Consider the following 144179-nt stretch of genomic DNA (forward strand, 5'->3'; position numbering starts at 1 on the left):
ATGGCGCAAGCAGCACATATGGTGCTTGTTCTAAAAGCGGGCTATATATTTATTGCAAGCTGTTCTAACTTTCCGCTCATGAATTGAACCAGGATTAGTGTGTTCTGCTCTAAATATTTTGAAGCAGCACATAGTAAACTTACTCGGTGCGGTCGCTATCTCATTATTTTCTGTCTAATCGTTCATGGGTATGCTCGCTTCTGATAGATTTGCTTTTGCTACACGCAAGGCTTGAAACGTAGCTGTTTTGTACGTTGTAATACCTTGCGGCAAAGGTGCATTATCGCTAGTAACTTGCTTACTCTTGTGGACCGTCACGAAACATTCAGCTTCGGCCATTCATGTGCTATCGGTGTAGTCTGTCATTTATTGTGCGTATATGGTGTGCATATATTTAAGTGTGCGCCCATTCACTCATTGACACATTGGCGATAGAGTGGGCGTAAGTTTTTCTGCCAGTTGGGGTAGATGTGTGTTGATACTGTGCGCAAAACTTTCTATGACAGGACATGGTGCTATTCCCTTTGCCACTATCTAACGAGTGGTACTTCCTCCTGCCGACGTTCCGTGGCTGAAGCACTTCCTTTGAAGAATAGCGATACAATGCTAGCAGATGAGCAAATTTCTGTATCTTTGAGGAAAGCCGTACATCCCAAGGTGCCGGTAACATGTACGGACAGTTGCAGCAGCGGTCCACGAACTTGGCTACACAGATTACATTCCTTAGTAGGCCAGTCACCATTTTTGCAACCAACTGCTGCAGACTGCTTCAATCCACATGATTCAATCCAGCATGATTGACAAGCACAGTGCATTAGTGAAAATTCAGCTGCATTTCCGACAACTGATCCCACAGAAGCAAGGTGGACCACAGCGGTTTCGTATTCGCGCACTGTTGCTGAGGCAACGTGCAGTGCGCCATCTCGATTCTCTAGAACAAACTGCGCTGTGAAAAGGGATGATATAAGGCTGTCACTTCAATGAATTCTTCGAGGCCAAGCGAAATTTCTTCATGTGCAACTGTTATTAAAGGTCATATATATAGACATATATATATATATATAATATATATATATAAATGGCGTTCAGAAAGCTGGGTGGCCCCAGCCTCACCCCCCCCTCCCCTGGAAGAATTAGAACTTTTTGCCTATGTCAAAGGGGAGGCCAATAATTTATTATCATCATTAATGATGCTCAAGTGAGGTACGAGGTACCCTGCTGTTTACACCCCTCATAACATGTTTCACAAGTGACAATACGGTGTGTCGCTACGTTGCTTCAATGCCAATTGAATTAATGTAGACATTCATCATGAGACGGCTCTGCCAGAGTTCCTTTACTTCGTGCATAGCAAATAGCAAAATTATATCCATGTCGTGAATATGTTGCACTTTTCTTACAGCGGGCTAAATCATGTATTTTGGAGGTCTTCACCACTTAAACAACTTCGTGTTGCCGATCTGCAAGCGCAAGCAGGAAGCGATTTATATTACATTAAACCGAGAAATACAAACATTGACACTCACTGTACGTACCTGTATTAGTATTGTTATGTATTATTATTTAACTAGAAAACACTTTTTGCATGGTTCTAAAATGGTACATTAGGTTGTTTCGCACTCATGGGCATGATAGCTATTGATAGCTATTGATAGCATGATAGCTAATGATAGCTATTGATAGCTATTGATAGCATGATAGCTAATGATAGCTATTGCACCTCAACAAATTGCCAGGTATTAACGTTTACCCTACAAGTTTCAGTCGATGGCTGTCTAGTCAACGTACATGCTCTCGCGTGGCTCGCTAGACAAGAAAAAGTTTCAGCGTGTCCAGTATTCAGGTAAACAGAAGCGGACTAGGCGTTTTGCCGGATGAGTGGAGGCCGAGACGTGAATGGCCTACACAGTGCAGCCACCTGGTGGTGCAGAGCTCCGTCAGACAAAGAACTAATATTGCGGTAACCAAGTGTATTCCCCTTCGTTGCTACAGTTCCCAAAGAATGCTCATCGCATTAAAAGAAAGATTAAAGTGCAAATGAACGTAACAGCAACAGCTCACATGCTACGTTACGTACAGCAACACTTGCTTGTGCTTCCCACAGCACCTGTTCCAGAAATAATTCACAACGGAATGTGAACAATTAGCTTTGAAGAGCCATGACCATTTTGCCCTCCCAATTCTTATTAAACCTTTGATTCCATGAGGCAAGGCTTCACCTACAACCTTGCTGCTAATTTATTATAGGCTGACCAACCCTGGCTCGCACAGCCACTGCTTCAAATTATTTAGGCCATGGTGACCATCGTGTTCACATATCGATTTGAAAGTGAAGTGCTCGACGCATTTGGTAACGATACATGTGACTTTCTAGTCTTATCTGTTGCACCGCACTGTCAATCTCATTGATAAAACAGTGTGGTGTCATCAAAATCAATTTTGAAATGGAAAATTAACCAGATCATTGCGAAGTACAGCCATGGCTTGATACTGGCTAAGGTGCCTTCCTTTTCAATGTCAATGTGATTATAATATCATTATCATCAATTATCAAGGATTTACATTAGTGACAGCAAAGTAGAATGTAGCTGCAAGATCGCTAAAACAGCTAGTGGCTAAACAAAGCTCCCACGTACGGTTGACAAAAGAAAAGCAATTGTGGAAAAAGGTGCTTTATTCTTGATTAACAAAAACAACTGGCACACTGAAGATGTATACAATAAATTACACCATTTTTTAAATCCAGGTGCAACCATGACATGCGGTGTTGCACTCGAACAAGGAAATTGAGACAGGATTTCTTAAGCCTTGCACTTTCCCGCTACACGGGATGCGCTGCTTCTGAAGACTTGAGAATCACTTGTGCTCGCCGTGTGACTAGGCATGAACAGCTTGGCATCACACAACACGTACATGGCATACTGTACAGGCAGACAACGCTTGAAGTTTCTACACAAACTGTCATTTTGGTCCAGTCTGGCCGAACATTTAGCCCACATATGCCATGGTTAGCCGAATTTCGGACAATGTTGTTCGTGACAGAGGGAGGGGGGCAGGAGCATAAATTTTGCTCAAAGCGCAGCGTTTGCAAAAATTGTGCGGGACACCACACATTAGTCGAAGCCCTTGCTGGGCAATGTGGCAGGGTTATCGTGGCAAATACCCAACATTCCTAAGCACCGGAAGGTGAGGACAGAAGGCCTCTTCCTAGCCAGCATTTCTTTGGAGTGCTGATTATGTAGCACGAAGTCTGGCACATTACATAGAGCCAACGCTGGTTGTACACTGGAACTATAAGCTTTGACATGGCTATACTTAGAACAAAAGCCAAAGCCGGTCTGCCCTGTCTCTAACCGAGCCAGATGTTGACCCGCTGCTTGACTACCACGGCAGCAGTTAGGGCAACACATATTCGACCAACTGTACCAAAAGCACACACAAACCCAGGAGTTGACAGGCATGCATGACGGTGCTAGAGACACACAGGTCGCACAAATACTTGAATTTGCTCATACTGTACAGAATTACACCACAAGAATCCACATTTGCCAACAGTTACGCCTGACATATTCTTCATCAAAATAATGTTCATGGTATCATCATTTAGTTTCTCATACACTTATTCTCTTTATGGCTAAGAAAAAGTGAAAGGAACGGTTCTTTCTTCTAAGTAGGCATGCAAACTGATTTCCAAGTGGCGACACGCTATCTACAGGGCTACAATAAGACAAAGATATGGAAACCAATATTCACAAGAAAGAATATATATATATTATATATATATATATATATTGCTATGTATATACACAAGTAACACGCTTTCACTAGCCTCTCAATCATCTCTCAAAGCTGTTTTTACAGGCTTCACAAGGTTGGTGAAGAAGTTATTCCATGTCTGAAAATGCTAATTCGCCCAGCTCCAATATAAACATGTAGTAATTGAGTGCCAAAAAGAAATCTACAAAAACTGACTCTCCACAATGACGTCAATGACGTCGGCTAGCGTTACCATCAAAGTGCTTGGCAGTGGAACAAGGAACTACACGCGACAGGAACCTCCATCCATCGCATCTGGCTCTGTACATAACATAAAAAATATTTTAAGCTACAGTGCTGTATAAGCTAACAACAGCCACGGAAAAGAATTGGCGAAAGCGGACAATCCTAAAACAAAGCTTTGAAGGAGGTCTGTTGAACGTTTTGAATAATGCCAGATTAAATTTTCACCGGATGTTTAACTCTGTCCTCAGCGTTCAGCACATACTCCAAGGACATCATAGACATCATTAAGAGAAAGCGGACCACTAAATTCTGACAATACACGAACATTCACCCAGGTGCTGCACCTATAACAAGTACACGTTCCACATAGAACCCTGCTCTACTGTCAATGTTTGCAACATGTAAGCCACTAGCAGCAGCAAGAGGGGACCACAAAGGAAATGCACGATGCTGAAGAAATCAGTCGGAGGCGGTGACTGTGATGGTCTTGCCCTTGGGGTCGTCGAAACGGTCGTTTGTGCGGATATCATAGATGAAGAAGACACCCGAGCCCAAGATGATGAGGTACAGGAGCACGACCAGAAGGCCCATCCAGATGACTGTAGTGAAGAAGCCCGCACAGTCGTAGCTCTCCGAGAACTGACTCGTGTTGTTCTGGACGAGCTGGACCTGAAAAGTCGGCGACGCATACAGAGTTTTCGATCAGAATTTGCAAGTGGGATTTGAAGGGAAGTTGCAGAGGTTTCAAAGATTGAAAACAATTTTCTGTTCCATCTCTTTGGTTGGGATCTGCTTTCGACACTACGATAACATCTATCTTTGCATCCCACCGCTCCAGAATGCGACCAAGAATTGAACCTGCAGCCTTATGCTCAGCAGAATGCCCCGGTTACGAGCCAGCAGCAGGCCCCTGCATAAATTGCTTCAGGTGTTACCTTATGAAGTGTCTTTAGCTCCTCCCTCCCATACATCATGCCAGAGCATGTTTTGATCACAGAGATTAGCATGTTTAACATCCTCAAATTGAACAATGGTACTAAAGGACACCACACAGGATAGCACTGGATCAATTTTCCCCAGATTGGTTCTTTGAAGTGCACCCAAAGCAAAATACTATGCAAGCATTTTTTGCAATTCATCCCCATCAGAACACTGCTGCCATGACCAGGAATTAAAATGATGACCTTCTGCTGCGCAGCAGAATGCTGTAGCCACTGAGTTACTATGGCTGCAGTTTAAACGAGAAAAAAGAGGGTTAACCCAGGGACCAGATTTTTATTAGTAATATCATAAGAAGCCAACAAACACTGATACCAAGGACAACATACGGGAAATTACTTGTGCTTAATAAATGAAAATAAAGAAACGATAAATTAATAGAAATGAAAGTGGATGAAAAGACAACTTGCCGCAGGTGGAGAACGATCCCACAACCTTCGCATTTTGCTTGCGATGCTCTACCAATTGAGCTACCTCAACGCAGTTTCCCCATCTACTTTCTTGGGTATTTATGTTTTCTAGTAGAACCCTGGGAGTGTTAGCCAGTGGCCCCACTTGCAGACCTTGACGGAGGATGAGGAACGTCCTTTTCTGCTGCAGGGGTCACAAGAACGTGATTTTTTTTGGGTGAAGGCAACCGGTCAATAAACCCACACATGCTACCTGAAGGCATCAGTGTTGCCAGATTCGAGACCCTCGTTATGTAATAAACGAGATGAAAGAGGGTTAGCTGAGGGACCCGATTTTTATTAGTCATATAAGAAGCCAACAAACACTGACACCAAGGACAACATAGGGGAAATTACTTGTGCCTAATAAATGAAATAAAGAAACGATACATTAAAGAAAATGAAAGTGGATGAAAAAACAACTTGCCACAGGTGGGAAACAATCCCACAACAATCCCACAAACTTCGCATGCGAAGGTTGTGGGATTGTTCCTTACCTGCGGCAAGTTGTTTTTTCATCCACTTCATTTCCATTTATTTATCATTTCTTAATTTTCATTTACTAAGCACATCAGGGTGTCTACCATGTTCACATTTCCGAATTCCCTGAGTTTTCCAGGTTTTCCCTGATAGCCTTTGCAAAATTCCATGAATGAGCCTGAACTCTGTTTTACGTCAAGACATGCTGACACCATGTTGCCCGATGCTGTAGCATGCATACTTAATCCAGTTTGAATAGTAAGGAGTAATATCTATTTTATTTAAAAAGAAAACAGAAGGAAGGTGTTAGTAAAATGCACAGCGAAAGAAATGATAAAATACATTGCAAATTGGGTCGAACATATTCAACTACGACTTGTAAGGAGATGCATACATAAGTAAATATTTTTGAATATGAGCTATTTCTATCAACTGATAGCAAGCTCATCAGTATGAGGCCTGAACTTTGTCACAACTAAGATTCTCTCTCAGCAGCTGGGAAGTCAACCTCAACTGTCCTGACATACTCTCAGCCCGTACACAACATCTCAGTGTTGGGTTTCACTGCTTTAAAGAGCTTATTTTGGTTTGGATAAGGGACACCTGCATCTCGGCATCAGCCAACACTTTGTTTTTTGAGCTCAAGCTCCTTCAAAGAGGCTGCGGCACGCTGCCTTTCCCGTTAATTCCTCAGTACGTCGGTCCTTCCTGTTCTCATCCTCCTTCTGCCATGTGTTCACCCCCTGGATCGTTTGAAGCATCCTCTTGGTCAGTTGTACAGTCAACGTCCCATTTTTCGGACTCCCTAGAGGCCGCAAGAACATCCTAAAAATCGGGCAGTCCGAAAAAAAAGGAATGCATGTCTTTAACTGCCCTTAAGGGGTAAAATAGCCACAGACACGTCCGAAAAAGCTCTTAAGGCCTGCCAGTACACTTATTAGGCATATCGGTGCTCGTACTGTGACAGGAGACGGGGGTGCACGCGTGTATACATACTGTGTCCCGTGACAATTGCCCCTTTCCACGCTTGTTATGCTTCACCGCGTAACATTGCTGTGTACTGAGGAGAAGCTAACTTTCGGACACTGTCATTACGCAACGTGCTGTAAGCTATTCGCGAGGATTACAAAGGCGGAGTCGGTGCTATTGCTGACAGCGGCGAATTCTTTCAATGAAAAAACACCGCACCGCACGGCAAGAAGCTTAATAGCGAACATAGAAGCAGCTAGACCTAACGTTGCCGCGCTGGTGGCTACGGCCGCCAGCGGATCTGCGTGGTTCGAGGCGGCGAGATAAAATGGCGGCAGTGGTGGCTTTGATTATTGCCATTTCAGGCCTGCAGTCAGGGCAACATACACTGACTATATGGAGTACATGGTGGTGCTGCAAAGCCGTGCGAATTATCTGGCATGTCCGATAAATTGGGCGTCTGGAAAATCGGTCGTTAACTACTCTGGCAATACCTCGTGCCGATGACACGGCATCAATGACGATTCGTTGCGATTCCTGTGTTACTGGAGCCAGCATTAACACGACTTTCGCTCCCTTTCAAAGCAGTTACAGCTAATTTTCCCTGATAGAAGCACAAATTCCCTGAGTTTTCGCTGAGTATTTCCAGACAATTCAAACTCCCTGAGAATTGCCGGTTTCCCGGTTTTCCAGGTTGGTAGACACCCTGCACATGTAATTTCCCCTATGTTGTCCTTGGTGTCAGTGTTTGTTGGCTTCTTATGATGTGGCTACAGTTTGCGATTTGTTGCAAACGTCTAGCCTGCTCTTCAGAATCAACAGCAGCAGTCCCATGGCCAAGGTGGCTTACTTGGAAGGTGTCCAGCTGCAAATGCAATTGGGGCAGCTTGGTGGAGTTGTACTGCCGAAATTGGGAGAGGGAGCAGGAGAAGGAGAAGCCCCGAGGCCACCACAGGTCCTTGACACGCATCTGCAGGTCCTGGTAGTTCTTCAGGGTGGCATTCATCTCGGTCAGGGCAAAGCCACCGCGCTCGTCCGACTTGAACACCATCCTGCGGAAGCGTTTCGATGACATCGTCCAGTTGAGAGAGTTGAGGCAGGATGCGTATTGGAGTTTACAAACACTGAAGTAGCAGTAATATAGGCGCGAACAGTAGAAATAGTGATGACACCTTGTGGTGTTGTGTTCAAACACATGGTAGAAACATCCTTGTATAGCATGTGTTCTCGCTGAAGGAAAAAGAGAGCTGGCAGTTGTTCAAAAGCATTATGACAGTGCCAATGAGGCCTTAATGCCAGTGGCTAAGCAGGACCTAGTCAAACCCTGTCACACTGAACAGGGATGTAAATTCAAACCTCATTCTAATGAAGTTAGCGTCAGCCATGAAAATACCTCCGTCATGTACGATACTTGTTCTAGCATACACACAGATGTCGGTGGAAAAAATAGCGACCAGGCCTGCGTGTTACAAACACAAGCAGGGTGCCTCTGACGAGCCAGCGAATTGGTCTCCTGCAGATTTTGTTCCCATTGGCACCTAGCCCTGCTGATATGAGGCATGGGAACAGCAATAAATTACATACACACACACTGAACTGCCTTGATGATGCAATTGTGCGAACGGAGTGTTAGTGCACAGGATTGGAACATTGACCATTGGGATAGTTTGGGTTTTTTTGTATGCCATTACTAAGAAAAAAATTTGTTTAGCGCAAATGCAGGGGGAAACAGAAAGAATACACAATACAGAGCGCTAACTTTCAACAAGATTTTATTACTGGAAACAGCACTTTACACAATTCAGCAAGAACATGTGACATGCATGGTTGTATTTCCAAAAAATTCAGCCTTTTTATCTCTGAAGCACACAAAAGGTATGCTCACGCAATCTGACGGAAGTCTTAAGATCACACGAGCTTCAACAATTTCGAGTGTGCTCTTGTCGTGGTCACTGCTTACAATGGTACATGCATTAAACGACGGCTGACAACCACAGCTTTTATAACGATGCATCAATCAGCCATCATGCGCATATTTAACATTATCTGCATGTCTTCTGAGACAGTCATTGATGCAGCAACCTGTCTGACCTATCCACAGCTTCCCACACGATAGCTGTACCCTATGCACGACATCACAGATAGAGCTGACAAACTGCAAAGAACTGTTGGGTGTAAGGAAGTAAATTTAAAATTTGGTTAGTTGTCAAAGGAGTATTCGCCTGTGTCATATCAGTTATAGTGAAGCAAATTGTATTTGCATGTGCCTCAAGCTATATACTTGGGGAGCAAAAATGTCAAATACAGTCCCGAAGCAATTTTATGGACGTACGCAATTCCCAAGGCACCACCACCTAACCCTAGCACCAGCGTACAATGGCAATAACCAAAATTTCAGACACCACACAGTGATTTGGGCACGAACCGGGTGTGCGTAGATGCAAACATGATGGCCCTGAAAAAAGTTACCACCACGTCAAATGGCATGAAATCGCAACTTTGCTTGCAGATGCCAAGCGAAACGGCACTGGTTAGGCCTAGCGGCCTAAGTGTGCTGCTGGTGCAGAGGCTGGTGACAAGTCCCACCACAGGAACCCTTACCACCAATACGTTTGTACTTGTAGACCTCATCGGTGACCAAGCCCAAGATCAGACATGCAGGCTAGACTGATGATTGTAGCAATGGAGTGCGGATCCATGTGCAATATTCACCCTCCCCCCCCCCCCATGTTGGAAAGATCTATCAGCAGCATACACGTTTTGGCCAGAGCTTTGGCTGCGTTAGAGAGCCAATGACAAGCCAATGTGCCAATCCCATGCAATAATGTTAGTTGCATGGTTGCAGATTCACAGCAGTGCTGAGCACATGCATGTAATATTTATTGTACCCCTGCCTTATATCAGAATGGCAAGATACAAACAGGTAATCAAAATCCACAACAGACCCTTTGCTGGCCCATCAGAGGCACCCCACTTGCATTTCTTTTGCAGAAACATGAGCAAGTTTTTTTTTTTTTTTTTGCTATTAACATCTGAATGCACGCTCTTAATGGATATAACAAAGGTACTTTCATGTCTTACGTGACTTTACTATAACGAAGTTCTACTGTATTTTATTTACGAGAACCAAAGTATTGAAGCAACACCTGCACTATGAGAGATGTTGAGTCGCACCGGTGGGCTCAGGATTAAATTTTACCACCTAGGTTTCCTAAACCTTATGAGGGGAGTGGAGGGCAGGTTGTTGCGTTTCTCCTATTTAAGCACGGCCATGGCTATCAGCGTGGATGAGTTCATACGCAGCCCACGCGCCCTGTTTCAGACAATATTGCCACATGTGCAAAGACTGGCCAAGCTGAGACGGCATGGCAACGTGCGCAGTCTCCCAGCGCGTTTAGTGCTGAAGGCTGTACAATCTTGAGCTTCAGAAGCACGCTGAAGCGAGAAACAGGTGAAGCATTTGCTCCCAACCGCCAGCACTTTTCATGATATCGTCGTCCAACTGCGGGCGACACTATCAGCTGCGAGAGGGAAGTGGACGTGAAGGCATGGCTGGCTTCTCTTCATACCACCGATGCGAAGACATCGTCGACATGGCATGAAACTATCGTTTGTCGCCAACTCTCAACAATTTTCATTTTTTTTTTCTTATTTAAGTTGGCTTTTTTCCGATTGTCCTATAAATCAGAAGATATTGCAGCCCCTACCGTGCAAGAAAAATCTATCTGTGACTGTAATTACTTACATTAAAGATCAAACTTTAATATAGTGAAATCTTAATATAATTAAGCAAATTGCCGATTTTATCAACTTCATCATATTGATGTTTAACTGTACTGCTGTTCTGCTGTAGCCACATGACATCTGCTCTACAGGAAATAATTTCAGCTATGTTTCGTAATGTTTCTATAACAGCTATTTAAATAACAAATCATTGCATAAACCTAATAAATAAAATAATAAACCGAACATAACTTACAAGAGACTGAAGTCTTTAACAGGTCCAGAATCTGGGAACTTCAATGTGATGCTGAAAAAAAAAAAAAAGGAAGCCAACAACACATGAAGTGGTTAATGCGGTTGCTCACATCTCTACCTGTTCTTCAAGCAACCCCAACAGAGTCCCACATTTACAGCCAAGACATGCAGAACTGGCTTCACTTAGCCGAAAGCTAAATAAAAGGCAACCTTAACATTTTTGTCATGCCACGCTGTTGTTCACTTGAAGAAGTGGTTGATGGATAACTTTACTTGTGTCTGAAAAATGGGCAGGCATTGTGCGATTATGCAGACAAGAGAACACATCAAAAGGAAGAAAGGTTGGCTCGAAGCACACCCCTGGGACTATTTCAGCAGCAGAACAGCGGCGCCGGAGATCTACCAAAGTTGGCTTGCATGTTTGTTTCAGAGCAGACTCACACCATCATTGCTAAGCTCCCGTGTAATGAGCTTGCAGTATATTTGCACATCCTGAACCCCTAAAGAGATTATGACCACCTCAGTTCGTTGTGAGTAATTGGCAAATTTTTCTGTTATGAGAATGAGCACCTTTGGCAGTAGACATCCATATTCATTGCCTTTACTTTAAATTAGATTTTCCCCCACTATTGGCAGACATTTCAATGTTATAACCCCGTCACTAATCCTTTGGGTGCTAAGCGTTTCTCCAATGTGGAACAAATTCAATTTTGAAGTAACCCATTAGCAGACCTTAAATTCACATGCTATTTATTAACGATAAGCTAATGAATCTTTTCCAAAATTTTTTAATCTAAGAATTCAAATAACGAATAATAATTTTGCTAATTAATGACATATTTAGGATTATTAGTCTTTCTCAGGCAACATGACCTTTTTGTGGCCGGTATTGTCCCTTGAAGACACTGCATAATCATCTACTATAAGTTCTTTGAACCGGAGTTCATAACAACTTGAATTTCTGCACCACTCGAAAAATGCACCAGTTCACCGTGTTGAAAGATGAGACACAAGCGACACAGACATTCAGTACACTTTGTTGCACCATCTCTCGTATAAAAAGAAAATTGAACATAACATTTTAGTTTAGCTAAGTTCTAAGTAGATGCTGCCACCAGTGTACAGTTGTTTCACGTTCACAAACTATCTTGAGCATGGCCAAGGTTGAGCATCAGTGACTAAACGAGCATACTTGAGGGTTAAAGCATATGTCATAAAATGAATCATTATGGGAGTCTTTCCAGGGAAAAAAAAATGGACCCTTAATGGGTTAAAATTTCTTTTTTAAATACGCACTTGGCGTGCTGGTTGTCCGAGCTGCATTGGGGCACAGGTGGGGGGCTCAGCGTGTCGTTGTAGGTGACACTGGTGAATGTCGCTGCCTTGGGATCTTCGGTGAAGGACACGGTGACCGTGCGGCCGTACATGAGCATGCAGCCGCTCCGCACCATGATGACACCCGCCGTCTCGTTTGACGAGGGCGCAGCCCCTGCCTCGGGCACGGCCAGCAGGTGCCGCCGGGACCGTGACGAGTGAGCAGCCTCCACCATTGGCTGTCCACGTTGAGGGAGAATGTAAAAACTGCTAGTTACAAATTGTGGAGTCACCTTTGTTCTCGAGCGTCATCGTGCGACATCAGCATCCCCAAGAGATCATGCATCACATGGCTCAATTTGCGAACCACAAGAGAACAGGGCCAGTAAGAATTCCTCTCAATCAATTCTATTCCTTTCTCATTGTCTACCGGTGACAGCTGGCCAATGTTGGTGACAATGTGAGTGGAGTGCTGCTAGGACCACTCACAAAGAGTGAAAGGCGTTGGAAAAAAAGTCCTCACAATGTCCTGGCCAAGAATGTGATCTCGGCGTTGGCTGGATTGAATGTTGGTGGTCACCGCACTGCTCGCCTCCTTCAATAACCTTGGGGTCAACAGCAGGCTATGTCAGTCACTCTCAAGTCATCGTCAAATGAAAGTTCTTTTACAGATGTGTTGGAGTGCCGCTATCACGGGCTGTGTTAACATAGGCATTTTCCAGCTACGAATATGTGCACAGTGCTAAGGACAATTTGTAGGCATGAAAATTGCTTTACAAAGACATCCCATGTCTCAAACACATGTTAGCCATTTCAGGCACCGTGTCCACATTTAGGCGCACGACTTATTTCTTCCTGTTCTGTCAAATGGTAGCCAATAAAAAGCAGCAAACATTGAGCATTAGGTATGCTCAATGTGCCTTCATTTCACGTCCCATGTTCTCCCTACTACTACAGCTGAACACATTGCTGAAGTCACTACCATGTTTGACAGGACGTTCAATGTGACACGTTCTTACAGCAATGTAGAAAATGTTTTCCTTTTCTCGTAATGCTTGCAGTCAATAAATACATAATCTGCGTACTTCAAGCCTATGAGTTCATATTTTTTTCTTTAAAAATGGAGTATTACTGACAGCACAGCACATTATATATAATTAATCCAATTCTGATGACTCATCAGAAAATGCACAGACACCATCCGTCCTACACAGTGTGTCTTTCTTGCAGTGGAGTGTCGTTACCTTAGAATAAATTGGTGTAAATATGACATGTTTATAGACAGTTCATCCTAATTAAGGCCTGAAAGGGTTAACTTGACGTCACAGTGTGCAAAAGTGAAGCGAGAAATCGTATTATGACCCAAGATGACACAGCCCAAAAATCAAAATAAAACCGCCTATTGAAGAGCTGGACATCCCAGAGCTGCCCTGTGGGTTATAGAGGACGGCTGCAATAAAGTGCTCTAGATTAAAGTCAACCACCTGATTATTTTACCTTTCCTAGGTGGTTGTTGCAATTTTGCTGGCACAGGATGCTTAAGCCAGAGAATGCTGCTTTCTCACATTATGTACATGTTTTGTTGCACGTAAATGACTAATTGTTCTGTTTAATTAGCTCTGCCGAAACCCGCAAGGTGGAGAAAAGTTTATAAAGTGAAGAATTGTCGTTCCCCCAACTGTAGAACGAAGCTACCAAAGAAACCCATGCAGGTTTCTCAAAAGAAAACTTTGCAGTTGAAGAAAATTTCACCCTGGTCCGTGATTCAAACCCGGGGCCAACACCCTACCGGGGTGGTCGCTCTACTATCTAAGTGAACCAGGAGGCCAGCAGATCACAGAGCAAGGGTGAATTGGTCGACAACTCAAAGCGCTGGGACAGCGAATATGGCAAATCACTACTGATTCCACTAGTGGGATGGATGACAATATTTCTTGATCATTTTTTATTTGTTTAATGTGTAAGTATTTTGAATTAGTAAAAGGCAGACTACATTTGGACTCAACCTACGGCATCGACATGGAGCCAGCTTTGCATGTGACCAAATGTTGTGTCGCTTTAGGAGAGTTCACTTCGCTGTTAATGTCATTCACAGGCTGCCACACTGAAAGGTTTGCTTCAGTGAAATTTGCTGCAGAATGCATCATCCTAGCATTCAATCTTAATCCCTTCGCTGAGTCAAAGTATGTAGCCACGATAGCCATACTTCAAAAATAGGATACTCAATACGGAGTTGGCACTAATTCTGTGACCACCGCTTTTGTGATTTAAAACGCGATAACCGTTCCCGTCCCACCTTCAATGAAAACTGCCATTCTTCCTCAGCTCACCTTGGATGTATTGCCCGTCCTGCCTAGCTGTATGACAATTGGTCATATTCATGTGGTGGTTGTAGTTCATTTTAAAACTAATGATTTTCTTATGCTTAAATTCATGCTAAATACTGTCTTTACTGCAATGTCTATATAAATATGCTGCAGTGTTATTTTTGCACACACTGCGTACATGATGTAGGCAGTGCGTGCATGTATATGAGCCTGCTGAGTTATCCATTGACACTGCCGTACATTCCAAATGACACTTTCTTTTCCTGTATAGCAGCATGCCACCAAAGTGACACCACTCGCTGCAGCATAATGCATTCGCTCAATGCGACACTAAATTTATCCGTGTGACTAGTGTATAACTTTGGCACAAAAGTACGTAGTAGATTTATAGCAAATGGGCATGCTCTGCATACTCGCTGGCTGCAATTCTGCGATTTCAAACATGCAGCCTAACACTGTTACAGTAAAACCTCATTATACCATACCTGCTCAAACAGTAGTTTCATTTTAAAAGTAGTAAAGTGAAATTCCTGACTCAGTGGCCATTAAACATAATGCGTTTTGTATCCACATAAACTGTACCAGCTTATTACAAACATACCGGTTAACATGTAATGTTTCCACTCTTCATCACACAATCAGAGCGGTGCGTTGTCCTTATCGGGCGGCCTGTCAGAACAACAAGCCTCAGAGGTCAAAATGACAGCCTCCAAGCGCTCTGTGCATTTGCGAGTGAAGCCACATCAACATCATTTCAGCGTCATGCAAGCAAGGGCTCCGGTCATGCTGAAGCTTGGAAAAAAAGCACCAGGTCCTCAGCATAGAAGAAAAATTGGACATCGTTCCTGCTATCGAACGTGGCATGAAGAAGTGGGCGCTGGCACATGACAGGCATCTACTGTTGACTATGGTGTGTGGCATTTGGAATGCGAAGAAGTTGCTCGGCAGCGCTGCTGCAACTGCGAACAGATGTCGGCTATGAGGTTCGGTTTTTTGCCATCGTGGCCTCTGTTGCTGCCGAAGTGCTGCCTAATGACAGTGATTAGGACGACACGGAAAGTGACAGCATGAGTGATTCAGGCCTGCCAGTAGCAGAAGCTGCATGTTACTTCAGCGTCGTCAATGCAATCGTCCCGATGAGAACAGCACCCCGCAATGAAAAATGCGCCCCGCGACTTCTGCAGCGCTGCCACACCCGCACCCGAGAATATGCAATGCCAATGAGGAATCTGCCATGTGAGTGTTTGCCGAGAAGATGGGGCTGGCTAAAAAGGTGGCTTGCAGCTTCAGCAAGTTTGAGGCCGCTGTTGTCACTGCTAGGCCTCTGCGGCATCAAACGAAAATGAAAATAACAATTTTGTTACGTGAAGTGAATAAATAGTGCGTTTTTGCCCTTTCATCGCACTGTCTCCGAGTTCCGTTTCTGACAGGTAAGTGGACGATGTCATGCTATTATGGATAAGCAGTACTACCGTTTAGTACATACTTTTTCCAAGGCCTGACCAACTATGGTTTAACGAGGTTTCACTGCAATCAGTAGGATCCTGGGAATTTTAGTTAATTACTCTATTATTTCGACATATCATGTACAGCCTAATTTCCGCCATTGTAAATTGTGTACTGGTAGAAAAAGTCTTTTAGTGTTTGCTGTGCTAGGATGGTAGCTTTTTCTAGTTTTTTTTTATTTTTGTGAAACGCACTACCAGGGGTTCCTATATATTTTTTTTTTCCTGCTGCAAATTTGAAGCCTCCATAATGATTTATTTCTTTTAAGAAAGCAAGATTTTTAGGAAATATTTAAGCAAGAAAAAGTTCCTCGTACAGTATAAACAGAATCTCGGTGATACGAACACGCCTGACGTGAATTTCGGGATGATACAAGTTTTTCGAAAGCCTGGTCCATTAGCTTACAACATGCTAAATTTTGAACACGGCGAAGTGCTTTTTGCGCTGTGGCAAATGATGCCAACAATCAAGTCGCTGTGCGATCCCTGGCAGAGCTGGCGCACCAGACATGGGCTGTTGTCAGGCCAGCAGAGCACCAGCTCCGGTCGCATACTTGTTGCCAGGGCGACCGACATCACTTCGCATTGACCTTCCTACCCCCGCCCCCCTCCAGCCTCCACCCCCCTAAAAATATGCTTGGTGCAGTATCATGCAACTAGCACCTTGTAACTTTATCAGGAGTTGGCCATTACTTGCGACCAGTATTGATGCATTAGCAAGAAGGGAGGCATTCACTTCTATGAGTAGCCTTACCCCTGTATTCCATGCCTTACGTAGTCTTGGGGCCCTGATGACAATTAGCAAAAAATACCTTTGCACCCATTATACCGCACGATACAAAGCAGTTTTGCCGCCACAAATGAAAGTAAACAGATCCCCTTACATTGCGTAAATCATGACCTTATCACCATTAGGCAGCAAGAAGGACACAGCAAAGAAAGGAATTTGAGATAACCATGAAATTATGGCCACGGAACAGGCAAAGTGCGCAGCTCACTGCTGCCAGAATGTGCGCGAAACAACCATGCCAGTGATTCAATTTCGCGTCGCCCAATCTGATCTTTTAGGCACTCCCTGGGCACCACGTTACCACAGTAACAACTCGTGACGCTAGTTTATTTTTTTTTTTGTGCTCACTTTTGTTGCTTTTATTTGTGCATGAAGAACTACATCGCTACGGCTATCTGAAGCTTTGATCTCTTGTGTTTACGGTGATACCAAGACGGTGGCACTAAGTCAACGGAAACCCGCGCTCGAGCCCGATTTTCTTTTCGATTTTGAAGACGACACACTAAAAAGTGCAATCTGCAGCATTTCTTCAAAATATTTCGCCATGTGATAAGGGAAGGTATTAGTATTGCGGATAAAATTATTTTAAAAAATCAGAAATCTTGAGCTAGTCGGCCATTTTACTGCCGCTTTACCTACCACCCCCTTAAATACCTCTGAATTCTTTTTTTCCTTTAGTTTTTGGGTACTACGAATTTTGAGTGAAACAAATTTTTGCGCTGACCCATGAGATTCACATCATCAAGGTTCTACCATGGTTTATTCTTCACTACAGTATATGGCTACATTGCAATAAGTTCCTAATACAGTAAAATTCACACAACTTATTTTTGTCCTTGAAGTAGCTTTTAGCAAAAGCACTTGCAGCCATGCTGAAAGTTCTGGCAGCAGCTGATAAGCAGCAATTTAAAAAAAATTTTGTTTTGTTTTGAACTCTTGTGAAACAGCAGCACCTAGAGAGTGATGCAAAGTGGTGCTTTGCTCTGAAGAAGTGTTCTTTCAAGTATGCAGCCCCCGCTATCCATGTACGGGAGCAACCGTCAAATGGTTTATTATCTGTAAAAATATTTTCCTGACATACCAGGCAAAATGACTGTTTGGGGCTCAAAATGAAAGACAACGCCCAGAACGACAAAAATAGGAGGGCAGTTGGTCGCTCGCATGCACAAAATGCCTGCACAAGTGCTTCGTTGCAGGTGCTTACCGATGCCAAGTCTCTCCCGGTGTACAGGCCAAACAACTTCTTGCCTCCTGATGAGAGGGCTTGCATGGTGGCCTCCATGATCGTGTCTACAAGTGGAGTTCAGGGTGATCGATTAAACGACATTGATTCTTATTAACCAAGGAATGCCACAGAGGAATGCCATGGCGGAGGTCTCTGGATTAAAAGGATGCTAAACAGAAACATTAAGTAAAAAATTACGTACCTGTCTACAATACAAAAAACACCCTCTCTTAGCATAAAACGAAGCTTGGAAAGCCAGAAAAAGACACAAAAATGAGTGGCAAAGTTTATGGACCAACTTTGCGTGATGGCAAGGATACACAGGTCTAGTTAATTGTTTCTTGATGCAGAAGCACTACAGTGCATTCTAAGGCAACCACATCGGCCATGACCTTACACTGATGTAATGGCACCAAGCCTATGGCATAAAATTCAACATAGGGATGTCTGGCCTTTTTTTTCCCGCTTGTAATCAAGATTTTTCCATCACATGAATGAAAGCACAGTTTTTAGGAAGTTAGCTTTGACTGTTAAAACAAACAGATGCATGCCTTTCTCTTACTATTGTAGAAAAGGGATTTCGTGCTTACCGCTGCTCTGTGCATACTGAAAATACGTAGAAAGAGTGCACTTTATGGTATGGATTGTTGAATGTATCACTTGGCACACTTACTTGCCTGGTTCTTTAAAAAAAAAAAACATGCAAAGTTGTTTTTAACCTATGGGGAAGCTTGCTGCTGCGAAGACGGCACTAGCATAAACTTGCATCGCTGCCTGTCGGCAGTCGAGTAATGTAGCCATTCTGGGAGGGTTGCTGCATATCCTAGAGCAGCGGGTAACACACAACCCTCCTTATTGAGAGCACATGCGATCGTGAACACAAGTTTCCCCGCAATACTCGCCTGGCCATGTCACATGGAAATAGACTCGGTTTCCTCTTTATGGCGCCAGCAAATCTCTTCACGGGTCGTCGTACATCACACGCACTGCTATCACCACCAGCCCTATTGCAACAATCATCTTCACCTATCAGTTTCACCGAACATGTGGCGCAATGCCGTTAGAAGCCTACAGTATGCATTCAATAGGCGACAGATGAAAGGGGCCGCCGTTTCCTGTGGCAGGCGGTGCAAAGTAAGCATGGGCTGTCTCACTCTGGCGTCGCTCCCCAGCTCCATTTTGTTTTGGTTTCTTGTCGCCATCTTAAAACAGTACACAATAAGAAAATGACAAAGCGCATCTCGGACTGCTCGAGCCCCACTAGCTTGATGCACGTCAGTGTCTCGTGTTGCAACGATTCTCTCTGAGTGGGCGCGTCAAAACTTCTCGCCAAAGTGCCCCGCTCAAAGAAGCTCCCGACTAAGGCCGAGTTTGAGGAGCACAAACGTAAGCTTCCCTAAGCCACAAAAATGACTATGTGCATCTCGGGCCGCGCAGGCCCCACAAGCTCAACGTGCCGGTGTCTCGAGCAACGGTTCATGTAACGCTTCGTATTATGTAGTTGTCAGCTACGGCCTAGTTTGCCAAATATTTTAGCGACTTTCGGTCATACATTTTCAAGATGAAAACATATTGTCTCGCGTTTCTTTTTTTCAGATATGTAAGAACGAAGTTCTACTGTAAACATGTAACAATCATGCTCAGTTATCAACATCACAACTTTTTTTATGTTGCAGCTAAGAACTGTTGGCGAGAATTTTTACAGAAGTTTGCTGCAGGCTGTCAGTGTGTTAGACCAATGGCTCTGCGAGAAAATCCCATCGTAGTTCCCAATGAATGCTGGTGACTTTCCTTGGTTTTACAGTGACTTTCCCAGGATTGCAAACGACTTCTGCTGGACTATGAATTAATCATTTTAAACGACATACAGCATAACGACAAAAAGATTAAGACTAAATGGGCTACAGCTAGTCTTTGTCTCTGCCCCCTCACACTGTACGTACTATATTTACACGATTATACGTAATCCGAACCTTTTTTTTTTTTTTTTTTCAGGAAAATAGGTCTGGAAACTCATCGCAGGTTACCATCAGATGCAAATCGAAAACTGCATTTATAGTACTGCAGCAGTCAGAACAAGTGTCGCCGCCACTGTCATTACAAGATGGCAAGAGAAGTTCCCTCATAGGTTAGATGCGCCACTTTCATTACAAAAGTTAATTCGAAAGATGAGCTACTTTATATGCTACAGAAGTAACAGACCTGCGTTCCAGATCTTTGGCATTCTGGAGACTTGCCTGCATCTCAGTATGAACTAGTGAAGTTGTTATTCGAGGCATTGGCCACCATCCCATAGGTGATAGTTGCATAGTTGTTCAAGAAATGCTTGATGTATTAAATGCAATGGATCGCATAGAGAAAGGTATGTTGTGGCTCAAAGACAGTATTAAAGAGCTGTCTGTTAGCAATGGCAATCAGCAATAGCTATGAATATCTTTGCACTCTATGAAGGTAACGTTTTCAAGCTTTTTGTCAAGTCAGAATTGCGACACTTCGGGAGTGCATTAGATTCGGGGGCCCATTATTTTCTTGCTTTGAACTTGTGTAAGAATACGGTGCGCATTAGTTGCAAGTTAAAATCAGGTAAATATGGCACGTACAAGTTTCCTGCCACCAACAAGACCACTTAGTGCGTTATCCTCGGAAACTGTTCACAATGAAAAACATAATCCTCTTAATCGTAACCGAAGTTGAAAATCGAAGGTGGAAGCACTGTACGCACCAGCCTGCTGGAGCGCTGATAACCGGCTCTCGACGCCAACAGTGCGAGGCAAGTCTACCAGCAGCACTTGGCTGCCATCGTGCAGACCGTCCAGCGCGGACTGCACGGCCCCAACATCGGGAATGTTGAGGTGCGTCACCCTGAGGCCACCGTGTGACGTCAGCGCATCAACAGGGTTCTCCACCGCTGGCAACACGAGCACATGCTCCTTGCCGAAGGCATCCTGCAAGTACGGAATCGATCACCGCGATTTGTCCAAAAAGGTGCACTGTATGCTATGAATATAACTTTCACTTAAAGTTGGAGAATGCTAAAAGCGGTGCCTTAAAGACTGAGCGTCAATAAAAAAGAATTCAGCATTTTGAAGCATCTTAAAAGCAGAACAAAGATTGATTTACAATAAAGAACTTTGCAATCTTGAAGAATAAGTAATATTTCCCTGTGCTTTCCAGTGTCCTTTGATCGTACAATAAAATAATGTACTTGCTGTTTCTTAGCTGTCGAAAAGTGTTTTTATTTTTGGCTTGAGCAAACCTTTGGCTTGTAACATTTGTCAATTTGTGCCACTTATTCTCAGAGCAATTGGCAGCTAAGTTCTTTTCCGTGTATTTCTGCGTCTAAACCGGTAGTCTGAATAGGAACATAAACATTTGTCAATTTGTGCCACTTATTCTCAGAGCAATTGGCAGCTAAGTTCTTTTCCGTGTATTTCTGCGTCTAAACCGGTAGTCTGAATAGGAACATAGTTTCTAAAACTGTCAATGAACAACAAGTATTGGCGGCAAAATCTAGAGTAAAGGTAAACAGATCATAGTGATGAGATTTAAACTGCCATGAGCTAGTATATACTCATTTGAGGTGCAGACATGCATGCTCAAAGGTAATTTCATTCGAGCAGAAAATCCTGACAGTCAATACGGCAGCCGAACAGGCCGAAGTGAAAAGGCATTGTTACTCTGGAGGCCCACCCTTCAACAACAAGACAGACATCAAAGCTTATCCTGGAATGTCATAATTTGGTAAACCTTCATTAATTGCATACAGGACTGTCCATTCTTGGCTACAACACCTCACTAGTCTATTCACTTGCTCATAGCAACTTAAATTCTGGATGAATGACTAGAGACCAATCATTAGCCTTCTATCTACCAGGCCATTTTCCAGAAAGTCATACAAAAATAACTAGCTGTACAATGTGTGTAATTCTTGCTTTGGATAAGGTAGTAAATAGACAAAAAAATTGTAAAGAACCAACTCCCTTTGCTATTCAAGAATGCGTATATGCTTTGGGATGTTGTTATTTGTGGCACTATGTTGCACTACGCCTGCATTATGGGTGGGGCTCCCCTTACCACCGTTCCCTTACCCGCAAGCAGGAGCCAACCTCAAGGACAAATTTAAAACCCTGCACAGTGTTTCAAATGAAAGTCCCTATGTCTTCAATCAGAGGTGCAGTACAGCCTCAATGCGCTAACTGTCACGAGGGAAGATTGCAAGAACACTCCCCTCACCACCATGTGGTTACCACATAGTACCAGCGTTAGCACTGTGGTACCACCGTGCAGTTTTTACCCCAGCATTAGACTGCACCATCTTCAGGATCGGCCCACATGAATAGTTGCAGTTACAAGAAATTGTAGTTAATTCCCTAAGAATGCTAAATGCATTAAAAGGTGTTATGATGCCGAGTAATACTTTTCACTCTATGTTCTAATGGGCAGTTCCATAATTTCACAGCAATGGTCACCTGTCAAATCTTGAGATCTTTCACAAACTGGTGCTGACGATAGGTCACCCAGCTAATGGCACAGCAATAAAATGGTACCACGCAGCTGGATGTATTGTTGACACATTCACCATCAGACTTTCAGATGCAAAGAAACTGCACATGCATCCATTGAGTGTCATGACAAGTTGGTGTCTTGAGAATAATAAAAACTGATAGGAATCTTGCATTAAAGGGACAAAAAAAAAAAAAAAACAAGCGGCCTAGACTGATAGAATATTCCTCCAAACTATGTTTTCATTAATTTCACAGTAAGAGGTTGATTACTAGAGGAGAAAAATAAAGGTAGAAGTTTTGAGTTTGAGTTTCACGTTGAAATCCCGGCGTCGATTCGTCAGCGCGATGGCACAGATTTCAAATTCCCCAAACTTGCTAAGTTCATTCTTTGGCTCTTTTAGAATACGATATAGACCACCTTTACTAATAAAAATTTAACCAGGTCGGACAAGATGCCGCGAAAATCCCCAACACCACTGTGAGCTGCTGCAAGAACTTCAAGGTGGCGGCACTGTTGACCTCTTGTTCCTGCATCTTTTCGCTTATCAAGCCTCCTGCCACGATAAGAGTGCCATTATTAGCATTATGGAATTGTAATGCGCTCATACAACTTATTTTTGCTTTGTGCCTCTTTAAGTAATAAGGAGGCGCGGGCCCGATTGCAGCAAATCTCTAGTGCAAACTCTGAACGCCAAGCATGTGGAGTCACGACCACACGTTTATAGCACACCAAGCTAAATTCCTGCAGTTTTTAGACACTTCTTCGCCAAATGAAACTTCCCGGGATATAGACGGTTCACTGTAAACCATCAAGAAAAACTTGGAATGACAGGATTTCACCACAACAACACCATGCAGCTAATAGTAGCAAAGCCAGCATTTATCACTTGGTATGTATACCTATCTTGCATCTTGCAGATTAGTGACGAACAGGCTTACCTTTAAGTACTTGTAGCTTCTGTCATCACTTGATGCCCTGGACAGGTCTTCCGCACTAAGCTGGATAAGAGAACCAAGAAAAATAGTACCAAGTGTTGCTGAAGAAGTACTTACAAACTTAGCACGACACCCCAAATCCTGAATCGTCCCTGAAATATTTATCCACTCAATTTTTCTTGAAAAATATAAATTTTATGAAATACCCAGAGATCACCACCCCACAAAAGCTCGGTGGAACAGCGTCATAAATCAAACTATGCATGAAACTGTGTACTGGTCATCAGTACACTATTTACCTGAACACATTCTTTGCAAAAGCGTACACCTACTAGTGACACGCATAAATGTGGCACTGCTATGTGTCCACAAGACATATCAATTATTGGTCACCCTCAGTGGTTCAAGTGCAGCGTATCAATATTTCCGACATCGACACCCAAGCCATTGCACAACCACCTTTTTTTCAGAATATATACATAGCTCCTGTGGGAAGGTGGGCGGTGATTTGGTACATTAAATTAGAGCCGACCAGGCTCACCATCTACATCGAAAAATTCTTGCAATAAAATTAATGGTTCTGCTGATTACTATGTTATGCAGACCAGAATCTGTTACTCTTGCGCTCCTGCTTAGAGCAAGCGCACCTAATCTTCAACACAGTCGCCAGCTGTCTGCGCAGCCTGCACTAGGCTGCGAATTTCATGATGGGACGGCTGACGACAAAGCCATGATGCATAAACACTGGTGGCATGCATGCCATAAGAAATGGCCGAATGTTACCACGGTTGTTGTTTCATTCTCTCTGCCAGTTCCCAGAAGCCCCATCAAAAATTTTCTGCCCTCTGAAAGTGCTTCAAATTCTGGTATATAGAGAATGCAGGTGCCGTTTTCAAAAAAGAAACATGCGAGTGACATCCAGGCAAAAATGTGTGTTACAAAACATACAAGAATGTATGCGTAAAAAAAAAAACTTTTGCAATTTCCGGGTATTAGAGTGTTAACACTGCCCATAATGCAAGCAAAATGTGCTCGTGCACAGGAGACAACAAAATGTTCCAGCCTGCTTGCATGCCTGCTTTAGCCTCAAATTTATGACCAGCTATTCAACTGGTCTAACAACCAGTCTAATGTCTGACCTGGATACAGAATATAGGAGAATATTACGCTATCCTATGCACCTGCAGAATTATTCTGCGAGTGAAAATAAGCGGTAGACTAACGAAGTGATAAGGAAAGCAATTAACACAGAATAGTGTTATCTTAAGGCATTGCTAACCAGAATGAGCATTATGACAGGAAGAGTGCTAAACGGTAAAATTTTCTTGCCACGCGTGCGTATAAAGCGGGGTGCTCGTTAATTAAAGGTGGTCATCGTCAGAAAGCTACACGCTTCGCGTTTAAGGCCAGTACAAGATTCAGAAGTCTACGAAAACAATCAAGGTCCGGCGAAATCAAGTTGAGGAAATGTAATCGTTAAGTACATACACTGAAAGCAATGAAAAATAACAAAAAAAAAGAAGTGAGAGAAAGCAAGAACGCACAACTCACCTTGTCCTGGACAAAAGCCACGACCACAGCATTTTCTTGAGCGACAAGATTGGCCACGGAATTTCCGAAGGCAGATGGTTCAACCTTGTCGAACGAACCCACTTGCGGGATTTTTTTCAAGCCACTGAAACACGAGAGTTCACCAATGTGCACTTGATATAAGAACTAACATTAAAACGGACAATTGCGCAAAACATGAAATGTGTGAAGATTTTAAGAGGAGTAAGATAACGCAGCTGCTCTAGGCGAACACCGTTTCATTGTGATGTGTACCGGCACCTAAATGCAAGCTTGATGCGCAGCAGAAAAATTAACACCTGGCGTGTAGGTCTCGTTGCTGGAGGAGCTTAGTGAATTTGTGCTAAACTGTTTCGTATCAGTTTTAGCAGTGTGACAAGCCTGCTGAGCTGGAACACACACTTTTTTTCCAGCATTGAGGCGCCATTATGCGAACGCATACGCTTCGAAGGAGGCACCTCTTCTCACGAGGCATGTTCAAAAATATCAAACCATCGTAACTAGGAACACTGTATTGATAAAATCGATTTTTACAGCTCTAGAGAGTGAGATCGCCGTCGCGACCATCGATTCATGTGACCAACAGATTGCGGTACACCCCCGCTCGGAACATAGTTAGCACGGCGCGCGCATGCTAATCGGAAAGAAAACCAAACGAGCTTGCCTTTCAGAACCCCAAATATAGGCGGGAACTTCAACATTTGCGCTAAGCACAGAAGAATAAACTGTAAACGCTAATAAAACTACGACAGCGCGCCGCCGGTACAAGCAAGCCACCGCCATGTTTGCGTGATCATATGACTGCAGCAGCGGTAACCCTGGACATATGACAGCTCATTTCCTTGATGCCGTGGTGGCGTTGATTACTATACATCTTCGAAAGTGTTGAGTAGGAAACTCTATGGTTACGAGGCCCGATGTTTGCGAGCTCTGACCATGTGCGCATAGTCTAATTTGGGAAGCTACGTTAATTTCCTTCAAAGCGAGTTCCTTGGAGCACGTGTATTGCCGCGACGCTCGTCGCGCGTAAAGTAAACATGTATCTGCAGAGGATCAGTCGTAGTTTGAGAACTAAGACACCTGCTCTGCTCGCGTGTCGGGTGAGTGCTACACACCTACGTGATGCAGCTTGCGACTCCTTTCACCTCTCGTGGCTTGTGGTTGCGCACGTAACATAAATAACGAAGTAGTTGAGACCTTTCACATATCCTGCGTTCACGCAACTCGGGTCGTTTCTTGACGTTTGCGCACACGATCGTCAGCGCTGACTTTCCTATAGCTCTTTCGTTGAAACACGCAAAGTCGATTCCTCTTGATTCTTTCGTTTATGAGCGCTTCATTCTTCCCGTGACGCATTTTTTACGGTCTATTATTAAGTGATACGAGATCAATCAACAAGCGTTATGAGACCCTTTCTGTAAAGGTCGCGTTAGGGTGACCTAGTTGCGCGTTTACGATTTATTTGAGCATGATTTGCAGCTGGTCGCCTGCCTGTTTAGACCACTCGCCACACTCTGTACACTTATCTGCTGTACCTGCTGTTGCCAGCGCAAATGGCCACAGAAATGTTGCTTCGTAGTCTTTGGTTACGGCCAGCTTTCCGGTACACATTATGATGCATCGCCCGGATTAACTGCAAATCCGCTATTAATGAAGCTGCGTCAATCAGCCACGGTAAAACTGTCGATTAGTAGACATTACTGCCGCAAACTGCCCACGGTAATTTCATAGTCATGCAGAGGCTGCAGTTTCACCAGTTATACCAAGGTTATACCATTATACTCACTGAATAAAAGAATAAAAGAAAGGACATATATGATTCGTAGCTACGACTGTGTTCGCGTGCAAATATGCTGGTGTGCAAGGCCATACCGGTGCAGAGAAATGCCTTGCACGAGTTGAACTAAACGTCATGCTTATGTATATTCTTCTTACCCTTTCTTCTGGCCAGCGTGAAAGCTCAAATGCACATCCAGAAGATGTGATGGTGCAGCAATATTTATCAATGCCCCGTGCTGACCCCGAGGCATACAGGGACCGCTGGGCGTCCGAGTCATCGGAGAAGTACACCACGGTCGAGGAAGTGCCTGGGCACTGGCAATATGTGGAGCGCCTGATCCCTCCGATCACAGTGCCTCAACCTCCCAGGCATACGGGCCCAACCCCATCGGGCTGGCAGCCACCGCGCCGTGAGTGTCCAATGGCGAAGGAAGTGTTCCACATTGTTGAACAAAAGACGTCGCCGTAGCTGTTTTGACAAGGGTAACTAAGGGACTAGTCTTCGTCAGGGCAGCAACTGTTTGCCTTAGCAGCTTTATGGTCTGAATGATTGGTCTCTTTTGAGCTCTGTGGTTGTGATTGGTCCCGTTTTCCTTTTCAATGCACATGGCATTCTTGGCAATATCAAACTAGTTTTCTTTCCGGCTATATATATATATAGCCATTTTCGAGCAGTGATCCTGAAGCTAGTGCAGTCTAATGATGTAAGCTGATTCGGCAGATGGTGTAGTCTAAAAATTTGGGTCAGTCGCAAAGGTAATGAAGTATAGAGTGTATGCACTGAAGCTCACACGCGAATGCAGCTCTGTGGTGCCTCGGTGCAGGTTTCCACATTTGTGGTTGCTCATGGCTCACCATCGCACATACAGTTAAACCTCAATGTAACAAACACAGATTTAACGAATTATTGGATGTAATGAAGTAAGTGCAAAATTTCGTTGTCCGTGCTTTTATAAGACCAACTAGGTGTGCTCAGGGAGAATGCTGCGATGAAGAAAAATTCTTGAATAGAGTCGGATGCTGTTAGCAAGTGACAGTATATATAAGAGTGTGCAACGCTGGACTAGTTGGTGTTGCATGGCTTATGTAGGAAGTGCAGCAAGACAAAGACAGATAGGGAGATGGGCAGCGCTTGTGTTGTTTTCTCACTGTCATTCGTCTTGCTGCACTGTTCCGCGCTTCAGGAGGCTCTTTAATTTGGCCTTAATAGTTCAGCCTGAATTTGCCTGTCTTTCGTATGAGATTTGGGTGGCAGCAGTCATTCCTAGCCATTCTGCCTTTCAGCCGAGACTCCTGATCTTCCCTATTTCGTGCCACGGACACGCAACCACATGCTTCCTGTCTACCTCAGGAAAGAGATACGTGGGCCACGGTTCATCACGCAGGTGAAGAAGATAGAAGGAGATCTTTGGGTGAGCACGTGCCTGTAGTTTGCCATCGGTTGCCACTTATACTTTGAAAGTGGTCTTCTTTCAATGAGTCAAAGTGCTATTTTAGCCCTTTGATTCATGGTGTCTTCATATAGATATGCAACTTGCTTTTGAATGTTACGACTAGCGATGACAAAAAAATAATTTTGAGCATAAGCACTGATAGTAAATGTAACCCCCCTCCTGGCCATAAACAATGTCATAAGTCACTTAAGTACAGAGAATAATGCAAAACAAAGGTAATTTAACAGGTAAACTACAAAGTTGGACAAAAAGGTTGAAGAGTTTCTATTTTCACTGCTGTTAATTCGTCTTCTTTCTTGCACAATAAAGCTGTCAACTCACTATAGTAACTCGGGCATCTACTTACAACAAACACTGTCGAACCTTATTGATATGATCCCGTTTCATATGATTTCCCAGTGCCAGTGTTCAGGAACAAGGGCACAAATGACCCTGTACACTAATGCTTATTTCATACCAGTTGATACATTCTCGGAAAACATAATCTTTTGGCACCAATGTTCAGTACATTGCCAAACTGCAAGATACGTTTTCCTGTCACAAAATGCAGTGTAAAGAAAAAGCATAAGGCGCACACAACCCAGAACAGTAGCTGCTTGCCTCAAGCATCCCCACAGTACTCCCCCCCCCCCCTACCCCCCGCCCCCATGTCATGTGAAAACTCCGGCATGCACTCAGTTTTCTATGCAGTACCAGCAAATCTCTTTGCAAGTCGTCGCACGCCGCATTCACAGCTATCATTGCCAACCTTATTGTGATAGGCATGTTCACCTAGTTTCACTGGAAGCATACACTGCACGCATTTAGTAGCCTATAACCCAAACACACTGCCGTCTTTTGCTGCAGTCGGAATGAAGTGAGCATCATGTTTTGCTCTGGTGGCATTGTATCGTGGTATCGCCCAACATCTCGACTTTGTTTCGGTTTCCTGTCGCCGTCGTAAAACATTACGCAATAAGATAACGACAATGTGCGTCTTGGGCTAGTTGGGCCTCACTAGCTCAGCATGCATTGACTACGCGTGTTGCAACAATTTGCACATTGCTTTGCATTACGTAGACGTCAACCACAGTTCAGTGTACCAAAAATTTTTGTGACTTCGGATCGTACGTTTTCCTGGTCTGTGTGTTTTTTTTTCTCACATTTTCTCCCCAAACTTCTGAACTAGGTTCTACTGTATTTCAGTTCTTTTCATAATATAGCACATCATCTATAAGAGGTCAGTATCCATGATCAATTTTTCTCGTTATGAAGACTGGCTCGAAAAGACACATTCACACCTTCAAGTCCAAAATTTTTCATGCGGAGTTTGCGTTGTATATTCAGAAAGAATATGTAAATGCAGAAGCCTTAAAAACACGAAATCAAAATTCTTGGCTTAAGCTGTAGCTGCAGTTTAGCTGCAGCTATCCGACGAGAGCCGGTGCTTGATATGACTGCTTGCATTGATTGATTGAGCTATGCAAAGGGGGAAGGCAGCTGGGGAGGATCAGGTAACAGCAGATTTGTTGAAGGATGGTGGGCAGATTGTTCTAGAGAAACTGGCAACCCTGTATACGCAATGCCTCCTGACTTCGAGCGTACTGGAATCTTGGAAAAACGCTAACATAATCCTAATCCATAAGAAAGGGGACGCCAAAGACTTGAAAAATTATAGACCGATCAGTGTACTGTCCGTTGCCTACAAAGTATTTACTAAGGTAATTGCAAATAAACTCAGGAACACCTTAGACTTCCGTCAACCAAAGGACCAGGCAGGATTCCGTAAAGGATACTCAACAATAGACCATATTCACACTATCAATCAAGTGATAGAGAAATGTGCAGAATATAACCAACCGTTATATATAGCTTTCATTGATTACGAGAAAGCGTTTGATTCAGTCGAAACCTCAGCAGTCATGGAGGCATTACGGAATCAGGGTGTAGATGAGCCATATGTAAAGATACTGGAAGATATCTATAGCGGCTCCACAGCCACCGTACTCCTCCATAAAGAAAGCAACAAAATCCCAATAAAGAAAGGCGTCAGGCAGGGAGATACGATCTCACCAGTGCTATTCACAGCGTGTTTACAGGAGGTATTCAGAGACCTGGATAGGGAAGAATTGGGGATAAGAGGTAATGGAGAATAACTTAGTAACTTGCGATTCGCTGATGATATTGCCTTGCTTAGTAACTCAGGGGACCAACTGCAATGCATGCTCACTGACCTGGAGAGGCAAAGCCGGAGGGTGGGTTTAAAAATTAATCTGCAGAAAACTAAAGTAATCTTTAACAGTCTCGGAAGAGAACAGCAGTTTACAGTAGGTAGTGAGGTACTGGAAGTGATAAGGGAATACGTCTACTTAGGGCAGGTAGTGACTGCGGATCCGGATCATGAGACTGAAATAATAAGAAGAATAAGAACGGGCTGGAGTGCGTTTGGCAGGCATTCTCAGATCATGAACAGCAGGCTACCATTATACCTCAAGAGAAAGGCTATAACAGCTGTGTCTTACCAGTACTCACGTACGGGGCAGAAACTTGGAGGCTTACGAAAAGGGCTCTACTTAAATTGAGGACAATGCAACAAGCTATGGAAAGAAGAATGATAGGTGTAACGTTAAGGGATAAGAAAAGAGTTGATTGGGTGAGAGAACAAACGCCACTTAATGACATCCTAGTTGAAATCAAGAAAAAGAAATGGGCATGGGCAGGACTTGTAATGAGGAGGGAGGATAACCGATGGTCATTAAGAGTTACAGAATGGATTCCAAGGGAAGGGAAGCGTAAAAGAGGGCAGCAGAAACTTAGGTGGGCGGATGAGATTAAGAAGTTTGCAGGGACAACATGGCCACAATTATTACATGACTGGGGTAGTTGGAGAAGTGTGGGAGAGGCCTTTGCCCTGCAGTGGGCGTAGCCAGGATGATGATGATGATGATTGATCTTTGTGTTCTAGAACATTCCTCTACTCGCCGTGTCATCTAGACTAAAAATGTGGATGACAGCGTCACTTCTTGACTGAACTGAGTGGTGATTCCTGATCAGAAATTTTTGCAACCATGCATATTGAGTATTATTCGGATACATTAGAGTGAAAGTCCATTTGTCATGCAACTCCTCATCGTAAAAATCAGTGAGGAGTAGTGCTGAAGTGCTGTCTTCTTCAGTCAAGGCTGGGTGCCACACTCCACTTTGTTGAGTTAAGTAAGAGCTTGAAGCCAAGGGTTCTAAGCTGAGGTAGTTGGTTTACATCCAACATGGCAGGCATTGCCGACAATAGGACAAGTGAGACGGACAGGACAGGTGCGCTATCACTACTATACAATCTCCGCATCACTTGTGTCATCTGCACTGCTTGCCATGTTGATTGCAGGCTTGTTTGTGAATGCTATACAGAGCTCAGTGGTTTGTTCAGCCACGTGTGGTGCGGCCTCACCTAATATTCTCGGCATATGATCATGCTGGCATAACCTGAGCCTAAATCAAAGGGTGCATGTGCCGATGTGTTCTGCTTGCATTTCTTTCATGCAGGCACTTCACAATGAGCTGAAGGAACACCTCGAGAGCTTGACTGGTACAGAAGTACTCTCGCAAGTGCACGAACTGGGCTCCTATGTGGGCTACAAGGGTGCCTTTGTGGAAGAGGTAAAGCACTGGCTCTATAGCAAGGGCTTCTAGAGATGGCGCATAAAGCAGGCAGCACCCATCACTCGTCACACTAGCCTCTGGCTGCCATTAGATTATTTAGCGCGGTGACTGTCATTCATTCTTTCGGGCAGTGCTTTTATGTTAGTCTCTGGTCCATAAGAACGTAATAAAGGCAGACATTCGGTGTCCGTAGTCACTCACTGTGCTGTCTTTATTGTTGTGGTGTGTGTGTGTGTGTTATCACAGCATAACAATGCGCATCTGGCATCGAGCTAATAAAGCACTGTTTGTAGACAAACGAGGGCCATTGTCTTAGCAGGGCACTATTGTGAGTGGCTTGCTTTCTGCTCTCCCCTTTGTTCACTACTGAGTTTGTATCATAGTTTCTGTGCACACTGGTTTGTGTAGGCTCTAGAGCGAGCGGTTACGGGCACCTCCCAGTGTTCTGGCTCAGTGGAGATTGCATAGGGCTGTGTAGCTCGTGGTTGCGGGTTCGATTCACGGCTCTTCGATCTCTCGTGTGCTTAGACTTAAGGGAAGGTAAAAAGTCACTGCTGGTCTGAAGTGATCCAGACCGTCAACTGGCTCATATCTTCTGTAGCCTCCACACGCACACACACACATAGCCTTGGGATGTTTAGCCCCATCAGTCATCATGATCACTGGGTGTCACTTGGCCCACAGATTACAGCGGTTTGTGCAGGATGGGGGGGGGGGGGGGAGGGGGGGTGTAAACATGGCACAATGACATTGACAGTAGGCTTGACAGCAGTGTGCCATGTTTGCACCGTCCTACACCAGGTTTGACACCAGTGCCTGAAGGGCTTTGCTGAAGTTTTTAAGGACTTGTGAATTGTGCGACCACCTTTGAAAGTTCGATAAGAAAGGGGGTTAACTGAGGGGCCTGATTTTATTTAATCATATCATGAGAAGCCAACAAAGACACCAAGGAAAACATAGGAGTAATTACTTGTACTTACTTATTGATTTAAAGAAATTATAAATTAATGGCAATGAGAGTGGATGAAGAAACAACTTGCCGCAGGGGGGGAATGATCCCACGTCTTCACATTGCACGTGCGGTGCTCTCTTTGAAAGTTGTAGCATGTAGCTTCGCATTACTGTGTGAATTTTTCTCAGCTTTCTTTTTCTCTTCTTTTTCCTCTTATTCCCTTCACCACTTTCCCCAGCACAGGGTAGCCAGATGGTACTTACACTGGCTAACCTCCCGGTCTTTCCTCCCCTTTTGTCTCTGCCTCTTGACACCAGTGTGCACACAATTAGTCATTGAGCTTTTGTGGCAGTATCTGGCCAGCACGCTTAGGAAAAATGTTGCAAAAAATGGCTCTGAAGGAAGATCATCCTGCAGTGGACATAAAATGGGCTGCTGCTGCTTATGATGATGATGATGATGAAGGAAGATGGGGGGGGGGGGGTACACTATAGCAGCACTTGTCTTGCACGGCACTCTATTTCCACCCACTGAGGACTTTTTTAAAAGTGCATTTCAGCACCCACTTGTCCACTTTCAAATCATTCCCTTGAATTAATTGAGGCCTCGGCATATGTACAGAATGGCTGGGGAACATTTCGCACACGGCAGTGGCAAGACACTACAGATCATAATTATCTTTGAAGGGGAAGGATTCATAATAATATTGCAGACACCGAAGGTGGAGTTTCTGCCGAAGCATGACTACAGCTATCCTGTCGTTTGTTTTTGCAAGTCGCCTGACCTTCAAGCTCTCATGTGCGCGGTATACTACAATTGTATATGGGAATTCATGATGCTAAAAAGACATGGGTCAAGACAAGCACTGCAACTTTGACGTCAAAACTTCTTGGTCACATCTGGATTGAGACCGCCCCTAGGCATATCGCCAGAGTATTTAGAAAGGCTAAGTCAAAACCTTCGTTACACATCTTCAGTAGCCTGACCTGCCTATGAATCAACCTGCTAGAAGCCATTGCCTTCTTTGGAAATGGTAAGGGAATAGGGACTAAGCATCAAAATATAACAAGATGAGCACTTTTCCTATTATTTAAGTTATGCATATTGCAGTTAGGGAGGAGTATTATGAAACTGCTGCCTAGTGAGACATATTTTCTTTAGGTGATACTTCACATTTGCACACTTGCTGATTTGTTTGTCTTCTTCATCTGTCTAATTAATTGTGCTGCAGGACAGTAGCTACTGTCAGAAATCTCCAATTATTGTTTGGGGTCAACAAAACTTAACCTATAACTGCTGATCAGCCAGTCTTGCCATACCATCTAGGCCTCTGCCACCCTGTAGAATGCTCCTGTTCCTTTGGAACCGACTCTGTCACCCTCAGATCACCGGTTATCTGTGTTATGTGTTGCATTACTTGCCCAATTCACTCTTTCCTCTTAAGCTCAAGTAAGAATTTCATCTGCTTGAATTTATGAATTTACTGTAATTTCTACCTGCAACTATAGAGCTGCCTGCAAAAATTACTATAGGGAACTCTGGTGTTAGTGTATATGAAGGCCGCAAGTATGGGAGTGATGGTTAGTTTTAATGGATTTGCCTAAACTTTGTTTTTCTGGCTTCAAACGTTTTGTGAATTTGCAGATTTTTCATTTTCAACTAAACAAAAATTTGCAATGATTATGCTTGTACGCAGACTCTCATTGCCTTCTGCATTTACAAAAATTGAAATGCTTTGAAATTTAGCCCAATTAAGGCAGATAATGCAAAAACGCTCATCTGCTTAGATTAAGTGCATGTTAAAGAACCCCAGGTGCCAAAAATTTATCTGGATTCTCCTGCTATGGCACGCCCTGCAGTCATATAGGGGATTTTGTCACGTAAGCATACTCCAGACTTTAATTAATAAATTAATGTCGTCAAAAGAATCCAGAGCCCCCAGCTAAAGTGTCTCACAAAACGTGTTTGCTTCAGAATGTTAAAGTCACAATGCGATTTCATTTGGCACATCCTGGCTCTTCTCCTGATACGAGAAGATACAAAATAAAAGCGAGGAAAGAAAAATTTTGGAGTATGTAAAGAACTCCGTTGTATAGTTACTTTTGTTACCTGCAAAGGGCGGTAACAATAAGGGTATAGCAAATAAAGCAGTGCACATTATGGATAGCCCGCACTGCTTTGCCTACGTGTTTTTCTTTGTTCCTTATGAAATGTTTTGCATTTCTCATGAGTGTGCACACTTCATTACTGACGCATTTCTTTGCGGTATGTTTTGTAAACTGTATTTAGTACTAGATGGCAGTCATGCACTACATTTTGCGCTAAGTAGATATCCTGGGAGGCACAGTTAGCAGAAAATGGCTTTTCCTTTGTTGCCACTTTTTTGCTCGGCACTTTTTATGCTTGTGACACAGTTGCAGTCTTGCATTGTCTGCTTGCTCACTTGTGCCAAAGACTGGCATTGGTTTTGCACTGTATTGATTGGCATTTTAATTGCACAGCATTTCTGGGCCTACACCTTCGCGCTTTCGTATCGTCATCAGCATGTAGCCGTAACGGTGTAGAAAAATTGGGAAGTTGACAAATGCCCATGCGCTAGCTGGTGATGGGGTTCGAACCCAGATTGATGAATGACGCACTTGCCACTGCATGGCTTTGTACAACCCACAGAGTTTCTCATTAAAATTACCGTAGGGAACTCTGGTGCTGGAATCATTCAGATACCATGGGAATTTTCGCGTGGATTTGTCTGATTTCGTGATTGAATCTTCAGGCATTCTCGTGGCATTATTCACTACATTGCATCTGCTTTTGTTGGCCTAAATTTTACAGCAATCCTACATTTATAAACACAGAAGACAGTAAGACTCTTTGCGCATGCATAATCGCTGAATAGTCTTGCATTTAGAAGGCAGTATTTTTCAGAATGTTCAATTTGCAAACTCTTAAAGCTATTTGAAGCCAAAAAGTTGAAGTTAAAGCAAATCCGAGTATGGTAACCATAATTCACGAACTGGCTGACACGCAATGCTGGTAGCTTCGATAGACACCGAAATTCCCCCTTGTAACCTTTTGTAGGAAACTCTATGATACATAACCACTACACTGCAAGTTTTACTAACATGACTGCATATTTGTGTTGCCTTCTGTTGACAAACGCTCTTTGCATGATGTGCTGCCTCAAGTTCTGGGAGTGGATGGCAGTGCCATTCCTCTGTACTTGAGTAGTCACCATACTCTGTTTGTACCCCTCACCAATTTCTGCAATGAGGAGGTTCTTGAGAATTGCTTCTCTTTTCTTATTTCGTCTGTTTCATCAACAGACAGAGGAGCAGCAAATAAAGGCTGCCATGTGGCAGCTTGACAAGCCTGCTGCCCCCATCACAAGGGTTCACTGCAGCATAGACATAGTTATATATCAGATAAAAATAAACACATAATTAGAGATCACGTGGTTAAAGTAACAAGGTAGCAAATATAGTCGCACAATGCAGAAAGTATCTGTACTATCAAATTATGCTCTCGCTTTCACGGCTTTCAAGCGTAATTTGCTTGAAGCACAAGAAAACAAACCAAGATTAATAGATTCATAATTACTGCAGACTGGTGGTAAGGGATGACGCTGTCTTCAATTTCTAGAAATCAATGCAGCAGGTTGGTCAGAAGAATTCACTGGAACATATTGCTGGGCTAGTTGGTGCATATATGTTCGCATAATTACCTGCACAAAAAACATGAAACTAATAAACTGCACAAGGACACATTGGCCACAAGCTACCAAAAAGAGTTCTATGTCCACTTCGCATCAGAATGTGTACATCACCACACTTCGTAGTCCTCTTGCACAGACAGAAGGCTAATGAACACATTGGTAAGCAACAGCACAATCCAGGAAGGATATCTTAGAGCTATAGAGTGATGTCTAGATGTCACTCACGCATGCAGTTCTTTTCATTATGTGATAATCCTCCGTTAGTTCTTGGGCTTCTTTACTTTTTCACTTTCTTGGTCCAGTTAAACCTCAATATAATGAAGTCTGTAAAATCAGCAGATTGCTTCGTTATATCGAAATTTCGTTGTATTGAAGTTCGACCTTTTATGCAAATAAAGTGCAGTCGCCGATCTATCTTTTTTTACAAGGAAGGGGGCCGCATACTTCGTGAATTAGTAAAAAGCAAATTAAAAAGCGATAGTAAAAAGCAAATTTGAATGAGAGAACAATTCATTTTGATAAATTTGGATGTCGGCGATGAATGACACGGTTTCATGCCACATAAGTCGACGATATCTTCTCGATGGTATGAATTGAGCGAAGCCAGCCATGCCTTTGCATGCACTCTGGCCCTGCGGCTGATAGCGTCGCCCGCATTGTTACAACGCTGTCGGGAAAAGCGCGGCAGTTGGCAGCGAACGCTTCGTCGGCCTCTCGCTCCAATGGGTCACCGAAACTCAAGATTCTGCAACCTTCAATGCTAAACGCACGGTAATACAGCTGACATGGCGGTCCTCCCACTCGTTGCACACATGGCAGATTACCTCTAAAGCAGGGTGCGCGGCTATGTGTGAGCTTAGCCGTGCATACAGCCATGTGCTGCCACGGCCAAGATGCGTGCCAACTTATCCTCCCACTCCGCACCCCCCGCAGTCCCCGCCCCCTCGTGCACCCCCTGCCCCCTCTTTCTTTTTGCTCGCTCGGGAAGGCAGCACCCGTGAAGCCACCATCTCTTTTTTGTCTCAGCCTCGCACACTTTCACTTGCACCTAAAGCACAAATTGCGCGGGGCGCGATGGGATCTTAGTGCACTTGTATTTATACCAAACTAAATGCAGTTCCACTTTGGCGTTCGCTCTAGTGGTGCGGGGCATAAGATTTGAGAGGTGCATTTGCAAGCAGCCACTTGTAATAGTATCATTAGACCATCTGCATCTGCATAAGTTTCCATTTATTTTCCATTTTTAGTTTCCATTTATTTATTTATTTTCGTTCCTTTGCGGTGGAAGTAAAATTTCGTTTTATTGAAATCATGCACAAACACAATTCGTTATATTGAGGTTCTAAATATGTGGTGTTCTATGGACAAGAGGTTACGAAAAGTTAAATACTTCGTTATGTCGAGAAATTCATTATATGAAGGTTTAACTGTATCTTAATAGCAGAGAATCGCACATCACGCTCGCAGGTCACAGCAAAGTGGAAAGGAAAGTTTGCATGAACATTGTTGCTTCCTATAGTCAGCTGATATTCCTGCACGCATTCGCACAGTGTCCTATTTGCCCTATGTAGGCTTTTCCCCATTGTAGTCGGATTTTATAAAACATTCCTGTGCAGCAATGTACTGTCAGCTTCTGATGCGAAGCAGACATTAAACTCGGTTGGTAGTTTGCACTTGTCTTGCCAAAATGTCCTTGTGTGCTTTTTTTTTGCAGACAATTATGCTAACAGATTTGAGGAATGTGTAAAAATATGAAAGGTTGTCTCACTCAGATTAGTTTTTAATGTGCTGTCTTGTGCAGAAAAAAACAGACATTGGAGGAGCAGTGGCTAGAACGAGTGAAGCACCACAGTTCAATGCAAATACCTGAACACAATGCCTCACGATGAATGCTAGACACCTCTACCCTTCACGTTTCAAACAAAGTAGCGATATATGTTGCGCAAGCTGACACTGAAACTTTGTTGACTGCATTGTTAGCGCTGGTGAGGATCCTTCGTGCTTAATAAGATGTGCATGAGCATGTCCATGTCCTGAAACGAAAATTAAGGGACTGTCATGCATCATCCATATAACAATATTCTCCAAAGGCTCTTCAGTAAGGCTTCTTTGCCTACACTAATATGCTTCAGGATGTGTCCTTTATTGTCCTTCCTCAGCGCAGCTGAATCACAGGCAGTGAAGAGGGCTTACAAATGCTGTGCACTTAAAAAGCCCTTGGGACATGCCAAAGGTATAGAACTCTCTTTGACTCGAGTCACTGGTCTTCCTGTGTTCATTTGTCCTTTCAGCCTGCTGGTAGCGGCAGCACAAGGTTAGGTTTGAAGGTGAATGAACTTGAAAGCAATGGCGATGGCGATGATGGCCATGAGGAGAGCGAATACCGATGTCCGTATAGTATGTATACCAATACTTCCTTTTTTTACCTCCTTTTCCTTCTCTGTTTCTATCCACAAACCATTCTTCCAACCTCTTCTTTCCTTCTTTTGGTCTGTGGAATAAGTGTTGTCATCAACAAGAGGATGTTGCGATAGCTGCTGCAAAGATTTATGTGCACTTTGCTTTTCTTGGCGCAACTGTTAGTGATGCCCTCACATTCAGGTTGGCCAAGTTGGTTGCTAGTTGTGCTTTGATAAGCTAGTGAAAACACCATTACTGGCAGGTGGTACAGCATGTGTGAATTAGCAAACAGTGTGAATTAGCGCTATTGTACTGGTAGCTTTATAATGTTTCTCTCTTGAGCTGCTTGCGTGGCTTGCCGAGGTTACATGCCAAGCCATTGCTGATCATTGGCATGTCACCAGATTTGACAATGCTTGCAGTGCCGTGGTGGCAGCTAGAATTGCAGCTTCCAGACCAGTGCACGTCAGCCTGCTTCCTATTTCATTTTGTTTGCGTTCCGGCTTGCAGCAGGGCGAGCAGAATGACTTGCACAAGAGAAGAAGTTGGCATAGGGAGTGTTGGATTGCTTTTAGCCGCAAGACATTTTCATTTGTTGCCTTGACATGAATGACATACCAAGGCAACAAATGGTATGGTGCTCCCATCCCCTTTCCCAGCCGCAGGCTGGAAATAAAAATCGCTCCTTGCCTCGAAATTATATTCCAGGGGCGCTAGTCTCAGATTATCACTTTTGGGAGTGCTTTCACTTTCTCAAGATTTAACATGACTATAGCACCGGATGCATCACCGTCTACGAGCAACAGCGTTCCTAGCACTATGCTAGGGCCGCGAATTCGGCACTGTGCCAAAAATGCTCTCACATCCAGCTCTAGTCAGGCAAAATCTTGCGAAAGTGAAAGTATCCCCAACGAAATATACAGCCAGGTTTGCTGCATCCCATCCAGGTTTGCTACTACATTGCTGCTTCAACTGCTTCAAACGCACCATATAAAAACCACACAGAAGGCAATGTTCACCTGCTTTGTTGCTGTGCAGCCAAGCACAAGGTCACGGGATCAAATCCCAGTCACAGTGGCCGCATTTTGATGGGACGAAATGAAAAAATGCCCATGTACTTAGATTTAGGCGCATGGGAACCCTGGGTGACCAAAATTAATCTGGAGTCCTCCACTACGGCACACCTCGTAATCACATTGTGGTTTTGTCTCGTAAAACCACATAAAATGCAAAAATACGAAGGTAAAGTTGCTGGTGCCACACATACCCTCAAATATTCTGGATGTGAAACATGAAATTTCCGAAGGACTACTTCGTCGGCACATTTCCCTTATGTGAATGCCACCCATTTCGGCTATGGTGATGCGTGTGCTTCTGGCTCTTCCAAGTCGGCTAACTCTCCTCGTTTAGAACGGCAAGCGAATGTAATTAAAAGTGACCCTCCAACACCTTTTCAATGTGATAACTAAACTTGCTCAGTCACTATACTTTCATGAACACCTGAGCCCAATATTATTCCTGTGCATGTCGCTTGAACCTCGCAGTGTTGCTCGAAAGGCCACTTGCCCTTTTCTTGAGCTTTTCAAAAACTCCGTCACTTTTTTTGTGTCTACCCGTGTAACAGTAAACACGATCGCTGCCAGATTCAAGTGTCTTTAACTAAGCAGGGCCTCTGGCAGAAGCAAAAGTGAAGGAATCTCATCGCTGATCAGGTGGTGGTGTGAAAGTGGCAGAGAAAGATGCCATTCTTCTGATAGCATGGCCTGCATGTACGTGTGAAATGACAGGGTGCGGCACCACGCAATCTGAAAGTCGTGCCAATGAAAAGCTCGGTGTTATTAGCGGCGGAGCATGACGGGCATTGTTCTGCACCGGCAGATCGTACTGTTGATTGCACAGGAGTGGCGGAGTTTTTGTTGTAGTTTATCATAGTTTCGCTGCAACAGCTAGAAGATGGCATTTGTGCCAGCTCTCATCTACGACATTCTAAATCATAACTTCAGAAAAACATGTTACTGTGTTAGTTTGTGCATCATAATAAATTGTCATAGGCTTCAGCTCAAAACAGACAATCTTAAAGAAACAGACACACAAATGGAAACTATGCATAAGCAAAAGTAATTTTGATTGTCAGCATGTTGCTCCTGTGGGCAAATATGAACACATGTGCCTGTATGTGCGTGTGCGCTCTTGCTTTCGAACAGCCGTTACACAGTGCCTTCTCTTTTATTTGTCCATTCCTTTGCAGTTGCCTGTTTCATGCTAAAGTCCACTAATTTGCTTTTAGTTGTCACCTTTGCTAAGGATCCCAAAGAAAACACTGTTTATTAGATTAGAGGAATAGAATGTAGTGTTTGAGAAAAGGATTATATGACATAAAAAAATAGATTTAACATATAAATACACTGATGCACCTAAGTGGTGGGGATGGCAGAACAAAAGCGTTATTACGGCAGCTTCACAAGCCCCATCTACCCACGAACTACAGGCACCAACGAGGCAACATAGTCATTACATATATGTATTAAAGAAAAAAAAGGAAGCACATACAGTGAGAGTAGAAATGTTGCCTTGGAATGGTGATAAAGTGCCTTTCATGTGACCCAAAAGACAAGTAGGCTCACGAAGATATTTGCAGTGGCATTTTTAGATGCTAAATGGCATAGGCTTTAATCAGCTTGTATTTGTTGAGTGTTCGAGGAAGGCAGTAGGCCAGTGTATGAAGGCCGTGACTTGTACGTGGGCGTAGCACTGCCCAGTGTTTAGTGTATCCATTTCAGGCAAGAAGGGAGATCCTAATGCAAGTTTGCAATGTGCAAACATGTTGTTTACGTAATGGGCAATAAGCTTAAGCAGGATTGCAACAGAATAAACATAGAAGTTTTCAGCTTTAGTGTAAGAAAGTGTATAACGACTCCTCTTGATTGCACACTCAGTTTCTTGCCCTGATTGGAACGTTCTGCTCACAACCATTTCTTAAAAACTGTGCAATTCCTTTTTGTTGCGAGTTTAGAGCAACCATCCAAAGATGGCATCAATGGCCAAGAATTGCTTAATTAATACAGAAAACTCATCGCCATCTTCCTGCATGCCTCATTAGCTCTGTAAATGACATACACAGGGCCAAAATTTGTAAAGAATTTGCCATGCATTGTGAATTTGTGAGATGTCGAAGAGTGTTCCATCAAAGTGGCATCTAAGATGTATGTTTGACGTACTGCTCATGTAGAACCAATACTGTCTTCTAAGCATTTTCCTGTTGCCGTGTCATGCAGAACCTATTTATATTCATTGTCATTGCTTTAATATAATCAAATGCTAAGATCTTAAACATAGGCCCACCGAGCAGATCAGTATACCAGTCTGCTCACTAGGCCTCTGTTTGGGATCTCCGCATTTGATTATATTAAAACAATAATAATAAATCTAAACAGGTTCTGCACAACACAGCAAAAGGAAAATGCTTAGAAGATGGTAATGGTCCTAACACTCCATGTCAGCTGCTGATCAGCTACACTTCCTTTCTTGCTCTTTCTGCGTGATGTTGACAGAAAAAATCCAATTGCAATTGAATATTGTACTGAAGTTAAACAGATAAGAAAGAACAAACTAGTGCAGATAAAATGTAGCCAGGAATGGAGCACAATCCTTCAAGACTATGTTCATGATGACCTTGCTTTTGCAGTGGTAAGGGTCAAGCTTGTGCCTGACCTGCAGGTATGGTTTGCAGTCAGTGACCATTAAGTGGAGTAATGATTTGGTTTCTGAACCTGCACTATTGTCAAAAAATATCACGGCATCTTTTTGGAATGTCTTGGCCTGTCCCGCATGATGGACACAAGCCACGAATTCAGAGGACAGCTACAAAATAAGGACCCAGACCCGGGGGGCTCGACAGTGAAGCTCTAGCAAGTGGTGTGTTTTCTGGTGATTTCATGTATGTACTGCAAAAACCTTTGCTACATCTATTGCCGCCAAAGACCAGACAGGTGATCATCAGGTGAGCAAGACCGCAAGTGAAAGTTATTGGACTTTAGCTATTAGTGTAATTTTATGCACATTAACTCCATCTCGAGGCTTGGAGTGGCGCCTGACACTGGCAAAAATGCCAAGAGCAAGTGGGGCTATACTAATCCAGGTACAACCAAATTAGGAAGACCCTCTGAGCTTGAACAGGACACTCCTTCAACAGGACACTCCCTTACCGGAACAGGAATTGGCCTCCCTGGTGCAGTATTCGGCCATTCCTTCCCAAATGACTCATTCAATTACCCAATGGCCCGTCCCCAGCAGCTGTGAAGCACCTGACCAAGGTGGCAGTCAGACCTGTAACGCAGCAGAGGGTGCTAAGAATCTCTGGACCCAGATAGGCCGCCAGTGGAAACTGACCCTCGCAACGTTTAAAACCCGAACCCTCTCAAGTGAAGCTGGCCTAGCAGGACTCTTTGAGGAACTATCAGACATAGTTTGGGATATCATTGGCCTTAGTGAGGCTAAAAGAACTGGTGAAGTTTATACAGTGCTGGCAAATGACCATGTCCTCTTCTATAGAGGACTACCAGATAAGAAGCTGTTCGGAGTAGGATTCCTAATCCATAATGACATAGCGGGCAACAACGACAAATTCTACAGCATTAATGCGAGGGTAGCAGTAGTCGTAATAAAGCTGAATAGGAGGTATAGAATAAAGTTAGTACAAACCTACGCTCCGACCTCCAGTCACAATGATGAGAAAATAGAACAGTTTTATGAAGATGTTGAATTAGCTATGAGAAAAGCGCAAACTCGGTGTACTGTAGTCATGGGCGACTTCAGTGCAGAAATGGTAATAAAGCAGGCTGGTGAACAAGCAATTGGCAACTACGGCATGGATTCAAGAAACACTCGAGGAGAGACGGTAGAATTTGCAGAAAGGAATAAGCTGTGAATAATAAACACCTTCTTCAAGAAGCATTGGAGCAAAAAGTGTACCTGCAAAAGTTCTGATGGTGAAACAAGAAATGAAATTGGTTTCATACTTTCTGCCAATCCCAGCATAGTGCAGGATGTAGAAGTGTTAGGTAGGGTAAAGGTACAGTGATCACAGGTTAGTGAGGGCTAGGATTCACCTCAATTTGAAGAGGGAAAGGGTAAAATTGGTCAAGAAGAAAAAGGCCAACCCAGACGCAGTAAGGGTAAAAGCAGATAAATTCAGGCTGGTGCTTGCAAACAAATATGCAGCCTTAGAACAGAGAGATGAAGATGACATAGATACAATGAATGAAACCATAACTAGGCTGGCTTCAGAAGCAGCAATTGAAGTGGGAGGTAAGGCATCAAGGCAAACAGTAGGCAAGCTCTCCCAAGTAACAAAGGACCTAATAAAGAAACGACAAAGAATGAAAGTGTCCAACTCAAGAGATCAGATAGAATTCGCAGAACTGTCAAAACTCATCAACAAAGAGAAAATAAGGGATATTCGAAATTATAATATAAGACTGAGGAAGCAGTAAAACATGCAAGCAGCATGAAATCAGTGAAAAGAAAACTTGGCACAGGACAAGCCAAGATGTATGCTCTGAAAGATAAGCTGGGTAATATCATCAGCAGTTTCGAAAATGTAGTAAAAGCAGTGGAAGAATTTTATACTGACCTGTACAGTATACCCAGAGTAGCCACACTACCGCCATTTGAAGTAGTAATGATCAGGATACAGAGGCTCCCTCTATAACTAGCGACGAAGTTAAAAAGGCATTGCAAGACATGACCAAGAGAAAAGTGGCAGGAGAAGATGGGATAGCAATCTACTTGATCAAAGATGAAGGAGATATCATGCTTGAAAAACTTGCGGCCCTTTATATGAAATATCTCACGACTTTAAGGGTTCCAGAGAACGGGAGGAGTACCAGCATTATACTAATCCACAAAAAAGGAGACGTTAAAGAATTTAAAAATTATAGGCCCATTAGCTTACTTTCAGTATTGTAAGGTATTCACCAAAATAATCTCCTATAAAATAAGGGCTACATTTGAGTCAACCAAGAGAGCAGGCTGGCTTCAGGAAGGGATACTCTACAATTGATCACATCTATGTCGTCAGTCAGGTAATCAAGAAATCTGCTGAGCACAAGCAGCACCTCTATATGGCTTTCATAGATTACAAAAAGGCATTTGATTCGGTCGAGATACCAGCAGTCATAGAGGCATTATGTAATCAAGGAGTGCAGGACGCTTACGTAAATATCGTGGAAAGTATCTACAAAGATTCCACAGCTACCATTGTCCACAAGAAAAGTAGGAAGGTATCTGTAAAGAAAGGGGTCAGACAAGGAGAGACAGTCTCTCTAGCGCTATTCACTGCTTGGAAGAAGGCTTAGGAGTAAGGATCAACTGCTAATATTTTGGCAACCTTAGATTTGCAAATGAAATTGACCTGTGCAGCAGCACTGGGGAAAAGTTACAACAAATGATTGAGGACCAGAGAGAGTATAAGGGTGGGGTTGGTGATTACTATGCAGAAGATAAAAATAATGATCAATAGCTGGGCAAGGGAACAAGAGTTCAGAAACGCCAGTCAGCTTCTAGAGCCTGTGAAAGAGTATGTATACATAGGTCAGTTCTCCGCAGGAGGCCTTGATCATGAGAAGGAAACCTACAGAAGAACAAAAATGGGTTGGAGTGCATTCGGCAGACATTGTCAGCTCCTGACTATAAGTTACCATTATCATAAAAAGTAAAAGTGTACAATCAGTGCATTTTACCAGTGCTGACATATGGGGCATAAACTTGGAATCTGACAAAGAAGCTCGAAAACAAATTAAGGATCGACCGTGCAAAGAGTGATGGAACAAAGAATGTTAGGCATAATGTTAAGAGACAGGAAGAGAGCGATGTGGATCAAAGAGCAAACAGGGATAGCCGATATACTAATTGACATTAAGAGAAAGAAATGGAGCTGGGCAGGTCATGTAATGAGTAGGTTAGATAACTGGTGGACCATTAGGGTTACAGAATGGGTGCCAAAAGAAGGGAAGCGCGCTCGAGGACGTCGGAAGACGAGGTAGGTGGGGTGATGAAATTAGCAAATTTGCAGGCGCTAGCTGGAATCAGTTGACGCAGGACAGGGGTAATTGGAGGTCGCAAGGAGAGGCCTTCATCCTGCAGTGTGCAAAAATAGGCTGATGATGATGATGGTGCACATTAAGCACATAAGAGACTAGGAAAGATGAAAGATGTCTTGTGTGGCTTGAGAGGTTATTGACAAGACTGAAAGAAACATTGTAGTGGCATTATACCACATGCAGTGCTTAAATGCCAGTAATGTCTAATGAGAGGTGTAAGAAAATGTAATCTTTTTTTTTTCTTTAGAGAGGAATTGACTTTTTGCAGCTACGAATACATTTGTTTAAGGGGTCATAATAGGGAACCACTGTTATACCAGTGCCGCACGGCCACTTTTGATCATGACCAAGCCCGATCTGGATTGAAACCCTTGATTGCAATTGGCTCCCTTCTCCAGCTTGTGCAAAGAAGCCAATCGCAACCGTGAAATTCGATCCCAATGAGGCTCAATTGTGATCAAAACTGTGCTGTGCAACACCTGTATATTATTGATATTTTCTGAACCCAACGATTTTGGTGTAATGAGCTGTAATGAACGCATACTGCATTGCTACACAGCTGCATTACATCAGCAGTCACAGTTATTTGTTTGGTCCACACACACACAGCTAGTGTAAAAGGTGTGTACCAACACAACATATATATATATATATGTTTTGAGCATGTAGTATATTGTCGGAAAAGTGCAAGAGCTAAATTAACCTTTGTTGCCATATTGTAATGGCACATTCATACACACAAAGACAAAGGAAAGGAGCTGTGGAAGAGAAGGAAGACGAGGACTTTGCTTTTGCTCTGGCGTCCAGTGCTTTAGCCGCCATGCAAGCCTTCTAAATAAATGCCTCAAGCCATGTAACAATATTGCTATAGGCTTCTTTGGTAAGATAGAAGCATATGTGCTCTACTGAACGGTTGGTGCCAACTCTAACTTCTTGAGGTGTGTACAACACACAAGCTCAAATTGTATCTTGTACAACCTGCCGCAGTAACTAAGCAGTTCCTGGTTTTGGCTTGTAAAAGCCCAAAATTTTATTTTAATTCAGCATATCTTATACAGAACCTTCAAGAACAATGATAAATATAATGAAATGTGGCACGGTCGACTCATTTTAGCCCAGCATTTCGATAAGGTTGAAATCACAGAACCGTCTGAGTGGTTTCCTGATTGTTTGCAAAATATAATGGTAACCGTATATTCTTCCAAGGGGCTTGAATGCAAGTCTAGTTATTTTATTAAGGTAAGGGTGATCCACATGTCTGGGAAGTGGAGGGGTGCTCCTAAGGCGTGTCCCAAGGAATCCAAAACGCGCGCTTCGAGCGCGACAGAACGGGACGTCCGATGACGTGGTAATTCAAGCAGCAGCTAGGCCGACTGCTTATAGACTTTTAAAAATAAAAGTAGAACAAAACTCTGTTTGGCAGTGCGGTCATACAATGAAATAAAAGTGACTCCCGAACAGAGTTGAAACCGGAGTGCGCACCGTGACTGCTCAACCCCGCTACCTCCCAAACCTCTCTCGTTTCTCTATTCTTCTTTTGACCGGCCTACCGGCTTTATGTCGGTAGTCGTCGCTTCGGTCGCTTGCTGGTGTGCTCGCTAAATAACGGTGCGAATATTTTGCCGGTTTCACTGCCCGGCGATTTATATTTCGGAGCGGCGTACCGGCATATTGTTGCCTTCGTTACTGACTGCCCGATTGATTAGTCATCTCTTCCTGCACTAAAGCGGCGCAGCTCAAGGCAGGTAAGCCCCAAGTAGCGCGTTTGCCAATCCTGTCGTGTCACTGGGCTGACGACGCAAAATGCGCCTTGTCATGTGTGGTCGTTGGCACTGGCGCCTCTGCGGCTCCAAATACTCCCTCATATCAAAACAGCAAGTTTATAAATGAGTGCAAGCTAACGCTAAACAACACGAGAATAACAGGGGAAGAAAAGATCTACCTTTGCAGAGTTTCGTTGGAAATAAGAGGCGGCTGATGAGAAGTGAAAAACGGAGCCATTGTTTAGCTCGATGTTGGTGAAACAGAACCGTGGCTTCAGTACGCTGCAGGAAACGGTGATAAGGCGCCGATTTTGCATTTTCTTTCTCACTGTCGCGCAGGCACAAGCGCCTAGCGATCCGGAAACAGCAGTGTACGTCTACGAAAAGTTTCAACTCGTACTTGCGAGGATATCTGCGCGCATATGAATTAATCGCAGATCAACATCTCTGAAGGCGCCGAATACGCATTTTCATGATTATTTTGTGCGATCGTTACCGACGGGAAGTGGAGTCAATGCACTGTGCTGCAATGATGAATTGCAAACAAAAATGGATATCTTAATAATATTTTAAAAAATGACAGTTTTATAACGAAATCCTGTGTGCGCTGCCACTGGCCGACCTGTTTTCCGTTTCTTTGAGTGTGTAAATCGTCGATACTTTCATCTAGCGGGCAGTTTCTTCGTTTATCTCGGACGTGGCTGAATGCCGAAGATATATGTCTTATCGGTTCGCCTGTCGCCGCCGACGGGCTGTAAATACAGGCGCTATCGAAAGGGAAAAAATGAGCGAAGGTTGCACCTTCTGCAAATCTTGGTGATTGAGCTCTGCTTTTATATTTTATAAGCACGTCGTGTCGGAAGGAAGAGAAAATGTATTTGAAGCTTTTATTGTCTCCGAACTGCAGTCGATGAGCCCCCCCCCCCCCAATAAAAAGAGAGAGAGAGTTCTTTTGTTCATGGAAAACCTTGCTTTGTAATCCGAGGGCGGCAAGAACTTTTCCCATTGCAAGCAGGCTGCTTTTCATCTGCATGGGCAGCCGAAACTGTCTGTTGGACGTGGATGCCCTTGTTCCTGTTTCCTTTCTTTTTTTTTCACCTTAGCAAATTGTTCTATTTTACTGAACGTCATTCAACGATTGTATTTTGTGTAGGAGACATGTCGGACGAGCTGTACTCGAATGAGACCCCATTCCTGAAGCTCGATGCCCGTGTTGCATTTGAGGGACTCAGCGATCGAGAGAAGAAGTATGCTCACTACCTCAGCAGAGCGGCCTGGTTTGGTGGACTCATCGTGCTCTTTCAGGTGCGTAACTGCAGCCTTTCATTTATCATTTATGTTCCAGTTTGTGTTGTACGAAGAGCCTACAAGACATGTGGCATGACAGTTTAAGTTAGTACTGACACAACTTTTTTGGCATACTGTGGTATAAAGGTTATAAACAGGGATAAGGTGCCGCAGAAAAGTTGGTTATCATTTCGATAGGAGGACCCAAGAGAGGTCTTAAGAACCTAAGAAAAGGCTGGCCAACGTTTCGATAGGAAGACCTACCTTAAGTCCTCATATCCAAATGTTAGCCATGCAAGCTGCTGCCTTTCCTTAGGTGCCCCTATCGAAACACTGGCCAACCTTACTGAGGCGCCTTATCCCTGTTTATAACCTTTGTACCACAGTGTGCTACTCCATCTGTCAGCCCCCTTCTTGATCTTACAAGGTCCGACCTTCTAGAGCCTTGGAGAAACATTGGCAGGTATTGGAGTGCCCTAAATAATTTACTCTACTGTGTGAGTCTACAGACCAATGTCTGTTTTCTGTGCACAGGAACTGGATGTATGATGATACATTACACTGGTTTGCTCCGCTCCTGCAGTTGCCATCACTGCCACTTGGGGCAGCCAGAAAAACACGTACAGCACTCGTTAATTTTTTTTAAAACTAATTATCGTAGGTCAGTCATGTAAGTAACATTTATTGGAAGAAGTCAATGAAACAAGAAGTGCAGGCACGTGCATATGTGCCTGCACTGCAGCCTGTAGCTGCAAGGGGAAAAGGCATACTGGGATGAAATTTAGAAAAAGAAGGAAGTTTATTTAAGGTTTCTGGTTCCTTGTCAGTTATGGTGGGGCTGCCAATGTGCTATTTGCATCTGTTGCAGACGTCCCGGGAAAGCCCGCTCATCTTCCTGTTGCTGGAGCGCCTGTTCCGGGCGCAAGACTTGGATTCACTCAAGGCTGTGGCTTTGGAAAAAGCCGGCTTCGACGAGGAAGAATTCAAGGTTGGCAAACTTCGTGCAGTGAAAGGCATTAGGTGTTTACTTGTCAGTTTTGCTTATTTCTTAGGCTGGGAAGACCTATTGCTCACCGTTGATAGGAAAATGGGGTACTAATTTGCCCCAGAGGTCACCACCAGTCTTTAAAAGCCTCTCACCAGACCCAGTTGCAAGTTTTCGTTATACAATGGAAGCTGTGAAATGTGTTCTGAGAGGTGTTTTACAAAAATAATTTTTTAATTGATTAATCATTGGCGGAAACAGAAGAAATTAATTGTCCTGTCACTATGCTGCCCTACCAACAGAGACATTCTCTTCCTTTGTCTGGATTAATTTCCACAACTGGTCTTTTTTCCCTTTCTCCTCCCATAGTGAGCCCTGTCCCACTTTTTTTTTTTCTTCTCTGCCTTGCTGTGTGGCGCATTTAACCCTTTGAGGGTCCGCAAAAGCGCGTTGCCACTGAGAGCGAGAGTACCTCGTGAGCGGTGGTGACAAACAAGCTAAGAGCAGCGCCAATCAAGATAGAAATCAACTTCCACCGCCCCTGCAAGAGAGTGCCGACAAAGAGAAAAATTGTTTCGCACGCCTCTATTGCGATCATGCGGTGAAACCGAAACCGCAAAAGGGGTGTTGCCGCAGTCTGCGCAACGTGCTGAAGCTAGAAATCAGTTCCTTTTATCTCCCCAAGAAGGTAGCACAAATTTCGAACACTTCTTGTAAGTCCTAAGAGGGGGCAGCACCTCCCAGTGAGCACGCATCGTCATTATGGCGCGAAATTTCAAACGGAGGGTCGAAACCATACCCGTATGGCAAAGACCTTGCAGGACAAAAAACCGCCACCGTACATGTATGGCAAAAATCTTCAAAGGGTTAAGCGGCGGCGTTGTGTTTTCTGCAGTGGATGATTAACCGAACTCGCATGCGCTGGTGAGTGACATATCTAGCAGTGCGTTTTAGGTCACGGCATTTGCAAGTGTCACTGTGGCTCCCTGTCTGGGAGCGTTAAATTACTGTATGTATGTGAAGAACGCTCTGTACGTGCTCATTGGTGTGACGTTTAACTGCTGAGCTTGAGGTTGTAGGTTCCATTCCTCGCCGCATTCCAGTGGAGGCGAAATGCAAACACGCTTGTGTGTCACACTTAGGGTGCACATTTCATTAGAAACCCCAGATGGAAACCTCATATAGCCCACATTAATGTGCTAAGTTCCTTATTCCTTGTCTTCCTTCGAAGATGGCCATTGTCAGCCGAGTATCAAGACAGCGAGACAGTTCGGTAAACCGGTACTGAACTTTTCTTTCGTTAATTTTAATTTTAACATCTTGCTCTATGGCATATAGGGGTATTTAAATGAAAGCCTAGAGACGCTTGTCGTGGCGAAAGTGAAACGGTGACTTCTAGAACTTATTGTTCATGAGCCAACGCCTCATACTCATGAGGCTTGAGAACTGAAGTTTGCATGCTAAGTGTAGTGGGAATGAGATACAAATAGGGAACATGCGGGCCTCACCTGTTGATAGCAATGGTGGGAGTGTCTTCGCCTTGTAAACGCCAGGATGTTTCTTGCCCCTAAGCCTTGATACAGCAGCTTTTAGGTGCACGTTAAAGAACCCCAGGTGGTCAAAATTTCCGGAGTCCTCCACTACGGCGTGCCTCATAATCAGAAAGTGGTTTTGGCACGTAAAACCCCAAATATTATTATTATTATGATACAGCAGCTTTTAGTGACTTTCTGAAATATAGTACATTTAGCATCATGACAGTGTGCTGGTCTTGTCATATCTTGTCATACTGTAGAGCGGTACATTGACCACTCGTTCAACTTGATCACACGTTTGACAAATCATTGGCCGGAACTGACTTACTTTTGGCTTTCTCTATGGAGTAATAGTGTAGCGTAAACAAGACAAGTACATGAACACACAAACATACCACTAGCTTCCAGCAGCAGCCTTTATTTGTTGTTTATCTGTCATTGAAGATACCTTGATCCCTGACAGAAATCGACATGCAATGACTTGTCTTCTCATAAAGGCCAAGTGAATAACCAGGGTCACTGATGTGTGTGTTTGTAAACCTTCGCTTGCCTTGTCAAATCAAGAATTTGATTCTCTGCACATGAGTGGAGAGTGAGAGTCAGCATTCTTATTTAGTATTTTCTTTTGTTTTGTTTTTGTTGTTGCACTTGTACAAGTGTTTATGCTTATGTGTGTGTTCTGTGATGTACAAGGCAGAAGATACAAGTACGGTGCGGTACTTTGAAATATTGTTTTTGGAAGCTGACGCCATGTCTGTGTCTTCACGTGCTCTTCTTGCATTCTTGCATTGTCTGTGCTGCGCCAGTAGGCCTAAGTAGTTGCTATTAATGAGGCGTTTTGTTTATGTTTGTCGCCTACACAGTACCTATGCTCCATAATCACAAGCGACCCCTGCAGGAAATGCAGAACAGAAAACCGTAGCAGAACACAAAACTGGTTGTGTACACACTGCCCAAAAGTGATGAACACGATCTTGCTAATCAATCTTTGAATTACTGTATTTAGGGCACAACTGCAGAGACAACTAGTCTGAAAATTTTATGAACAGCCACCCTTTTCATTTGTCATCCAAGTCACATTTCCACTTCGTTTCTAGCTCTGTATGTTGTTTTTAGATTTGCGTAATTAATTTCTGTGTTGTGTAATTTTATTGTTCTTATTGCATCTTTTTATGTGCTCAGTAACCCTTTATTGATGAGTGTTGCCTACACGCAACATACCAGTGAAATATTTTTTTCTTGTCAAATTTCGATATTGAGTAGGAAGTTTCTGGCTAAATGTCTTCGGTCAACACTGAATTACAGGCAGTAAGCGTTGTTTGTTGGTTTAGACCGGGAACACAGGACAAAGGAGAAGTTTGGCACACGACTCGCTTTCTTTTGAAAATGCGGCCAGAGGTGACAGACCAATGCAAAACATCCAGCTACAATGGGGTCACGCATGTGATGTAAAACAAAGGAAATGTTCACCTATATATGATGAGAGCTGCCTGTACAAATTCCAAACGAAGGTAGAGGTGGTTTGAGGTGAAGCCCAATTGCAGTTTTCTGCCTAGTGTTCTCACCCCATTGCGCAAAAACATTTCGCAAAATATTTTTTTAATTTTCATTGATTATGCTTATTCTCAGCATGTTTTGCATATTTAGATGAAACTAAAATTTTTTTTGGTGCTTATATGTGCCGTCAATGAAGTGAAAACTCCTTTGTATGGCACATCAACCACAGAACCTTGTCCTCGAGCACAGAATGAATGAGGAAATTTTTTTAGAATAAGGTCAAGAGTTTCTTTAGAATTTATTTTGTATTTTGTACTTTTTACACCGCTGTTCGACACCACTCTATTTTAATGCAAGTTCAGCCAAAACATTGCTGCTATTTGCATGCATGGAGCCATTAGCCTCCATAGAGAAAAGCCTCTATGCAATATGGTATTGACTTTTGCATTGTGGCATTCATTTGCTTCTTCTCTTTCAGGCTCTGCTTGTGTACTCTGCTGCATTCTACTCCAACATGGGAAACTACAAGGGCTTCGGCGACAACAAGTTCATTCCGGGCGTGGCGAAGGCAAGCGGAACCTCTAGGATTTATTGTTCTTGTTTTGGGGCCCCATTTTGACTTGGTGCTTATAGCTGGGCAAAGAAAGTTTTCCAAGCACAGTCTCAAGTATAGATTCCACTTTTACCTCATTCGCACTTTTGGGTACTAGTTGTGGGGCACAGTCACTGCAGCACTTTCAGAAATGGCAGGAATTGTTTGCTATCAACCTGTTGCTGTTTTGATGGATACTGACTTCAACTGCAGTTTAGAATACTAGAGAATTTAGTAGATGCTTAGGGTACATAGTGCAAGCAGATAGTTAAAAATGAAGTCGGCAGAACAAGCGCTAACTAAAACTTGTTTATTTCAAGGCATTCCGTTAACTCTTTCCTTACTGAGGGGAAAAAATAACCCTTTCTTTTAAGACTTTAGAAAGGTTTTTTTATTGGAGGTGCGCGAATATGAGAGCAGATTTAAAATCGAATATGGAATTGAATAAAAAAGCAAAAAGCCAAATTTTAAATCGAGTATCAAAAAATATAATGCCATGTTTTTCTTACAAATTTCGTAAAAAAAAGAAAATGTGGTGCTGTATATGCCCAGAAATCTACTTACGTTCCATAACAAGAAAGTTGCTAGCTCCCAGTAACTTCGGTATTTGGAAATCAAGATGTATAGTAAGGTCTACGTTTATTAAATGGAATGTAAAACTAATATACCAGCGCTGATAACTCAGTGCATATGTAAAGGCTTGGAAGATATTTTTTTATTGATGTAATGTTTGTTGAATAGAATCAAGGGATTTTTTTTCCCTCTGAAGGTGAAGAAATAGAGAAGTTATGTTGTCCTGAATACCAATGAGGCTTTCAATGTAATAGTGGCAATCTTGTATTGCTTAGAAAGTTGCTTTCCAGTTTTCTTCCCGAAAACGGGAGGTTTCTTTTTTCATTGTTATGGCAAGTGGTTTCTGTAGGTTACCGTTAGCTTGTTAACGTCATTCTATGCGACAGACTAAAGCCGGGATTGTGCATCATGTTACTTGGCACCACTTCGCATGGTCATCGGCACACCACGGGCCACCGCAATCGGCACCAGGGGTAAAGAGTGGGGGTGCTTTTTCACTCAGGTTCAGTGTCGTTTACTGCCTGTCATAAATTCTCAAATCGGGAGTATCATGGAAAATTAGCGTGAACCCCCCCCTCCCCCCTTCCGTTTCTCTCCATCTACTGTCCGTGTAAATGGCATCTGTAGTGGGGACGTCAGCACACTAGTCTTATGACATTTTTGAGCCCACCATGCAAATCTGAAGCTAGTCTTGTGACAAGGTCTCCAAGCTACGAAAAGAGAGTGACGTGTGCTTACAAATGGTGTTTGGAACGAGGAGCCGCCATACGTTGTTTTGGCAAAAATGGGGGCCGTGAAGAGTGGTCATCCTGTACACTACTTTCGTCAGCGAAGTGTTTTGCTGTCTCTCTGAGTGTCATGCGACAGCTTTGAACAGATTTGCATTGATTCGGTGTGAAACCGTAACTTTATTCGCCAACACTTGACGCACCATTCTTATTAGACCTAATGGGTGAGTTAGGCAGTGTGGGGACAAATGGTGGGGCTGTGACTAAAATTTGCTGCCAGCTGGTGTGATAACGAACCATAAGCCATCGCAGAAAGCTTGTTGCCATTGCATTTATATGTGCTGTTCATTAGCGATGGGCGGCGAGGTCACGTGTACAACCGGGTTAAACTGACAGCCATTGAAGTGGCGCCTCCGATATGATCTGCGTGCCTTCCAGTGGATAATTGAACCAATTTTCTCAAATGCCTTTGTGCTTTCTATACACACTGGTTTGTAATCCCCTCGGTCAGTGTTGCATTAATCATTTCGATCAGTATCGTTAACATGGATGAACGTTGTACTGATAAAGATAGCGTATCGTGGGAACGATCTGCACATCAGTGTACTGATGACAGCTGGGTCTTTTACCCAATTTACCGAATAGTAGATATTTAATTGAGGATTTGAATTACTTGAACAGTCACTATTCTATTCGAAACTGAATATTCGAGTATTCACACACTCGTTCCTTTTATTGAACATACTATCACTGTTACAATAAAATTCTATGTATCAGTGGAAAGCTAAAGAAATTTACTTTCCAAGGATATAAATTTCAGAAATGCACATCAGGGCATATGTAGTGTAATTCACGACAGCTTACTGACAGTACCCAAATTATTACGATGTTCTTCTGATGACCGTAGAAAGGGAAAAAAATGAAGATGTTCTTGAATACACAAAATATCTTTGTACTTTGCCTACAATGCATAAAAGATTCAGTGCTCTAGCCCTCATGAGGGAGAGGACCTACAAAAAATGGATTTCTGCTTAGTGGGAACGGCCTCCTTTTGGTAGGTGCCCTAAATGTTGGGCAGAACGTCAGACTGCTGGGCTGGGGCCAGCAAACCTACAACGTATGCAGCAGAAACACTGAAAATAAGAGACAGTGCCAAGATCTCTAGGGCATCTCAATCGGTTACAAGGGCCTAGTCATTCGTCAACAGGCAGAAAACAAAACTTGCTGCCAAACAGCTGTTGACAGTCCCTGCAGGATTTGAGGGTCTTCATCATCTAGATCATAACCTCGTGGTCCAAGGACGCGGCACATTCGTTAGAGTGACGTTCATGCTAGAGCTCACCTGTAGTAGTGCCTGCCGTGGTCGCCATCACAAGGTGCGCACCTCTAAATGTTCATTAAAAATCACTTCTACATGAAAAAAAGATAAAAAGCTATTCAGAAAACTTGTTTCCCACATTAATTGCGTTATAGGTAGCTAGCAAGTCTCTAGGGCACGGGGAGCCTTGTGTTTGGGAGTTTTGCTCATGGGTCACTGATGACTCGCATTCAATGGTTGTTGATAGGAAAGAGTTAACAGGCAAAATGGGAAGGCCATGCAAGCACAAAAAACACAGTAAAGAAAAGACCCCGCAATTTTTTTCCTTCCTTTCTTGTTTTTATTGTCTTCTGTGTTTTATTTACTTTTATTTATCTGTTTCTTGTGCTTGCATCACCAACTTACAGTCTATAAATGCTCAAAATGTTTTAGTTGTTGTTGATGAATGTAGTGCCTCTAAATAGTTTAGTTAGCAGTTCTGCTGTGTCCTTTCTCATTGTCTGTTTGTGCCATACATCATAAATGTCTTAGAAGGCTTGGAAGTCATGTTCATTTGAAAACATTGTCCTCAAAGAAAAACTAAAGAGAAACACTTAGCTGTTTTGAACTCGTATATTGTTCTTTCAAAACGCGATTTTCATTTCTTTAACGGAAGAACAAGTTGATTAATAAGAAAGTGGAGGCAATGATTTTCGTCCAGAGCACATGGAGCTGTGCTGTCAGCCATTTTTCTCACAAGTGTAGCATAGCATGAACGTCTAGCGTGAACATCATTCTGTGGCATCACTCAGAAGGGGGGGCGAAGGAACAGAAGGCTTGTGTTGTTGGTGACATGCAAAGCAGTATTTAGGTTTGCACCTACCATATTTACTCCAATATAATGTGTCCCTGAATCTGACGTGCACCATATTTTTGTCAGCAGTACAAAGCGAAGGAATCGTGTACACATATCTAATGTGATGCCAATTCTTGCAACAAGAAAAAGATATTCAGATACCATGCACTGTGGTAATTGGTTCAGCTGAAGCTTTCATTGGTGTTTGCAAGGATCGCTGCTCTTCTTTAGCAAGCATTTGCGAGTGCAAAGCACGGAATGAAGTTGAGGCACTTTTTTACTGGGAAGCACCTAACTCAACGTAAACTTGTGGCACTCCATCATGTGGATTACACAGGCAATGACATAATTTTTGGGAGTAATCAGTTACATTTCCAACATTGAGCTTTGCATGAAGATATGTGTCAATATTCTTGCTTTTAAAGTTGGGAAGTGGCTATTATAAGTGGTGCACACACTGCTCTTTTTGTATGGTGATTTGCTTTGTTTTTGTGCCACTGATTTTCGTACCTGACATGCTCTTCGCTGTATCTGCCTTGTAACTGCTACCTGGGCCCCTGTCAGGCTTCTTATACAGCTTTTAGCTCAGGTGGCCTGCCAGAACTGTCTTGTAAATAAAGAGAATTTAGTTGAAGGGAAGAAGCATGACCATGGCGGCATGACGACTGACAACGAGAGCAAGACTACAGAATGATGTCAGTTGCATGACGGCAATGCACAATTACAAAAGTGTGGTGCTGTAATGACGACGGTTGCCTGATGACATCAACGTTATGACAGTGGTGTGACGACGAGGAAATGATGACAGCATTATGACAGAGGCACGATGACTATGAATTGAGGATGAGGCAATGACAACACCAGAGTCACAACAATGTAATGCTAAAGGCATGACGCCAATGGATTGATGGGGACTGCGTGATGTTGATGGAGCAACAACTTTGATGACGAAGGAACAATGCCAATGACATGGCAACGAAGGAACGACGATGACGGAAATGAAGGCAATGAAATGATCGCGCAGGAATGATGGTGTCTGCAAAGGGGTGTCTGTGTTGGCGCTTACATCTGCACTTACGTAGATCGCCTAATTCTGTGGATCATCAAAATTTTTCGCGAGTGATGTCCATTTCTGTCAAAGTCAGACAGCTTTTTGTAGCTATCGATCAACCACAGCATGTCATCATTCGTGCCGTCACCTGCATTTGATGTCCTGCATTTCTTGAATGACTTCTCAAATAACCACATATTGCACTATAATGGCTCGTGCCTTGACTGCCTTGCCAGTTTTTCTATTAAAACAATGGAGTTTCTAAAGCACCAAACACGTGATGTGGTTGTAGCCTCAACACGTTTAATAACAGTACACTTGATGAACTTTCATAGTAGACAAGGGCATGTCAACACCGCCACTCCAAGCAGAGAAAATATTTACTGTCAACATTAACAGCGATGTTCACTCTGAATAAGTGTTTGCCATGCTGCGAGTGCGATTCTGGTTCTATATTTGATTGTAGCCCGCAGTAAATTTTTGAATCCATTTGCTTGTAGGAAAAAAATAGCGCGATTTGAAACTGGGTAGATAGTACAGTACTTCTGAATGGTATGCCACCTGACAGTTTCTTTTGTGCTTCCATACGTAGGAGAAGCTGGAGAAGCTTTTGAGGCTGAGCAAGGCTTGGGAGGCGGAACCTGCAACACTGGAGCACCTCTGGTCCGACGTGTCTGATCCGCTGTACTCACTCCGCGACTCCGAGAAGCATCTCGGATTCCCGCCCAAGGTAAGCTGGTTGTCACACATGTGCTCATGCTACACGATTTCCTTGAGAAGCGTACGGGTTGTCCATGTTAGTTCTGCGTTCTTGTTTTCACTTTGTTGCAGCTATTTTACGTGCCACAGTGTCGCGTAGAAATTTCCTGCGAGGCATAACTTGAGGTTTCACTCACCCAGGAGCTTCCAGGGTTGTCATTATAGTTGAGGTTTGGAGGGATAAAGTGGCTGCTGACATGTGTAATATACTTTTTCATTTGCACATGAGTTGTTTGTATTATTGCAGACCAATAAAATAAGGACAAGATAGGGCGAACTTAACTTCACTTTGCTTTTGCAAATATGTGTAATGACAGCATGATTTTGGCTTGTATGCTTACTGTGAGGCCTGTAACATCTTTGGCAATTGCTTAAATAGCAGTGCGAAACCATCTACTCAAGTTATTCGAGTGAAAAACCTCAGTATACCGGTGAAATAGGCACTTTGCTTCGCTACGTTGAAGTTCGACCTTTTATGCAAATTACAGTTGCCAACAGATTTCTTTTTTTCTCTCATGGGAGGGTCTGTCAAGAATGTCCAAATAATTGTGCACTTTGAAAAAAAACGAAAACAAATCTCTGAAAAGAAAATTGTGGAACTTGAGAGCTGGTGACCACCTTTACAGTTTGATGCCACGCCAATGAAGGCCTCAGTGCGTGCGCCAGCCATTTGTCTTCAGCACCGCAATGTCGCCATTCATAAACGTGTCGACAGTGGCCACTGTTACCTCCGCAGCAGTTACAACGAACAGTTGTTTTGACTCGATGCAAAGCTGTCCAGGATGAAGAGCACTGGCTGCATTGCTATGGACGGACGGTCTGATGGCGTTCAGCTCACTGGTGAAAAAATAATTGTGATTCGCACGCGATAGTGCAAAGCGTGTCGCAAAGGAAGGTGCATCCCACGGCCACGCTGCAAAGGAAGTCGTGAGTCCTTGATCGCTGTTGCGAGAGCCAGTGAGTCACGAGACGACGAGAATTACAGCTTCCTCACTGCTTTCGTGCAGAATAGTAACAGGCTTTGCTCATTTATTCACTAATAAAAGCATGATGACGTAGTAAGCATTTGCCGATTGTTTTTTGGATACCGTCAGTAATTTGACATTCGGTTAATTCGGACATTTTCTTCGGTCCTGTGAAATCCGAATTGATGAGATTTTACTTTACATAGAAATCAAGATATACAGTATGGTCTACTTCTGTTAAAGGGAACTCCAAGTTAGTATAATAGCCCTGATACAGCTCAGTTCTAGTATATGAAGGTCTGAAAAATATTTTTTTATCAATAGAATGCCTGTTATATAGAATCAAGTGCTTTTTTCCCTCTGAAGGTAAAGAACTAGTAGTGGCCCTGTGTTCTGCGACAATCTTTTACTGCATAGAAAGTAGTGCCTTCCAGTTTTTTCTCTGAATTACATAAGGGCTTTCCCATTTTTATAGCAGGCGTGTCATACATACAAAATTGCAGACTGCGCAACCGTGACTTGATCACTGCTCCCTGAATAGCCATTGTTGGCTGCGCATTGCCTTGCATTGCATGTTGGCTATTTCATTGTCAGGTTGAGGATTATTTGCCACCTGTCTAAGATTATGAAATGGGGACTGTAACATGGCAAATTCAGGCAGCGCGCCCTAACCCCCTCGAGGCCCCCTCATTGTTCACCTGCCGCCCGTGCAAATGTACCGAGCACAAGGGGCTTTGTGGGGCACGCTACACGCACGAGTCTCTACACCGAATACATTGAATATTTGAAAACTCGAATAGCAGATGTTTGATTTGCAAATCGAATTATTCAAACGTTACCTATTTGATTCGATTCAGGGATATTTGAGTATTCTCTCAACCCTACTGAATACAAATGAGGTTCTCAATTTGTGCTGGACCTGTCCTTTGTGGCAAACTTTTATTGCGCAAAAAGTATTGCTTTCCAGTTCTCCTCCATAACACAGAAGGGCTTTCCCATCTTTACAGCAGGTTTATGTAAGGCCGATCTGCACTACAGACACAAAAGCGTGGACTGTGCATCACGTGACTCACTCACCACTCTGCACGTTGCCATCATTCTTGGGTTCGACAAGATTTGCTATCTGGCAAAGGTTCTGAAATCTGGAGGGTCACTGTTACATCATGCAATGCCCCTCTTTAACCCCTTCCCCCCCCCTCCTCCTGCCTCTGTCGTCCATCCACTGTGAGCGCAAAAGTATGTAGCCAGGCAGTCAACGCTCTAGTCGCATGACACTTTCATGGCTGCCGTGTAAATTCCAAGCTTGTCTTACGATAAGTTGCTTGAAGGTACAAAATAAAGACCACTGTGTGCCTACGAATGGCGTCGAGAACAAGAGTCGACTGTACACTGTTGCAAGATGGCAGCTGTGAGCAACTTTGTTACAATCCTGTGCACTCGCTGTAGTTAGTGAGGCAGTTTGTCGATTTTCTGAGTGTCGTGTGGTTGCTGTGAATAGATTTTCGGCAATTTGGAACCAAACCAAGTTGCTGACGCCTGATATAGCAATGCTGATAAGGCCTAATCACCTAAGCAGTATGGACGTGTGGCAAATAATTCGCAGCTGGCCGATGTCGTAATGGACTGCAAGCCGCCACGGAATGCTTGCTGCTAATATAAGTTCGAACGGTTGCGTCATCAGTGATCGGTTCCAAGAACAGGCATACGGGTTGGATTGGTGGCTGTTGAAGCGGCATTAAGTCTGTCACCGCATATCCGATACAATCTGCCTGCCTTCCAAGAGCTAATCAGCCATATCTTTGTATATGCTTTCGCACTTTCCGAAATATGCGCTGAATTTGTTGCTGTTCCTTCCGTCCACATCACGTTATTATTAGAGGGACCTTGTACTGTCAGAGGTGGCCCTGCCAACATGGCGCTGTTCTGCGGGTGGTGTTTTTCGGGCACTGTGTCTGCGATCCCTGCATCAGGCCGACATCGTGGAGCAGTACAACAGAAGCGCTTACAGAGACTACGTCAGCTGCTGCCTAAACTGGAGCAGCCCGTTTGGGGCGCATTTGGTGCACCTTTTGCACTAAAATCGGCAAAGTGAGATGCTCACTTGCATGGCATCAAGCATGAGGGCCTCTGTGATGCACGAGTCATTCGGCACCATGTGGGTCTTTACACTGAATGTTAAAAAACCTATTAGTAGAAATTCAATTAGTGGATCAAGCTATTCGAACGTTCAGTATTCTATCTGGTATGGTGATACGCGAGTATTCGCACACCCCTGCTGTATTGAACACATGCTAGAGTAGGTGTTACTTTTTATATCGTTTTTATAACGTGTACTATGATTTCGCTGGGATGATTGTGCTCCGGAGCTCTGTGTGATCTGCATAATATTTCCTTTTGCTGCAGGCAACCACCACCTACTTTTCAAAAAACTGCACGGAGAAGGATGCACTTCTCGTGTCCAACTTCCTGAAGCAAAAGGTAAGCTTAGTATTCCTTATAAAGTTGCTTTCTGTAGCAATTTTTCATGGAATGGAGCCTTCACAGCTTTTGGGAAAAGACTGGCCAACCAAATTAGATTCCTCGCAATCTTTGCTTGGAGGCTAGTGCGATTTTCTTTTTTTTCTTCGGGCTTTCTTGCTTGCTACTTAGCACATCTAAAGTGATGGGACGCTGAAAGGTACAATGTGCCATGCCAGATTGGTAGGGTATATACTTGTCTAATTGCGTGTGTGTCAGTCTTGCCATAAGCTGAAACTTGGTATGCGAGAAAGGGTGCGCCTTCTGCGGTGGCGCAGTTGTCATGGTATTCAGCGGCTCACCATGACATTGCGAATTCCATAGTTCAGTGCCATATTTTGATGAAGCCGAAATGTGAAACTGCTCACGTACAGTAGAACCTCGTTGATACATTCCCTTTACAGACATTTTCCCGGTGCCAACATTCGCAATTGAGAACGCAAAAAATGACCCAATAGAGTTACGCTCATTTTTTACTAGCTCATATGTTCCCGGAAAACATGATTTCTTGGCACCATTGTTCAGCAAGTCGCCAAACTGCGATCATATGAGACGTTTTTTGGCTGCTGGATCCCATCTAAACAAGAAAATGCATGAGCCATGTACTATCAAGAACAGTGTGTAGTGGAACTTCGTTAAACCGTAGTTGACTGGAGCTTGAAAAAAGTATGTACTAAATGGTAGTACTGCTTATTAACTGAAAGAGTGGGAGATCCCCCACTTACCTGTCAAAAATGGAACTACGAGAGAGTGGGATAAAAGGGCAGAAAACATGCAGCATTTATTAACTTCGCGTGCAAAGGGTGTGTTGTTTTCGTTTGATGCCGTGGCGGGCTAGCAGCGACGACGGTGGCTTCAAACTTGCTCAAGCTACGAGCTAGCCTTTCTGCCAACTCCCTCTTCTTGGCAAACACCCGCATGAGGCTGACGTAACGCATAGCATCTGCCACTGTTGGACCTGAATCGCGTATGCTGTCGCTTTCCGTGTCGTCCTCGTCAGTGTCGTTAGGTGACACTTTGGTAATAACAGAGGCAACGATGGCAAAAAGTCGAACCTTGAAAAGTCGAACCTCATAGCCGACGTATTTCACGGTCGAAGCAGCATTGTCGAGCAACTTCTCTTCGCATTCCAAGTGCCATACACCATAGCCAACGGCAGATCCCTCTTGCTTGCCTGCACCGACTTCTTCATGCCACGTACGTCAGCATGAATGATGTCCAATTTTTCTTCTATACAGAGCGTCCAGTTTTTGTCCTAGCTTGCACGACAACACAACATGGGTCACAACGCTCCGACTCTGGGACGGTGCCAAAGTGATGCTGACATTGATGTGGCTGCACCCTTTCAAGCGCCCTTTGCGTTTATGCTTGGAGGCCATTCCGATCTCTGAGGCTCGTTCTACCAGGCCGCCGTACCGCCGTGATTTTGCGACGAAAAGTGGAACCACTACGTGTTAACTAATACGTATGCAATAAGTTGGTATGGTTTATGCAAATACAAAACGCATTATCATCAATAGCCGCTGAGTCGGGGATTTGACTTTACTACTTTTAAAACGAAACTACTGTTTAAGCTGGTACGGTTTAACAAGGTTTTACTGTATGGCTGCCCACCGTGGCAGCTTCACTGCAACACTAGCCCGCCTGTATCACGTGAAAACGCCAACGCACACCCAGTTTGTCATTTCGGTACCAGCAGGTCTCCGGAGTCGTCGCATGGAGTCGTACGCGGCATTCACAACTATCACTGCCAATCATATTGCGATAAGCATCTTCGCCTATCTGTTTCACAGCGCGTGGTGCCATCAGAGGCATAGTGTGCGCTTTTACAGTGAAACCTCGTTAAACCGTAGTTGGCCGGAGCTCGGGAAAGGTACGTACTAAACGGTAGTACTGTTTAACCGAATAGCATGAGATCGCCCACTTACCTGTCGAAAACTGAACTCAGAGAGAGTGCGATGAAAGGGGAAAAAACATGCAGTATTTATTCACTTCGCGCGACAAAAGCGTTATTTTCGTTTGATGCCGCGGCGGCCTAGCACGCCGACGACAGCGGCCTCAAACTTACTGAAGCTGCGTGCCAGCTTTTCAGCCAGCCCCCTCTTCTCGGCAAACACTCGCATGGCAGATTCCTCGTTGGCGTTACGTATTCACCGTGCACGTGCGCAGTAGTGCTGCAGAAGTCCCGGGGGCGCCTTTTTCATTACGGATGCCGGAGTTTGGAATAATTTTCATTTGGAATAGAGTTACGTTATCGCGCCCCTATTGTCGCGACGATTGCATTCATGAGGCTGACGCAACGCGCAGCTTATGCCACTGTCGGGCCTGAATCGCCCGTGCTATCGCTTTCCGTGTCGTCCTCGTCACTGTCGCTAGTCGACACTTCGGCAACAACAGAGGCAACGATGGCGAAAAGTCGAACCTCGTAGCCGACATATCTTCGCGGTCGCAGCAGCGCTGCCCGAGCAACTTCTTCGCATTCCAAATGCCACACACTGTAGTCAACAGCAGATCCCTGTTGCGTGTCAGCGCCGACTTCTTCGTGTCACGTTCGATAGCACGGGCGATGTCTAATTTTTCTTCTATGCTGAGCACCCAGCGTCTTTTTTATCCAAGCTTCGGAAGGACGCGAGTCCTCGCTTGCACGACGCCATAACGCTCTCTGGCACCGCGTCGAAATGATGTTGATGTTGATGTGGCTTCACGCGCAAACGCACAGGGCGCTTGGAGGCCGTTGTTCCGATCTCTGAGGCGTGTTGTTCTGCCGGGCCGCCCGATGGAGGTGGCGCAGCGCCGTGTTTGCGCGACGAAAAGTTCAAACGCTACGTTTTAACCGATGCGTACGCAGTAAGCTGGTACGGTTTATGCGGATACGAAACACATTATGTTCAATGGCCGCTGAGTCGGGGATTTGACTTTACTACTTTTAAAACGAAACTACTGTTTAAGCGGGTACGGTTTAACGAGGTTTTACTGTAATAGGTGAGAACCGAAACGCGACGCCCTTCCCTTCTGCAGACTGCGATTGTATACGTCTCCCAGCCGCTAGATCCCATGTGAGCAAGAAAAGGTGTTATGCGCGCACAATCGAGAACAGTATACAGTCGAATCCGGATATATTGAACCCGCATATTTCAAATTATTGCCTATATCGAACACACAGGTTACCCCCTTGAAAATACTATGTAAAAGTATAGGACGATTGCGTAGTATATAGAATTCCATTTTCGTCGGACATTTGATATATCGAACGCCGCGCCGCGCCGCGCCCCTGAAGGTGCGCTTTTCCCAAAGACATTCGTGTCCGGTCCTCAGGGGAAAACATTTCTGCAGTCAGTCAGCATGCTCCTCCTCTGCACATGCGCGGTCGTCGCCTAGCGACGGAGACACAGAGCCTTTCCCCCTTTTTTGCGCCCCACCGGCGCGAGCTCTCTCGCTCCTCCTGTACTGCCGGTGTGTGCGTTGGGCAAGGCCATTGGAGCTCAACGAAGAGAGTGTGCGGCATTGAGACGCGGCGACGTTTCCAAGCCACGCTTCCTGGGGAAAGGAAGAGAGAGTGAGGGGTCGGCACGGTCGCCGCCAGAGAGGGCTCAAGAAACGAAGCATAGCGAAGCGGCAATTGCACCCACAGCGCCTTTGACGGCATATTCCGCCGATCTTTTTCCCCGCTCTCTTCTTTCTTTTCCCTTTGTCGTTCCTTCGCAGCCGCGCTGACTGCCGCTTGAACGTTGGTTCTTTATTCTATGAATAAGCTTCGCTCTGACTGCTCCATCTGCGCATCACGCGTTTTTTTGTGTGTACCTGTGTTTCAACGTGCCGTGTGCAGCATGTATGATTGTGGTAATCTGGTGAGCTATGGCATCTGCGGACATAAAAAAGAGGAAGAATCTGGACTTTGCAAGAAAGTTTGAGGTAATCCGGCGTGTCGAGAATGGAGAAAAGTCTTCCGTGGCAGACGCATTCGGCATTCCGTGGTGTACTTTAAGTACGTTGTTAAAAAACAAGCAGGACATCAAGCTTAAAGCAGGTGAGGAAAGTCGCTCGGGAGCGTGTCGTGTGTGCCCTGCTGCTTTTGACAAAGTGGAGAAGGCACTCTATACGTGGTTTCTTGAAATCCGAGCGAAAAATATTCCCGTGGATGGCCTGATGTTAATCGAAAAGGCCAAATGGTTTGCTACGGCTCTTGGCGAAGAGAACTGTTGCGGTGGAACTGGATGGCTGCAACGGTTTAAAAACCGCCACGGCATTGTAGGAAAGACCATTTCAGACGAAAGTGGGGCTGTCAGCAGCCAGGAGATGCAGCAGTGGCTTCCTGAGGAGTGGCCGAAGATCACTGCGAAGTTTTTGCCTGCATAAATCTTCAATGCAGACGAAACTGGTCTCTTTTGGCAAATGTTGCCGAATAAGACACTTGCTTTTCGTGGAACTTCATGTCACGGCGGCAAAATGATCAAAGTCTGTGTGTCGGTACTGCTTGCAGCCAACATGGACGGCTCGTGCAAGCTACGGCCATTCGTGATCGGGAAGAGCAAGTCACCGTGCTGCTTCAAGAACTGTAAACAGCTTGGAAGGCCTGGATGACTCGTCAACTTTTTGTTGAATGGCTGCAGGCTTGGGACGCTGAGTTGGGCAAGTCGGGCCGCCGAGCTTGCCTTCTGGTAGACAACTGTTCGGCCCATCAAACGACTTGCAAGCTGCAGCACGTCTAACTGAAGTTTCTCCATCTGAACACCACAGCGAGACTGCAGCCCCTCGACCAGGGTATCATAAAGGCATTCAAGGTAGGCTATCGGAAGCAACTTATTCAACGGCTCCTCGTAAACCTCCGAATGGGAACCGATCTCAAAATTGACCTGCTCGGCGCAATCAAGATGATTACTGGCGCTTGGGGCGACGTGAAGCAGGCCACAGTAGCCAACTGTTCCGGCAAGGCAGCCCTTGAAGTGGCTGGAGATGAACGTCCGGAAGCTTTAGATGACGATGAGTGCTTGGAGGACGCGTTTCACGACTTGTCCAATTTTCCCGGCGCCGTCCCGTCCGAAGTTACTGTTGATGACTTCATTAACGATGAGAGCGAAGTTCAAGCGGTAGCCGACCTCGCTGATGAGGACATTGTGGCCGGAATAGCTGGCGTTCAAGACGGTGATTCCAGCGACAACGAGGGCAACTGTGTTTTCGAAGAAACGCGTCCTTGCACAGCCACTGAACTGGCGTCAGCGTTCAGCCTGATTCGGCGCTCTTGCGGCGAAATGGAAGGCACTGGGCTCTTGCACCTGGACAGTCTTGAGAAGATTGTGACTAGTGTTTTCAACTTCATTTCCCAGAGGAAAAAGCAGCCCAAAATTAGTGATTTTTTTTTCCGTGAAATAAAGCACTTTCATATTGTGTGCACATGCTATGTGATTTGCGGCTGTTCCAATCGGTAAGCCACAATTTTTTATGATCGCGAGTGCTTTTTTGGCCTATCTGTATATAGAATTTTCGCTATATCGAACTATTTTCTGATCCCCGTCGAATTCGATATATCCAGGTTCGACTGTATACCTAGCTGTCTCACATGAAAACGACAGCGTGCACAGTTTCTTATTCCAATACCAGCATATCTCTACCCAGGTCGTCGCACGCCGCATTCACAGCTATCGCTGTCAAACTTATTGAGTTAAGTATCTTCACCTATCTATTTTACAGCGCGTGGTGGGTAGTGTCATTGGGAGCATACCGCACGTTTTTAGTAGGCGATAATCTAAACTCTCTGTTGTCCCCTGCAGCAGGCAGTGCGATGTGGGCTTCACATTCTGCTTCGGTGACATCCGGCATTGCCCACCAACTCAATTTCGTTTTGTTTTCCCGTTGCCCTCTTAAAACAACACGCAATAGGAAAGTAACAATGCATCTCGGGCCACGGGAGTACCACCGCCTCGACGCATGTTGTCTCGTGTTGCAATGATCATTTTGACCTGCGCGAAGCTTCGCATTATGTGGATGTCAACAGCAGTTGAGATTGTCAATTTTTTTAGTTATTCAGATAGTATGCTTGCCCACTTAGTATGCTCTTTCTCATGGTTTTTTTCCATAACATATCGATGCGGTTCTACTGTACTTGGATTTGGGTGCATGTTAAAGAACCCTCCAGCTTTTCTCTTCGCTATTAAACCCCACAAATCAGTCAGTCAATCTGAAGGGACACAAGAACAACAGTGCCACCTTGAAATTTGTGCACTAACTCCCTCGGACATCATAGATTTTGCCGGCATAGGTATCAATAATTGGTTCATCATCATCATCATCATCAGCCTAGTTACGCCCACTGCAGGGCAAAGGCCTCTCCCATACTTCTCCAACTACCCCGGTCATGTACTAATTGTGGCCATGTTGTCCCTGCAAACGTCTTAATGTCATCCGCCCACCTAACTTTCTGCCGCCCCCTGCTACGCATCCCTTCCCTTGGAATCCAGTCCGTAACCCTTAGTGACCATCGGTTATCTTCCCTCCTCATTACATGTCCGGCCCATGCCCATTTCTTTTTCTTGATTTCAACTAAGATGTCGTTTACCCGCGTTTGTTGCCTCACCCAATCTGCTCTTTTCTTATCCCTTAACGTCACACCCATCATTCTTCTTTCCATAGCTCGTTGCGTCGTCCTCAATTTCAGCAGAACCCTTTTCGTAAGTCTCCAGGTTTCTGCCCCATATGTGAGTACTGGTAACACACAGCTGTTATACACTTTCCTTTTGAGGGATAGCGGCAACCTGCTGTTCATGATTTGAGAATGCCTCCCAAACGCACCCCAGCCCATTCTTATTCTTCTGGTTATTTCAGTCTCATGATCCAGATCCGTGGTCACTACCTGCCCTAAGTAGATGTAGTCCCTTACTCCTTCCAGTGCTTCGCTACCTATCGTAAACTGCTGTTCTCTTCCGAGCCTGTTAAACATTACTTTAGTTTTCTGCAGATTAATTTTCAGACCCACCCTTCTGCTTTGCCTCTCCAGGTCAGTGAGCATGCATTGCAATTGGCCTCCTGAGTTACTAAGCAAGGCAATATCATCAGCGAATCGCAAGTTGCTAAGGTATTCTCCATCAACTTTTATCCCCAATTCTTCCCACTCCAGGCCTCTGAATACCTCCTGTAAACATGCTGTGAATAGCATTGGAGATATCGTATCTCCCTGTCTGACGCCTTTCTTTATAGGGATTTTGTTGCTTTCTTTGTGGAGGACTACGGTGGCTGTGGAGCCGCTATAGATATCTTCCAGTATCTTTACATATGGCTCATCTACACCCTGATTCCGTAATGCCTCCATGACTGCTGAGGTTTCGACTGAATCAAACGCTTTCTCGTAATCAATGAAAGCTATATATAAGGGTTGGTTATATTCTGCACATTTCTCTATCACTTGATTGATAGTGTGAATATGGTCTATTGTTGAGTAGCCTTTACGGAATCCTGCCTGGTCCTTTGGTTGACAGAAGTCTAAGGTGTTCCTGATTCTATTTGCGATTACCTTAGTAAATACTTTGTAGGCAACGGACAGTAAGCTGATCGGTCTATAATTTTTCAAGTCTTTGGCGTCCCCTTTCTTATGGATTAGGATTATGTTAGCGTTCTTCCAAGATTCCGGTACGCTCGAGGTTATGAGGCATTGCGTATACAGGGTGGCCAGTTTCTCTAGAACAATCTGACCACCATCCTTCAACAAATCTGCTGTTACCTGATCCTCCCCGGCTGCCTTCCCCCTTTGCATAGCTCCTAAGGCTTTCTTTACTTCTTCTGGCGTTACCTGTGGGATTTCGAATTCCTCTAGGCTATTCTCTCTTCCACTATCGTCGTGGGTGCCACTGGTACTGTATAAATCTCTATAGAACTCCTCAGCCACTTGAACTATCTCATCCATATTAGTAACGATATTGCCGGCTTTGTCTCTTAACGCACACATCTGATTCTTGCCTATTCCTAGTTTCTTCTTTGTGGAATTCTTGTGTGCGTGGAATTCTTGTGGAACTTTTGTGGAATTCTCTCAATAATTGGTTATAGGCTAAGAAAATGTGGCTACTTTTGATTCTGAAGGTTAGCGGCAGCTTTGCAACTTTTGTGGAATTCTCTCATGCTGAAACGATCTGATAACCGCACAACACAGTGAAACCCGATTTCCCACTTCATTATTGCAACAGCTGGGCAACAAAAATCGGAAAGGCAAAACGGGCCTTCAATTTCTCTGCTGCAAATCGTTACTTGAAAGACTACTCTATCAGTCTAAGTTGACTTGGCATTTCTGTTTGGTGTCTGAGTTAATGTGCTCCGAGACCGAAGTTCGTGGTAGGTTGTCACTGCCAGCCCAGACTAGCAGGCGTGCCACCTTCATCTCTAATGCACACGTTCATCGTCATGTCAATAGACTATGGGAGCTAGTTACATTGATTGTGTTGCATGGAGAATCATAATTGTGCATCTCTCATTTTTGAGGAGAGCAGTAAAGTGTATTCTTTACATTTAATGCACGGCACTTCAGACCTGGTGGGCTAGCCAAGTGTTTACTGCTCCTGGTTAAAGAGGCATTTTAATACCTTACGAACGTGTGGTGAGGTCCACGAAGACAGCTTTCATAGTCATACCCCTGATGTGCTTGCTTGCTTGCGTTCTTTTGTTGTTGTACCAGTTTATACGCTTTGCAAGTCGTCGTCGACAGCTCACCTGAAACTCCGAATGATTGGTAGTCTGGAAAAAATGTATTCACAGAAAAGAATTGTCTTTATTACCCCAGTGACCAGAAAGTTTTGTTATTGTATTGTTGCTGATTACATGTGGGCTTGTATGCGACCAGGTCAGTCTCTATTGTAGCCGTTGTCATGCCATTGCTACAGACAGACAGAAGTATGTGTGGTATGGGCACCAAATCTGCATTTTGTGGCGACGTTGAGCTAAAGTCAGCGGTTATTCATCAGCCAAAGCTTTGTTTCTTTTTTTTTCAGTCGACCTGTTAGTCAATCAGGAATGATGTCATACAATTGTAACAAAACTTGTGAATTAGAAGTGCAAGAAATGCACTCCAGTTTTTTTACAGTAATGTTTCAAGTTTCTTCCATTGTTCAGATATTTCTTTCAGGGTTTGTGAAATTCGAATGCCTTTCTCTACAGTCACAAAATGTACTTGTAGCCGTATACTGTATCATATATATGTGACAACTTTTGCTGATAAAATCATAACAATGTGTTTCTTTAGAAAATTGGCGTTTCTCAGATATATCGTGCCTAAAGAAAGCCTTGTCTAACTTTTTTGCTGGGAAATAAAATCCATGCAATAAGAGGTTAATAAAATGAATATCACAATGTATACCTTACAAAAGGTGCAAACTCTTCAGAAAAAGTGCTTGAGATGCTCCATCTCCGTACCATTCCTGTGATGTGTCCATAAAATACTATTTACGAATTGTTCACAGGTTGGCAGGTATGCATGTAAGAAAAAAAATGAAAACTTAGAAAATTGTATGTCTAATAAAATGCACATTTTAATGTATGTGCCTGTTGTGTTTTTCTTGCCTTTTGTCGTCAGTTTTGTGAGTGACACCATTGTATAATGGATTTTTGGTGATACATGAATTTTTTAGACGTACTATCTTTGAGAAATATGCCCCAGTCACTCATTAAGCTCATCATTCACGTGTGCTCATCAACCACAGGGTATTGAGGGCTACATCACGAGGCTATTCAAGAGCCAGGCTGCTGAGGCAGGTGATCAGGATTGCTACGAGATTCGCTACGCATCTGTGCTGTCTACAGGTACGTTTGTGTGTTAGTACAAATAAATGTTTTGCTTAACCCATCTCAATGTAGTGTTCCATATTGCCATATTTACTCCATTCAAATGTGCACTTACTTTTAGGGAAAAATTACTAAATTATGACATGCACCTTAGCGTTGTGTATAAAACAAAAAGTTCTACAGAGAGAAACCATCTTTATTGGCACTACAAGTTACTGTAATCTAATCCACACATTGCTGTCGATGTGCCATTCAGGGCTTCATTAAATTGTGTCATGTTGTGAAATGTGCCATCTGGTCATCTCTGATTGGCTCACACCGTGCCTGTACCTTCTCTGATTGGCTCAAGATCCCAGTATGGCAGAATTCTGCATAATAGTGGCTGTAGCAGCGACATTCTGTAAGTTTCTTCTTCTGCCGTAGTCCGCAAGGCGTTTAAAGAAATGTGGTATCTGAAATGCCGTAAGCAGCATCAAAGAGAAGATCAACTGGGGCTGCTGTTAGTGGTAAGGATGTGTGGAACAGGCGACAGTGCATGATACCCAGTACACTGCAGCCTTGATACAAATTTTTTTTTGTAACTCGGAATAAATCGTCATTACCCTCTGCCTCTTTTACGGTAAGTGTGAAAACTCGTATGCATGTTACAGTCTAGGGCATAGCATTTCTTAATTTCTGGCCATGAAAAATCTGCTGAGTGTTGCAGTTGGGGGTGCCTTAGGACCAAGTGAATGTGGGACTTAACTGTATTTGTTATCCTAGGGATTTCAATGACACGTATCTCTGTGTACAAAGATGTGGCTTTCTGGTGGTCTTTGAGTGGTTACGTAGTTCTGATCAATTTTTGCAATGCTTTAAACTTCTTTGGCATGCATTGTCAGTGTCTGCAAGCGAATGCTAGGCAGCAGGGACTCTTACAAAAGAAAAGAATTGGCGATGTTGCAGGAGCTTAGTTTGGGTCATGCATGACATGCTTATCAGAGAACAGGTTTCTTGCCTTTGTAAGCCATGACAAAGTTGAATTATATTATTTATTTGTTTACTTTTAGTACTGCTAGCTCTTTGAGGCACTAACAATATCGTAGATTACTCTTTGCTCGCATGGTGAACATACTCCTATAATGAATGGGTGAACACCTAAATTTTTTTCCTTGCATAGTGACTGCACTCCATACTTGGCACTGTGATCAGCAGTGCTTGTTTTGACTGATAATTACGATGATGGTTTATATAACCAACAGTTATAGCCATGTGTGCTATGCTACAGTCGAACCCGGCTATATCGAACTCGCAAGCATTCTGATCGGTATGTGATTGGTGCCGAGAAGCAGAAGTGCACCGTTGTGCTGCCTGTTACAGCGCTTCGGCATAAGCTACATCCTTTTGTTACTTTCAAGTCCAAGACACTTCCAAAAGGAGAGTTCTCATGAGAGATCCGTGTAAAGGTGCAGGAAAGAGGCTGGATGACCGTAAAATTGATGGTTGATTGGATCATGACACTTTGGCGATGATAGCCGGGTTCTCTTCTTTATCCATAGCTGCTTGTGTTCAACAGTTTCCACAGGCATATTGTAGGAAGTGTCCACAATGAACTAAGAGACTGCACACGGACATTGTCATCATTCTCGGCGGGCTCACTGCGGTGTTACAGCCCTTGGATATTTCCTTCAACAAGCCATTTAAAGGCAACATTCGGAGTCTGTGCACAGACCGGATGGCTAGTTTCACTCCAGATGGGAAGATGTGGAAGAGTGGGAAACCTTGTTTGTTACAGACGCTCCAATTTAATCTGTCAGAATATATGCTCCAGGTTTTACCCCGTGCAATAAATGCACTCCCAACCAAGTGCCAAATTTTGTTTCCAAAAAGCACATTCATTAAAATGGACTCTCTTTCGGAACCTCAAGGGGCAAGGGAGATTGGTTCCGTTTATCAGGAGTTCCATTTACTGAGAGACAAAGCTGCATACAATTGCACGAATACAAAACCAACCAACCATGTGGATGGTCCTCTTTTTAAGAGATTTCCGTTTATCAAGATTCCACTGTATATGAGTAGATATGTCGCATAAAAATGCACCTTCAGGGGTTTTGAAATGTATGTACAATGCAGTAAAACCTTGTTAATATGTGCCCGCTTAGTATAATTCCGGTTTAAATATAGTCTTGATGGATTCCCCGCCCTGTCGCCATTGAACCTAATGTATTGGCTGACCGCTTAAGCCATAGTCGCTTAATGCATGCCAAACCAGGGTGTCTACCAACCGGGAAAACTGGGAATTCTGAGGGATTTTGAATAGTCTGAAAATACTCAGGGAAAATTCTGGGAATTTGGGCTTCTATCAGGAAAAATTAGCTTTTATTTTATTGTAAGGGGACGAAAGTCGCCCTGATGCTGGCTCGAGTAAAAGAGAAGAATCGTAATGAATTGTCTTAATGCTGTGTCGGCGATTGGAGGAGTTGCCAGTGTACAGTAAACGACCAATTTTCCAGGTGCCCGATTTTTAGGACATGCCCAATAATGCGGACAGCTTAGCGGCACCACCACGTGTACCCAATAGAGTCAATGTATAAGAACGTCTAAAATTTTGGACACAAGAACCCTTCACCGTCCTATTTTCCGGACATTTTGCCACGACTGCAGGTCCGAAACTGCAATAATTGAAGCTAACACCTCCATTTTGATTATTTTGCCGCCTCGAACCGGCGCTGTCGCACGCAGATCCGCTGGCAGCCATAGCCACCACCGCGGCAACGCGAGGCCTAACTGCTTCGACATTTGCTGTTAAGGTTCTTGCCCTTGGGTGCCGTGTTTTTCATTGAAAGAATTCACCGCTGTCAGCAGTGGCACCGACTCCACCTCTGTAACCATCGCGATTGGCTTTGAACTTTAGAAAGCACGGCGCGTTGCATAATGCCGGTTCCCAAAAAGCAGCTTTGTCTCAGCATAACAATATTACATGGTGAAGCATACATGAAATATCGCAGTGAAGCTTAACAAGCGTGGGAAGGGGCTATTGTCACGGCACACAGTACGTATTCTGTAATTATACTTGCGTGCACCCGCCGTCTCCTGTCACAGTACGAGCACCGATATGCCTAATAAGTTTACTGGCAGGCCTTCAGAGCTTTTTCGGAAGTGCCTGTGGCGATTTGAGCACTCAAGGACAGTAAAAGACGTGCATTCATTTTATTTATTGAACTGCCCGATTTTTCGGAAGTTATAGCAGCCCCTAGGGAGTCCAAAAGATCAGAGGTTCACTGTACAAATGACCAAGAGGATGCTTCAAATTGTCCATGGGGCAAATGCATGGCAGAACGAGGATGAGAACAGACAGGACTGTCACATTAAGGAATGAAGGGTAATGAACAGTGCCACTTCTTGTTGGAAGGAGCGTGAGCGCATAAGGCAAACATTTGGCTGACGCCGTGATGCAGGTGACCCTCATCCAAACCAAAATAAGCTCTTTAAAGCAGTGAAGCGCCACACTGAGGCATCATGTGCGGCCTGAGAGTATATCAGGACAGTTGAGGTTGACCTTACAGCTGCTGAGAGAATCTCACTTGTGAGAAAGTTCGGGTCTAATATAAATGAGCTTGCCATCAGTTGATAGAAACAGCTCATTTTCGAAAATATTTGTTTCTGTATGCGTCTCTTTTTATTCATATTTGAAAATGTTCGACTTGATTTGCAATGGGCTTTACCCTTTTCTTTCGGAAGATATTTTATTCGTTGTGCATTTTGCTAACCCCTCCCTTCAGTTTTCTATTTTGAATAAAATAAACACTACTCCTTACTATTCAGGCTGGATTAGCTTGTTTCTTTGTTTTTTAACATGCTTGCTAGAAAGTGACAGCATTGGGCGACATGGTGTCAGCCTGTCTTGCCATAAAACAAAGTTCTGCACAACTCGGAATTTTGCAAAGGCACTCAGGAAAAACCTGGAAAACTCGGGTAATTTGAAAATGTCAACTTGGTAGACACCCTGCAAATGGTTAATGCATATGACACGGCTAGTGCATTGCCCATCGTGAGGGCATTTGCAGAGAAGTGTGGCCTGATGGAGAAACTGGCTGGTGGCCTTGCCGAGTTTGAGAAGGCCGTCATCGCTGCAAGGTCACCACGGCAGCAAATGAGGATTGCCGATATTTTGCTTCCTGTTTGCAAACTGCAAATGTGTGTGTTCGAGGGAGAATTGACATGTTTTCTTGTCCGGTAAGTCTACAGCTGCTCATCTACCATTGTTAGTTAATTAGTACATCACTTAATGCGTATTTGATCCATGTTCCCTGCCAACTACGTATTAATTAGGTTTTCCTGTGTCACAATTTCTAGAACACAATTGGCATGAAGTTATTCCACCGAACACTTCTATTGAAATTTTCACTTCTCGATACATCAATTTTTGTGTAGTGCGGGGTGAAACAGCATACTAGTGGTTTGAGCTGAGGATTGCCTGGAATTATCTCTTTCAACCCTAGCGTGCAGCCAGGAACTAAGCTAAGCGCACTCTTCACTTGTCCTTGGGATATATACTATGTTAAGCCCTGTTCTGCAAATTACACCAAAGCCACATGAAAATTGCCAAAGCTTTATTGTGGTTTCTGCGTTTCGCAATCTCCTGTGGGCTGTTGTATATTGGCATATGTCCATGTACACTGGCAGGCGTTGCATTGACTTGGTTTGCAGCCCTGGAAGAGCACTAATATTCAGTCCTTTCATTGCAATAGCAATTATATAGCTATCGCACAGTTGCCTGGCCATATCTCGAGAGCGATCTGCATTGGGAGCAGAGTCTAGGTACGTCGGCGGCTTGTTGCTTTGGGTGTGCTGTGTGTTCTCGGTGCTCCCTTTTCGTGCAAGCGATAGACAGCAGGAATGTCTCTTCACTCGCTGCTGCTGCCGCGTTTCCTCGCGCCAGCGTTTTGACGGCGAGTTTCTGCGGTAGTTGTGCGAGATGTGTTCATGTTTGCTTGTGCGTGCGTGACACCATGTTTGTAATTTAGTTAGTGTGCCTATGTTTATGAGTTTTAGACGACCGATAAAACTGCTATCCTTACTTCGTACAGCTGTCCACTAATTGGCTATTGCAATCGACGCTTCGCCTTTCGGGCGAAACTGCGACTTTTTGCTTTCCTCATTAACTTGTAGCTTGACTGTAAAACTGTGGCAGGAATTGGGTACTTTGCGGTCATCTGCTGACCCAACCTAAGCCAACCTAACACCAGTGCATCAACGGCCACCTTTTCATTGGCAAATTATGGTGCCAGAACCTGCAGCCACCTGCTTACTCGGTTAAACAGTTATTCTGTTCTTGCCTTCAGCATTGTCAGTCGCACTTATTTTGTCTAACCATTCACACTTTCTTATAGTAGACCTAGGCCTCCTAGCATCATGACCCAGATGACATTTTTCACTAAGCAATCAGCTTGATGAGTTGGCACCAAACGAAGGGCTGCTGAGGAAGAGCATTATGGTCGCTATTAGGCATGTTAGGCTCCAATGAATATAAGTAAAAACTAAAAGCAATTAAGCACGTATGTTTCTGCGGGGGGGGGGGGGGGACAGAGGGTGTTAGCTTTGTTTTCGGTGTTGGGTTTTCACAAATGTTGCATCATAAACAAGACCCTCGTGAGGGAGCTTACATGTCTCATCTCTTTTAGTCTTTGTCTTTACTTCCTGTGATGGGCATCTTCCTAGACTGCTGTTGCCACAATTCTTTTTACTGACCAGACAAGTTTTGTTGAACCCTAGGCTTTTGGGCTACTTTTGCACAGAGGACAAGGAAAGCTCAAAGTTACTGGTGTGTGATGTGATGGACAATACCCGGGTCTCCTTCACTCGGGGCGACTACTCTCCACTGCTCAAGCTCACCGTGGACAACCTTCGGCTTGCTCAGGTACGTGGCAATGACTACGAGATGTTTTCACATACCCTAAAAACCCGCGTATAATACGAACCCGCATATAGTACGAGGTGAAATTTTTGGGACGCAAAATGGAAAAAATAACTTTTATCTATGTATAATACAAGTTAGGAAAACTCGAGGAAAACATTTATTTAAATTGCACTCCGCACTTCACTCGCTGTCTTCTTCAGCTGCGCCCTCTTCGGACAGTTCCTTGTCGGACACATCTTCCCAAAAGTACTCATCCTCTGTGTCATCGTGCGCGTTCAAGAAGCCGCACTTCTTGAATGCGCGACGCACAGGGTCCTCTGGTATGCTTGCCCATGCGTCCACAATCCGCTTGCATAGTGTGGCTGCTGATGCCCGCTTCAGCCGCCCGGTCGGCGTCACTGCAGGCTCGCCTGAGCGCATCCAATATGTGTAACACCGCTTCACTGCGTCCTTGAACGGCTTGTTCACGCAAACATCTAAAGGCTGCAGCTGAGGCGTCATCCCACCCGGGATAACGACTAGTTCAGAGCCGGATTCGCGCAACAGCCTCATCACTGATTCGGCCAAATGGCAACGAGATGTGTCCAGCACGAGGATGGATGGGAACGACAGCAGTGCACCGGGCCGCCTACACCAGACGGACTTTATCCAGTCGAGCACAAGATTCTCGTTTATCCAGCCTTTCTCATGGTATCTCACGACCACATATTTTGGCAGCTCCTCACCTTCAGGCACTGTCTTGCGCTTGAAGACGACATAGGACGGGAGCATGCGTCCATCTGCCATGCACGACAACATGACGGTAACTCGCGTTTTCTCGTTGCTAGTGGACTGGACATAAACTTGTTTAGAGCCCTTTTCGTGCATGGTGAGGGGTGATGACATGTCCAGATAAACTGGCATTTGCTCAGCATTGCCAATTTGCCCTAGCTGGAAGTTCTTGGACTTGTGCAGCGAAATAATGCGGCATTGGAAAGCCTCAAGCAGCTCTTCGAACGATTTGGGCAGCTTTTGCGAAATCGAAGTTCGGCGGCATAAGAAAAATCCAGCACGGCACATGTAGCGATAAATCCAGTGCTTGCTCACTTTGAAGGCAGCATTCGGTAGCCCTTTGTCTCTTGCAAGCACTTTAGCTTTTGCCTTCATGAGCTCCACGCTCACAGCTAGATGCTTCGCTCGCTGTTGGTGTACGAACTCGGTCAGGGCGAGTTCGATTTCTGGGAATGTCCCACTCTTCGGGCCGCAAAAGCTTCTTCACATTCTGCTGCATTCGAAAAAGGCTTCCTTCTGTCGTTGTCACCCGTGAATGCTTCCCTCGTTAACGCCAAACTGCCTCCCGGCCGCACTGTTGTTGATGTCCTGTGCGGCTAAAATAACCTTTCTCTTGAAAGCAGCTGAGTACTGTTTTCGTGGTCCGGACATCTTGGTCCTTCAGTGCAGAATAATAAAGATGCACTTCGCAAAGCATGGTTTGCACGTGTGCTGCCAAGGTGCGCACTCAACAATAAAGAAACGATGCTGTAGTCACACAGCAAAAAACGAAACCAAGCCGTAGCCACGCAGCAATAACGAAGTCAAGCCATAGCCACGCAGCAATAACGAAGTCAAGCCATAGCCACGCAGCAATAACAAAACCAAAACTTCTAGCCCAAATTTCTGACCGAAATTTTTGTTCGGATCCGCATATTGTACGAGGCAAAAATTTGAGACGCTAGTACAGTGAAACCGCGTTAAACCGTAGTTGGCCGTAGCTCAGAAAAGGTACGTACTAAACGGTAGTACTGCTTAACCGAAATAGCGTGACATCGCCCACTTACCTGTCAAAAACGGAACTCAGAGAGAGTGCACTGAAAGGGCAAAAAAGACACTATTTATTCAATTCGGGCAGCAAAAGTCTATGATCTTTGTTGGATGCTGCGGCGGCCTAGCAGCGACGACAACCGCCTCAAACTCACTTCAGCCGCGAGCCAGCTTTTCCACCGGCGCCCTCTTCTCGGCAAACACCCGCACGAGGCTGGCATAACGTGCAGCTTCTGCCACTGTCGGGTCTGAATCGCCCGTGCTGTCGCTGTCATCCTCATCGCTGTCGTTACGCGACATTTCGGCAACAGAGGCAACTATAGCTTCGTCGGACATATCCGGAGAAGTCTGAACTTCACTGTCGATGTCCCTGAAGGTGGCGAAGGAAATGCCTTGTGTAACACCGTGCCGCTCCAGCACTTCAGCGAGCAGGGTTTCGCAAGCTTGGTCGATGGCGTCAGAAGACTGGTCGACTGCGTCGCTAGCATCCTCTGCGTCACCCGCACACACTGTGAAGCCAGCGCGCTTGAAGCAGTTCTGCACTGTTGCCGATTCATCATGCCGCCACGAGTATTCGAGCAGGTGAATTGTGCCTAGCAGGTCAATTGAAAAAACCTTGCCACACTCAGAGGCTCTAAAGAATTCTGCGCAGCAGATTCTTTTTGCAGAGCTGTTTCACAGCCCGAATGACACCTTGGTCCAAGGGCTGTGCAATCGCTGTGGTTTTAGGAGGCAGAAACGCCAACTTTACAGCCCCAAGGTTATCAAGCGCGACATGCGCCGACGCATTATCGAAGATAACAACAACTTTTCTGTTTTTCGCCTCGAAACGGCAGTGAATGAGGCGCATGTACTCTTCAAAAAGTTTTGAAGTCATCTACGCTTTTGTATTGCTGCGGTAGACAACTCCGGACGGCAGTCAGGCACCTTTAAAACATCTCGGCTTGGCCGACTTCCCAATCACGAGAAGAGGAAGTTTTTCAGTTGCTGACATGTTCACTCCGAACGCAACCTAAATCCTGTCCTTGGCATACTTGCCGCCGGTGCGTGTCTCACCTTTAAATGCAAGCGTCCTGTTTGACGGCAGCTTGAAGAATAGGGCCGACTCATCTATGTTGAAGATATGGTCAGGCGTACAGTCGGTCAGGATGTGCCTCAGCTGACCATTTTGCCAGTGTTCTGCCCCATCCACGTCGCCAGCAGCATCTTCTCCTGAAACGGTTCTCGTGTTTATGCCGTGCCTCGCCTTAAACCTCGCCAGCCAGCCATTGCTGCATACAAAGTCATCATGACACATCTCTGAAGCCTACCGGACCCCTACATATACAAGTAAGGGTCCAGTGGCAGGCAGTTTTTTCGACAGCGCTGCTTTTAACCTGTTCACCAGTGCCTCCTCCACATCAGGAAAAGTCAAACCTCGTAGGCGACATCTTTTCGCGGTCGCAGCAGCACTGCCGAACAACTTTTCCTTCGCATTCCAGATGCCACACACCGTAGATAAAGGCAAATCCCTTTAGCGTGCCAGCGCCGACTTCTCCATGCCACGTTCGATGGCACGAACGATGGCACGATGTCAATTTTTTCTTGAATGCTAAGCACGTGGTGTTTTTGTCGGAGCTTCGGCATGACGAAAGTCCTAGCTGGCATGACATCGCAACGCTCTCTCATAGGCCATAAAGAACGCTCTCTGGCATGGCACCGAAGTGATGTTGATGGGCTTCACAGATGCATAGATGGATGAATGCTTTACCCTTCCAAGCGCCCTCTGCATTTGCGCTTGGAGGCCGTTCGGATCTCTGAGGCTTGTTCTGCCAAGCCACCCGATGGAGACGATGTACCGCCGTGATCGCGCGACGAAAAGTGGAAACACTACTTCTTAACCAATACGTACACAACAAGCTGGTACGGTTTATGCGGATACAAAATGCATTATGTTCAATGGCCGCTGAGTCGGGGATTTTACTTTACTACTTTTAAAACGGAACTACTGTTTAAGCGGGTACGGCTTAACGAGGTTTTACTGTAATAGCAAAAAGACCTGGTATTATACGCAGGTTTTTACGGTAATCGCAACCGTGCCATATCACCCAAACGCAACTGCGCCGTACAACACTGTTGAACCATTAAACCTAGCCTGAATTTTAGCACAGAGTAAAGCTCCAGAAACAGTTTTAATATGCATATGTTCAATCATCAAATTTTTCACCTACATGTTCTGTTGACGCGTACATAGTGGCCTCACTAAAATATCTTTGAAAAGACGAGTACAGTCAAATCTCATTGGTTCAGTGAAGTCTCAGCATAGACTAATAATGACAAAAAAGAAATTGCAATAATGTCTACGCAAAATTGCTAGCGATATGCCTGGGACAAGCCAATAAAAGGTCTTCTGCAGATTTGGACAGCTTGTCGGCAGGTTGTTGTGCTTATACGTGTCACAAGAACAGCAATAAATAACACGTGCTCTACAGCATCACTAATGTGCAACCATGTAATTGGTGTGATCACACGGTGTTGCCACATTGGCTTGTCAACTGCAGGCCTAACAAGCCAAGCTTCGGGCCAAGATGTACACGCATGCAACAAGGAAATTTCTTTTTTTCTTGCATGTATTTCAAGTTGTGCTTGGCTTGATAAGTAGAGTCATCAACCAATCTTTCAGACTTGGAGTGGGGTGGGCGGGGTCACTTGAATTATAGTTAAGCTACTGTGGCCATCTATCTAGCTCGATTATACGCTCGATCTTAGTGTTAAGCTCGACCACCGATGATGTGTGCAGATACAAACATACAGTTGAACCCGTCGATAACGAATTCAAAAGTTCCTCGAAAAGTAGTCGTTATATCAGTAGTTATTTGTATATGGACTCGTCCTTAAAAACTCTACAAATGAATTAATCACACTGAAGCTGGCATCGGCAGTAATATTTGAAGGCACTCTGGTCCGAAAACCAGATTTTCAGTATCATTTTTGTTCCTGGTATGTTCCAACCCCTAGCTGCAAACTTTCGTTAAAAACGTCCATCTAAAGAACGAAATGTAGTGCCGTGTAGCTCTTTCATAATGGTGCCCGGTACTGATCGCCTGTCATTTCGAAACTGCAACCGTGCCCGCCATTTTTTATTTGAGATCCTGTGATGTATTTTACTACCAACAGGACGTGACTGTATTCTGCACACGAGAGCGAAGCACTCTAGTTGGCTAGAAACGTAAACTTTAGAAACTAGTGGGGCATGCTGTCATTCTGCAAAGGTCTCGGATATAATGGTCTTGGCATTTCAATCGCGCATCAGCCACACACAAGAGCCTTAAAATTATGTTGTCCAGGTCGCTTAGGGCGAATAACACTGTGGTGCTCGAAACGTAAAACGTCACTGTGAACAGTTATCAGCTATCGACAAATGCGTAAACGAAGTGCCGCCCAACCGTAATCTGATAATGGTGTAGTAATCGCTGACCTTTTGCAGCATTTTCTTACTTTTTACTGTGACCGGGTTTGAAGTGTTTGTTGAAGCAGTACAGTGATTTAAAATACATTTGTTGTATCTGGAAGCAGTTTCCATGGCGAGGGTCGTAAAATTGTAAGTGCACTGAAATGGGGTTGTTGGTTGTTATATTTTAAAGATCGTTATAACAGGGGTTATAAGTGGGTTCGACTAGCGAGCCTCTCACTACAGTTTGCAACCAGCCACTTCTCCAGCTGTTAGCAATCTTTTGTTGCAGCCTCACTGCTTAGGATGATAGGCCTAACCAGTGCCGCATGTATGGCAGTTGGCAGTTGAAGTTGCAGTTCAATGCCATGTCAGTGTGGCAGCAACTTTGTTTGCGGCATTGCACGTGCATGGTCGTGTCTGAAAAATTGTGTGCTACACCGTGTGGCATCTGAAATTTTAGTTTCTGTTATACCACATTCACTCGCATAATGATGGTGCTTTTTTGTCAAAAAAATTGACATAAATACAGGGGTGCGATCATTATGCGAGTTTGTTTTGAAAACGGAGAAAAATTTGTTTTTTCGGTAGTTTGCTGCAGGATGCATTTGCTGCGGGATGACAACAGGTCAACAAACGGGCAGCTGCGGGACACCAAAACAAAAATGGCGGCCGGCGGAACAAGCCAAATGCGCCGAATGCGATTTCTTTTTTCTTCTCATGAGTGTATTACGTGCATTGAAACAGTTTCTTTCCTTATCAATAATAAATAATATCGTTAATATTGGCAAGTTCGTGGCAATAACGTAGCCATGTCCACTTTGAGGGGACAGAAACAGAGATGGACACGCTTAGCTGCCAGTGACATAGAAACACATGGCGGGCATGCTGCGAAAACTGTGGCATTTGTCTTCACTACTATCCTAATACAGCACATTTCTGCTAAAGGTAGGCGAATATCTTAGCCGTGTTACAAGCGTCGGCGTATGAATAGGGTACACTTCTAATGTATCAGTGTAAACATGGCTACTATTGTTTCCGCTCGCGATTCGTTGTGTGCCCACGAGTGCAGATGAGAGGAATCGAAAGGCACCTTTTTTTGTTGTTGTTACCCACAACCATTATAAAGCCTGCAAATAATAAAGCCGAGGCAAATTTGGTTGCAGCCTTTCTTTTTCATGAAGGGCGGAAAGTAATGAAAGGAATGAAATGGGGCATCTGCTTAAGAATCTGCGGTGCATGCAGACCGCTTGGTTTGTCTTGAAGAGTTGTTCGTGTAGCATTCGACAGATGGTAAGCACAATCATTATTAGCTAGACTTCGCACACGACATATCGCTGCGGCAAGTTGGGGGTGCGATCATTACATGGGAAGGAAAAAAATATAGAATTTTGACGACAAAATTCAGGGGTTCAATCATTATGTGAGTGCTATCACTATGCAAGTAAATACGGTACATAGTACACTATTTCTTTCGGCATGTTGCAGTGCCGCAAGGAAATTTTGATAAGTGCCACGGTGTTAAAATTCAGGCATCAGAAAAATTAATCATCGACTGTATTTGACATTTTTGACAGAATACATGTTTACTCTGCTATAACCGATACGTGTCCTATCCACTTTTTCGTCTTTGTTTTAGCAAGCGAATGCTCCATAGAAAAAATTGACCAACGACTACAATACTCCCTAATCCAAAGTTTGAGCGCAGCTGTATACGTGTTTTCATTTTGTGATACGTTAGCTGGTGCGGACAATCCGTCTCGTGCGGCACGTTGCAGACGAAGCAAAGTGTAGTGCGACTGCCTCGCTAATCTGGAAAAATGGCAGCTTGAATTGAGGATCAAGACTGGGCAGGTGATACCTTATCTAAAATTTTAAAAATTGATGGATTGATTGATTGATTGATTGATTCATTCATTCATTCATGGAGTTTGACATTCCAAAGCGACACTGGGGTATGAGATACACTGTAGTTGAGGGCTGCAAATTAGTTTTGACTACCTGAGGTATGTTAACATGCACCTAAATTTAAAGTACACAAGCGTTTATGCATTTCGTGCCCATGAAAATCCAGCCACAGTGACTGGATTGAACCCTTGACCTTGCGTTTAGAAGCGGAGCACCATAGCCACGAAGCCACCGAGATGAGACATCAAAAATGCCTGCAGGAAACGTTTATTTTTTGCCAGAAATGTGCAAAATGCACAAAGGATGAGGATATTCAATGAATATATTTTGTTGAAACTTTCTCACCAATAGGTTTGTCGTTTGCGGGCAACACCAGGTAGAGAGCCGAAAGGAATCTTTGCACCAAGCCACCTATGGCTTCGTGCAGAACTTGTACACACGGTTCTCGCTGAATGTGAAACAGAGGAGGACATTGCTGTTCTTCCGGCGTGGTACCACTGCAGCTGTGGATTTCGGATCGCTCTTTTTTCCTCTGACCGTGCATTCAAAGGGAAGCGACTTGCAAGCCAAACTTCTTTGTGTTCCTGTTATGATCCAACAAATGATGCTTGCTGCATGTCATTCCGGCAAGAAAACATTTTCTTTTATTCTTGCTTGTAGGCAACACGTATCCGTGTTGTTGACGGTGAGCTGGGCATGTTGTGTCATGATTTACTGATTAATGATTTAATGATTAATGGTTTACTGGAATTGCAGAATGGTAGCCAAGGGGGACAGGAAATGCAGTGAAGTACGGCAGTGGATTTGATGGAGTAATGAAATTGAGAAAGCTGCAGGGGCAGAGTGCAAACCTCAAACACTCCCGAATTTTTTGGAGAGTTAACAAATTCGAATTTGCATTTTACAAATGTTTCAGTTTGCAACAAATGTCTTAAAAATTTGAAAGTTGAAGCGGCGCAAGATTGTAAAAAAAAATGAATACAAAAAACAAAATTGGATCGTACTTGCACCACCCTTTTACTTAATAGCAGTCCAAATGGCATATGCAGTCAATGCCCAATTTTTCGGACTCTAGGCACCGTGGAAACATCTGAAAAAAATTAATGCATGCCTTTTACTGCCCCCGAGATCTCAAATCGCTACAGGCACGTCTGAATTAGCTTTGGATGTCTGCCATAAATGTAGATTAACTTCATAGACGTATCGGTGCTCGTACTGTGGCAGGAGACGGTGGGTCCACACATGTGGAATTAAAGAATATATATTGTGTCCGGTGACAGTTGCCTTTTTCCACTCTTGGTATGCTTCATCGCGTAAAACCGCTGTGTTGCAGCGAAGCTGACTTTGGGGACGGATATTACATAATGAATCGTGCTTTTCGTGCGTCAAAGCGATCGGCGAGGATTACAAAGGCAGAGTTGGCGCCATTGCTAACAGCAGCGAAGTCTTTCAATGAAAAACGCAGCACTGAACAACAGGAGGCTTCGCAGCGAACGTCAGAGCAGCTAGGCCTAGTGTTGTCGTGGTGGCGGTTATGTCTGCCTGTAGATTGGCGTGTGAGAGCTCTAGTGCAAGGCTGCAGGATAATCAGGATGGCAGCTGTAGTCGCGTCGATTAATGCCGTTTCGGACCTGCGGTCATGACAAAAAGTTCGGAAAATTAGACGGCAAAATGTTTTTGCATCTGAAATTTAACTTTCTTATACATTAGCTCAAGGGGTACGTGGTGATGCCACGAAGGGGTCTGAATTATTGGACATGTCCGAAAAATCGGCCGTTGACTGTGCCATAAGGGTACTTGCTTCGAGAAATTTTATTAAGATGAATTCCTGAAGCAGGCAATATCATCAGCAGCAAAGGTGCTGAAAGAAGTTATTGTTGAAAACAAGGTTTTTTTTCTTGTGTATGTATCCAACAAGATGTGGGTGCTGAGAGTGAACTTTGAAGAAAACAATCGCCGTGCTATCCCCTTCTTTCCCTCATATGGGATTTCATGTCCACAAGACCTTTACGAATCATAGAGGTCACAGGTTGGCAAGTGTGAGAGTGGGTTTGGTTAAAATGGGAGAGGGGCAGTTAGAGGCCTCAGGGAAACGCACGTGTGTCCTGCAGTGGAGTAGACTGGTGGTGATGTCATCATGATGATTGTGCAGGAGAATGCGGCCGATGACACCCAGCGGCAGATGCTGGGCAAGTACATTGAGAGCTTCACGGTGGGCAGCCTGGATGCCCACAAGGACGGCTCCCGTTTCTGGATTCGTGACAAGGGGCCCAACGTAGAGTCGTGAGTGTCACTTATGTTGGTTCGCCGTGCGACAAGGGGCCCACTTGGCCCACCACGTTGAGGGCCGTTCTGTGTGGTGTCTTGAGGGTGTTACATTGTGTTGTTGCTGGAGCAAGTCAGACACAGAACCAGCCAAGTTAAAAGCATGCTGGAACTGTGTTTATTCAGGATGTACAGATTCGGGACGTGTTACGTAGGTGGGTTATTTGAAGGACATTGCATATATCGCAGGAGAACAGGAAGCAATGTGCATATAAAAGATGCCCGTCTTTTTAATCAGAAGCAGCCTTCTAGTTCACAAATATGTTGTTTACATCAAGCAGATTCGAAGGTGATCGCAAGTTAGAAAATTTTAAGCAATGTTTACTATAGTTATGCGCCGCCGCTTCTCAAACTACTCGCATGACTTTCTGTGGCTATGAAGGGAAAGCTATGGGCGTGTGGCTGCTGCACATGTGATACCTTGCCAAGTAGACCGGCAGCGTTTGACAGCGTTTTTCGTTGCTCGGAACAGATGCTGAATCGACACCGGTTCCGCATTCGAAGGTTTTGCGATTTCCCAGACACGGAAAGGAAAAGCCGCAAAATAAGTGAACTTCTGCCTTATTTAGCTGTTGCTAATAAGGTGCTTATGTTTTCGCTTCCCCAGCCTTAGCTAACGTTGATTGGAACCTGGGACTCTTTTTCAGAAGTGTTCTCACTGGTGTGCACTTAACCTCCGTAGCTTTTGCTTCGTAGCTGCAGAAAGTTGTCCATGAGTACAGGGTATCGCGCAAGAGGCTTGATCACTCTTCCAGAATGAGTAGTTGGAGGTGTACCTGGCTGATATTGAATCTGCTGAGCTGGAACTGGTGAATACCCTTGACTGTACACCAATGTATTTGGCTCACTATGTCGTAGTCTCTCATGAGCCTTCGGTAATAGTCTGTTCCGCAGCTCTTGGTCGTGGATGGATGCGGTTTCTGAAGAAGATGCCTCTGGTGCCTGTCTTTACAGTGTATCTGCGAGGTTCTGGACCGACGTTGGCCACTGTGGCTTTTTACCAATTTTGATTGTGGCGAAGCCACACACGCTGATTGTTGGCAGGAGGTTTCTTTTGTGACAGTCTCCATGTTTTTGCTGCTTCTTTTGCATTTGTTGGAATAGCATAAGGGGAGGTGCAGCTGGGAATCCTGGTTTCAGGACACTTGGCAGGGCAGGTAGAATTGTATGCATGTTTCTACCCGTTAGGAGCTCAGCTGGAGGTTGTCCTATGGTTGCATTAAGGAGCACTACTGCGAGGGCCTTCCCTTCCTATGTTGCCTTTCTTTGTCGTCATTGAATTGGCTGTTTGGATGGGCCTCATCTTGCTCGACGGAAGTGGTGTGGTTTCAGTCATCTTTGCTTTTCCTGGATCTGGATTGATCTCTTGAGGTGTGAGTTGACACAGGTATGTGGCTGCTGACAAACTTAGCTGGAGCTGGTTCACGTTGAAGTTAAGGTATTTGGTGCGTGCTACTTTTAGCAATTTCGAGGACTCCTGCCTGAACTTCAAGGTTTTGTGATGCCACTAGAATGTTGTCGAAGCAGCACTTGATGGTGAGTTGCCATTCAAAGACCCTCTCACTGGCTTGCTGGAAGAGCTCGGGACACAGTCGGACGCTGCCATATTTTTTGTTGACAACAACAATTGGATGGACCTGCTCGGAAGGCTCTGTGTCTTGTGTGAGGCTTACACTCTGTTTAATTCGTTGCGGTTCGACGTAATAGTTCTGCGGGAACCCGCAAAGTGGAGGGAAGTAATTAATAAAGGGAAAATGAGACATCCACCCAATCGTAGCAATTGCTACAACGGAAACCCATACATGTTGCTCGAAAGAAAAGCCTCGCAGTTGAAGAAAAATTCGTCCTGGTCCGGGACTCGAACCAGGGACCATCGCCTTTCCGGGGCAGCCACTCTGCCATCTTAGCTAACCAGGTGGCTAGCAGATGGCAGGGCAAAGTTGAATTTATCAACAACTCGAAGTAATTAATAAAGGGAAAATGAGACATCCACCCAATCGTAGCAATTGCTGCAAAGGAAACCCATACGGTTTTCGAAAGAAAAGCCTCGCAGCTGAAGAAAAATTTGTTGAACTTGAAGAAAAAAACTCATAAAGGCTCATGGGACGTGTCATCTGCTCCGCACTTTCAGTTCAATAGATGACGGTTCCGGTGCATGATTTTTCATTTGCGGGGCCAGTCACGCTTGCTCTCTCTGTACCTTCATCACAAGGTATCGCCGACACTGCTAGTTTCTAGAGCCTGTGATCGATGACTGACCATGAAATCAAAGCATAGGCTGCCGTCCAAAGTATATATTTTTAACCAAATTGATTGAACATGTGAATTACCTATTTGTGCTGTCGCATTTTCGTGCTTATCTTGAAGGTTGAGTCTCACTTTCTTGTTCGCAAGGGAATTCTGTTCGTGTCAATGACGGCAATTTTTATTATTTTTTTTTTGCTTATTTCATCTCAATTTCTCTAGGCTGATTCAAACATGCCTGGTTTAGTAGTGGAGGCAGGTAAGTGGTTCCAATCCAAGCTTTTTCTTGGCACAAATGTTATGGAACACCATTTAGGCAAGCACCTTGCATGATATAGTGACCTTACTTTGATTTTCCATGCAAGATGAGCTATGTGTACTTGTAGGATTTAGAAGACACAGGCTGTAATTTTTCTCGTATATATTCTGAAAAGTGCGTGAGGCAAGAAACACTAGCCAAATGATCGCAAAGCTGCAGCGTTTTCCTTATAGAGAGGCGTCTAAAGCACATTAAGACAGGCTCAAGCGTGCAGGGAAGCCAACTACAGTCAACGAATGCTTCTAGCGTGCCTCTTGTTACATATCTCACACAAATACAGTATCACAAAGTGTCCCGAATACAAGGGGCATAAGCAGCTTCGAATGCGTTAGAGACATTTATGAAACATTTTTTTAGTGAAGTAGGAGGAAGGGGTACTGTATCAAAACAAGGCTAAACCATGCTGACCGCATGATTAATGTTTTGTTATTACGCATGTTCCAGGAAATATTATCAGCAATGTGGACAGCAAGTTATCTTTCAAGATAACACATGTAGCATTCATATGTAAACTTTGCAAAACGTTTTAGGGGCCACTATAAAATGACACAAAATTCCAAGTATATCGTACCAACTTGCCCAAGCCTGTGTGGACTTGCGCAATGTGATTTATCAATACTACGACAGATGAGCACATTCATGTGTATGACGGGTTCTAGCACAAATCGGATGTTCACAACTGAAATGTTACAAAATAACTCACCTTCTTAACCTGAAAGGAATTGACATGAGAACTAGTGCGACTCGTCAGTAAATGTAAGCAACAAAGTGCGACAGCTCGCATAGATATTTCACGTGTTTGATTGAATAGATAAAAAGTTCTTTTAAAAGACTGCCTGTGCTCAGATTTCGGGGTCATTCTTTGATGCGACCATTACAGGCTCTAGAAATAGGTGTCCTGCTATGAAGGTGCACAGAAAGCAAGTGCGTCATCTGTTGAACTGGAAGCACCGAGCAGACAACATGCCCCATGAGCTTTTACGAGTTTACGCCTCATCTCTGGAGAATGTGTGCTATCCTCTAGTCTCGGAGACCAGGCCTGCTCGTCCTTGACTAACAGAATGCTCCAGGAGACTCCCTTTTTTTTCGTTTTTTTTTCTGTCAGCTGATCGTCATAATTATCTGCTGCAGAATGCCCTTTTTTTGTAAGTTTTGGTCACCATTCTGCACATGGTGTGTCTACAGAGCAAGCGTGTCATGGAGATGTTGCCGCCTCTTTGTGCATATTTGTGCGGCTTCGCATTTGTATGGTTGGCACCACATCCTGTGCATTTGTGAGAGCCAAGTGGCGTAAAGCAACGTGGCTTGTTTCTTCTATCTCCGTCGCGATCTCCTGTGGCGGAGATTGATGCTCATGGCCACTGTATATGGTGACTGTGGAGGCGACGGCACGTTTGTGCAAATCCAAGCCAATCCAATCACCACCAAGCATAGTACAAGGCAGGGCATTATCAGAGATGTTCTTTTAGGCTGGTCAAAGTGTAATAAATTCTTTTTTTGAATAAACAAATTTTTTTGACTATTTTTCAATCTCCACTTGTCAGGAAAATCGGTGGGAAAACCGGTATTCGAGGTAGAGACCCGCACTGACACATGTCGCATGCGCTGTGGAGCCCCTTGTGATTAATGTCACCCAAGTGAGGACTTGACGTCGTTTTTAGTGCATAACGAGCATAGAGCCCCATCTGACTGGCCGCCGCATTTGACATGGTAGCGGACTTCATCACTGCAAGCACTCCCCAACATTAGCTCAAGGTGGAGATCACACACACAGCGACCAAACGCTGTAAGTCGCAGAATAGCACCACAACAGCTGGGTACACTTCTGTCGGTACGAGGTTCGTCCAGGTTGACAGGACCAATCGAAATGATAACACGATGCGAACAGAGAGGATGGCAACAAAAGTTGGGTGTGTTTTATACAGCAAGTGTGAAGACTGGGCCGACTAGCTGCTGATAGGCACGCAGATAGCGTTGGGTACTTGGCGATATTCTTCACCCCGCTTCAACAGCCATCAGTATAACCCGCACGCGTGACCTTGGGACCTATCAAATGATGAGCCACCCGTATAAACATACTAGCGGCAAGCATTCTACGGCATCTTATGGCCCGTTACTGCATCGGCCGGCGATGAATTTTCCTCACGGCCACACTTCCTAGGCCATTAGGCCTAATTGGCACTGTTTCATCGGGCATTGGTTACTAAAGTTAGGGTTTGGTGCCGAACTGACATATTTATTTGCAGCAGCCGGGCGGCGCCCTGAAAGCTGACAAACCCCCCTTGCAAACAAAAGTGAGTGCACAAGATGGCAACAAATTTGTTCATGGCCGCCATCTTTGCGACATGCCATAAGGCGGCCTCTTGTTCCCAACGCCGTTCAGAGACATGCATTGGTCTCCATTTGTAGCTTCAAGCAACCTGTCACATGACCAGCATGGGATTTGCACAGCAGGCATGAAAGCGTTGTGACCAGGTTATGGAATTTGTGCGGATGGTGGAGGAACAAACGAAAAAGAGAATGGGAGCAAGCGTCATGCGAACTTGCCATGACTTTCCACATTTCAGAATCATAGACAGGTAGCAAACCACGCCGAACCTGACAATGAAACGGTGTGGACGGCACGAGCCCCTAACCGTCTATGCTGGCTACGTGCGGAACGGTGATAAAGTCACACGATGCGTTCTTTAATCTATTGCACAGATTGACCTTATGATAGCCCACCTGCTGTACAGTTGTGGTAGCCCTTCTTTATTTCAGAGAAACAACTGGAAGGCAATGCTTTCTACACAGTAAATAAAAGATTGCCACAACACACAGGTCTGCTATTAAACGCGAGAACCTTATTGGTATTCAGTACAACCAGAGTGTCACTAAATCATTAGTTTCTGAGGGGAAAAAAGCACTTGATTCTATTCAACAGAAATTCTGTTGATAAAAAATATTTTCCAGACCTTCATCCTTCATATACATACTAAAAATTAGCTGTTATAAGTGCTGCATATTTGGTGTTCCGTTTAATGAGAGTAGACCATGCTGTATATCTTGATGTCTGTGGACCTAAGTTACTGATAACTTGCTGCATTCTTGCTTACCATGTTAGGAGACTCTAGAGCATGTTCAGCATCATTTTTCTTGCTTAAAATTTCTAAGCATGAAACTTTCGGGAACATTTTCTGATATTCAATTCAAAATCTACTGTTTGGTATTCGCACACCCCTACTGAAAAGTGGAAACAATTCAGCAGTGTTACTACTGGCATGTTTCGGAACCACAGCACCAGGCTGCACAGTATTTCAGCTTGTAGTTATCGATTGCTAGTTGTAATTGTTTTTCCGGATGGTTGTACCAACTGTCCATGTAGTTTACTATCCGTTTGCTGTTTCATTTTACCCTGTGGGCACTCTGAGCCCCCCTGAGGACATGGTTTATATGTCACATACATTGGGTTATAGTCCACATGTCTGTCATTTTCTTCTCTCATTTTCTTCTGCAGGTACATAGGATTCATAGAGACATACAGGGATCCAGCTGGCATTCGCGGTGAATTTGAAGGTGGGCACAGGATTTGATTTCAAGTTGACTCTTGTGTGGTGTTTTTAAACAGAGCCAGAATGGTTGGGCTTGGTTCAAGTGACGGAGAAAGAAGTATTTGAGGAGAGGAATCTGCTCAGGAGAGGAATCTGATCGATTAAGTCACAGTTGGGTGAGGAGGAAATGCAGTTTTCGCCACAGCACGACAGATGACGCGTTAGGCGCGTTGCCATCGTTTACATGTTCTTCTGGGGACGCGATGCACAAAAAGCAGGATAATGTCTCATATATTGTAAGTTTTCCCAGATTTCATTCTGTAACATCAATAAATAGAAGTGGCAGACATTTTAGCAGCAGCTATTAATGGATACTGTCCTAATTACATGCCGTACTGCGCTTGAAACGAGCTATAGTGAAAATCCCAGAGCAGGCGACATCTGCCGACGCTGCTACAGTTAACTCGGTCACGTGGTGTGAGTGCATGCATAGGTGACCTTTGGAGGAAAAGCTCCCATCTTGGGCATGCATGCTGTTGCGGTTGCGATCTGCAAGTTTTCCATTTCTGTTAGAGCTCTCGAGGGTTTCTGCATTGCACCAGCGGTGCTGGCTTCTCAGACTTTGCGTGCGCTTTCCACGTTGCAACGAAGGCGAGCACTTTCAATCCATACGCTTCATTGCCGTGGCAGATGCTCACAGGCTTGCAACAAGGAGGTTGCATGTGATCTTTGCTCCCGCATCTTCTCGAACTTGCGCTTGGTGGACCGCCACCTGTTTAGCCAGAATGCAGCAGACGCACATACTCGATTGGCGTTGTGGTGAGCCTTTGCCCGTAAGTGCCGTGACTGTCACACTGTGGTGTATCTTGGGTGAATAAACCCGTGTCTGCTGGTGATCTGACTCTCGAGCTTCTCCGTGCCGTGTCGTGTCAGAGAGTCGACGAACCCTGCTGTAGTGCCTTTATGCGTTGCGGTGGGGAGGAGCGTCGCGCCCTTTCCTGAGCGTTGCTCAAAGGGTGAGCCTTGTGCGAACCCGTCTCCACGAACTGCGTATTTTCTTGGTAAATATTCGTGGAGTAATGAAATTATTGAAAAGTAGAAGAAATACCATAAGTGAAGCTCCGAAGAAAGGCTATTTGCCAGCAGAGAAAGCCTGTGCATTATGTATTGGCGTTCCCTCCACTGGAATAGCTGCAATGTGTTGATCTGCATCAATAAGTGAGTGCCTCTCTTTGCATTGACTGCACATGGTGCTCCGTTGAGCTTAGACATTAAGGAAACCTCTTTGCCATTGGCTTGAAACTTATTTAATTGAAAACCTTCCAGTTAAACCGTTCAGTTCAGAATTGTATATGTATACCTGTCAATGTTTACCATTATTATTGTAAAATGCTCAATATTTAGAGCTCATTTGTAGTTGTATTGTCACTTATAATTTTACAGTTCTTTGATTACGTCCATTTTAAGGAAAAAAGTTATTTTGAAAGAATGAAGAGACATTCTGATTAGTTTTTCAGAATGTAATTTTTAAGGTGGTGCTTGATTATTATTATTACAACTTATCTGCAACAGAACTACGCACTCCACAGAACCATCGTATCATGGCAATGGAATATTTCAGCAACCCTTATGTGAATATTTAATGACTTCATGCACATTTCTGTTTAGCTGCAGCACACATCATTCTTAGAACGACAGAAAGCTGAGCTAGTTGGTAAGGATTCATTATGCAAAAAAGAAGTGAGGCGTGAGACTTACGCAAAAAGAAGTGAGACTTTACATAAGGGAGAGATTAAGTGCCTTAACAGTTATCTCTCACACTCTCACATAGACCGGCACGTGTACCCGACTGACACGTGGTGTTACCATTCCTGAGCTTGCGCAAATGAGTTTTGTGTCTTCTTTCTTTTTTCGCCTCAGTGCTCCCTTCAGTTGATAGTCTGCGTTCGAGTTGTCCACTTCTCTACTCTTGTGTCCTGTCTGCACGCCTCACTTCTTTTTTGCATAACGTCATTCTTGCTACAACTATAAGCTAGATGAGTGCCTGTTCACAGCATCCCTACAGAAAAAGGCCTGTTAATTTTTTAATGAACAGTCAATAGAATGTTTTAGCTTCTCTGTAAATGTAGAACCCCCTTGCGGAATGCTCGACTACCGGAGCCATGAACAGCAGCCGCACTGCTGGTAGCGACATATTGTGTCACTTCGCTGAACTACTGCATGTTTGAAATGTTTTTGGTTTGTGTTACCCACATTCTTGTCAAGAAAGGACTGAATGCTGATGTATTTGTTGCTACCGATGCTTGACAGCAGCAGTTAAGCAGAATATTCTAGGTCACTACAATAATAGCTTTGTGTCCTGTCTGGTGTCACAACTTTTGTTACAAGAAGCCACCGCCATCGTGACAGCTCACTGAACATCTCCAGTAAGCTGGCGTTCCGCAAAGGGCAATATGCTTAGGACAAAATGAAACGCTGTAACATAAAGTTTTTATAATTTTTTCAACAAATTTTTTTATTTGTCCTCGATTGCAGTGTTTTTCAGGTTTTTGCGATTGGCGGGAGAATGGCAAATGCAACGTAGATGTGGCTGATGCAAGTACGGGGTGATCGGGAGCGTTCAGACTTGCCTTTCTTTAGCAGTTGACCGTTTCGTACAACGATTGCAGTAAAGTGGAACGTTGGCATACTTCGTGCAGGCTTTGTCGCCATGGTGAACCGGCCGCAAAGCGAGAAGTTTGGCAAGCTGGTGGAACAGGCCGAGTCCTTGCTGCAGCTGCTGCCATGGCCAAAGAGCTTTGAGAAGGACCGCTTCCTGCGGCCCGACTTTACCTCGCTTGACGTCCTCACTTTCGCTGGGAGCGGGATACCCGCGGGCATCAACATTCCAAACTGTGAGTGCGCGTCCATGTCCTCTCGTGCATTATTGTGCTTGGTCAGCAGTCTGTTTCTGATGTCTTTCATTGACTGTTCTGTAGTGCTTTGGAAAGAGATGTGTTATGTTGTACGGTGGATCTGAAGGCACACCAAAGGGAAATGCTAAATCAGTTTGTACGAGTCAAGTAGTTTATGGCAAACAACTGTCTTTACTTACTTTCCATCCATGCCTCGAAAAACACCCCCTTTTGTTTCCTACTAAAGTTACTAGAGGAAGATCAGACACTGCGGCTGTTAATCTACCATTGGAATGATTTGCCAAACATGGATTTGTCCAATCTTTGTGCTCGTGGCTTCTGTCATTCTTGTGGCTTTGTTTATTACGCTTTGTTTCTAGGTTTCCAAGCAATCATGTTTTTCCTAATGCACGAAGGCAATAAGTTCCCATGCATCTGCATAATTATTGCAGAATATAGCATTTACGATAGAATATTTTATTGACCATGATCAACTTTCAAAGTCAAACTCGTTTTTAAGTTTGAAGTACAAAGTTAGGCAAATTGCTGTACTACGCGTTATTCCCATGCTGGCCTAGCTGCCGTGCATGCAGCTCCTGTGGACAGTAGGGCCACATTTCTGTCTATTGATTTTCCTAGGCAACTCTCGGCCTTGACTTTCTTTTTCCTTGATTGATGTTAACTGGAAAAATTGTGTATTTCTGATCACATTTAGAGTGCTAGGCACAGGACTTCTAGAAAGTCGTTCTTCGCTTACTCGCTGGCGTGACTTTTGCTGCTGCAAGATGCGCCTTAATATCAGTAATTAAAGTGGTAGTCTCTGTACCTCAGGTGATTAGCCTACTCATTAGTGACCTTTCTGAGATTTTCGTGGTTGTCTTGTTGTGTTTAATAGTTGCCTAAGGTCTTCCCTGAAACACCCGGTATGTATAGCACTGGTTGTCAACACAGTTTCATGTCACCACTTTCGCTCAAAGGTCACCTACAAGTTATGTGTTCTTGGTGAATCAAGCTCATAAACTGCAACCACATGCCCTGTCTGGTTTTCAGATGATGACATTCGACAAAATGAGGGCTTCAAGAACGTCTCACTGGGTAATGTCATCAACGCTGACGACAAATCATCCAAAGCCAACTTTATGACAGTGAATGACAATGTAAGCGCAGTCCTATGCCTTTATGAACATTGGTAACTTGTGCATGCCAGTCTGATGACACAGCAAAGATAGCTGCATTACTGTTCCTGCTTTCGCTAATGTCACCCTGATGGGACAGATGAAACTTTGAATTATCTGGCAGGTTGAATTAAACAAGATGCGTAAAGAATGCCAGAACACACTGCTGATTCACTCGGCAGTATTTGCCCAATTTTAACACGCCCCCAAATCAAACATGCGTCCACTTTCCAGGTGTCCAAAGTTGTAAACTAATGTATAAAAGACATTAAAGCTCCTAAACAAAGTAAAAATCTACACGCACTAAATTTTATTTAGCAAAAAAGGTTGTTGTACAAAGGCGGCTGGTTACCTAAAGTTGGCCTCTCCGCAGTACAAGTTATACGCCAAAGCATGTGAACGTTGCGAAGGCGGGTTTGGTTTCATGTGCGATTGCGTGGCACAGGCTATTTCTGGCCCAATTTTCTTCAAAAAGACAGTGGGCATTAGAATCGGGTAAAAACCGTAATGATGATAGGTACCGTAATGACGTGTTTTTGACGATAGATTATGTGTGCTCAAGGCATTTGCTGTCACCCAAAGCTCTGCCAAGATGGACGCTGCCACTAAACGGGTCGCTATTGGGGTCACCATAGGGTTCAGGCACGTGCGTGCTATCTGATCAAATTCGAATTATCTGGCGAAGGCCAGTTTTAGGGTCGAAATAATGAAAGTCCTTTCTTTCGTTTTTTTGATAGATCGAAGTTCTTGATCGCAGTCGAATTAACGGGAGTCTACTGTATTACACCAGGCCAATACTGTTTATACTGTTTATCGCCTCAAGTCTCCGTTCTCCTGTGAACATTTTCTCCCGTATGGAGTCTTTCGAACTCTGAAAATATACGTGCCGACTGCAGGAGCTCTTCAACAGGCTGAAAAATCAGGCCTTCGAGGTGCAAGTGGGCTTACACGAGCTTCTCGGCCATGGCAGCGGCAAGCTGCTGGTGCGGCACAAGGACGGCACCTTCAACTACGACCACGACAACGTGCGGATGCCCCACGTTGGCTTGGGACCCGACCCCGAAGCCAAGGTAGAGAGTGTGCCGTGGTGCTTGCCTATGGTGTCGATCAAGTGCAGTATTTCTCAAACTGTAGTCTGTTGAACGGTGCGGTTTGTCTAGAGAGATTAAGGGGGGCCGCCAGAGTTTATAGTAAAGGTGAGGCTGAGATGCTTGAGGCAGACGAGACCTTTATGACAGTAATGGGAGGTTAGGCCTTGCTGTACATGAGATGCTACTTCGCATGGTTAGGGTAAATGATGCAGAAGAAGCAAAGATGTATAAAAAGAATGACGAGGAGCATAGAGGAGGAAAAGTACGAAAAATATTAAATGTGCGCGAACTCTGAAGTTCAGAACCGAAATACTCAGAAACCTCGTGCGGCTCGAGCAAACTGAGGTGCTCGTTGTTGTTTTCCTATTGCGTAGTGTCCTCAGACAGCAGCAGGAAATTGAAACAAAATTGAGCCGATGGGCCCGACGCGGGAACACGATGCCTATGATGCCACCAGACCGAAACATGGCACTCACCTCGTACTGCCGGCAGCAGCAAACTGCGGTGTGTTTGGGTTATCGCCGATTAAAACTGTGCAGCATGCTTCCAACAGCACTGTGCCCCGTGCGCGGCTTATACTGTTCTCGATTGCAAGCACCTCACGCATTTTCTCTTGTTTACATGGGATGTAGCGGTTGGAAAACTTATGTAATTACAGCTTAGTGAGGTACTGAACGTTAGTGACTAAACATTGTGTTTTCTTGGTGTGTATGAAGCAGTAAAAAAGAAGCATAGCAGTATTGGGTCAGTTTTTGTTTTCTCAGTTGCGAATGATAGTGCCGGGAAATCGTACATAACTGGATCGTATCAAAAAGCTTCGACTGTACTATCTTTCTTGAGCATGTGCGTTGACTCAGTGGAGCCGTGTGGTAGTAGTAGTTTGTTTGTGAGTGGTTGGGTACGCTTATTCCTTGAGAATATTTGTAATGTGCGCTGGCACTCTAGACCTATTCTTGACGCGTAAGAATAGTGTCCGGCCAACAATAATTCAGAATAATTGTTGTTGACTGCTACAAAATCTACTCCAAATTCCAATTTTGCCTGATACAAAATCTGTTCCAAAATGCTTTTGGCCATTTCCTCTACTTAAATGCAAAAAGTTCCTTAATTTCACGTCGTACCGACAAGCATCAAAAGTGCCAGCGAGACACGATGCACTATATGCGAAAATATGTGTGTTAAGCAGGATTTCGTGTGTTGGTCCGGGTCAAATTGAAAACAACGGAAAAGGTTTCGTGTTCAACTAGTATGGTATGGCATACAAAGGCACTTTTTATTTAATTTATTTTTTTCGGTTATTTTCATAAGTGTGATACATAAAACACGGGTGGAGTATAAATACACAATAGGAGGTCCTGAAGTAAGAACTGTTGGGGGGCCTCCTGAAGGGAAAGAAATGAAGGTTGGACGGTTGTGTCAAACAGTAGGATGTGATTAAACATCGTACAAAGGAAACGTTAAGCGGCAATAATGGCAAAATCCAGTGCACAGGAAACATTGGGTGGAGGTACCACAAGTAATAATGCCAGCTTTCTCACCTGGGTAAATTAATTTCTTTAGGTCCCGCATTCTCAGGTGACGGTCGCCGTTCACTTCTTAATGGACGAAGCTGCTCCGTTTTCTTCTAGGCACGCTATGGCATAAAATGGACTGGAAAACATCACTTCCATGCAACAATGTGGTGTCAGCAAGCAACTTGAAGAATAGGATTATTAAATTTAAAATACATAACTTGTGAAAGGAAGAATTGACATCCCCCCATACGTAGAAACAAAGCTACGTATGGGGGAAACATATCCCCCCCCATAAACGAAACGAAGAAACAAAGCATACGTAGAAACGTAGAAACATGGTCACTGGACTACTCGTCTTCACTAGTGCTGCCATCGTCATCGCTGCTGTGGTCCCACAGAGCGTCGTCGTCCAGCGAAATTTCACATTTGGCAAACGACTGCACCACGACATCTTGTGGAACAGCAGCCCACACCGAATGCACCCAACCACACGCAGCCGTCAGGGAGGCTCTTTTGACAGGTCCGGTTGGCATAATTTCGCAGGCTTCTGCCGCCAGCTACTCGTTGTACTCACGGCGGAGCAGGTCCTTAAAAGGCGAAGGTCCGGGCTTGTTTCATGACCATGTCGCACTTTACTGGCAGGGACCGATCACGCGTTTCAGCGTCGTATGCCGCAAGCTTAGCCTACAGCTCCGGAAAGTGTGCAGACTTCGGCACGTGGGAAATTTTTCACTTGCCATCACAGGTGAAAATTTCGCTTCGCTGCAGTCGCCACTCTCGCACCACCCATTCAGAAACATCAAACTTGTGGCCTGCTGCGTAGCGATTTGTTTCTTCAGCGTGAAGGATGGCAGCCCTTTTGAACACTGCTGTGAACGAGTGCCAAATGATTAGTGGGCCTGGAGCACTCATGACGACTGAGGAAACGCGTAGTAGTAGCACGTAGCCGGCAGTCAAGTGGAACACATCGAACCAATGCCTTTTGTCAAACTATAGAGAAAGCTAAGTGCAACAGGCAAAGAGAAACCTGCAAGCGGTGTCTACTCTTCTATGAACTACTGATACTCCCCACAAGCGCCGTCATTCTGAAGGTGCCGCCGCAAATGGGAACAGGGGCACTTTCATCAACTATCGACACCCCCCCATAAGTGTTGAATGCACTCATGCGTGCACTGTAAAACTCTCAAAAATGTTGAAAAACCCTTCGGAAAAGCGAACAAACATGCGTGATAGCGAAAAGCTACGGGTGGAGCCACAGTGCAGACATAAAATTGTTACTACGTTGTAGCTCCCGTTTGTCTCGCTTTTTTGGCGGTGCCTTGTTTTAGCTTCGATTGTGAGTCGACACTCCCCCCCCCCCCCCCCCCCACTTCAGATTTTCAAATTTTAAAAAAGTGGTCGACTTACAGTCGTGTAAATATGGTATGCATTTATTGAAAGTCGCTCCTATGGCGGTGGTGCCCTGCATGACTGTGCTGCGAGGAAAGCATCCTGCTTGGAAGTAAGCTGCACCCGCACCTGAATTTAGTGGTGAGGACTCGGGCTACAGGTCTGAAGATGACAGTAAACCAGATTCAAGCTCTGATGGCGATGATGTTTTGAGTCAGCCTGGGCACATCGGCAGCTGTTCACCAGTGAGTTCAGTTTACGGCCTTGAGTGGTCTCTTTCCTCATGCGCGCTTACCTGTCGATCTTTGCGCATGACCTGAGAGCTATACTGATTATCTGCAGGGTGCATACCTCATTTGGACAGAATGTGCTGCCTCCAGCAGCAAAGAAACTTCAGTTCATGCCAAGAAGGCCGCCCGTAGCACATCACAGCCCAGCACTACAGAGCAGCGCAAAACAGTTTACGGTGGCACGGGATTTCTTTCTGCTCTTCTTCACTGCAGAGGACATAAATACTGTTTGCAAAAATACAAACAGATAGGCTTGTATGCATGTTCTGGAGTTGTCAGCTACGCCGAGAGAAATGGTTCCCGGAAAGAGGTCGCTCCAGACGAGCTGGTGAAGTTCATTGGACTACTCATCTGACCATCCTCGGCAGATACCAAAGAGGCGAAACTACGAGATGTGTTACGAGGACTGCAAAATTTGGGGGGGGGGAGGGGGGAATGTCTCGTGTGAATAGTGCAGAAGGCAACTATGCTTCACAAAAACCAGGAAGCGCTTCACCACATGGCATAAGCAATGAAGTAGTTCCTGGTCTTAGTTTCTTTTATGTATCCCAAGAGCGGCAGTGTACTGGACATTTATTTTTTCAGAAACTATTCTTGGGTTATTGATGTTCAATATGTATATTCTAAATTTCCTTTGATATTGTCGTGCATGAGATGGGTTTACTTACAAGGTGGTCGAGCGGGTGTAGCGATGAGATCGTGAGCAGCCAGGCATTTTATACACCGTGCGCAGTCTGTCAATGTTTTTGTAGTTATGTTTGTTCATTTTTTTTATAAACTGGCCACAAAAATGGCACTTCCTAGAATTTTTATATGTTAACTAATATATATGTATATATATATATATATATATATTGCTTTGCAACGCATGTTTTTGGAGAGAGCATTTCATTATATACAATTTGCTGTGCTACATTGTGTGCTGGAATATTATTTGTAGTGTCAAAAATCTTTTATGCAACCTATAAAATACTACCATTTCCTCGTGGAGTTGAAGAAAGTTTACAGGCAGGCCAAATTGCTTCCTCAGCCTTACTACATTGCCATGGTAGTTTCCAAAAACGGTGACAGAGTTTTGCCCGCTCATTCCTTTGCCCACCTTTGTCTCGAATAAGGTGACGAGCTGGTACAAGGATGGCGAGACGTACGACTCGGTCTTCGGGTCCCTGGGGTCGTCCTATGAGGAGTGCCGGGCAGAATGTGTTGGGCTGTATCTCTGCACTGTTGAAGACGTGCTCAAGTAAGGCAACACCTGTAATTGCTACGTTTATGTGCTTGTGCTAAAATTCAATAGTATTGGATGTTCGCTTTGGCTTGCATTTCACTATTTGCAGTTTTCGAAGCACTCGAAGCCATCAAATATACTGTCAAATTTTGTTAATTTGACTCTAACGGGACCGATGAAATTATCGGGTGGGTCGAATTAAGATGTGGGAAGAATGCCAAGACACACCACTGATTCATTTTGCAGTATTTTCCCGAGTCTAACACGCCCCCAAATTAAATGCACATTTTTTTTGTCCCAGAGAAGACAAGAAACAGAAGTGACAGGAATGTAGCGCGCAGCTGATCTTTTTAGCAAGAAAAACTGCCAGTGTGTTGCACAAAGACAGTCAGTTTCTGAAAGTCGGCTTTGCTGCAATACATCTTTGGTATGCGGCAAAGCGTAAGCAACTTGAAGGTGGCTTTGTTTTGTATCTGACTGCGCCTTGCAAGCAATTCTAGGCCTAATAGGTAAAAGAGCTATTCATTAGGATTCAGTAAATACATTAATCAAACATTATGAGCTGCGGGTATTGCTTGAACATCTTCCTAGTGCAGGCCAAGAATAGGTGTTTTTGACGGGAGGTGACGTTCGTTAAAATCTGCCGAGACAGACTGTACCACTAAAGGGGTCCCTATTGGTTTCACCATAGGGGTCAGGTGCATAGTTAGGTGCTGCTGTGTCAAAGAAACTCTTACGAGTGGCCATATGTCACACTTGAAAAGCAAAGGAACCACCTCAACATTGAAAGTGAGGGCACGAGTGACAGCTTGTAATCGCGGAAACTTTATTCGCAGCTGCTATGTTTTGGCACAGCACACGGGGTAACATAGCATAGTCTGAGTAATGAAGTCCGAGGAATCAGTCAGCGACTTGGTTGATTTTTTACTGTAGGAAACATACTGCGTAATTAACGCACCCCCAAATTAGTCGCCGTAAATCTGAATTTCTTTTTTCCAACGAGCACAACGAGCTTTGCTACTCCGCAGTCCCATGATTGAACGGCCGTGCTGTAGTTTTTCGGAGAGACTACAATCTTTGACTCTCGCACATGTGTTTAGAAAGCAAGCGCACTCAATGCTTAACGTATCCTTTCTGCCAGAGCCGGTGTAAAGGCGCATCGAATATTTGAGAGAGAAAAAAACGCAACGGGCTGTGTGTAACATACGCAGTTTACGTACTTTACGCTGCATTGTGTACCTGTGCATGTGTAAGCAGTTCTGTGCATTACTGTGCTTGAGTTGTACTTTCTTCCTCTTCTCCAACAGACTGTTTGGCTTTGAGGGTGACGTAGGCCAGGACGTGGCGTACGTCAACTGGCTCACCATGGTGGTCAAGGGGGTTGAGGGCATGCAGACCTACAACCCACACACCAAGTCCTGGCTTCAGGTATGAATCAGTCTGTCAGTGCAACCGTGCAAAAGCAGCAACTGGCCTTCTGCCTTCCCACATCCTCCATAATTGCTCCATAACTCTTTCAGTCGCGATGTACTTATTTATGTGAAAGGAAAATTTGTCATCCACCCAACTGTAGCATGAAGCTACAGTCGGCTTACTTAGAATGAACGGTTTCTCCGAACGAAAGCTTTGTGGTTGGAGAAAAATTCATCCTGATCTGGGGCGCTTGCTCTACTATCTGAGCTAACCAGGAGGCTAGCAGATTGCAGAGGGAGGCCAAAATTAATTGACAACTCGAAGCACGTGGACACAAAATGGCAAATCAGTTCTGTCGAGGCCTAGGTGGTGTGGAGGCCACACAATAATGGTGATGCAGCCTCAAACAGTGACAGCCTCCGCGCGCGCTGGGAGTCTGCGTTGCTCAGCTCGGACCTGCAGCACGAACTCTGGGCCATCCAGCGAGCCGAGGAAGCCAGCAAGGGCCAACAACCCTTGGCCGTAACCTAGGCGGGGTCCAGGCTCATCCTACCAAATCGCAGGGCACTCAATAAAGTTATTTGAATGAATGAATGAATAGAATGTGTGTGAAATAAAATCAAGTGCATATTTTTTCCCTCTGATGTTGAAGAAGTAGCCAAGTTGTCCTAAATACCAGTGGAGTTTTCAGTTTAATAGTGGGCCATTGTGTGCTAACGGTAATCATCTATTGCTCAGAAAGTATTGCTTTCCAGTTTTCTTCCAGGAAACATGAGAGTCCTTCCATCTTTATGGCAGGCGGTTTCCGTGGGTTATTGCCAGGTCGATAAGGTCAATCTGCACGACTGACAAAAGCGGGGAATGTGCAAGATAATGTCAAAAAGAAGTGTAAATGTATTGGGTAATTTTTTTGTGTCCTAGATCGTGCACGTTGGCACTGGAAAATCGTATGAAATGGGAATCGTATCAACAAGATTTTAATGTGTTGATTTCTGTGTACGTACCTAGGCTACAGATAGTTGGCCACATTATTGTTATGCAATGCTGGGAGACTCCCTGGCATGTGCGGCACCGTATTTTCTTGCCTGAAAATTGTCAGCATTGTATATTATGAAAAATTTTCCAATATGCTATATTCCTTTCGATATTAAGCTTCTTTCTTTTTATTCAATTCAAAACCTATTATTCACTATTTGCATGGCTCCAATTAATACATTAGGTGACGCATGTTGTCCTTGTGGCTTTTCTTGCCCTCATAAGCTAAATGGTTGAAATTGACGTGCTTTTTGATTGTTTCGTCTACTCTGGTTCATATTTCATCCTTCATCCGTCCCTTTACGACTGTCAAGGAATTCATATTTTATCTCTGCAGTCATTGCTTACTGATTCCTTAGGTACCTGGTTTGGACAGTCTGTAGAGCCATTGTGTTACGACGGTTGGAATTTTGGACCCCGTACGGTGTAGATGCTGAATCTTTAGAACGTGTCCTGAACCCACAGTGTTGCAAGATTGGCAGCCATGGGCAAAGTTGCCCCTAAGCATGGTTTCTAAGCCTTCCGTGTGGTGTTCAATTGCTGCAAAGAGATATTTGGGAACATGGCACGAAAGTGCTACTTTTGCGTAGTCAGTATAACAGGAAATAATAAAAAACGATAGGCTCTAGACAGTTAACTGCCCAAAGACTACCTTTTAAAGATTACTTGCTGTTTTGTGGAAAAATGAAGTCCACCAGATTGTGTGACGCCGGCTTATATGTGAAGATTGTTTCCCGTTTATGTCACCCTTACCTTCTGAGTGCACTTGTTTGTTGGATCTGCATGCTGTCTGAGCAATTGAGGCACACTTAAGCTCACTTCTGTTTAGCATCTTCCTGTTCTCACTGGCTGCTGATTTATATGGGAGCAGATCTGTGAGACTTTTCAACCAGGTGCCATTGTTAACCCCATTTATCTTATTGCTGCAAACCATGCACTGCCTACTTTTTGCTACAATTGACTTTGTTAATTCGACCCTGACAGGACTGGCAAAATTGATTGAATTTTCTGGTGGGTTGAATTAAGCAAGGTGCAGAAAGAAAACTTCATAACACACCGCTGATTCATTTGGCAGTGTTTGCCCAATTCTAACATGCCCCTGAATCAAACGCGCACTCGCTTTCTAAGAGTTCATAGTAGAAAAACTAAAGTAGAGGTAGCACTAAAGCTCCTAACCAAAGTAGAAAAATGTAATGCGCAACCGATCTTCTATCAAGAAATATGGGCAAGGTTCAATATGTGTTGTACAGTGGCGGCCATTTTCCTAAAATCAGCTTCACTGCTTCGTTTTCTTTTAAAGTCAGCTTCCCTATACGCAGCCGTGTTGTACTGCAAAGCATATGAATGCGGTGAATGTGGTTTTAGAGCCTGTTTTCTTCGGCAAAAAAGGCACTCATTAGAATCTGGTAAATACTGTAATCGGATGTTGTGAGCCACTGTTATTGCCTGAAAATCTACCTAAGGCAGACTGAAAATGTGCATTTTCAACCTGAGAGGATGTATTTTCAACGCATTCACCGACCCCCAAGCTCTGCCAAGACAGATGCTGCCAGTAAAGGGGCTGCTATTGGGGTCACCATAGGGGTCAGGCACATGCATGCCGATGGGTCAAGTTCAATTTGTCCGGCAGAGGCCAATTTTAGGAAAGAAAGATATTGTACATTTGTGACCATAGCAATGCATTGGCACCGTCTGGGGTCTTTGGCCAAGATCGAATGAACCGAAAAATCGAATCAACGGAAGTCTACTGTACTGGTGCCGTGCAAGAACTTAATTGTGGGTCCATCACAGGCTGGGTGCAGATTCTATGCGGTCATATCTTAATGTCTCTTGGCTTTTTTTTATTGCTTCTTTGTTCTTTTAAAGGCAGAGCAAGCAACATTGCATTGAAATATAATGATTTAACAATCTTAGGAGTTTATCATCATTTGGTGCATATATTTGTTGTGGAAGAGCCAACTGGAGAGCTTGTGCCTGTCTTCAAGTCAGTCCCACAGCAAAGCACAATTTAGGATGGTGACGTGGATGGCGCCATGTTGGAGAGCTTTGGCAGTGGTGGCTCACCTTACAGATCTCGGACAAGTTCTCCTTCGTCTGGTTTAGTCTGCGCGTTTCTATGTGCAGGCCCACTCGCGAGCCCGGTTTGTGATTATGCGTGTGCTCCTGGAGGCGGGTGACCTTGTGGAGATCCGAGAAACAACCGGCGAGGACGGCAAGCCAGACCTGCTCATAACCGTTGACCGGACCAAGATCGTCTCCTTCGGCCGCCCCTGCATTGAGCAGTTCCTCCTCAAGCTACAGGCAAGTGCCCTGGCCATCTTGAAGAAAAGCATTCACCGTAGTGGTTGGAAGTGGTGTTTTGCTGACAAGCACAGGGCAGTATTTGTAACCTTGAGAGAAAGCTAGTTAGTCATCTCAACCCTCTGAGGGTCAACTTTTTTAGCCAAATGCAATACCTCAGGGTCAAATTCTTTTATTGCAGATTTCAAATCTTCAGACTGAGCTATTTCGAAAAAAATTTACTGCAATTTTTTTAGAGTGACCATAAAGCGTCAAAAAAATATATACCATATAAATATATATATATATATATAAAGTTAAACGTGCATAGTTTATTCATGAATACAGACGGGCTTCTGTAAATACTTATAGCAAGATTAAATAAAGTAGATAACTGACTTGGATATATTCTGGTTTGGCACTTGGGTTTTTCGCATTGGAGGAATCGTTGCTCAAATCACTTGCACCAGAGCAACCGGGGCACGCCCATGGCATAATCAAACCGTGTATGTGAGCGCACACAAGGAAACTCGATGGTTGTGCGCCCGTCAGGAAAACGAAACAAGTCGGAAACAGGCAGTAATCCTTTGTTCCGTCACCAACGAGGGACAGTCAACCTTCGCGAGCTCAGTCTCAAGAAAAGAAATGCAGGCATGGCAGCATCATTTCTGTATACTAGCAGCAGCCTGTGAGCAGATGTAATTGCACCCCTGTGAGCAACAGGTCAGCTAGCGTCTTCTGGCGGTGGCCCTTTGAGGGAGTAGAAACTAGATAGATGTCAGTTTTTGGCGTGCAGCGAACGGAAACAGCCCGCAAGACGAAACCAAAACTAACCGCTGTGTACTATCACACACATGGATGCACGAGTGGTTACTGAAACGTATGTGTAAAAAAGCCGTAGATTGAAAACCAAGAAACTACATAGAAAAAAAGGAATTGTATTCATACAGGGCGTACAAGATGTATAAAATCGGGAATAAATAGTAAAAAAAAAATAGGAACAGTATTTTGGTGTCGGCATCACTCAGAACTGCGAAATGTTCAATAGTACTTCAGAGTGGGGTACTCCTTCAAACACGGGTCTACTCACAGCGCCTTATCGCAGTCTGCACACCTAAAATGCATGTATGTTCTTCTCTTGGAGCGACGAGTTGTGTTGGCGCACACATGATATCTTCTCTGCGTGCGGCTGCCTTGGGCAGAGGTCTGAGGCACCCTCTCGCGTAAGCGCGTTGCCGCAGAGAGCGAGAATACCTCGTGAGCGGCGGTGATAAACAAGCTAAGAGCTGCGCCAATCAAGATAGAAATCAACTTCCACCGCCCCTGCGATAGCGTGACGACAAAGAGAAAAATCACGTTTCACGCACCTCCGTTGCAATCACACGAAGAAACCGAAACCGCGAAAGCGTGTTGCCGCTGAGAACGAAAATACCTCACGAGTGGCGGTTATGAACAAGCTAAGAGCAGCGCCAATCAAGATAGAAATCAACTTCCACCGCCTCTGCAAGAGAGTGCCCAAGAAGAGAAAAATTACGTTTTGTGCGCCTCCGTTGCGATCACGCGGCGAAACCGAAACCGCAAAAGGGGTGTTGCCGCAGTCTGGTGACGCGCTGAAGCTAGAAATCAGTTCTGTTTATCTCCCCAAGAAGGTAGCACACATTTCAAATGCTTCTTATAAGTCCTAAGAGGTGGCAGCACCTCCCAGTGAGCACGCATCGTCATTATGGCGCTAAATTTCAAACAGAGGGTCGAAACCGTACCCGTACGGCAAAGACCTTGCGGGACAGAAAACGGCCGCCTTAAATGTATGGCAAAAACCTTCAAAGGGTTAATCCCTATGAATGAATCATGACCTGTAAATAATTCAGTGTGAATTGGTCAGTCCTAGCTGTTGTCAACTTGTGTATGGCTTTATTGTTAGAGTGGCATTTGTTAACCCTATGTACTTTTGTAACCTAAGCGATATGCAGTCAGTGAATCATGAGCGGGTGGTAGTCACTGCTGATCGTGAGGTTGTTCTTTGTCCACAAGGGCCATATTTTGGCCTAAACCCCGAAAATACTCGGAACATACTACTAGTGAACTCCAAGCAGCCCTTTCTGTGAAAAGTATCGTAAGAAGTGTAGGAGTGCAAGCCATTTGGTGTAGCACACTTCTTTCTTTGTGTGTATGTGTTATTATAGCATTGTAGAAGTCACTATTGCAGTGATATTGGCAAATTACTTTCAGTTACACAACTCAATTACAGAACTGCAGCTACACAACTGTTATCTCGTTTTGCTCACCACCTTGTCTTTTGCACTGTTTTATACTCGACAGTTTCATTTGTAGCCAATCTGGTTCAGTGAGCGACTAGGACAAAAGTAGAGGGAAGCACCTGAGTGGCTGATTGATATCTGGAAGTTAGGAACAGAATGGAAGATGTTATCAGGATTTGGTTTGGTATTTTTGCAGCCGTGTCACCCATCCTGTTCTGTGAAGTGATCCTGTTTGATGCTGGAAATGTTTTCACTATTACAAGAGTGCTGTTTTTGTTAAAAGTTATGCCTTAGATTGTTCAGAGCACAGATATATCGCTACAGCTTTAACTAATGCTTACTTTCTCTGTTCATTTACGCCTTAAGTGCCTGTTTGTCTCGCTTGCAGCTATACAAGTCAACGGCCAATCTGCGTGAGGCCACGGAGATGTACGATCGGTACTCCGAAGTGAATAACAGTGGCCGCTACCCCTTCCTCAAATACTGGGACATTGTCATGGCTCGCAAGAAGCCTCGACGCATTTTCGTTCAGGGAAACACTGTTCTCAACGGTGAGTGTGGCCATTGAGTCTTTGGTGTAAGAAATGTGGGCAACTTTGCACATTTCTCGTAATTCACGTTTCAGAAAAATAGCGCACACATGAAAACAGGGACAGAGGTGATGCTGCAGTAGACTTCGACGGGGTGGCCAGACGCGGGGCACGAAGTGCCGCTAATGAAGAGCCGGACTGCTCGCATCGGGTACCAGACAAAGAATCAGTTTATTCCGTTGAAGTGAAAAGGAACACGGTAGGGCACACTTACAGCTTCGAGCACGCAGTGGCGCTAGCGGTCATAACTAGGGATGGGCAAATAGTGATTTGGTCAAATAATTTCGAATTGAATAGTTCGAATAGTATATATCACATATTTTAAAAAATTTGCATTTTTATCGTGGCCGGACTAATTTACACATCTTTTAAGGAATTAGAACACATGTAGGCACAGCATTTTGTGAAGTTGACTACAATGAACAGTTGAATTTTATTCAGAAATCACACACTGCTGGGTGCACTGTAACACACGCCCCACTTCGACGGCGACGATGATACGGTGTTTGAGATCAGTGACTGACTGCTGGCAGTTTTGGCAGTCACAAAGAAGGTCACGTGCTTTCAAAGCATGCCTCCAGGGAGGAGGCTCATACAACATAAACAGCATGTCGCAGGGCATGCACCGGCACATGTGCCGGTGCAATATCACGTGCCATGACTGCGTTACTCTCATTCTTGCATAGTTGCCAGTGCGGCACTATGTGCATTATGCCTGTTTCAACTGTTTAGATTGGCCGTCTATGTACTTCCACTATGGGAGCCACAGCTGCTAAAGCATTCTTGTCGACGCGGCCTTAGTTGGTGAGATTGTGGCACCATGCGCTGCCGCCAGGCAGTGTTGCAAAGGATTGGTGCTGATTGCGCTGTTATCAGGAGATCACGGTCAGGTTATGCGGCTTCTGAAATCTGCACGTGGCGCTTGCTCATCTTGGTGGTCGTTATCTTCGCCGCTGTTGGACTGTTGCGGGGGCCGTGCGCCCAGTTCGGCTGCGATTCCATGCTTCGGAACGTCGCAGGCTCCCTCCTTTCGCAGCAGTCGGTTTTGAACTGTTTGTTGTAACAGTACGGCACTGTTGAAAACATTCGTTATATCTGCGCACAGTTTCATTAGGCAGTGTCAGAAAATTGTAAATGCAGTGTAATGTCATTATAACCGATAAATCATTATATCCGGGATCGTTATAAGTGGGTTCGACTGTATATACGACGCCGCATTTCATTCTTCAGATGGATGTTTCTAACGCAAGTTTGCAGCTAGGTGCAAGAACGCATCGGGAACAAAAAATGACAGTGAAAATCTGGTTTTCTGACCAAAGTGCTTTCGAATTGTAACTGCTGATGCCAGCTTCAGCGCAGTTAATTTTTTAGCATATTTAAGGGCGAGCCCTTTTATAAGGAACTACTGAATAACAACCACTTTTCACCGAACTATAAAATTTCGTTATTAACCCTTTGAGGGTCAATTTTTTTATTGCAGATTCCAATTCTTCTGAGGGACTTATATTGAAAAAAGTTTACCGTAATTTTGTAGAATGCAAAAATAATTTGTAATTTGCATTGTAGAAAGAATACTTTGCATTGGTATATATAAAAGTTCTTTGTCTGTCTGGCTCTCATTGGTGTATATGTACTCTTCATTCATGAATAACAACAATAAAAAAAGAAATAAACTTATAACTGGACGCATTCTTATACACATAGTTCCAAGGCTTTGAATATGTGCCACGAGAATATTTCGCATGACTTAAATGTTTCTGCTCTCATACTAGTATTTAAATCCACAGCATAATCGAACTGCGTAGGTGCTTGAGGTGCATACTTTCTGACTCAAGAAAACTGTGTGGTTGTGTGCCCGTCAAAAAAGCAGAATGCGTGACAAACTTCCGCTTATCTTTATCTTGTCGCCAACCAGAGGCAATTTGTTTTCAGGAGTCTTCAAAAGGAAAGGAAGCAATGAAAACGCATGCACGGCGGCTTCCTTCCTATGCGCACCCCCTGTGAGCACTAAACGAGTGAGAAACAAGCAGTCGCCCTTTGAGCGATTAGTAATGAGATAGCCATCAGTTTTGCAAGCTCAAGAAGCCGAAACTACCCACGGGACAAAACCCAAACTGCCGCCCGCCTGCCCGTGCGTGCACCAATGCGCGAGTGGTAGTAGATAGACACGCGGGAGCAAACTAGCACTAAACAAACCATGCAGCGAAAACCAAGAGGGAGGCGCGTGAAAAAAATTCCCTGTGTTCCCACATGGTGGCAGCATATTTATTTATTTATTTATTTAAAAATACCTTACAGGCCTCAAAGTGAGGCATTGAGTAAGGGGGGCAGTACATAGAAAATACATTGAATACAAGACATCTATAAACCGTATCTGTTTACAACCTACAACCAAAGTACAACTGAGATGAAAAAAGAATTATTTAGATCACGATTCACTAGGGAAAAGAAGAAACATAAAAAAACATAATATAATAACAAGGAATAAATCACACAGATTGTTGTCAGTGAAGTCGTGTAATTAATAAAAACAGTAATGATGAAAAACAATGACAGAAAAGTTACGGACGCGACATTCCAACGAAACGGTAAACATAGCGACATAACAGTAATAATGCGAAAATAAGCTGTAAATATAGTGCAAGTATAGAAAGCATTGTGCGACAAACGTAAAACTTCACTTTTCTTTAGTCATGTATTCAATCAAGGCATCACGGAATGAATCGTAGTTAGATTGGCTTGCAATGCTGTCCGGGAGTGAATTCCATATTCTGATAGCATGAGGAAGAGCAGAGTAATGGAATGCCTTTGTAGACCCGTAAAGGCGGGCATAGCTGAAATGATTATGAAGCCTATGTGACGTGGAGTAGGGTCGTTTCAAGCATGCGGGTGTTCGAGTGGAGTGAAGGAATTTGTGGAACAGTCTCGGCGAGTGCTCAAGGATTGTAGTGAAAGCTTAAGTTTTAACAGAAAAGAAAAAGTTAGGAAATTGGCGCGCTTTTCAAACGTACAGACAGCGGCGAAATATATGGCATCGACCATTTTGGACTTGTTGGTGGTGCCGTATAGTTACGTCATTGACCCTCAAAGGGTTCAACGGGTTCGACTGTTTAGCTTTTGGCATGCAGAACATCCCAGTCCACTCCAACTCGTGTGTAACTGTGTGAGCATGAATGAACCATGTTTAGCGCGGACCCACGAATTGCACAGCAACAAGCCTTGTGTGCCGCATTAAGTGGGTCTTTCTGAGAAGTGCAGACGTGGCGCGTGGTAGCTTTGTTAAATTCAAACTGCAATGTAAAGCCCTGTCTACGAGTAGGTTGGGGTCAGATTTGTTTTACAGCTCACGGAATTTTAAAATGCAGCACGGAAACCCTTTGTCTATAAGAAGACAGGTCCGGCAGCACAGAATCTCCAGTTCACCATCCTACACCCACAGCCACTCAGACAAAAGATAGGATGTCATCCACACTTTCTTGCGGAATGCATATCGAACCGAGAGGCATTTTACATTCTTGGCAATCCACTCTGGCTGATCACGAATGGCCGCAGTGTGCACGAACTATTCATATGCGCAGCGAGCAAAACTGAGAGCGCCCTGCTATCAAACTTAGAGGCCTAAATCCATCCGGAAAATCTGTCCGATAAATCCATTGTGAAAATGCATTAGCCTTATGGGAAGCCTGATGCTGCATTTATTAAGTCTGGAATATCCATCAAGTCCAAACTTTTGGAGTCTGAAAAATCTGTCGGCGACTGTACTAGGGTTATGCTCTTCTATGCTAGGGTTACCAAGCATAGAAGGGTTACTAGGGAAAAGAAGGTAACCCTAGTATTCTGGTGTCTCACATCGGATCTGAAGTGTCATTATGAGTTTTTTAGAAGAGTGGGTGTAGCCAAAATGTGTTAGTGGTCGTGGCTCTTGGAGAACTACCGTATTTACTTGCACAATGAATGCATCCCCAAATTAGTTGCGAAAAACTGGAATTTCTTTTTCCTCGCGTAATGAACGCACCCCCAGCTTTGCTTCGGTGCAGTCCCACGATCGAACAGCCGTGCTGTAGTTTTTTGAAGAGACTACAATGTTTGACTCTTGCACATGTGTTTAAAGCAAGTGTACTTATTGCCTAATGCATCCTTTCCGCCGGTGTAAGGCGCAAGGGCGCATCACAGATTTGAGAAAGAAAAAAACACAGCTGGCTCTCTGCAACATATGCAGTTTACATACTTTACGCCGGCATAATACAAGAGCGCATGCGCGGTATGCGTGGCCGGGTGCAGCGCAGAGGAAAGTTACGTGAAGAAGGAGTGACCAGCACTTTTGCATGTCTCTGGCTTGCATTTCTGCCTGCATTGGGTTTTGATGTGTGTGATGTACGCCTTCTGCGGTACACGGACTTTATCTGCTCAGAAAACGGAAATGCTGATGAGACACCGATAAACTGTGACATGCCGACGAGCAGGACGGTCAAGGAAAAAGATGCACACAGCGTGCTTGTATATGCGTGCTTCAGCGTGATGCGTGCAATAACGGCAGACAGCTGGAAGCGGCTGCGAGGACAAGCTGCGGCGCTGTTCGGAGCGAGCATTCAGTTTTGCCACGCGCAGTTGGCCTAGGCTGTCACAACTCCGTGCGGCTGACGTGTTGGTTCTTTATTCTGTGATGGAACCATCGTGTGGTGGAGCCATGATGTGGATGAAGCAGCCAGTGACCTGAATGGCAGGTCTGGTGGTTCCGATGTGAAGCTACATTCTGCAAATGGTATACATGTACTTTTACTGCAAAGATAAGTTGTTAAGTTGATAAGCTGTTTGAAATCAGTACCAACTTATTTAAAAATGTTTGTGGTTTCAAAAATGTCTTCATGAAATTTACCGTGCATGATGAATGCACCCCAACTTTGCTTCGGTATATTGGGAAAAAAAGTGTGTTCATTATGCAAGTGTATACGGTACTTATATGTCTACTGCTCTCTAGTGCTGCGAGCACTACTGCTATGATGGCCGTAGTTATGTGACGTCTGCTACTAAATTTTTGGGTACTGTTTAAGCTTCAATACATATAACGATTGTTGGATATAACGAAGTAAATCTAGAATGGATATGCAGTCAACGACTGATTTTTCGGACCCTCTAGGGAACGTAAGAACGTCAGAAAATTCAGGCACTCAGAAAAAATGAATGCATGCAAAAAAACTCACCTTTTTTCTTTTTTTCTCAGATCTAGAGGTAAAGGGCGAAGTACCAGGCTTCCGAAACCCTGCCAAAGCATCAGTGAAGTGGCTATAAAGAGAGGTGTTCAAAAACTCTGTATGCAGTCAACTGCCGGTTTATTATGTACATGTGCACCGTCGGGCAGTGGTGTTATTGCTGCAACGGCTTGAAGAAGTTGTTGATTGTTGTTTGGACGGCGTTCCAGTTGCATGCGATCATATTCGCCTCGATCTGAGCAAGGGTCATGTCAACACTGTACACCGATGAGAGTCAACAGTGCTCGCGTCAACTCGGCGCTTGTAGGCGGTGCAGACGGAGTGGGGGCCATCGAAGGAAAGTAAAATCCTCAAGTTGCAAACAGTGGAGTTCACTGACGAGCGTCGAAGCACCTAGGCCTAGCGTCGCAGAGCACACTTGACACAAAGCACAACCACGCACCACGCTAGCCAAAATGTGGCCTGCGCAAACAAACGAAATGGTACCGCTCCGGAAACTCCGCCGGAGGCGGAAGTGCGGCGATAAACATAGCCAGCATGGCCGAACCAAATCGGTGTGTGACGGCTAGATTCGGCTAGTTGTGGTTCAAAGCGGTGATATGCTTTGTCTGCAAGTCGATTTCCTTCGCAAGGGCGCTATGCGAGGAGCCAAAGGACCTTCCGTCGCATCAAAAATTCCCGAAAATTGCACGGCGGGGGGTTCGGGCGTCCGAAACTTCAAATGTCCTTATACATTAATTCTATGGGGCTCGTTGCGGGGCCGCGAAGACGTCCAAAATATCAGGCATGTCCGAAAATCAGGGCGTCCGAAAATTCAGTCATTGACTGTAGTCAAAATATAAGATATAATCAAAAGTGTTTTAATGTGTGATGGGACTTTGTTATAACAGGGTTGAACTGCTATTACATTTCAGCAGTTTGCTTTTCACAACCTTCATGTTAGATGTAAAATGATGAGTGCTTTTTAAGCAATGCTCATAGCTATACAAACGAATTAAGAGTCACCTGGCAATTTGTGCTGCAGCCCTAAAATGTCTGCAATTTGTTGCAGGCGACAAAGTGGAGCTCAAGGAGTATGATGCCTCTCCTGAAGGTCACCTGCACTCATGGCTTGAACGTTTTGACGCAAGCACAACCAAAGAACTCGACCGGATTGTGCTCGACCTGTGGAAGAAAGACAAGGACCACTTCTGAAGCGAGTGCACGTAGAGCCATCAACACCTTCTGCTTCATCACACTGCCTAGGAGAGGTGCATGATAAGGCTTTTACAGTTGCTTGTGCTTGAGACAATTAATAAATAATTGTTTTGTACATTTGAAAAGAAATATGAAGGTACGGGGCCCAACTCATCGAGAAACAAGTGTTTGTTAGAATGACCTTTTTGGACAACTGTCTGGTTCTTTAAAGCCAATTCATAACTTTATGCATGTAGCCTGTATGGGATATCCGTGCTAACAAGCAATGGGCATATTGAAGAAATCTCCGCCGGTTGCCGTGGTAGCGCACTGTGTTGCAGCATAGATCGAGTGAGAGGTGTGCTTCCTGTTGGAGGAGCAGTACTCTTCTCGCAGCAGTGTTGTGTTGCTTCAGGCTACACATACACTCATGGCACTTTATGGTAAGCTCTCGTTAAAGGGGTACAAAAGGCAAATATTAAATCAATGTGGACTGTTAAAATACCATTCCAGAACCCTCGCAGCACTTGTTTCGTGCCAAAAAACGACTTAGTCTAGGAGAAAATTGCACCTGAAGGATCCACATACCTTTAGCACCATTCAGTTCGCCCTGCCTGAGCGGGGAGTGCCGACGTTGCATATGCCATCACTACCCTTTACTGCTGTTGTTGTGTAAGACAGCACCCAACAGATAGTGCTACGGTTTTCTGCACAAAACGTAAATGCACGGCCATAAAGAAACCAAGCCAAGACAGTGCGTTGGATTCACTGCTGTAGCTACTGAAGTGGCATGGATCGTTCGGGAATCCTGCGACTTCACGTGGGCACGGCATTTTCTGCTACTTGCATTTTCTGTGAATTTCGTGAGCCAGCAAAACCAGCTCAACACTACACGATAACGGAACTATGTACTGAAGCCCAAAAGCACAGGCGGTGTAGAGTGGAGAAAACAAAGCCTTTCAACCATCTGCAGTGTTAAGGGTAACGCCTTTAAATCAAATAGAATGGTACAAGTAGCATTTTCTTTTGTCTTATTAATGCACTAATTTTCAAGACAGCGCTCATAGGCCATCGATCATATATGATCGATGATTTTGCACACTCTGCCAAGCTGCTCAAATTTACGCGCTCTAGGACGTGTAGCTCCATCTAGGAAGTAGTTGGGAACTAGACTGTTCTTTTTCCACCCTGCGGCAATACATGAGCGAGAATTTTCTAGAGAGCAGCAGTGGTGGACATAGAGAAAAATGGTGTGCTCGTGTCATGTCGCACAAAGAGACCGCCGTCAATTGCGTGATTCCGCTGCTTCGGCAACGGATCTTTTGCATGAAACAAGCAGCGAAGAGTCCGAAGACGACTGTGGCAGCTCCATTTTCATTTCGGAAGTCGAAGGTGAGCATAGTTCCACATTCGCTTCTCTCCGGAGTAGGTAAACGGGCTGAATGTATGTTCTCATTGTTTTATCTTTATTTGGTAGATTGTCAACAAGCTATTGTAGTGATCTACCGCTGGCGCAGAAGCGGATCGAGTTTTCGCTAAGACTGGAACCCGGCGTGTACTTGGACGATGTGGGCGTGGCACTCGGAAATGGATAAAAAAAAAATTTGAACTGCCCTGGACTTCATTCTTTTATTTTTCTCAACTAATGTGATCGAAGCTATTTCTGAAAACCCCAAAAAATATGCTTCGACTCGCATTTTGGAGGGACCGATGCGAGCTCGTTCTGACAGATCTTGGGAAGAAGTTGCCCCAAGGGAAATGCTGAAGTTCATTGGCATTGTAATCTACATGGGCATCGTGAAGGCTCCCCGGCTGAAGCTATACTGGAATGTGGGAGATCTCGACAGCGGTCGGCTCCCACCACAGATCATGCCGCAACATTGTCTTGTAGTTCTCCTTGCGGTGTTGCATGTTGCAGACTTGGATGGTGTCAGTCAACAGACAAGGAAAGCTCCGGTACAGGTGGTGGCTTCCGGAGCACGTCAACCAAGTGTCGTCAAAGCTCTTCCAGCCACATCACAATCTTTTCGCGGGTGAGCATATCGTGAAATCGAAAGGGTGGTCTAGCATCTGACAGTACGTCAAAGGTAAAGTCGCAAAATGGGGGCTACAAGCTGTGGGTCCTAGCTGACCCTGTTGCTGAATATACTGTGCAGTTCAGTGCAGTTCAGTGCACCGCCTATAGAGGCGCCACTGATAGCCACCTAGCGGGTGCTTCCAACAATACGCGCGGGAGCAGTAGCAGACGACAACGCTTTGCAGCAAGGGTGACTGAAGTTCGCGGCTGCGATTTGTCTTTTGTTCGGGCGCCAGACTGCTTCTTCTGCGGTGACAGCTGTAGGGAAGACGCAGACCTCTGTGGGAGCGGGTATGAACAAGATGTTACCGGTCTTTGGGGCAACATGGTCCACATACGCGCCAGGTGCGTCCCGCAGACAAACGCCGTGAAGACAATTTACATGAAGTGGAGCTCATGTAAACTCGCCGACAAATTTTGTTGACTAATGCGATGTCTCGACCGTGTTTCTTTTTTAATTCTACCCTTGCCGTAATGCTCCTTCTGTACCTCAATAATAAGCACCCGTCGTTAGTGCAGACTTAGATAACAAATCCGCACGGTGCGATGTCTGCATATGCCGTTGTGATTTTTCTGCCGATGAATACATTTGACGCCGCCGAATAAGTGTAGTGAAAGTCGCCTGAAGAAGAATAATTGCGAATTTATTGATAGAAACGCGTACACTATAGTCAATGAAGCCACCAAACGCACGGGTTAATAAAAGCGCGTGTTAGCGCTGTACCGCCGATGAACTGCCGTTCGCGCTGCAGTTTTTGCAATTTTAAATTCCCTAAGGGAGCTGCTCGGAAATGTACAAAGTTATAGTCTAACGTTGCAGTACTTTTTTTAAATGTTACTAGAAAGAGGTGCCACATGATATATTTAAAGGCAGAGCAGCACCAGTCAAATTAGATCCAGTGCTGGCGGCAAGGCCGGGTTTAGTCCTATGCGGCGTAAGCATAATAAGAAATAATTCAGTTGAGTACAAAATTCACTTGCAAGAAGCGACTACCTTGTGAAACAAACAAATCACTCGGCGTGTTAAGTCTGCTCAGACAGCATCAAGGTCTGATGACTTACCAAATGTGACGCGAACTATTCAGCGAAAAATGGATCAGCGAAAAATGGAACAAAATACCATATGCAGCAACTATTAGCAATTCTCGCCCTGAGCTACCTATTTTCTAAACACATTTCCCAAAAAACCACGATATCTAAGATGCCCTCGGGCGAAATGAATAAAGCTGTTAAAGAAGCACTTGCTTGGTGTCATTCCGATAAGACACAGCGTGATTATTACCCTTTACAAACGAGGCAGGGTGAAAACCTCGCAGCTCAAAAGAATCAAGAGTTATGCATGAAGCAACTAGCAACAGTTAAACATGTGCGAAGCCACGCATAGAATAGATGTAAAAACATGAAGTGCGCGATGGCTGGTGCGAGGATTTACCGGACCACATAAAACTAACAATTTCAGTTCTTGCAAACTTCTGTAGCTTTAACATACAACGCAATGCGCTCATGCAGTCGTGCTGCCTAGCTAGCCCAACGTGGTAAAGAAGCGGAAAACAATATAAGCGGCAAACGGCATTCCGAACTTTAGCGAAATGCCTTTAAACCACATGCTGCACTGCAGAAGGACTTCGTCGCTTACGCGTCTAACTACAATCGAGTAAAAAAATAATAATAAAAAAGAAGAAAAAACCGAAGCGACGAAGGAAAGGATGAGAACAAGAAATTTCGCGCCGAAGCGACGATCCATTGCCACCGTTGCTCCTGCTGATGAGGCTTTGCGGGGAATAATTAGAACCCTATCGCCGGCACGTTTTCGCCGGTATTTGAGCCCCCCACCCTGCAACAATTCTTCTTCAACATGTTTCGGAAGCTTTGGCCATCCCACACATGCGAAGGGTGTTGCCTATTTTGCTCTCAAAACACAAATAAGACTGAGAAGCACTATCAGCGACGCAACAAACTACGGCGTGCTACGGCGCGCGGCTCGCTCCTCTCCCGTGCGTTCCGCGCAAGGCCGCCACCAGTGGCGCGGCCATCGGCGTGCACGCCGCCTATATACCAGCAAGCATGAGCAGCCAGGGCCCCATGGGTTTGCTTTCGGTGTAGTTTGCCAGCTGTGTGGCAAATATCTTCATTAGGGGTACAGGATCTTCAGGGATAATTTGTACACTTCTGCGCACCTGTTTGGTCATCTCCTCTACCGAAACATTGGCTTGCGGAACCACACGCAAGGATCACAAGGATCGTTTCCTGCCGAACTGAAAGATGCGCGATGGAAAAAAAAAGCTCGATGCGGCGACATTTGATGGTTGCACGCTCATAACATCCTGTAACTTCAGTGGAAAGACCGACGTGTAGTCAACATGACGAGCACAGATTATACAGCAAACGACACAGTCGCTGCAAAAAGGACGGAAAAAAGGGGAAACACCTGGACTCTGATATCTGTAACAAAATCTTTGCTGATCCATGATTATAATGCTGGCATGCTAGGAATTGATAAATGAGATCAAATGATTGGCCACTATAATGTTCTAGTGAGAAGCATGCGGTGGTAGAAGGCTCTCTTCTTCCACTGCTTCAATATTACGTGTGTGAACCGTTTTATACCATTCCAAGTGCAACGCACATTGCACCCAGAGATTCCTGAGCTAGCATGCAATGCTGGATTTGACCACCTAGCTTTTAACGAACATCTTGTTCAACAGTTTCTGAATCTGGAGTGTGTGCCATGCAAGCTCGTACTCCTCCACCACCCTCCACAAAACGCGTGCTCCACAAGCCGGAAAAAGTGGTAAAATGCAAAAACTGCAAGCTTTGTTATGAGCAGAAGAAAAGAGCTCAAGATGATTGCAGCACGTGTAAGGTTCAGTTGTGTTTTACCACTGCCTGGAACTGTTTCCTAGAGGGGCACAAGAACTGTGGCAACTCGGTAGGAACCACTGGCGCCAGAGTTCACAAGAAAAGACTGTTTTAGGTAGGCGTGCCATATTTTCATAAGGAAGAAATGAGGCAGCGTAGTACATTTTGTATATCTTGGATTTGTTAGTGGTTTTTTACTTGTATATCCACGCCTTTTCCAACTTTTCTTATGTTCTGTCAGCAAATTTTCAGTTAGATTTCTTTCCTAATATTATATATAACCTTGAAGCCTAAGATTTCTTTCTGCATGAAAAAACCATCTAATTAGCTGCATTTTGGTATATGTTACAGCAATATAGCACAGTGACTTATTCTAACAAAAAAAAAGTTACGACCATTCAGAATTACCTGTTTTTTCCGTGGCGCCAAAAGAGTTAAACTGATCTTTCTGTTACGAGTGGCTGAATACTAGTGACTCAATTATACTGAGGAGTGCCTTTGTCGTCGGGCTAGTACTCGGCGGCGAGGAATGCATTGAGGTGTCCAAGGTGACCAAGCCAGGACTTGGCTGCCCTAGACCGAGCAGGCAACTACCGCCACCTGTAGTAAAGGTTTGGAAGAAGTAGCCAAGGTTCGAGGCGCAAACTGCATGTGGTTTCTCCAGTTTCACTGTGGTGGTATCACATTCCGGCATCGTTTGCCGCTGCACGTACACCATGGCTCCCCGTCGCATTCTTCGTGACAAAGACAGCATGCGGTTCCTGCCGACAGTGTTTCTGGCATTGTGTCGGAAAGGTTTTCGCTTGTCTACTAGTCGACTCGTCTGATAGGGAGAGGCACGAAATCTCCCTGTACCTAAAAGATTGGTGCACGTCTCCTTTTCCAGCGCGGCCGAGCGCATACACAGCCAGCATTCGCCCTGTGTAGAGGTCATTTGTCACGTGTGCAAGAGTGGACGTGCCAAGATGACATGGCATCATGTACGCTGTCATCCCACACGTATAGTACTGGAGGTTGTGTAATGTCAAGTTTTGGAGGAGCGTTGAAGCGACAAGTAGGCGAAGCATTTGCTCTGCACTACTGGCGCTTTTCACGATAACGTCGACCTACTGTGGCCGACAATATCAGCCGCAAGGGCGGAGGGGACGCAGCAGCGTGGCTGGCTTCGTTTAATTTGTGCCAACAATGTGAAGACATCGACGACACGGCATGAAAACGCCAACTCAACAAATTTTTTTGCGATTGCCCAATAATTCGGAAAATATTACTGCCTCTTGCGTCTAAAAAAATTCGATTGGCGACTGTACTTATTTGCATAAAAGGTTGAACTTCACTACAACGTTATTTTGACAACGAAGCGAATAGCCGATTTTACAGACTTCATTATATTGAGGTTTAACAAGGTATTGCGCTCCACTCTGTGCCAGTTTCCTGCATTCTTCCCTCGTGGCCGCTACGGGTTCGAGATAGACTGCACCACCTTCGGAACCAGCCCACATCCCCCTCTCTTTTCTGCGTAGCGGCTGACGCTGCGTAGAAGATGTGCAACGTTGCACCGCGTTCATGATTGGCTCAACTCGACGGTGTGTTAACGTTTCTTCCCTGAAATACAATGCAGTGGTCATTTCAACATAGACCAGATGACACAGACATCGGTATACGTACAGTTGCATAACACTCGGTTGGTAATGACGTCACAATCCGCGTTTCTCTCGCGCACGTCCAATACCTATCTAGGACACAGGAATCGGCATGTCATAAACTCATGTCCCACGACTGGAGTACATATGCATACGATCGTCGTCGCCTTTGCTGCTGTCATCACACAACTGCACGTCGCGCACAGAGGTGTTGGCCTGCTGGGCGTGTGATCACCCTGCGAGCACAAATAAAACTTGTCCAGCGCGGATACTGTGGGCCCGCGAAACGCACAGAAATCTGTTGAGTGCTGCTGCCGCGATGATATTTCTTGCAAAGACTATCGGTGTGGTGGCTTTAATTGTTAAATTCAAACTAATGCAAAAATCCACTGAAGGGGGGTTGGGGTGCCGTCAATGGAAGCTCACCCTGGCAACGTTCAATGCTCCAACCTTCTCTAGTGAAGCCAGCTTAGCAGGACTCTTTAAGGAACTATCAGGCATTGTTTGGGATATCATTAGCATTAGTGAGGTTTATGCAATGCTGACTCAGCCACATCCTCTGCTATAGAGGTTTCCCAGAGAAGGAGCTATACGAGGTAGGATTCTTAATCCATAAGGACACAGTGGGGGACATTGATGAATTCTACAGCATTAATGAGAGGAATATGTTGCAACAGAACTGCTTGTTGGCCTAGTTGGTGCTTGCTAAAAGACATTTTTTGTCTCAAGCTAAAACACACACAAAAGGCCGACACATAGAAGACAGCCCGTGTTGCCTTCTATGTGTACAACATATGTTGTTTTCTGTGTCTTCCTTTTCTGTGTGTTTTAACTTGCACCAATAAATGTAGTTTATTAATGAAAGGGTAGCAGTAGTCGTAATAAAACTTAATCAGAGGTATAGAATAAAGGTACTACTAGCCTACGCTCCAACCTCCAGTCACAATGATAAAGAAATAGATCATGCAGTTTTATGATCAATTAGCGATGAGAAAAGTGAAAACTCTGCATGCTGTAGTAATGGGCGACTTCAATGCAGAAGTGTTGAAAAAGGCTGGTGAACAAGCAATTGGCAACTACAGCATCGATTCTAGGAACACTAGAGGAGAGATGTTAGTAGAATTCGCAGAAGGGAATAAGCTGTGAATAATGAGCACCCCCTTCAGGAAGCATATCAACAGAAAGTGGACCTGGGAAAGTTCTAATGGTGAAACAAGAAATAAAACAGATTTCATACTTACTGCTGATCCCAGCGTAGTACAGGATGTAGAAGTGTTAGGGTAAAGTGCAGTGATCATAGGCCAGTGAGGTCTAGGATTCACCTCAGTATGAAGAGAGAAAGAGTAAAATTGGTCAAGAATAAACAGGCCAACCTAGACGCAGTAAGGGTCAAAGAACAATTTAGGCTGGTACTTGCAAACAAATATGCAGCCTTACAACAGAGATGAAGATGACATAGAGGTAATGAATGAAACTGTAAGTAGGCTTGCTTCAGAGGCAGCAATTGAAGTGGGAGGTAAGGCACCAAGGCAACCAGTACGTGAGCTCTCCCAAGTAACAAAGGACCTAGTAAAGGAACGACAAATAATGGAAATGTCCAACTCAAGCGATCAGGTAGAATTTGCAGAACTGTCGAAACTGATCAACAAGGAGAAAGGCTTCTGGACGGGATACTTTACAAAGGTTAACATCCGTGTCATCAGTCATGTAATCGAGAAATCTTCAGAGTGCAATCAGCCTCTCTATATGGCTTTCATATATTACGAAAAGGCATTTCATTCAGTAGAGATACCAGTAGTCATAGAGGCATTGCATAATCAAGGAGTACAGGAGGCTTACTTAAATATCTTAGAAAATATCTACAGGGATTGCACAGCTACCTTAATTCATCACAAGAAAAGTAAAAAGATACCTATAAAGAAAGGGGTCAAGCAAGGAGACACAATCTTTTCAATGGTGTTCACTGCATGCTTGGAAGAAGTACCTATTCAAGCTGTTAGACTGGGAAGGCTTAGGAGTGAGGATCAACGGCAAATATCTCAACAACTGTCGGTTTACAGATGACGTTGTACGGTTCACCAACACTGGGGGCGAGTTACAACAAATGATTGAGGACCTTAACACATAGAGCGTAAGAGTGGGTTTGAAGGTCAATATGCAGAAAAATATAATGCTCAATAACCTGGCAAAGGAACAAGAGTTGAGGACGCCAGTCGGCCTCTAGACTCTGTGAAGGAGTATATTTACTTAGCTCACTTACATGGGACCCTGATCATGAGAAGGAAATTTACTGAAGAATAAAAATGGGTTGGAGTGCATATGGCAGACCTTGTCAGATCCAGAGTGAAAGCTTACCACTAATATTGAAAAGAAAGGTGTACACTCAGTGCACTATAGCAGTGCTAACATACGGGGCACAAACTTGGAGATTGACAAAGCTCAAGAAAAAGTTAAGGACCGCGCAAAGATCAATGGAACAAGAATGTTAGGCGTAACATTAAGAGACAGGAAGAGAACAGTATGGATCAGAGAGCGAACAAAGATAACCGATATTTTAGGAGGATAGGATAGGAATAACTTTAATAAAGTGCCGGCAAACGACGATTTAACGAGTCGTGACGCTGGCCAAGCGTCGACCCGGGGTTATACTCTACTCTGCACTAGCCCCGTTGGGCCCGTTTGTAGTGGGTCACGAGGCTTGTGCTTTTCGAGCGCACCCCGGGCCTGCTGGACGGCCCATAGTTGTGAATCCTTGTCTGTAGACTGCAGTGCACTTTGAAGTTCTGGCGGGTAAGTCCTGGAGGTAGCTGCCGTCGGGAACCCGGCACAGTCCCACATGATGTGCCATTGGTCCGCCGGACTAGCTGCACAAACACCACACAGCCCACTCGGATAGAGCTCTGGGTGAAGCACGTGCAGCAGTGCGGGGGCGAGGAGTGACGCGGTCTGTATTTGTCTTAGGAATACGGCCTCCTCCCGACTGAGTGCCGGGTGGGGAGGCGGCATTGTCCGTCGAGCTAAGCGGTAACACTTGGTTACGTCGGCATAACTAGTCAATCTGTCCTTGGTTTCGAACCACCACACGGAACGGTCACTCTCGGGGGCGCCGAAGGTAAGCGCTCGCGCCGCCGAATGGGCCGTCTCGTTGTGGTTCGGTGAGGATGCACACTCGCCGGCGTGCGCCGGGAACCACTTGATACGGACGGTGCTGCCGCAGTCTTGAAATTGGAGCTTGCCGATGATGGCGGCCGCCGGCGCGCATATTCGCCCCTTGGCAAAATTGCGCACGGCATTCCTCGAGTCGCTCAGCACGGTGCGACACTCGGCCTCGGTGATCGCCAGAGCGATGGCAACCTCCTCAGCGTCTGTGGCGTTCGTGCACCGCATGCTCGCTGCCGTTGTCTTGGTGCCGTTAGCCGCCGCAACGACCACTGCTGCGAAGCCTTCCCGCTTGTATTCCGCGGCGTCCACATACCGGGCGTGCGGGTCTTGGGCGTGTTGTTCGGTGAGGGCCTTGGCTCGCGCCTGCCGCCTTCTTGGTTGTATTCTGGGTGCATGTTCTTCGGGATGGGGTCCACGTAAATGTGGGCCCGCGCCTCATCTGTGATCTCGCACGGTTGCCGGCTGGGAGCTTGGGGGTTGTAACCCAGGGACGTCAGTATACTGCGCCCCGTCTTGGTGGTAGAGAGGCGCTCGAATTGCGCGGTGAGCTGCGCCTCGGCTATTTCTTCTAGGGTGTTATGGACGCCGAGCTGCAAGAGCCGAGCCGTACTCGTGGTCTCCATTAAACCCAGCGCCGTCTTGTAAGCCCGTCTGATCAGCGTGTTGATCTTGGTCCTGTCAGTGACGTGCCAATTAAGGTAGGCCGCAACGTAGGCGATATGACTGATCACGAACGACTGGACAAGGCGCACGAGACTGTCTTCACGCATGCCCGCCCGTCGTGTAGAGACTCGATGTATGAGCCGGATGGCGTCCATTGCCTTGGTGGTAAGCTTGTTGGTGGTCTCGTCGTTGCGGCCGCTCTTGTTGAGCAGCAGGCCCAGTACTCTGATCTTGGGCACCTCGGGGATGCGTTGCCCCGATGCAGTCACAATTTTGATGTGATCACACTCCCGAAGAGGAGCGCGCTTCCGTCCCGGTCGAAGCGGTGTGAGGACGAACAGCTCGCATTTGGCGGGCGAGCACATTAGGCCTGTGCCATCAAGGTGCTGCTCGATGGCGGTAACCGCCGCCTGCAGCTGTTGCTCGATGCTGGCGTCGGTGCCACCGACCGCGCACAGGGTAATGTCATCGGCGTAAATAGTATGCCGGACGCCGGTCCCCGCTACTGCCCTCGCTACCCCGATCTTGGCGAGGTTAAAGAGCAACGGCGATATGACCGAACCCTGTGGAGTACCCGTGCTGCCGAGCTGGTGTTCGGGGAGCTTGAGGTCTCCGGCGTGCAGTTCTACCGTGCGGTACCGTGCCGATATTTTAGTTGACATAAAAGAGAAAAAAGGGCGATGAGCCGGTCATGTAATGTGTAGGTTAGATAACCGGTGGACCATTAGGGTTACAGAATGGCTGCCAAGAGAAGGGAAGCGCACTCGAGGACGTCAGAAGACTAGGTGGGGGGATGAAATTAAGCAATTTGCAGGTGCTAGCTGGAATTTGTTGGCGCAGGGCAGGGGGTAATTGGAGATCGCAATGAGAGGTCTTCATCCTAGCTGCAGTGGACATAAAATAGGATGATGTTGATGATGGTATCCCTGGGTTCTGTGCAACCTAGTTTGGGAACCCCTGCTCTAGTGCACCATCAAATTTCTCCTACATTTTAAGGTTGCTAAAGTAAGTGTACATGTGGAGTTTCTATTATACGGCTGGTTCTCTTGACTGAAGAAGCGCGATAAAGAATAACTGGCAAGTCTTTCCCTGGGCCTGTTAATAATTCCCTGGGGCCGGAAAAATACAGTATCCCAGCATTATTTGCTTATTTCACTTCCCTCTTGGGCAAGCCGCACGCTAGGGTTACTGTATATGCTACCTTTGGTAGCATATACAGTAACTCTAGCGTGCCGCCTTCCCGCGCGCGCAATGGTGGAAGTCACGTGATTAAGCCCGTGGTTCCCCAAGACCGGTTAGACGAGAGCGCGCGTCTCCTCTAGCCAAGGGTGTGGCTGCCCGCGCGGCCGAGCGCATACGCGACCCGCACACCGTACGTCGGAGGTCATTGGCTGCTTGACAGAGCCTGTGTAGAACACAGGAGCCGAGAGTGCAGGCTTTGGAGACGCGGCACAGCTGAAATGGGGAAATGAACGGCAGCACAAAAAAGGTTCGCTTTGCAGCAAGCGCGTGCGCTCTCCGTTGCCGGGGCTCCTTATCACGGCAGCGTTGTGACAGCGTGTGCTCGCGGTCTTCGGATGGCGTCTTTTGACGTTCGTCTGTGCGCGTGCGACCCTATGCCTGTTTAGTTAATAAGCAAATGTACTGCAATTTATGCGGTCTAGAGAACTACGCGCCATAGTGCAATTGTTCCTATGCACGTGACGTGCAACAATTAGGCCTCGCCGTTGTCCTCTTTGTTTGCAACACTGGCTAGAAAACAAACCGTCTTTTTATTTTTTTCTTTCGCATTGCTTTGCAGCGCAGCGGAAGGTTTCTTCAAATGAAAGTCACGTGCAAAGTGCTTTTTGTAGTCTCCCTCGCCCAGAAGCGAGATCATTTGCACCCAATTCTTTAACCTTCTTGGTTGCACCCGTATCCACCACAAGCAGCAAGTTTACTGTACCGATAGCCAATGATATAGCATCTTCTGTGGGCATCTCGGTAAGTCGACCGTCGCTATGCTGATTGTAACATCGCACCGCAGGGGCGTCTGCGTCTGCAGGCGTTTGGTATGTTGCGACACCACGTACCCGAGCACACGAGGGTTGGACCCTCCCACGTCTAACCGTGCGCGGCTTAGCCGTGTCCGGGAAAAAGGTGACCCTAGGGGTTGAGCCGATGCCGGGTGTTTGGACCTTTATGGCCCCTCAGCAGTCGCAACACACCTCTTTGGCCTCCGCTTCACGTAGACGGCACCCCCGGACTGACCCGACCGGGGGGAATCGGCAGTCGCCTTTTCCTGTCTTCCCCTCCACCTTTTACTTTCCTATCCTCTTTCTCACAGCTCTCCTGTCCCCTCTTCTTGGTTTTCCACCCTTCCTATCGACTAGGTTTAACCTAGTGTGGCGAAGGACCCTGAGTTCTGCCATATTAGGTTATAGTTGTGGCGTGCAGCTGGCGTGGCCAGGAATTGCTCGCAATCTCCTGCCCCGTTCCCTTGTCAGGCTCCGTGGTGGGTGGCTGCCACCGTGGCCGAAATACATTTTTTATGGCCCCCCTTCTTTCAAAATTTGATCACCTTTGGAAACGAGGGCGGAATGATGTAGTAGTCGAATTTTTTTGCAAAAAGCCAAGAAGTGCTTCCAAAATTTCAACGTTGTTCACAGCGAACAAACGGAAAATCCTGCCCGCACCATAAACCTCTGTTGTGCCTTGATCCCTCACAGGAGCCCTAAGGCCAGGGTACAAGGCGTCAAAACTGGCAAGCGGAGACCTCCTTCTAGAAGTCCGAGACAAACCACACCACCTCAGAATTCCAAAGCTTGTGTCATTTGGGTACTTCCCCGTTACAGTCTCAGCACATCGCTGCCACAACACTACGCGGAGTAATATACGAAAACGACTTCCTGAACTTGACAGAACAACTACTTGAAGGATTGAAAGAACCAGATGTGACAAACGTCTACAAGATAAAATCGGAAAGAAGAACAAAGTGCCCACAAGACACCTGTTCCGACATTCACTTCCCACAAGCTTCCCGACACCATCGAAGTAGGCTATATTAAGGTAACTGTGAGACATTACTACCCCAATCCCAGAAGATGCTTTAAATGCCAACGATACGGCCATGGCTCGAAGAGTTCTGCGGCCGTCAAACATGTGCAAGGTGTGCCTCGACTGACATTTGATGTCTGTGAAGCTGCACCCCAGTGCGCAAGCTGCGAAGGGGACCATGCAGCATATTACAAGTCGTGTCAGGCGTGGAAAAACGAAAAGGAAATCATAAGCATAAAGACTAAGGAAAACGTCAGCTTATCCAAGAAGCACGGAAGCGATTTCACGCCGGATAGGCAGATTTTTTCTTTCTCTGTTAAGACAAACTTTGCCTATATGTTGCACAGGGACGGCATACCACACCGGTATTCTGCCACTGCCCAGGAAACGTCTGAAGCAAGGCCATCCGCCTCCCCTGCAGACGCAGCGAAAGCTGCCCTGCCATCCCAGAAACAGGGCCCGCCGGCGCTGCAGTCGGCAGCCAACAAGGCCTCTCCCCAACAGGAAAGGCCCGAAACACGAACACCCGCAGTTTCGCGGAGTTACAGCGTCTCAAGGAAGGCGCTGGCCCACCTTTCCGAAGCTGCTGCAGAAACTCATTTACAACTTTTTTAACAAAACATGGGTTTCAGGACAAGCACCAGAGGCTTGGAAGAAAGCCGTGATTGTACCTTTCTTAAAACCTGGAAAACCGCCAACCTCTGCTGGCAGTTACAGACCAATAACGCTTACAAGTTGTTTCGCCAAAGCTTTTGAAAGTATACTAAATATTAGGTTAATGTTCATTCTACAGTGCCGGCAACTTCCTGCCCAGGTAGCACAAAAGAGATACGTAACGTTTTCGTAGCGTTTACCCAAGACGATAAAAACGGGTTAAAGAAGACACGAATGAGAGAACTTCGGCGGGAAAACGTCGGATATCTCTGCTAATGTCCGGCTTAATTACTTTCTTGAGACGATCTAGAACAGGTCTGCAAGACGTATTCGAAAAGCTGGTCTAGAAATAGGATTGGGAAAGACACAAGTAATCCCTTTGCCAAAACTATTCGTAACCAATTTCTAAACGTTTTGAGGACGTTATCAAAAAGCTGGTCTAGAAGCGGTCTTGAAAGGTTTACGATCATCTGAAGCTAATTTTCGCGGGTGACGGGCGCGATGAGACATCGTTGTTCAAAACACGCGTTTAGTTTCGCCTCACGCGACTGGCCTATGCCGCGCAGACGTCGTCAGCCGCACCCGTTGGCACGGCCTAGGCCAATCGCGTGAGGTGAAACTGATCGGGCGTTTCGAACAACGATCTCCAATCGCGCCCCAGATGAGTAGAAGCGTCGGTGTTGACTGTAAGAGCCATGGCGCAGTGCCAAGCACTGTTCCCCGCATGGCCGGCGCATCCTCTACCAAGTCGCACGAAAATGAGCCTGTTAGGAATAATAAATCCTTAATACTGCCTTTAGTAAGCTACGATGCTTACAACCACAATGGGAATGACATCCTGCAAAGAACAAATGGTCACGTCTTGGCAGGTGGCCAGACCAAGCCCTTCATGCCAAGAGTGCATGAAATGAGAACATTGTGACAAAGCAAGAACACTTTATTAATATGTAATGCTTATGCAAGGTTCGAACAAACTGTGTGAGAAATGCAAATAGAAATAAAAGTACATCAACAATGACAAAAGTCGCAGAAAGGATTCGTAATGAACTCGAAAGTGAACATTCACTAGCACACAAACAAAATTCCAAGTACACATACAAAAATGAACAGAAAAACCTGGAGTGTACTAAAGTGTCTAATTTATCATAGTAAAGTGCGCGTGCTATTAGATGGACTAGAGTTATGCAGAAGTGACATCGGAGCGAATGGAAGAAGTAGACTGAAAAATGCAAGAGTATGAATGGATGGTAACTGCCTCCAAGCAATGTTACCAATCATCTAGAAGCTTGAAAAGAGCACAAAAAGAAATACCACCGCATACCATCATAAAACAATCCTGTGACAGAAATAAAAAAAATGGGAACAATGCAAAATTGGAAATATTGCCTTTAGGATATATCAAAGAAGGTAATGGCGAGAAAAAATAACCATACAACAAAAAAGCAATAAAGTGAAATTAGTACAGAATACTTAAACGGGGGATTCAGTGTAACAACTGAACACTACTGTAGTACAGCGAACGATGAGACAATAATGCTGCATCTTGCCACTCCAGAACGTGAGAAATGAATATGCAAGCCTCATATTAGAAACTTACATAAACATGGAAATAAACTGGAATGCACTGGAAGCTGCATTTGTGTAACAAAGGAAGCAATGGTCATAATAAATAGTAAGTGTTTTATCTAAAAAGCCCTTTACAAGAGGCAAAGTTGTACCTCTCTGGCAAAAATAAAGTTGCAACGAATAATTTGCAAACCAGCAAATACATTAATTAGCACACTGACATGTCACACTTTGCGCACATCTCCAGTCTCCTAAAGTAAAAAAAAAGCACTCTGAATGAGAAAAACGTTTAACACATGTAGCCCAGAGCAAATTCTTTGCCAGTTCACTCACACTTTCACATCCAAAAATATTTGCCACAAAGTCCAGGCACAGTTCCACTGATGTTTACCAAGTCACCCCCACTTTCACGTCCAAAAATATTTGGCACACATTCCAGGCAGAGCTTCATAGATAAACAGCTTGAGAGCACCCTACTGATTATTGTGCAGTCCCGCTGCTGGAAATAGAACTGCCGCACATGCTGGTAGTGGTTTCAATCTAGACACACTTGCTGCCCTGGACAGGTATGTTCAGATATCTGCACTGGTGCTCTATTTTGTCGAAGTAGACACATTGATGCACTACGCTGGTAATTGAAATGTTTTGAATGCACAAGTATTGGCTTCACCAGAAAGACTTGCCCACATACCACCACTGACATATATATGCACTTGCTCTTCACTCAGTAGCATTGAACTTAAAGTGTTCCCTATGTGGGAGCCATGTGTAAAACCGGTGTCACACGACCACTCTCGATCGCGATCAAGCCCGATCCGGATCGAAATTATCGATGCGACTGGCTCACTCTCGTAGCTTGCGCAGAGGAGCCATCACGACCGAGAAATTCGATTTGTAATGGACTGGATAGCGGCTAAAAGAGCCCCGTGTGAAACCGGTACCAAATAATGCACAGACGTACGCTAGGAAAATGTGTTGCACAAGGACAAAGAACTGCGACATGCCCTGTTGGGCGAAGTGCGCGAACAGAACACATGTATATATATACTAACAAAAAAAACTGCGAGAGCGCTTCGCGAACTCCATGCGCACACATGGCACCCGCACGAACTCGGCAGGCCGCCGTAAAGCGCGAAGGGCGCACAGCGTACATTCCGACACATGTCCCAAACTGCAAACAATCGTACTACCTAAAGCATACAAGTTATTTTATACCAAGGGCATACTCGACCCACGTATGCAGTATGCACAAGCGAGTTATGCAGCGTACATGCTGTATCCATTCGCCAAATAGTAAAATTGATAACAAGCACAAAGCTACAAGGGACTCAATACATTACTACCATTTGAGGCGTCAAATAAAATCGAATTTGGCCGTTTCATATATTGGACACAATATATGGACACATGTGGTACACGGTAATACCATGAAATACCCATCACGTGGGTAAAGGGGGCGAAAACACAATCGAGAACCTGAAGCGCAAACGATAAAAGCACGGTATGGTGCACGCAAAATTCTGTCAGTGCGCTGTAGCGCGAGGGAAGAAAATAGGGTGAGCACTTGACCTCACCTTTTGGGATACCGCACTAGTAGTGAATCATTAAAAAAAAGCCTGTTTGAACCAGTTCCCTTGTCTGCAACACTCTTGCTAAACGGGAGACTAAAATACCACGATGATGGCTCTATTGCGGAGATCGGCAAGGTGCGCACAGACAGAAATTTTGCCGCCTTTCTTCGCATTCTGCAAAATGCTTTCTTGTTAGGATCACGCACAGCGGCCGACCTCGACGCTAGGGACACACAGGCACGATTTCGTCCCTCTAACTTTCGTCCTTATACTGCCCTTAACGCCTTAATTACAGCGTCAGTGAAAAGGCGCCTCACATAACATGACAATGAACTTGAAGAGCTGATTAGTGCCCTCCACTCCGCGCCCTCCAATTGAAAACACTACTGATTTCCAAATTAAACTACACAAACAGATCGCACAACCCAAACTAATCACAGAATGTCGTTTTCTTGACGGCAAAGCACTGCAACACTTACATGACAAAGGGCAGCGGCAACACATTCAGAACAGTCGCAAACAGACCATAGTGCCATGCGAGTGCGATAACGTAACTATGCCCGGCTTCACGAATAACGTGGCCGCCTTGATCACATAACAATTGAAAACACTACTGATTTCCAAATTAAAACCACACAAACATATCGCACAACCCAAACTGATCACAGAATATCGTTTTCTTGACAGCAAAACACTACAACACTTACATAGCAAAGGGCAGCGGCAGCAAGTTCAGAACAGCCGCAAACACACCACAGCGCAATGCGAGTGCTGTGACGTGACGACGCCATGACGACGCGACTATGCCCCGGCTCGCCCGGCTGCCCGGCATCACGAATCACGTGGCCACCTTGGTCACATGATTTGACGACGGTATCGCCACCTTGCGCAAGGTTGGATCGCGTTGATGGGTTGTTGAATATTGTAGAAGCCGCTAAAGAGGCTGACGCGCCGTGGCGTGGCGGTGGCGTTTTGAGTCGTTTGCAAAACGTATTCACCCCTCGTTTTTAAGCTATCTTGTTTGGAACGTCTTTGATGCGTCGATTTTGGTCAAGAATCCGTTTCAGACGTTGACTCCCTTAATACGACGTTTTCAAGACTTTGTGTGCTACCCGGGTGACGTCCACCAATATGGTTTTAGAAAAGCATGCTCAACAGTAGATCATCTTGTTCTCCTTGAAGACGCAATTCGAGAGTATCATTATCAGCTAACTTTATGTCCACTGCAGGACGAAGGCCTCTCCCTGGGATCTCCAATTACCACTGTCCTGCGCCAACCGATTCCAACTAGCGCCCGCGAATTTCCTAATTTCATCGTCTCACTTAACCTTCTGCCGTCCTCGACTGCGCTTCCCTTCTCTTGGTACCCGTTCTGTAACCCTAATGGTCCAACGGTTATCTAACCTGCGCATTACATGACCTGCCCGGCTCCATTCTTTTTCGCTTAATGTCAATTAGAATATCGGCTAAACCCGTTTGCTCTCTGATAACAAATAGCTCTCTTTCTGTCTCTTAGCGTTATGCCTAGCATTATTCGTTCCATCGCCTCCTTTGCGCGGTCCTTAAGTTGTTCTCAAGTTTCTTTGTCAGTCTCCAAGTTTCTGCCCCATATTTCACCACCGGTAAAATGAACTCATTGTACACCTTCCTTTTCAATGAAAACAGTGAGCTTCTAGTCAGGAGCTGACAATGTCTGCCTTATGCGATCCAACCCATCTTTATTCTTCTATGAATTTTCTTCTCATGATCAGGGTTCCCTGTGATCCGAGATGCTTTTACACATAAACAACACTGTCTTTCACTCATTTTAGATCTTGAGAAAGCCTATGACACCACATGGAGGTTCGGACCTTGCAGACCTTGGCATCTGAGGCAGGATGCTCAAATGCCTGAGCGACTTTCTGTCAAACCATTCAAGTCCGTCTCGGTGCCACTTTTCCAAATAAGTTCATTCAAGAAAATGGTGTGCTGCAGGGGTGTATTTTAACTACAACGCTCTTCATCGTTAAAATGAATTCTCCTTGGGCAAAATAATTCCAAAGTTTATCATGTACTCAGTCTACGTAGATTACCTTCACATAGCGTGTACGTCCTCCTGCTTGTCAACATGCGAGAGATAGACACAACTAACGTTAAGCAAACTAGTGATTTGGGCGGACAGAAATGGGTTCGAGTTTTCACCGCAGAAAACAGTTGCTCTCTTTTTCTCTCAAAAAAGAGGCGTACAGGTTGATCCCATCCTCCACTAAATGAAATAGCACTTCAAGTAAAACAGTAACATAAATATTTAGGCATAACTTTTGATCGATAGCTCACGCTCTTACCTCTTGTAAACGCACTCAAGAAAAAAGCTTCCCAAACGTTAAAGGGACACTAAAGCAAAACAATAAATCAATTTAGACTACTAAACCATTGTTTGAGAACCCTGCAGGCAGTCATTTGGAAACAATAGTTCGATTTTAAATGTGAAAATGAAGGCCGAAGTATTAGTATTTGAATTTCGCGCCGAAACCCCGACGCCGGCATGTCAGTGTGACGTCAGAGATTCCAAAGTATGCTTTCGCATTTGGGCCGCGTTGGCTGAGTAAAGGTTCCCGAAACTTGCCATGTTTAATATGTGATACCTTTAGAACACAAGGTAGTCACTCTGTACCGCTATATAATTTAGTTTGCCCTATAAGATGCCATCAAAATCCATGACGTCACAGCGACCACGTGCGGGAACTTCATGGAGGCGTCGCCACCCGTCGTTCCTTCTTGCACTTTTTCTGACTTACCAAGAGTCTTATAGCGGTAAGAGCGGTGTTTTTGGTCTTGCAGAAAAGTAATTTACTTTAGTCCCTTTAAATATACTATACATATATTTTCGTGAGATATTTTCGTGAGAGCACTATCTCAATGTGCTCTCACGAAAACATGGGGTGTCTGATAGGATACGTCCATTACATATTTACTGCTCCCTCGTACGCTCCGGAGCTTCTTAGATTATGTTTGCATAGTGGATGGGTGTAGTGTGACGTCAGAGATTCCAAAGTATGCTTTCGCATTTGGGCCGCGTTGGCTGAGTAAAGGTTCCCGAAACTTGCCATGTTTAATATGTGATACCTTTAGAACACAAGGTAGTCACTCTGTACCGCTATATAATTTAGTTTGCCCTATAAGATGCCATCAAAATCCATGACGTCACAGCGACCACGTGCGGGAACTTCATGGAGGCGTCGCCACCCGTCGTTCCTTCTTGCACTTTTTCTGACTTACCAAGAGTCTTATAGCGGTAAGAGCGGTGTTTTTGGTCTTGCAGAAAAGTAATTTACTTTAGTCCCTTTAAATATACTATACATATATTTTCGTGAGATATTTTCGTGAGAGCACTATCTCAATGTGCTCTCACGAAAACATGGGGTGTCTGATAGGATACGTCCATTACATATTTACTGCTCCCTCGTACGCTCCGGAGCTTCTTAGATTATGTTTGCATAGTGGATGGGTGTGCGGGACCATCACACCTTAAAAAAACTGGATGTGATACAAAACTTAGGCCTGCGTCTGTCAGCAGGGAAGAAGTTTGGGCGTGTTGGTGGGATACATTTAGACTGGGATACATAGCGCAAAAATTTTGACACAGGGTCCTGTGTTCTGCTTGTCCCTGTGTCAAATTTTTTGCGCTATGTATCCCAGTCTGAATGCGTCTCTCAATTGGCGCGTACAGAATATCACCTGTGAGCAGTCTTTATGAAGAAGCAAATGAACCGTCCCTCGCAGACAGGTGAACAATCCTTATGTGTTCTTACATGCTGAAGATAAGATCTCTACGAAAACACCTCTGTTACGCCATAATTACCAAGTGCACATCCAGAACACTGTTTAGCAATAAACCTAAATCAGACCGTTGCTACTACGCTTTGAAGACATATGCCAAGAATTACGAATACTGGACACGCTACCTCAAATTGCTCCACGACAAGATTCATTGCCACCATGGTACAGCCTTCCTTTGTTTATGACTTGATACACTATCTGAAAACGCAAACACCACACGAACACGTACATAATACAAGCATACCTTCCACTAAAACGAAGATACGCAAACTACACGGAATTCTACGCAAACGGCTGAAAAACAGCAAGCCGCGTAGGAAGTAATGTAGTATAGGGTATAATTGGGCAAAAAATAGTAAGGCTGCCGACTAGCGCATCAATTTTTACTGCAAAATAATTTCCTGTATGTGTAGCTGTAAGGAAAATAATCAGTGAGAATATCAGGAACAGCATAGTCTATATTGATCGTCTCAGTTTACTCACGGCACTGTATTCCGAAAATGCCACTGCACCCTAGTTGGCTGTATCGTACACAACGTAGAAAAAGTCACTACACAAGGACACAATAATATTTTGCTGGGTCGCGAGTCACACAGAGATAAGTGGCAATGAGAGAGCAGACACATGTGCCGCACAAGCTCGGAGAAGTCAAATAAGAAAAGTGAACATTCCTCATAAGGGCTGCATGAAGTTAATATACAGTAAATTGAAGGACAAATGACAGAAGACATGGGAAAGTGAACTGAACTACAAACTACACTTGGTAAAGCCCATATCTTAGGAGAAGGGGAGTCAGGCAGACACCAGCAACGTTTCGTTGAAGTAATTTTATGCCGCATATACGCATCGGACACGCACGTCTTACACATAATTTCTTGTTGACAAAACAAGCTAAATCGTTGTGTGAAAAATGTGACGGTGAGCTCACAGTAAACCAAATTTTATTCTCGTGCGGAAAACTCGAAAAACTGCGGAAAAAATTTTTACCCCTTTTTCAATAAAAACATTCCCTTTCTTCGAAGATTGCTTTTAGGTGAAGATGCGCTTGTAGATAAGTCGTGTTTTTAGCGCTTTAAGAGAAGAAGGTATCTTAGAAGAAGAACATAAGCTTTATTAAAAAGAATGGTCCGGCAGTTTTGGTTGTGGTGGCCTCAGGTGGCGGCTCGAAGTCCTTACTACATAGTTGAACACCTCAGCCAACTTCTCATGACTCAGAAGAAGGCTGAGGTTTTCATTTGTTGGGATCCTCGGGAGCTTTTCCCAGACAAGGACTCGCCGAGGTGACGCAACGTTTTTAAAGGAATCGTACCCCGTGTGTGGCGCATGATAGCCTGAGTTGCTTATGCGCCACTAAACCTAATACAATACAATACTGTAGCATGGTTACGATGTTAGCTCTCTCCAATTTCTCAAGGCTACACTATAGAAAAGTTTGCAACCTTTGGGGCTTATCTTGTCGCACAGGAAGAACAGCCTTGCGCGCCTTTCGATTCTTTAACGTTACGCGCCCGGTGTACTTGCAGGCCACGAACGGCATGCTCGTTATCAACGCGACATTGCATTGTCTGCAGAGAACTTGCCAGCGTAGAGTTTTCAAAAAGAAAGGTAACACAAGCAAGGCAGATGACGATTATCGTTGGGCGACAAGATAAGCCCTAAATGGTGCAACATTTTGGAAGAGTGCGCACTCTTAAAAAGTTTGCGCCCTTTGGGGCCTATCTTGCACCGCAACGCTAATCGCCATCTGCTTTGCTCGTGTTTCCTTTTTTGAAAACTCGGGGCTCTCTACTTCCCTGGAGAAAACTATATTGCGTGTGGCTGCGCTCTCGACTGAAGGTCTCCCATGATTAAAATGCGCGAGCAACAAACTTTCCAAGCCGGGCATTCACTCCGTGTTCAGTTTCTTGCCCGCTCTGCGGCGTTCATTCTCGACGGCGGACGAGCGCCACCGTCACGAGCATTCGTTTTCTTCTTTTCTGCGGCGCAGATTGCACCCAGACTTCGTGGTGGGCTTCCTTATAAGTCAAGGAGTCCAAAATAACCAAAATCAGAAAATGCGTTTTTCTGGCGAAAATCGCGGTTTTATAGCCCTGCATCCCTTCCTAAGAAGTCCGAAGACACCGGCAAGCACGCAGAAATGACGCAACGAGAACTGCAATTGCTTCCTACACTGGCGACTTTGTGCAACGTGTCAAGAAAACTGCTTCGCATAAGTTACCCGAATTTACCCAAGACGCGGTGGGGCCTATCGGTGCAGCTCTACTTCACATTTGGCCAACTATGAGCGATGTTCAACTCGTCGCTAGAAGTGTCGAGAATGTGGCAAAATAGGACATTTTGCAGCCATGTGCAAGATGGGAAAGAGTTCATCTAACGAACTCAGCCGTACAGTCCAAAAAAGTGAGCGCTCTTTGGGGCTTATCTCGTCCCACAACAATAAAGGTCGTCTGTCTTGCGCCCCTTTCCTGTAACGCTGCGCGCCCGGTACATTTAGGTCAAGAACGGCGTGCGCGTTAACATCGTGACATTATATATATATATAAAGACACAACTTCCCGGAAATCTTCCGTTTATTACCCAACTGTTGCGGCCTTATTTCAAGGCCAGTTTAGACACGCACGCACACAAACACACTTGTTCAGAATACAAAAATGCTGCTGGGATTTGGCTGCACCTTAAGCACCTGGTGGTTAAAATTACCTCGGAGTACCGCACTACGCCGTTTTCGGCTAAAAAAAAAAAACAGCGACACAAGCAGTCAATTAGGACGAACGTAAGCACCGCAAAAAAGTACGCCGAATTTTGTGAAAATAAAATCGAAAAGGCTGAACACCAATCACAGATCACTCATCAGGTTCGGAACGTTCAACCCAACAATTTATTACTTACGCCCTTTGGAGCGGAACGCATTCAAATAGCACAAAACGAAGAGAAGACACGAAAGTCGATTTCGTTTTCCCGTTTTCCTTATGCGACTCCGTGTTAAGTCATAGTATTTTTTTTTTTTTGTCAGAGAAATACCTGCTACGAGCCAGCGCGGTGAGAACATCTGCATTCTCAGGTATAACGAAAAGAAAAGAAAAGCAGCTGCATTTAATACAGATAATCAGGTCTAGTTAGGAACTGCAGCCAATTAAAAAGTTAATTATGCGGAGCCACCGACTCCATCCACATATTTTTTTTTCGTTCCCTCAGCTTATTGTTAATAGGCTAATCTTACCCTTTAAGGGACATAAATGGGAAAAGGGTCGAAAAAATACGAGATAACCATCGGATCATGGTCATTATTAACGACGATTGCGTGCCGATGTCTGGAGACCCGGAAGCCGTTAAACTTCTATGAGCGCAGGGCCCAACCGAGGGCAGGCATTTATTGATTTTGCACAAGCGTCAAGTATATAATTCGTTGATTTGAGCGGCTAAGTTCCAAGCAGTTCGTTCAGGTCGTAATATTAAAAACTCAGTTCGGGTGCAAACGCTTGAGCGAGAGGACTATTTTCACAGCTGTGTTCTCTGCTTTGCGCCGAGTTTTTTTTTTTTTTACGTGAATTTACGCTACCAAGCGTCACGTGGTTTCGCAGCAATCACGTGACGAGCAGCGGTCTCCGTGCTCCACGGCGGTCGCATTTCTGTGGAGGATAAATGCAAGAAATACTCCTGTACCGGGATTTAAGTGCCCTTTCCGAAACCCCGCGTGGTCAAAATTAATCCACGCCACCTCGACACGGCTTTCCTAGTAGCCGACAACCCGGTGGACCTCCCCCCCTCCCCCCCCCCCCCTCCTAATTTGGTCTAGTTTGATTTTCGCCTGGGCGTTTGACACTTTTGCAAATATGAACTATAGGGCGCCATATAGATCTGGAAAATGTTACACAGGTCGCGAAAATGACCCCAGTTCCAAGGCATGTGATACACCGCAGATTATCTTCTTTCACATCCCGCGCGACTGAACTGATACAGCAGAGAATGCGATAATCTTAATCCTGCAGTGTGTGATTTCAAGGACAGACTTCATTCGGAGTGGTAGATTCCGGGGCCATGGAAAATAACCTGAAGTGTGCTCTGAGTGACTCTCGCTACATTATTAAAGAAAACTTGCATAACATGCAGGCTCCAGCACCAAATGAGAGGCGCATGGGCATTGTGCCAAACTTTTAGAAGCATCGTTACACTATAATAATAATAATAATAATAATAATAATAATAATAATAATAATAATAATAATAATAATAATAATAATAATCCAGCACTACTGCTCGCTCCTTCTCTTTCCCTTTCTCCTACGCAGAGTAACCGGACAGAGTCTTCCAGTTTTCAGCACGGAAGGCCGTACATATATTTCACCCGAGCCGCTGCAACTTTTCTTTAATCCGTCCTTGCTATCTCGTCGAAATTGCTTAGACCACTCTCACTGACTGCGCCTTGCGTAATAATCCTGAAGTACGGAAGTGCACCCGGCAAGTAGCACTCTATTATTCTGACGTTGCTGGCGCCAGGAAGATTACCACTTAACAAACGACCTCATTAAGAGAGATTAAGTGCCTTCGCGCCCTATTCATCAAGCGGTTATAATTAACTCCACCTCAATTAACCACTCCTGCTTGGGACAGGTTTGGAGGCCTACATAAAGCAAACATATGGAAAGGAACTTGAAAACGTAATTTCTACGTGTACTTATAAGGGGGCGGGGAATGGTGTCTAATGTATTAACTTTCTAGAACCATGTTCCCGCTGGAGTTGCATTTCAAGGGAGATGTTTCTAGCCGTAATAAGCCTAAAGGGCAGACTTGTTGGTTCGATCAATTTTATTTACATGCGAAATTATTCAAGGCGCCACTGTTGGCGCTAACGTATATCTTTGTGAGCTAATATGCATCTGAATGTAAAAAAGAAACGTACAGGTAGAAATAGAAATGAACAAACGGAAAGGCTATCGGAGACTTGCGCGTGGTTCGAACTATAATGGGGCAACAAGAATATCGAAAGCAGACAAAAGTGTGCACCGCATCTTCCGCACAGGATACGGCAAGGTGGCACTTCGGCACTGATAGTGAAGACGGCAGACAGCATAGTTGGTCGTTCTTGCATACGACGAACCGAAAGGGACAGTGGTGACAGTGATTGATTGTATTTACATGCGCATTGACAGATTTACAGCTGCCATATCGGCAGCGATGGAGAGCAAGAGGAAGGCGGAGTCCCATGTATGTAGGGCAGAGAGGCCAGTGAAAAAAAAAAGGAGAGATAAAAAGGCGGATGTCGGAGTAGGGCCGAGGGGCGGAGAATAGCGGTAGCTAGGTTTGACCCGAAGCAGCGAAGGAGAAGGCGCAACTTGCGGAAAGTAACACAGTGTCCCAATACACAAATACAAGCCACGGCCTGTTCCGACATCCTGTGTGGTCCAATTGAGGTGCGAGAAAAATATAAATAATACATAAATAAATAAGTAAATAAATATGTAAATAAATGAAAAATAGTTAACAAGTATATATATATATATATATATATATATATATATATATATATATATATATATATATATATATATATATATATATATATATATATATATATATATATATATATATATATATATATAATTGTTTGTTTCTTCTGCAAGTGAGCTCCTACAACACGACTTTATGTGCGCCAGTCAATTCGATCGCTATATAGTATAATACAACTAAAAAAAAAACAGTTTACAGCAAAAGCACATGGACCGCGCCGGGTTGTGTTATTCCGATAGCCAATCACAGAAGCGAACAAAGTCGTCTTCATGCGACCTTCTCAAAATGGTGCCGTACTTTATGCCTCCGAGCGTCTGCTGTGTTGAGCAACATTTTCATCAGTGGAGGCGATGAAGTTTGCAACAGACATGGGCAAAGTGTATG

The 144179-nt window shown here is 44.7% G+C and overlaps 2 protein-coding genes across 4 annotated transcripts; one reads left to right on the forward strand and one right to left on the reverse strand.

Moving 5' to 3' along the window:
• Window positions 1-2656: 2656 nt before the first annotated feature.
• VhaAC45 (Vacuolar H[+] ATPase AC45 accessory subunit) lies at window positions 2657-25842 on the reverse strand. The gene is made up of 9 exons (XM_075695278.1): window positions 25713-25842; window positions 25031-25154; window positions 23483-23542; window positions 20761-20983; window positions 18018-18103; window positions 12174-12430; window positions 10879-10929; window positions 7750-7951; window positions 2657-4671 (listed from the first exon to the last, which is right to left on the reverse strand). Exons 1-9 carry the CDS (start codon window positions 25829-25831, stop codon window positions 4462-4464), a joined length of 1332 nt encoding a protein of 443 aa, XP_075551393.1. The 5' UTR covers window positions 25832-25842; the 3' UTR covers window positions 2657-4461.
• A 97-nt stretch (window positions 25843-25939) lies between these two features.
• DppIII (dipeptidyl peptidase 3) lies at window positions 25940-117376 on the forward strand. 3 transcript variants are annotated; one of them, XM_075695275.1, is made up of 22 exons: window positions 25940-26148; window positions 27000-27237; window positions 28112-28239; window positions 31801-31914; window positions 38873-38978; window positions 48998-49149; window positions 50000-50119; window positions 53627-53716; window positions 58838-58975; window positions 62373-62447; window positions 72164-72263; window positions 78023-78144; window positions 87435-87565; window positions 93667-93725; window positions 96400-96594; window positions 97645-97751; window positions 98666-98839; window positions 103169-103293; window positions 104586-104706; window positions 107851-108027; window positions 110653-110815; window positions 117116-117376. In XM_075695275.1, exons 1-22 carry the CDS (start codon window positions 26086-26088, stop codon window positions 117256-117258), a joined length of 2841 nt encoding a protein of 946 aa, XP_075551390.1. In that variant the 5' UTR covers window positions 25940-26085; the 3' UTR covers window positions 117259-117376. The 3 variants fall into 3 exon arrangements, with proteins under 3 accessions (XP_075551390.1, XP_075551391.1, XP_075551392.1); XM_075695276.1 differs by lacking the exons at window positions 25940-26148; window positions 27000-27237; window positions 28112-28239; window positions 31801-31914; window positions 38873-38978 and adding an exon at window positions 47654-47826; XM_075695277.1 differs by lacking the exons at window positions 25940-26148; window positions 27000-27237; window positions 28112-28239; window positions 31801-31914; window positions 38873-38978 and adding an exon at window positions 47654-47822.
• Window positions 117377-144179: the final 26803 nt, after the last annotated feature.

This window comes from Dermacentor variabilis, chromosome 6 (assembly GCF_050947875.1).
Source record: "Dermacentor variabilis isolate Ectoservices chromosome 6, ASM5094787v1, whole genome shotgun sequence".
NCBI lineage: Eukaryota > Metazoa > Arthropoda > Arachnida > Ixodida > Ixodidae > Dermacentor > Dermacentor variabilis.

Bases quoted from the DNA above. Each gene is read 5' to 3' on its own strand.
- VhaAC45 (XM_075695278.1), bottom strand. From the start codon at position 25,831: ATGGCGGTGGCTTGCTTGTACCGGCGGCGCGCTGTCGTAGTTTTATTA. The intron at 25,155-25,712 runs GCAAGCTCGTTT...CTCGTGTTTCAG, and splicing joins TATATTTGGGGTTCTGAAAG to TGGCTTGAAAAAAATCCCGC. The intron at 18,104-20,760 runs GTGCGTACAGTG...CTCCACTTGTAG, and splicing joins ATCAGCGCTCCAGCAGGCTG to ACACGATCATGGAGGCCACC.
- DppIII (XM_075695275.1), top strand. From the start codon at position 26,086: ATGTATCTGCAGAGGATCAGTCGTAGTTTGAGAACTAAGACACCTGCT. The intron at 27,238-28,111 runs GTGAGTGTCCAA...TCTGCCTTTCAG, and splicing joins GGGCTGGCAGCCACCGCGCC to CCGAGACTCCTGATCTTCCC. The intron at 72,264-78,022 runs GTACGTTTGTGT...ACTTTTGCACAG, and splicing joins CGCATCTGTGCTGTCTACAG to AGGACAAGGAAAGCTCAAAG.